At 41.5% G+C, this 138,681-nt stretch overlaps 1 protein-coding gene across 4 annotated transcripts; it reads right to left on the bottom strand.

The window, feature by feature from the left end:
- Positions 1-52,184: 52,184 nt before the first annotated feature.
- LARP1B (La ribonucleoprotein 1B) lies at positions 52,185-138,129 on the bottom strand. Of its 4 annotated transcripts, none has more exons than XM_020988555.2 (19): positions 136,999-138,129; positions 122,930-122,988; positions 122,250-122,309; positions 120,030-120,204; positions 112,485-112,625; positions 108,072-108,215; positions 107,679-107,847; positions 103,068-103,212; positions 97,782-97,956; positions 91,569-91,741; positions 75,799-76,167; positions 67,654-67,777; positions 64,388-64,557; positions 62,625-62,731; positions 58,290-58,450; positions 57,403-57,547; positions 55,387-55,496; positions 54,907-55,034; positions 52,185-53,691 (listed from the first exon to the last, which is right to left on the bottom strand). In XM_020988555.2, the coding sequence occupies exons 1-19, from the start codon at positions 137,483-137,485 to the stop codon at positions 53,443-53,445; spliced, it is 3,291 nt and encodes a 1,096-aa protein (XP_020844214.1). In that variant the 5' UTR covers positions 137,486-138,129; the 3' UTR covers positions 52,185-53,442. The 4 variants fall into 4 exon arrangements, with proteins under 4 accessions (XP_020844214.1, XP_020844213.1, XP_078004461.1 ...); XM_020988554.2 differs by having other exon boundaries at positions 64,388-64,599; positions 136,999-138,128; XM_078148335.1 differs by lacking the exons at positions 52,185-53,691; positions 54,907-55,034; positions 55,387-55,496; ... (4 more) ...; positions 67,654-67,777; positions 91,569-91,741 and having other exon boundaries at positions 76,051-76,167; positions 136,999-138,113.
- Positions 138,130-138,681: the final 552 nt, after the last annotated feature.

The following is a 138,681-nucleotide window of genomic DNA, read 5'->3' as shown; positions in this document are numbered from 1 at the left end:
AAATACAAAATACAAAGGCAAGCATATGAGAAGTCAGGATCTCCTCTCTCAGGCTTGGTACCAACCCACCAGCACAGCCAGCACGGACTCAGCTGAAAAAATGCTGTATCCTTGCTGAATAGCCTTTCTCTCTGCCTTTTATTGCCTGCCAGATGTCCTCCAAGTGTCTCATTTCATTCTGTTCCTGACCCACCATACCAGCCTTAGCCCACAGCAGAAAAGTGGCAGACTATGGCTCAGCACTTAGCCCAGTGTCTGACACATAGTAGGCACTTTTAATAACTGTCGTTGCAGAAGGAGGTGTACGTTGTCAGACATGGGCAGTGAGTTGGGGTTTTTGCTTCATTCTATTTCTTCGTTAAAAGGAAGGGTCCTTTGGAGTGATGAATGTCATTAGGAAATGCCAGCAATGTTAAAAAAAAAAAGCCATCAATAGACATTTTTTAGTCATGCGAGAATCATTAGGAGCAGTGTTCCGGAGAGTGCATGTTAGGGCCTGATGCAGGCCTTCAGGAACTTTCCACTAGTCCATCTCGTGGACCACAAGATACCCAATAAAAGAAGGACTAAATACATGGCCTCCAGTGAGCATTAGCCCGCCCCATGGTTAATGTGCTTCAGAGCCTCGAGACTGGATCAGGAGAGCGAGGTCAAAAGTCCAGACCATAAAGCCACTGTGGTACCTTTGCCCTTTGCGTGAGCTCTGGCCACCTGTGCAAGGGCTGAACTCCTGACTCAGGGAAGGTTTCTCAGAGCCCAGCCAAAGGCACCAAGGCCAGGCCTTTCCCTCTCTGAGGACCGGCCCGAGCCAGTCTCCTTTCACTTTCTACTCTTTCACGCTGTCTCAGCAAAGGAGAATGTTCAAAGACTGAGCCTGGCAATGAAGGTGACAGAGACCATCGGTCACTGCTGTGGAAACCCAGAGAATCTAGGAAAGTAGAAGCAGCATCCTTAACCACACTTCAGAGAGGGGACCTCTCCTAGACAAAAGGAGAAACCGGAAAGCCGTTCGAATGATGTTTTCTGTAGGCAGCACGCCCCTCTCTAGATCGCTTACACCTGAGTGAACTATCGAGCCTAGCCTTCGGATCCCCAGGGTTGGGTGGGGGCTTTCTCTCTTCTTCCTCCACAACCACAGAATCACTCACATTTGCTGCATCTGCTGCCAGATGGAGGGATTGAAATAGGCAGGGGAATATGCTCAGCTCTTCTGTTCATTTTCGGGAAGAATACCTGTGAAACCCAGAAAAATAGCACTAAGTCACTTGGTGCCCAGAGTGAGGATAATTCATGCATTATGCAGAGGATTCTGAGTTATATTATGTTGTAGTATAGCATATTAATAGTCTAATTAATCATTGGATTCAAGAATGAGGAATAATATATTAAGTAAACTGTATTAAGAAATTTAATTACTATGATCCAGCAATAGCACTTGTGGGGCTATATTCCAAAGAGATCAAACAAATGGGAAAAGGACCCACATGTACAAAAAAATATTCATAGCAGCTCTTTTTGTGGTGGCAAAGAATTGGAAATTGAGAAGATGCCCATCCATTGGGGAAATGGCTGAGCAAGTTGTGGTATACGAATGTAATGGAATACTATTGTGCTATAAGAAATGATGAACAGGCTGACTTCAGAAAAACCTGGGAAGACCTATATGGTCTGATGCTGAGTGAAGTGAGCAGAACCAAGAGGACTTTGTACACAATAACAGCCACGTTATGCGATGACTAATATTGTTAAACTGAACCCCTCTCAGCATTACAAGGATCTAAGACATCTCGAGAGGCCTTGGGAAGGAAAATGCTGTCCACATCCAAAGAAAGAACTATGGAAGTTGAATCGCTATCACTTATTTTTACCTTCTGTTGAACCATCTTTCTGATGGTTCCTCCTATTGGTTTTAATTTTTACGTACAACTTCACTAATGTGAAAATATGTTTAATAGGAATGTAAATGTAAAGCCTGTATCAGATTGTGCGCCATCTTGGGGAGGGTGGGGGGGAGGAAGGGGGAGAAAAATTTTCAACTCAAAAGCATATGGAAGTGATTGTTGATAAATCAATAAATTAATAAAATTGAAAAAAAAACAAAAAACAAAAAACATTCATTTTTATAAAAAAAAGAAATTTAATTACTTAAATTATTTAATTAATTTAGTATTTAATAAATCAGTCAATTAAATTAAGTAATGTATTAAGTAAATTGGCATTTACTATATGCCAAGTATTGTGATAAGTACTGAGAACACAAAACCAGGGAATCCCTGCCTTCAAGGAGATGTGATTCTGTTTAGGGGAGACAACCCACAGAGGAGGGCGGGCTCAGCTACAGGGAAAATGGTGAAGCTGGAGGTCCATCTTACCAGAAGGATTGTGGTTGGGTGCTCCCTACTTGTGATAGACCAGAGTTGCACTAGGACTTCACTCGCCCCAGCCTCCCTGGTAAGACTTCCTGGTCATAAAAGTTCCAGCAGCATGAGGCCACTCAGACATGACAGGTGCCCGAGGCCATGGAAGTAGCCATACCCTACTGACTTACTGACCAGACCCAAGGCTGAGTGCCACCATATCCTTGGTACGAATTCTTAGTGTGTTAGGGCAAAGTAAACCTCCTCCTTTGTTATACGTTCAACAACTTGTGAGTGCCTCATTTCATCCCAACATTGAACCTGGCCTGAGAGGCTCCTGGTGTCGGAACCAAGCCTCCAAAACTCATCCAAGAAGTGTGAGCAGCTGTTGAGGACATTACGTTCCATTGGAGAAAACAATTCACACACACACACACATACACACAGACATGGTGCTTGGGCTGTATGTGTGTGTGTGTGTGTGTGTGTGTGTGTGTGTTCAACCTAAGCCTCATCTTCTACAAGAAGCCTTTCATAAATCTACATGTGCACATATACATACATACACACATATATTCCTTAGCCCAGGCCTCATCCTCTACAAGAAGTCTTTCATGAGTATATACACATATATATGCATGTGTATATTATAATATACATACAATTCATACATATCTACACATATATGTATGTACAGCCTCAACAGGAAATATGGATGAAGTACTTAGTGAGAGGGGAGAGGACACAGGTAATTTTGGGCTAGGGGGAAGATTCATCAAAGGGTTCTTGTAGAGAATGAGGCTTGGGCTGAACCTTGCAGGAGGCGAGGTATTCTCTGGGCAGAGGTAAAAGGAGAGCGCATCCTCATGCATGGGGGACAGCAAATGTAAAGACACAAAAACGAGAGGCGGAGTTCTGTACATGAGGAGCAAGAAGACTGATTTGGCTGGACCTAGAGTGTGAGGCAGGAGGCTGCAAAGGTAGAGCCAGATTTTTAAGGGTTTAAAGGCCGAACAGAAAGTATTTTGATCTTGGAGTCAATCATGAGCCACTGGAGTGAGTAGAGGAGTGACATGGTCAAGTTGGCAGAAATCATTAATTTGTTATATATTTCTTTCATACCTGGAAGACATCCAAACTGTAAGAGTGCTTAGAGGTTACTTTGCAATGGTGGAGTGGAGTGTTTTTCAACCAATACTTGTGTCTTTTTTAAGGAGGGGTCATTTTTTTTCCTCTTCTGAGAAACAACAATTTGAATAATCATTCATTTACTCAAGATAACTTTAACACCTGGACAATGTTTGCTAACCTTTCCTTCTAGAGTTCTCAGTGCCGAAATGCTGATGTATCAGAAGAAAGATGATGGGGTGTAGTGGGAAAGAGCTTGGATTTAGTCTCCAAAGATCTGAGATCAAATGGTAGTCTTTCACTTACAATATGCCCATGCCTCAGTCTCTTCACGTGTAAGATGGAGAATTTAAACTAGAGGTCTCTGAGGTCCCTGCCAGCTCTCACTTAGGAACTTGTAAAATTCAAGGCAGCTGATGGAGCAGTGGATAGAGTGCTGGACCTAGAATCAGGAAGACATGAGTTCAAATCCAGATTTAGACATTTACTAGCTGTGAAACCTTAGGCAAGTCACTTAACCTCAGTTTCTTCAACTATAAAATTGCAATAAACAGTACTTCCTCCCCCACAAGGTTGTTGTGGGGATCAAATGAAAATATTTGTAAAGTGCTTAGCACAGTGCCTGGCACACGCTGTTCAGTCGTTTCAATCATGTCCCACTCTTTCTGACCCCATTTGGGGTTTTCTTGGCGAAGACAGTGGAATGGTTTGCCATTTCCTTCTCCAGCTCATTTGACAGATGAGGAAACTGAGGCAAACAGGGTTAAGTGATTCGCGTAGGGTAGCACAGCTGCTAAGTGTCCATGGCCAGATTTGAACTCAGGAGGAAGCGTCTTCTTGACTCTAGGCCTGAGGCTCTGTCCACGGCACCACTTAGGCACTCTATAAATGCTAGAGCTGTCATTATTATTATTAAAATGGCTCCAATAATATTTTCACTACCTGCCTCACAAGGTTGAAGATCAAATGAAAAAATGTTCTCAGGATACTTTATAAATTTTAAAGCATCATATGTCATTTTTATCATCACAATGAGACGGGACAGCTTGTAGTCATACAGCCCAGCACCAGGGCTAAGGGCCATCATTTTCCATATTTATTAAAATTCTCACTTGCCCAGACATAATTAATCTGGGGCCTGACCTCATTTAGAGACAAGTAGGGGTAGGGAAGGGAAGCAGGGTGGAGCTCTAAAATAACTGGTATAACTAGATGAATCTATAGTTGAAATGCCAGGATTCAGGCAAGCGACCTTCCAGGAGATTATCCTAATCACCAGCTTCAAAGTATTAAATGGTTGGGTCACCTTGTTAATCATCTGATAAACAGAAGAGTGAGTCCCCTGTGTGTATGTGGCAAGGATCTCTCACTGGCAGCAAGATTTGACTTGCCTTTGTGAAAAAGAAGAAAAATAATAGATTTTTTGTTTTGGCACAAAAAAAATCGGTTCCCTACATAGCCCTTTGGCCCAGCAAACACTGCCACAGAGATGTCAGAGTCCAAAAATGGCCAAGCAGATTCTGTCTCAGAATTCATTTGTTTGGTGACCGTTTTTGAAAGGTCTAAAAATGAGAAGGCCGGAGGAGATGCCATCTTGAATGTCATGCAGGGAAGAGGTGGTGGACGGGGTCGAGCTCGGTACATCTAAGTCATTGCACACCTGCTACTTCCCCACTGCCTCTGGCACTCCCAATGGGCTGTTCTTACCTGGTGATGGCAAGCAGAGCTGAAGAGACCACCAGGGACCATGAGGAGCTGACCAAGGTGCTGAAATGGTTCAACCCCAAGACTGCCTTGACACTGCAGCTTCTCACCATTAGATAAGAAAGTCACGTTGTTGTGGCTGTTAAGTCGTGCCCAGGTCTGCATGACCCCCGTGGGCCATACTGCCCATTGGGTTTTCTTGGCAAAGGTACTGAAGTGGTTTGCCATTTCCTTCTCCAATTAATTAAGGCAAACAGAGGTTAAGTGACTTGCCCAGGGCCACACAGCTAGTAAGTGTGTAAGGCTGGATTTGAACTCAGGTCTTCCTGGCTCCAGGCCCAGTGTTCTATCCATGGGGCAGCTAGGTGGTGGTGCAGTGGATAGAGTCCTGGCCTTGGAGTCAGGAGGACCTGAGTTCAAATCTGGTCTCAGACACATAACACTTACTAGCTGTGTGACTCTGGGCAAGTCACTTAACCCCAATTGCCTCGCCAAAAAACAAACAAAAAAAAAAGCGGTGTTCTATCCACTGAGCCACTTAGCTGCCTCCTAAGAAAGTCATAGAGAAATGTTTATACTGTAGATTAAGCTTAAATATCTTCCACATAGACCTTCTCCCCACAAAGAGCCAGTTCTTAAATAAGCTGCCCCTTTTGCCATCCATGTGTCTGATAAAAAAAAAATTGGTGACTCCCTACATCCTTGTTTGTGTGATTAGAGATGTGGGGAAAGGTCTTTGGCCCTTTAAAGGAGAAAAGAGATATTGCCTTTTTTTTCAGCATGAGTTGAAGCACAGGAGAGGGATTGAGAAAGATCTCATTTGGATTCTCATCCCCAGGAGTATACATAAACATAAAGCTTAGTCATCTCTCCTAAACCAAACATTGAAAGGTCCTTGAGACAAATATGAGTCCAGGCAGGCAAGATAGGCTTCGCCCTGGGTGATGGCTGGGGAATGTCTTCTACTGGCCAAGCTGCCGAGACCCGGGCAACTTTTAAACTTTGCCCCAGAGGCTGGTGTTTGCTGGGGACGTTTTATCCTGGGGAGGTTTGGCTGTGGGTTACTAGGGCTGGTCACAGTTAGAAGGTCTCCCAGAACCTGCACAAGTGAATGGCTCACCTATTTACCTCACTCCCCCGAAGTTGTTGCACGTGCAGTCCCTTGGACCCTTTTATTCACCTTCCATGTGGGGCCTGGATTGATGTCCCACAAAGGGAGCCAGCACCCCTCACACACTGTAAAGTAGGCGTTCCTTCCATCATGTCCACCTTACACCAATAAACGCCCCTCTCATAGCACCTTCCTCTAAAAAATGTCAAGTGAAATTGTCTAATGGAGTGTTTGCAACTGGGAGCACATGTAACTTTCCATTCCTATGGCTGGTCATTAGTTGGATCATTGTTGTGGTTTTTTAAAGCAGAGACTTTTTAGTTCCATATTCTCTCCCTCCTCTTCCCCCTTTCCCCATCCATTGAGAAGGCAAGAAAAATAATAGTTTATTATTTTTAATAGAAAACAAGGAAAGTGAAGATACAGGGAGAAATTTAAGCAACATTTAAAAACCCCAAAGATCCAAAATGTATTAAAAAAAAAAAGGAAGGCAGGCTTGAGGTGTTTTTTTTCATCTGTAAAGGAAAGGGTGTTGGATTTGAACATCTTTAAGGACCTTTCAGCTCTAAATCTATAATTCTGAATGTGTTTTAATCTCGGGTATATGTAGCCAACCTTGACTGTGGAACTGGACTTGGATTCTTTGGGTGCTGTATTTATTATAGTCACACGTACATGATTCTCCTTGTTCTGATTTCTTTTCTTTGCATCAGGTCATGCAAGCCTTCCCGTGCTTCTCTGGCTTTCTCATATTCATTGTTTCCTTACAATGTAATGTTATTCTGATGTATTCACATCCTCCCAAAATGTTGAGTTGTTCCCCCAATAATTGGGGGCACACTTTACTTCCAACTTTTTGCTATTAGAGCACTTAACACAGGGCCTGGGACATGGAAGGTCCTTAATAAATGCCTCTTTGACCTCCGTGAGGTTTAATCTAAGTAGTTTTCTTATGTACTTTCCCGATTGTTGCCCAGAATGGTTGAACCCATTTATAGCTCTATCAACAGTATTTTAGCAGAAAAATGAAAAGCTTGAGGTAGCCTGGTGTTTGCCTTTAGTTTATCAATGCCTGTGGTACAGTGGTGGTGCTACTTTGGCCTGCATTATCTCTAGTTGGAATTCTTTTCAACATTGATGATGTACCTCCAGTGAACTCCTTGGTGTGGGCACCTCCTCCACCAGTGAAGATCTTGACCCAACCACATTTTCTCATTCTATGTGATTCCTGTCAATACCATTCCTTGAGTCCCCCACAGGGGACTCCAAGCTAACACACTAGAGACCATCCTCTGGATCTTTCCAAATATTTTCTGGGTACCAGGATGGCTGTTTGGTCCACCTCCTTGTCCAGGCTTTTGAGTAACCCAGAAAATTATTTTGGGGGGTTATATTGTGGAAATGTTCTTCACGGATCTGCAACTCCTCGGAAGCTTTTGTCTTTGAGGGAACCTGGGCCACTGGGAGACTTAGCAATCTGCCAATGATCACACATCTAGTGTCAGAGACAAGATCTGAACCCAGGCCTCCCTAATTCTAAGGCTAGCCTTCTGTCCACTGTGTGCCTCTCTGAAACTCATCATGGAACACTTGGAAAAAAACCCCAACAGTTGTTTTGTCTTAGTCCCATTTGTTAAGTAAAACTAATGGTTTCATGACTAAGGTCCTTTCTTTCACAAGCATGCAGTGTTGCTAGGAATTGTATTTTCCTGCAATGCTTACACTGCAAAGTTAAACAGCCTGCTGGAATGTTAAAATGCTGGTGACTACAATGAAGAAATCATTTCGCTGACACACACATAGTGTTCGTGCACCATGTACCTGAGTGGCACCCTTGGACAAATAACTACTGGCTGATTTCAGCTTGAAGGGTCTGTTTGAGATAAGGATTTGAGATTAAGCTAGAAAAGGTTGGTTTTATTGTCTTAATTAAGTGGTAAATCCTTTCCTGAATGGCTTCTCTGCTTGATAAGATATGATCTCCAGGTGCTTAAATTACTTTCACCATTTCTGACAGACACTTGAGCCCTGAATGTAACACCCTTATCAACATGAGTATTCTTGGTCCAGAACAAGTCGAAAAGAACTTTTCACTTATAGCCTCTAAATTACTATTTCATTACTGGTCATGTGATAGGGAGGAAACTTCACCAATTCCTAATCATCAGCCTTCCCCATCTCCTTTGCCCCCTACTGTTTGCGGCACAAAGTTCCATCTAAAATTCAGGTAAAAGGGCATAATTTAGCAATTGACTTCCAAATTCCCTAGATAAGTGGACTGAAATGAGCTTTCCATTTTCACGGACATTACTGGAGTCTTCTGCTCGGTTACTTTGACTACAGAATGAAGGGGAGTTAAAAGGAAAGTGGTGTAGGGTTTCAACTACTGTCATTGAAAACTTCCACTAACCATGAAGATTCTCATCTTTATTTACTGAAGAATAGTAATTACAGCAAGGTGGCATAGCAGATAGAGTGCCAGCCCTGGAGTCGGGAAGACCTGAGTTCAAATCCAACCTCAGACACGTCTTAGCTATGTGACCCTGGGCAAGTCACTTAACCCTGTTTGCCTCAGTTTCCTCACCTGTAAAATGAATCAGAGAAGGAAATGGCAAACTGCTCCAGTATCTTTGCCAAGAAAACCCCAAATGGGATCACAAAGAGTCAAACATGACTGCAACAACTCAACGAGTAATTAATTACATGGCGTTCAGTGGTTAAGTGAATTGGAATCTAGATCGGATATTGGTCCATTCTCCCCTCTGCCAAGAGGTAGATGATCAGGAAAGTGATGAAAAGCCATGTTTACAGACTTCAGGCCACGGTGACTGCCTGAACCGAGGTAGACGGCCCCGCTCCCACACACCTGCTCCAGCAAAAACTAAAACTAGAACCAGATCACATGACAGTCAAGAAATCCAACGAGAAAGGACAGAAAGTGACTCTTTGCACCCCAAAACTACACAAAAGGTCAGACAGGATCCATGGACAACAGGGAAAGGGGATCGACATACTGCTGACAGAGCTATGAACTGGTCCAACTATCCTGGACAATTCTAAAAGGATGCAGAAAACTACTTAGTTTAAACTTCACAGAGGTCAAAGAGGCATTTATTAAGTGCTTACTGTGTACCAAGCACTGTGCTAAGTGCTATAGTATCAAAAAAGATGGAAGAATGGCCCCAATTATGGGGGAGCAACTCAACAGTTTGAGGCGTATGACGAGCAAAGCCAGCAGCTCCAGCCTGGCAGATAAAGTAGAAACCTCCCAGCACAGCCAGAGAGAAGGGCCAAAGACATCTGCAGCCCTCAAGGCTCTGTATCTGAAGGCAGCAAGAGCGTGGAGCTCCCCTAAGAAAGCCCCAGCGGGGCTGGCAGCCCACAGAGAGGATGTTGGTGGTCCTTTGTTCTAGAAGAGGACCAGTGACATCACCAGGGTGATGTGTCGACTCGAACAGGAAGTGGATGTGAGTGGGTAGAACTGCACAAAGTCATTGGCCTCACTCTGTCTTCAAGACCCATTAGAGACCAGTGGCAAGACAAAGGGCAAGGTGCCTGGCAATGGCCCAGGATGCAGTGGGTGACCTTGGCCTTTCTAAATTAAGATCTTTTCCAGGTCTCAGTTGGTCTGAGGCCACACCCATTCAATGACTAAGAATTGAGACAAAAGATGGCTCCACTTGCCATCACAAAGATATCAGTCTGGGAGGGCAAGACCTTCCAAGTTCTGGCCAGAACAGAAAACAGTTGCTATTTACACTCATTCTAAGCCATTAAAACTAAACAATGAGCCATAGAGGCTTGGCTTCAATGAAAGCCAGAGTGATTTGGGTTTTAAGGTAGAGTCAAGTAGCTCATTTAAACAATGGGTTTTTTAAAAGCCTGTTTTTTCAGAGCTATATTTCAAGAAATCAACTGAAGACCATACAGGACAAAAAATAAATTGTCCCAGCTCTTAGAGGAAAAAAATTAATAAAATAAATGAATTAGGGCACACTGGAAGCAACTGTGAATAGCAGCTACCAGTGTAGTTGCAGCAGTACTTAGACTGGGACACCTTGGGCCCGGGGACTCCATGGTCCCTAGCTATCAGTCTGGAGATTCCACAGAGAGCCCTGAAGATCCAGCAGTCCAAACATCAAAGATCCACAGATTAACCCAAGAAGGTGGAGGTCAAAACAGGAAATCCAGATGACCAGGTTACATATGGCTAACCACACACACCACTGAAAAGTGCAGCAGGGGACAGAACCTGGCCTGGCCCAAAGACCCAATTCAAGAATTAATGATGAGATGAGAAAGCTCAACTAGACACAAACCCTTTTAGAGAATTAGAATAGATTCAGAGATACCCAAAAAATACAACCTAGGAGAGTAATAACTGTAGACAGAGACTCAAAGAAAATAAAAAGGGTTTTCCACAAGGACTACATGAATCCCCAGGAGAAATGAAGCAAGAGATAGGAAATAAAATAAAAGTTCTGGTGGAAAGAATTAATTACAAGGAGAACAAATAGCTTACAACTGAAAGTTGTAAACTTGACCCAAGTAACAAACTCCCTGAAAATTAGACTAAATCAAACAGAAATCAGTGATTCCATGAAACAGCAAAAATTAGTAGAAAAAAATCAAAAGATTGAAAAAAATAGAAAAAAATTTAAAAGTATTGATGGGGTATGGAACCTGGACCCCTAAAGGAAAAGATCATGTCTTTGGGACTTGGACCCCAAAGCCCTTGAACCCAGATCTCTGGTGTTTCCCTGACAAGTGTACCCCACTCATCCCAGTCAATAATTCTTTTGAGAATGTGGCCCTAATTGTCTGTACCTGGGCCGCCCCAGGCTACTTGCCACTCCTAGATCCACCCAGATCTTCCCACAGTCTTTCTGTATAAAAGTGTCAATTTTGCCTCCATTAAATTGCCCAGATTCTTAAAATCTGGCCTATTTGTATTGGCATCACAAATACAGCAGGTTTACTAGAAATCTTACCCACCCAACTGGTGTCTTAATAAACTCATTACTTGGACTGAAGGAAGGCTTGAGTGGTTGAATTCCCTTGAGACAGGCTCCTGCCCTGTACCTTTGCATTTCACGGTTCTTAGCACGCCTACACTGTCACAGTATCTGCTAGCAAAATAGATCAAGGCCCAGAAAATAGATCAAGGAGAGATAATTTAAAGATCCCTGGACTCCAGGAAAATCATGATTTTTTTTTAAAGCCTAGATGTTTTATTTCAAGAAATCATAAATGAAAACTATCCATATCCATTAGAATAAGAAGGCTAAGTAAAGATAGAAAGAATCCACTGATCACCACCTAAAAGAAACCCCAAAAGGAAAAGTCCCAGGAATATCATTGCCAAAACCCACAGCTTTGAGGTCAAAGTAAAAATGCTGTAGGCATACAGAAAGCGTTCAAGTACCAAAAGAAAAAAGTCATATTTACATTTATAATTCCCTTTTCCCTTAAGTTTCAGGTTTGGGGTTTACACTGTTGGCTTCTCACAGGGTTAAGGCATTTTTGGGAGGGCACTTCTCTGTAGCCCAGGAGACAAAGAAGGAAGTCCCTAGTTGACCCTTCCTTTTCCCCAGCCCAGCCACTATCAAACAGGTAGGATTTAAATAAGATAGGATTGGACCTGGCCACTTACTGGATTTGGGGAATGACAGAATGAAGGAACAAAGATGACTCCACCATTGTAAACCTGGGTTTACTGGTGGTAATTTCAACAGAAATAGCAAAATTAGGGAATAGGGAGGAGCACACTAGAGCTCAGGAAAGAGATAAGGGCTGGATGAGAATATTTTGGAGGCATCTGCATAGACATGATAATTGAAAAGCTGGAATGAGAGTATAAAGAGAAAAGATAAGACTTGAGCCTTGAGCATGGTTACACCCATGCAAAAGGGTGGGATGTAAATGGCAATACCAAAAAAGAGACTGAGAAGAAAAAACAGTAGAGAGCAGCCTCATGTGAACCCAAGAAGGAGAGAGTGGCCAGAGTATCCAAGACAGTAGAGAGGGCAAGAAGTAAGACTGATCAAGGGCTACGGGAGTTGGTGATTGCTGATAAACTCCACTCCTGTCATTTTTTTCTAGTCGAGTGGTAGGGTCAGTCATCAGATTCAAGGGTAGCCGAGAAGTCAATGAGAGGTGAGGCATGGAGTGCAAAGAACGAAGACAGCGTTCTTCTATCTTGAGGATATGACAGGATCAAATGAAGGTTTGTTTTTTTAAGGATAGGGCTGATCTGGGCAGATGTATTGCCAGAGAGTCAAAAGACTGGAAATTATAAAGAGAGGACAAATGATTAAAGGAGTAATCTCCTGGAGGAGGTGGGATCAAGGGCACAGGTAGAAGGGTTGGCTTTGACAAACAGAAGGACCATTCTTTCATTCCGGACTGGCGTAAAAGAAGGCAGATTTAACTCCATCAAAGGCAAAGTAGAAGCCAACCTTAGAGAAATGCAGCATTCTTGGCTCAGTAAGACGTCAGAAGAGATTCAGTTTTACGCTGATGGTAACAATCTGAAGAACTTACTTCTATGATTCCCTGAAGATTATTTATGGGCCAAAGACCTTGAGTGCATCTCAACTACTTAGCAAAAATGATGGATGGAGCAAAAGAGGAAAGAATGGGGGTGTTGATGGGGAGAGCTGAGAAGTGGGGCAAGAGGAAGCCCTTAATGTATGACCTCAATTTTCTCTGTCAAATTTGAGGCAAAATCTTCTGCCAAGAGCAAGAGAAAGAAGATGGTAGAGGAAGCTTGAGGAGAAGGGAAGGTCTGGAGTAGCCACTGAGATACAGCCAGCCTAGTAGGGTAAAAAGGACTAGCGGGCAGCAGGGAGGACCCTGCCAAGATCAGACAACATAAATTTGTGATGGACCTCGGCGGTACGGCTGTGCGACGTCTCTCTCTGTCCAGCAAAAGCAGAGAAGGCTGGTGTTCAGGGTAATCCAGAGTTAAGGCAAAGGATTAAAGGACTTGTGGAACTTGTTAACTCAGAGAACCGTGTTTCAAAGAAGGGACAGTGAGGCCAGAAGCAGGGCCAATGGCCAGAGAGATCAGGAAAGGATGGAAACGACCGGAGGCTGTGAGGAGCTACAGAAAGGTTCAGGAGGGATCGAGACACAGAAATGGAAGAACAGAAAGTTATGGTCAGATGGAAGAAATTCACAGCTCTCAATGACATTCCATTCCAAAAAGTCACTTCTGGCAGGGGAACTGATGCATCATAACAGAAAAGGAAATTAGGCAATGGGAATTGTGAAAGGAAGAGATCTTTCCTTTTCCAAAATGTGGAGGGGGTGGGGAGAGAAAGGTGGCCAAGGACTGGCAGCCAGAGATGAGCTGATCCTTGATCCTGTTGGTGACACCGCAGGGAAAGCCATCCACCCCATGGTCTTTAAGGGGAGAGCAAAGACGCTTGGCCTCGTCCAAGAAACGTGTAATAGGAGACTGGACTTAAACAAGAGCCCAGGATGGACAGATGGACAGCCAGTCAGTCAATAAGCATTTATCAAACACCTACTGTGTGCCAAAAGTGCTAGGATTCAAAGAAAGGTCAAAAACATTTCCTGCCCTTGAGAAGCTCACAATCTAATGGGGAAACAGCTATGTAGAGGATTTATCCTGTGTATGTTATATACAAGATAAATAGGAAATAACCAACAAATGGAAGGCACTTGGGGCAGCTAGGGGATGCGTTAGCATTGGGCCTAGAGTCAGGAAGACTACTCCTCCTGAGTTCAAATCTGGCCATGGACACTTGGTAGCTGTGACCCTGGGCAAGTCACTTAACCCTGTTTGCCTCAGTTTCCTGAGTTTACAGTTTTATCTGTAAAAATGAGCTGAAGAAGGAAATGGCAAACCACCCCAGTATTTTTGCCAAGAAAATCCCAAATGGGGTCACAAAGAGTCAGACACAACTGAAAAATGACTGAACAACAAGGAAGATACTTAAACCAAGGGGTATCTGGAAAGGTTTCCTGTGGAAGGAAGAAAGGAGGAAGGAAAAAAGAAAGTAAGAAAAAGGAAAGAAGGGAGGAAGGAAGGAAGGACGGAAGGAAGGAAGGAAGGAAAGCCAGGAGGCAGAAATGAGGAGACAGAGTAGTCCAGGCATGGGAGATAGCCAGTGCAAAGGTATGGAAATGGGAGAAAGAATGGGGAGATGAGAAGCATTTAGTAAGCACCTACTATGCGCCAGGCACTGTGCTGAGTGCTCGATAAACATTATCTCAGTTGATCCTCATGACAGCCCCGGAATCAACACAGCTGGCAAGTGTTGGACAGCACTCGAATTCAGGTCTTCCTGACTCCCAGCCCAGCACTCTGCCCACAGGACCAGCCAGCTGCCTCCAAAGCCAAACAGCCAGGAAGCCAATGCTGCTGAATCCCAGAGTATATGGGAAGGAGTAAGGTGTAGAAAGATCAGAAAGGTAGCAAAGAGCTGGTGGTAGTGGTTGGCCAGAACCCCAATGCACCATGTGAAGGAAAGCAATGTGACATGAGACCATGGGGGTTGGAGGGAAGGTTTAGGGGGAAAGATCACGAGTTCCGTTTGGGATGTACTGAGTTTAAGATGTCTACCGGACATCCAGTTCAAGATGTCTGAAAGGAAGTTGGAGATGCGATATTGGAGGTCAGCAGAGAGATAAGGGCTGGACAAGTAGTCATCTGCATAGGGATGATGATGGAAACCAGTGGGCTAAATGTGTGGTGAGGAACATCTTTAATTGGCTCCATATTTGGAACCTGGGGAGCCTTCCAAAGGCCTCAGCAAGCCTTAGCATGTTGTCTCTGGTAGTCTGACCTTTCTGCTGATGGAGTCCCTCAGTGATGAGGCCCTGGGCTCTCTCCCCCTGCAGCCGATGTGGCCCCGTGAGAACAAAGCGTTCTTTCCTGCCTCAGCACTTGTCCTTTTATTCTAGATGAAGTAGATTAATTTGGAAGATCCAGTCTCATGAGTTTTGAAATGTCAGTAGGGCAAGCCTTCAGTGCAGCATTTCAGAAGTCTAGGAGTTGAAGTCCATGCCAACCCAGTGATGATGTCCCAAGGAGCAGACAGTGACCTTCAGGATGCAGCCCAGCCATAGCTGAGATGATGACTCATCCAGCAGCAGTACCCCATTTAGACTTGGATTTGGTCTCCCCAGAGACCAAGGAGTTATAGGAGTGCTCCTGAGGTGCTAGTGGGATGCATGTGTGCTTTTCTTCTGGATATATCCTCGAAGTAAATATCCTTTTGTAAAAGTATTATGAAGTATTAAATGGCACTGGGGCATTAGTCATTGGCACTTCCCAAGGTGGAGGAGCGAGGGGAACACAACTAACTGGGGTGAAGGCAATGGCGTTACAGAAGAAACCTAGAACCTTGGAGGGCTGACATAGCCCCCAGACCTAGAGTCTGGGTGAAGCAGAACACGATTGCTACACTGTGAAGGAATCTCATGGGAGCTTAACATGTGCTTTGCTAGATGCAGGCCTTTCAAGGCAGGGGCTGGCTACCTTTCCCACTTTTGCACTGAACATTAGCATGGGTTGATTTGGTCTAGAGATCATGTCCAGTTCTTTCTAGAATGTTGCTACTCTTAATTTTCTGCAAATTGGTGCAATTCTCATCACAATGGTCTTTGTACAAAGGTAACCAAGTATCCCCAGAGAAGATGTTCTGCTTTGCCTCAGTGTACACAACGGGACTAATTCTGTCATGGTGTAGTGGATAGATTGATGGACTTGGAGTCAGGAAGACCCAGGTTCAGATCCTGACTGAAACATTTACCAGCTGTGACCCTGGGCAAGTCATTTAATCTCTATCTGCATCAGTTTCCTCATCTGTAAAATAAGGATGCAGAGGTTGGACTTGATGACCTCTAAGGGCCCCTTCCAACTTTAAATCTGGGATCCCATGAACACCATCCACTATATTTGCCTCTACAAGGAGAATCTGTGAGCTGGAGTTTCCTTTATGGACTCTGCTTTCTTCTGTCAAAAGCCATGATGTCAAGGGGCAGCTAGGTAGCACAGCAGATAGAACTCTGGCCTTGGAGTCGGGGCACCTGACTTCAAATCCAACCTCAGACTCTGGACACTTACTAGCTGTGTGACCCTGTGGGCAAGTCACTTAACCCCAATTGCCTCACCAAAAAGAAAAAAAAAAGCCAGGATGTCAATATCAGTATGGCTCCATTCTATTGGTGTGGTAGTATGTCAGTTTCTTGATTGTCAGGCAAGGATTCCCATGTACCTTAGCAATAGTTAGATTACTGCTTATAGATGGTCAGTCCATCCCTGTTCTGTTCTGAGCATCTTCTGCCATCATCACTATAGAAGAAGAGAATCACAAGGAGTTCAAGCACATGTAGTGCCTGTCCTTCTTTTCTTTCTTTTCTTCCTCCTTTTCTTCCTTCCTTCCCTTTTTCTTTCTTCCTTTCTTCCTTCCTTCCCTCATTCTTTTTCTTTCTTCCTTTCTTTCTTTTTCCTTCCTTCCTTTCCCTCTTTCTTTCTTCCTTTCTTTCTCTTTCTTCCTCCTTTCCTTTCCTCTTTTCTTCCTTCCTTTCTTCCTTTCTTCCTTCCTTCCTTCCTTTCTTCCTTTCTTCCTTTCTTCCTTCCTTCCTTCCTTTCTTCCTTTCTTCCTTCCTTCCTTTCTTTCTTTCTTTCTTTCTTCCTTTCTTTCTTTCTTTCTTTCTTCTTCCTTCCTTCCTTTCTTCTTTCTTTCTTTCTTTCTTTCTTTCTTTCTTTCTTTCTTTTTCTTTCTTTCTTTCTTCCTTCCTTCCTTCCTTCCTTCCTTCCTTCCTTCCTTCCTTCCTTCCTTTCCTTCCTTCCTTCCTTCCTTCTTTCTTTCTTTCTTTCTTTCTTTCTTTCTTTCTTTCTTTCTTTCTTTCTTTCTTTCTTTCTTCCTTCCTTCCTTCCTTTCTTTCTTCCTTCCTTCCTTTCTTTCTTTCTCTCTCTCTCTCTCTCTCTTTCTTCCTTTCTTTCTTTCTCTGTCTCTCTTTCTTTCTTTCCCTGGTCTTCAGTGACTGGCCTCCTTGCTCTTCCTCACATCTGCCAATGCTGGGCATTTTCATTAACTGTCCCTCATACCTGAAACTGTCTCCCTCTTTGTTTCCTGGCTTCCCTGACTATTTTCAAACCTAGGCTAAAATCCTACCTGTTGCAAGAAGCCTTATTCAGTTCCCCTTACTGCCAGTACTTTCTCTCTGAGATTATCCCCAATTTATTCTGTTTCTCTCTTGTTTGTACACAGCGGTTTGCATATTGTTTCCTCCATTAGACTGTGAGTTTCTCAAGGGCAGGGATTGATTCTGCCTTTCTTTATACCCCCAGCACTTAGCACAGTGCCTGGCACAAAGTAGGGACTTAATAAATGCTTATTGACTGTTTCCTTCAAATAGAGCAAAAATTGGCTTGTCCTAGAGTGACAGATTTCAGAGGCGTTACACAACTAATGGGAGTTTCTTCCTTTCCCGGGGCAGAAGCAGGGGTGTGTGGGAGGGAGATGTTTTGGAGGGGGTGCACAGCCACCCTGGGTCCCATTTCTGGGCAGCCTGTCAGGCTCTGCTTCCATCGGTGCAGCACAGCAGCAAGAAGGCTGCTGCAGATCGAATGCCCTTCATTCTCCGTCACCCACTTCCTGCTTTTACCAGATGTGACACAGAACAAAGCTAGGGAGAGTGAGCCCCTCCCAGAGGCGGACTGAGTGACCAGCTTTAGTCCAGTTATCTCTGTGAATGGCATTTTAGAGTTTTCCTGTTATGCATTTGAAACCGTCTTAAAGCCAAATAGCTAGAGTGAGTACTCAGAACCAGGATGGCTACCTTGACCCTTCCAGATCCTAGGGGTATACCTGAGGGGCTCAGTGTGTCTTTCTCCAACGCTGTCTTTGTGAGCCCCCATTCTGGTGTGGTTTTCACACACACACACACACACACACACACACACACACACACACACACACACACACCCCGTTAACCCCTAGTGATAAACGCTCCAGCTCCATTCCACCAATTAATATCAATTAGCTTTTTTTTTTTTAGATACAACAAGAACATTTCCGCACAACACAATACCTCAGGGGCACAGTGTTCCCTATGCCACATCAGTCCCTGGGGAGAATGGACTCAGACTTCACACAGTTTCTACATGGCATTAGTCCCACCAAATTCAAGTCCAAACGCTCCGTCATTTCTGGAGGAACCACTGTCTAAGCTATTGCTGGGATGAGCTCCGAAAGTCAAAGATTGTTCTTTACTCCTCACGGTGTTGATGCTGAGCCAGCTGCAAAGTCTGCAATGGATGGGATTCCCAGAAGGAATGAAGGCGGCTTCTAACCTTTCAGCACTCACAAGGCCATAGCCTCTGCTTCTTTTCACCTAAAATGAAGGAACCAAGGCCATATTCACAGGGCCACCTGTTGGCCTTTGAGGGAGAAGGTCCCAACAGCACTGCCTCTCACTGGATGCTATCGGTCAGGAAGAAGTCACCACCAGAAGAGGACGTCAAACCAAGAGGCTGCTCAGCTAATGCTTTTGGAGTTAACCCAGCTAATCAAAAGTGCTCCTTCTCACCGCTTAGTTGATGAATGGAACCAGTTACAGAATACCTACATAAGCTCCAAAGTCTCTCCACGTGGTGACAGCTCTCCCGGCAGCGGGCTCACCAGCCTCTTCCACACAGGGAATTGCAATTAGCCTCTTTGAACATGTAACTGAGAACTGGGCTCGGCGGCCAGTCCCAGCTAGATGTGTAGCAATCAAAATGGTACCAGTTCTACTTACTCGACTATATGTGAGAAGAATGGGGAGTGGAGACAATCCAAAGGTCATTTCCACCCCCCTGTGGGAGGTGGCAGCCCAACCCATACTGGCCTGGAGAAGAAATCCGTGTCTGCATGAGAGCAAGGTGAAAGAATTTCTGGGAAAAGAAAGGCAGGCATCCAGCAGAAGGGATTGAGCTGTTAGGGAAGATCGTTCTGTGCCGAGGGAGGACACAGAGCAGAATTCTCAGATGCACCCCTGTCCAGGGATAACTAAGAGCTCTGTTTGTCTTACTTATGAACCTCATGGCTACATACGTGAAATAAATATAAAGTAATTTCAGAGGGGAAGCCAGTAGTGGGAGGTATGAAGAAGGGCTTGGTCTAGGAGCTGGCATCTGAGCTGAGTTCTGAAGGAAGCTAGGCATTGTAAGAAGTGGGGGTGGGTGAAGAGAACACAGTCCAGGCTTGGGGGACAGCCCCAAGCCTGGCAGAAATGGAGATGGACATGTGAAGAGAGGGGTTCAGCGGGCAGCATGGGCAAGGGCAGAGACACAAGATCAGAGTGTCTCCCTGGCAGGCCGACGGCTGTCCAGTTTGCCAGAGCAGAAAAGGGAGTAGCATCAGATAAGACTGGAAAGATAGGGTGAAGCCAGGCTGCAAAGAGCCACCAGCACCAGGCAGAGGAGCTTCAGCTTCACTGGGCAGGCAAAAAAGAGCCCTGAACCTCCCTCCCAGGGCTGTTGTGAGGCCCAAACGAGATAGTGTTTGCAAAGACCTTAGCACAGTGCCTGGCACACAGTAGGTGCTTCATAACTCCTTGCTTCCTTCTCTCCTCCCTTCCTCATTTCCTTTTCTTTCCTCCCCTTCCCTTTCTTTCCCTTCCTTTCCTTTCTTTTCTTCTCCTTCCCATGCCTGCTTTGCCTGCCTTCCTTCCTGCAGATTTTTGGGCAGAAAAATGACAAATCCACATCCACAGACACTAAATGTAATTCTGGCAGCTGCATAAAGAATAGGTCTGGGGAGGAGGAAGGGGCGGGTGGAGAGACCTGTAATGAGGTCAGATGATCAACTAAATGCAGGTGAGAGAGTGTGGAAGATTTCACTGGGAACCTGCTCGATGCCATTCATCAGAGTTGGAAAGTAACTTTTCATTTTCTCCAGATGACATATGCCCTGCTTCTCCCTTCCTGGTCTCATGACATGCTGATGCAATTACATTTCAAAGACTGTAAGAGAAAAGTCACTGAAGATTTTATCTTGAAAAGTTGGTCATGTTCTTGTTTATTATTTGTGTAGCAAAGGTCTTAACGATAAATCTTCCTGAAGCATATGCACATACCCTTGTCTGAGACTGTCCCTGTAGGAGTGTGACCATATGTCAGCGCTTTGCCTGATCGGGAGAAAAACAATATTTCTGTGAAATCTTGCAAAGCATACTTTCTAAGTGGAATTAGACATGATAGGATGATTTATGAATACTAACTTTAGCCCATTGTCCCAGTGACGACACCTGGCTGTGAGTCATGGAGCACCATTAGGTCAGCTGCAGCAACATTGCAGATGACCCAAGAGGCAGGAGGTGAATGGCACACCTCTCAATGTGACCAAGGTGGGAATGGCAAAGTAGAGCTTACATAAGAGACAGCATGAAGGAGAGCCGGTCATGCCGCAATTATGAAGGCACGGCCGACCAGAACACTGCATTTGGAGCTTTGAGATAGTGAAAGACAGAGGAAGGCCTCTTCCACCCCCATCTCCTCCAACAGATCACCCCATTCCACATCACTTATCTTCACTCTCGGCCTCTCTGCCCATGTCTCCTCCATTCTGAAAAACCCTCCCTGACCCTTGGCCCCACGAATTCTTGTCCTCTATCTCTTCTACTCTTTGTAGCTGAACTCCTCAGAAAGGTTGTCTATAACAGAGCCTCCACTTCCCCTCCTCCCACTCTTTTTTTAGGCCCTTACAATCTGACTTTTAACCTCATCGATCCTCCCAAACTGCTCTCTCCAAAGTTACCAGTGACGTCGTGATTGCCGAATCCAGCGGCCTTTTCTCTATCTTCATTCCTCTTGAAGTCTCCATAGCCCACGACACTGGTGGTCTCCCCTCTCCTCCTGGATGCTCCCTTCTCTCTGGGTTTTCGGGACACTGCTTTCTCTTGGTTGTCCACCTGCTGATCTGACTGCTCCTCCTCAGTCTCCTTGGCTGGATCCTCATCTCTTCTCCCTCTCTACTACTTCATTTGATGATCTCATCCGCTCCCATGGATTTAATTGCTATTTCTATGCTGCTGATTTTCAAATCTACCTATCCTGGCCCAAAGTGTCTGATGACCCCTCATGTGGCATCTCAAACTGTACGTCCAGTAGACATCTTAAATTCAACATGTCCAAAGCAGAACTCATTATCTCTTCCCTTAAATCCTTCTCCTCTCCCCCAACCTTCCCTACAACTGTAGAGGACAGCACCACCCTCCCAGTTCCTCAGGCTCCCAACCTAGAGGTCATCCTTGACCCCTAACTGTCTCTCACCCCACCCCTATCTCATCTATTGGTTTCGTCTTTGTAACATCTCTCAGATACATCCCCTTCTCTTCTCTGATGCCTCTTCCATGCAGGCCCTCATCATCTCACACCTGGATTATTGCCACAGCCTGTTGGTGGATCTGCCTGCCTCAAGTCACACCCCACCCCAATTCATCTTCCATTCAGCCTCTAAAGCGATTTTCCTAAAGTGCAGATCTGATTATTTCATGCCCACTCCCAACCCCCACTCACATATACTCACGCTTAGTAACCACCAGTAGCCAGTCACCTGTAGGATCAAATATAAAATGCTCTGTTTGACATCCAAAGCCCTTCATCAAAAGCCCCTTCCTACCTTTCATACACCTTACTCCCTGCAAGTCTAGAGATTCTCCCAAAAGAGACAAAAATCTTGGGGTCAGAGTGACACTTCCGTTCCTAGGGTCTGGCTCAAGGCTCCCAGACTACTTCTATTCCACGGTTCCTGCCCTAGTCACTTGCCTGTGGTCAAATGAAAGATTAACCATTGCAGTTTCTTCTTAGATTTCCAATTACCACTTGGTCTGCGCTCATCTGAAATGTTCACTAGAGAGTCATGGGGGCTACTTCCTCCTACTCCCCCATCTTGGCTGGTCTCATGGACACCATCTTTAAAAAAATCGTAAGGTAAAGCTACTCACATCTACTAGTCCCAGGAAACAAATTAAAAATAAGCTACTAATCACCGCCAGAAAGAAACCCCAAGCTGAAAACACACAGGGACATCATAAATAAGGGATTTCCAAGTAAAAGAAAAAAAACTGCAATCAATCAATCAATCAAAAGCAGCTAATGAGTGCTTACTATGTGCTTTCACTGCTCTAGGAGCTTATATTTTGGTGGAAAGATAGCATGGAAAGAATTAGGTACATACAATATACAACTAATTCATGTAGGTCTGGGGCCATCTCTGGTCCTCCTGATCTATATCTGGCCACTGGACCCAGATGACTCCGGAGGACAGAGTGAGGCTGGTGACTTTGCACAGCCCTCACTCACTCAAATCCAATTCACTTGCAAGTCATGGCATCACCTCCTGATGCCATGGTCCTCTTAACAAACAACAAGAAGTCATGTAGGATAGAAGAATGCAGATTTGATTTAGTACCAATTATAAAGTGATACCAGGTCTCATTTAATGCAAGCCAAAATTCAATTAATGTGGTGTGTGCAAGCTAGCACAGAGTTTTAATCTGCTGCTTCATCATCTACACTTGTCTAACACTGCATGTGGTTGTGACGTACCGCTGGGTACCATATTCCCAACAGTTGTGCTATTTTTTTTAAGATCCTTTAACAAAATGGACAAAAGGAAGAATACTTCGGATAGAAACACTGCCAGCTCAGAAAAGAAAAGGCTTGTCATTACATTAGAACAAAAACTTTATGTGATTGAATGTCATAAACATGGTCATAGTAACTCTGCTGGGATGAGATGGCCGAATGCTTGAATCTACAGTGCAGAATATTATAAAAGATGTAGGCAAAATAAAAGGAAACAGCAGTTGATTCAGTGTTTTGTGGTTTGTAAACAACTACAAGGAATGGAAATGATAAGAGCTAACATTTATATGGCACCTACGGTGTGCAGGTACTCTGCTAAGCACCTGACAATTTTATCTCATTTAATACAATCCTGGGAGGTCAGGGCTGTAATTATTGCCATTTTTTATATGAGGAAACTGAGGCAAACACAGGCAAAGTGACTTGCCCAGGATCACACAGCTAGGAAGTATCTGAGGCTAGATTTGCACCCAAGTCTTCCTGACTCCATTGCACCACATAGAAATAGTACAATGATCGAAATGGAGCGTCTCTTAGCTACATGGATTGAAGATTGCAATCAAACACATCTCTCTTAGCAGAGCAGACATTCAGATAAAAATATCAAGTTTATTTAGGCAATGAAAGAAAATAAGTGAGGTAGATTGTGAAGAAACTTTTACTTCAAGCCTTAGTGGGCTCGATCGCTTTAAAAATAAATCGACTTCAATTGCATAATGTTAAAATTACCAAGAGACAGGGACAGCTAGGTGGCTCAGTGAATAGAGCTCTGGCCTTGGTGTCAGGAGGACCTAAGTTCAAATCCAGCCTCAGACACTTAACACTTACTAGTTGTGTGACCCTGGGAAAGTCACTTAACCTCGATCACCTCACCAAAAAAAAAAAAATTACCGAGAGACAGCCACAGCAGATGAAAAAGTGGCAGCGATACATCTGCTTTAGAGGAAATAACTAAAGAAGGTAGATACATGATCAGCAAAGTTTTAATCTCAAGCTTACTTTGGAAAAGGATGCCTTCTAGAATTTACATTTCTGAGAAAGAGAAAGGGCAGCTAGGTGTCAGAGATGGATTGGAGCACCAGGCCCAGAATCAGGAAGATCTGAGTTCAAATCAAGCTTCAGACGCTTACTAGCTGTGTGACTGGGCAAGTCACTTAACCTTGTTTGCCTCAGTTTCCTCATCTGTAAAATGGGCTGGAAGAGGAAATGGCAAGCGGCTCCAGTGTCTTTGCCAAGAAAACCCCAAAATGGGCTCACAAAATGTTGAACATGACTGACCAGCTAAATGACAAAAGAAAGAAAAAACTCAACCTGGCTTTAAAGTGTCTGAGGCTCACCTGGCCTTAGACTGGGAGGTGACAGAGAAGGGGCTTTTTACTTAAAACCGAAGCTTGTTTATCGGCCACATGAGAAAGCAAAGGCGACTAAAGCTGTTTTCAAAGACGCGTTTTCAAGTGATTTTAAAAATACTGATGTTGAAAAAGATACTGAGGACAACATCACGTCTATAACGTTCCTGGTTTTAGAGAGTGCTGCAGGTCCTCCGTCCACCCTTGTTTCATCATGTGAAAATGTTTGTCATTCAGTCATTTTCCAGTCACGTCCGACTCTTCATGATCCCATTTGAAGTTTTCTTGGCCAAGACACTGGAGCGGTTTGCCATTTCCTTCTCCAGCTCATTTTACAGATGAGGAAACTGAGGTGAACAGAGTGAAGTGACTTGCCCAGGGTCACACAGCTAGTAAGTGTCAGAGGCCGGACTTGAATTCAGGAAAATGAGTCTTCCTGATTGCAAGACCAATGCTCTATCCACTGCACCACCTAGCTATTCTTGTGGGAAAATATGAGCACGCAAATTTGCCAAGATGTAGATAAAGCTCTCCGCACCTACCAGTTTATGTATGAAGATGTAAAGAAAGAGAAGACAGATCAGTTTATGCTGCTCAAATATTTTGAACAATAATCATATTTATCATATCAGTGTTTTATTAATTATTACTAATATTAATTATTGAGTAATTTTATTTTTTTGCTTTCTATAACTATTACCTTGTAATAAACTTGAATAAGAAACATGCTTTTCTTATCCCTTGTAGTTACATCGATGAAGAGAGTTTAAAAACTTTTCATTGGATATTTCCTCCTGCTGGAATCAGTTATCATATTTTATGTATAATTGTAACTTCAAATAATACAAAATCAAATTATGCAACCAATTCGCAGGATCCATTTTCTGCACAAATCGGGACCCAGCTATACACGCAGAATAGAGGAAAGGTGATCTTGGAGGGAGAGTAGTAGCAGGAGCTGGAGATGTCAGCAAGACCTGTAAGAAGGTGGTGTTTACATCCGGAGAAAGAACTGTGGAGTCTTAATGCAGATTGAGGCATACTATTTGCTCTTTTTTTTTTCTTGGGGTTTTTTTTTCATTTCTTCTTTCTTGTGGTTGCTCCTACTGGTTCTAATTCTTCTTTACAACATGACTAATGTGAAAATAGGTTCAACATGAGTAGATGTAGACCTGTATCAAATTGCACACCATCTTGGGGGGGCGGGGTGGAGGGAAGGGGAGAGAATTTAAAACTCAAAATCTTATGGAAGTGCATGTTGAAAACAAAAATGCATTAATTTTTTAAAAAAAGAAGGTGGTGTCTGAGCTGAGCCTGGAAGAAAGCTGGGAATTCTAAGGGGCAGAGGTGAGGAAGGAAAGCATTCCAGGGCTGGGGGATGGCCAAGGCAAAGGCGCAGACAGGAGATCAGAAGATGGCCAGGTGTGGCTGGATCATAGAGTGCACAGAAAGGAAAGGTAGCATGTAAGAAGACTGGAAAGGTAAGATGGGGTCAAGTCATGAAAAGCTTTAAAAGGGAAACCAAGAAGGTTCTGACAGGGAGCCACTGTGGTTTATCGCTTAGGGGAGAGCCATGGTAAGGAAAATCAATCAGGTCACACAAGTGAAGGCTGCCACTATTTTAAAGGAGAAGAAAAACTTGGAATACAGTACTGGAAAGGGCAAAAGATAAGGTGTTACAACCAAGAAAAACTCGCCCTGAAAAACTGAGTGTAATTAACAGTACATGGGAAATAATGTACCTCTAAGACAGTAGAGTAGGCAGCTAGGTGGCTTAGTGGTTAGAGCACTGGGCTTGGACGTATGAACACCTGAATTCAAATCCAGGCTCAGATACTTAATAGTGACCCTGGGCAAATCACTTAACCCTGTTTACCTTAATCCACTGGAGAAGCAAATGGAAAACCACTCTCATGTCTTTTTTCCCCAAAAATCTTTTAATTTTTTTCTAACTACATACAAAAACAAGTTTTTATATTCTTTTTTTTTATTTTGAGTTCCAAATCCTCTCCTTCCCTTCTTCCATTCCCTTCCCCCTCAATGAGAAGGCAAGCAATTTGATAGAGGTTATACATTTGTAGTCATGTAAAACGCATTTCCATAACAGTCATGTGAAAGAAAATACAGACCCCAAAAAAGGAAAGACTGTTTTTAAAAAGTATGCTTCCATCTGCGTTCAGACTCCATATGTTCTTTCCCTGGAGGTGGATAGCATTTTTCATCATAAATCCATCAGAATTGTCCTGGATCATTGTATTGCTGAGAATAGCTATCATTCACAGTTGATCATCATATAATATTGCTGTTTCTGTGTACGATGTTCCCCTGGTTCTGCTTGTTTCATTTGCATCAGTTCATGTAAGCCTACCCAGGTTTTTCTGAAAACATCCTGCTTTTCAGTTCTTATAGCAATGGTATTCCATCACAATCATATACCACAACTTGTTCAGCCATTCCCCAATTAATGGGCATGACCTCCACTTACAATTCTTTGCTACCACAAAAAAGAGCTGCTATAAATATTTTTGTACATGTAGGTCCTTTCTTTTTTCTTTGATCCCTTTGGGATACAGACCTAGTAGCAGTATTGCTGGGTTAAAGGGTGCAGCCTTTGGACTGAGTCCAAATTTTACAGAGCAAATTCTTTTATTAAGGGGATTTGTTCTGTGAAATTTGGATTCAGTCAAAGGGCTGCCCCAAAGACCTAAAGGGCCACATGTGGCCTTTAAGGCACAAGTTCCCCATCCCTGGTATACACGTTTTTATGGCCCTTTGGCATAGTTCCAAATTGCTCTCCAGAATGGTTGGATCATTTCACAATTCCACCAGCAATGCATTAGTGTTCCAGTTTCCCACATCCCCACCCACATTTATTATTTTTCCTTTTCTGTCATATTAGCCCATCTGATAGTTGTGAGGTGGTACCTCAGAGTTGTTTTAATTTGCATTTTTGTAATCAATAGTGCACTCCAGTATCTCTGAGAAAAAAAAAACCATAATGGGGTCATGAAGAGTCAAACACAACTGAATGACTGAATAAGACAATAGAGGACTTAAAAGCATTCACAATGAAAAGATCAGAGCCGAGAAGAAACCTTGGAATGCAAACATGAGAGTCAAGAGAAACCTATAAAGATAAGTCCATTTGAGCAACTAGAAAGGACTAAATGATGATCCACTGGGGGGAAGGTGAAAGGGTGTCCCTTCAGAATCCCACTGTTTTTAGAGGTTACAGCAGGAGTTAAGAAATACAAACACAATGTCTGGCTGTGGTTTTCAAGAGGGAAAAAAGGGGAAAGAAAAGTGAAAATATCAGGGAAAAAATGAGGAAGAAGAACTGATTTCCCATAATAGTTATACTCAAGAAAAAGATAATGCAAACATAGAGGAATGGGTAAGGGGAGCAGGCATCTTATGAATTTCATTCTCATTTGAACCAGACAAAGGAAGATTGAACATACACATACTCTATGAGTATTAAACTCAACCAGGAAACAAATGAGGAGAAGTAGAGGGGGAAATGGGGCTTAGGAAGAAGCATGGAAACAGGGAGGGCATAATCACGAGCAATACAAATTCCATCCTCAGAGGCTGGATCACAAAGGGACTATTAAAAAGAGAAAAAGATAATGGAGAAACCAGAGAGCTACATCTGGGCCTAGTGAAGAGAGAAGGGCAGGGAATTAAGAACAGACCACTTTAATTACAGCATTGACCAGTTTCCTTCCCTTTCTACACCTCCTCTTTGTAAAAGAGAGTGTGATCGAGGGAAATACCCAATTAATGGTCATAACCATGAGCATAAATGTGAGGGACTCACTCCTGAAACAGAGGAGGGCAGCAGAGTGGATTAGAAAGAAGAATCCAACAATATACTGTTCATTAGAAACACACTTGAAATTTCATAACCACAGAATTAAAATGAGAGGCTGCAGCAGAAATTATGCTTCAGGAGAATTTTGAAAGAGCAGGTGGTAGCAATTAGATTCTTAGACAAGGTAACAGGAAGACTAGACATATTTAATAGAAATAATCAGGCAAACACATTAGGCTTAAAGGCATTATAGCTAATGAAGGTATATCAATACTTAAAATATAGGTGCCAAATGGCATTGCATTTAATTACTTAGAAGTTAATTGCGCTGCTTAAAGAAAATGGATGGATATTTATAAAAATGTAACATACTCAGATTACTAGGATAAGAACTGGAGAATTAGGCTGGAAACTTAACTCAGTTCTAAGATAGGATTAGTTTCACTGAATTCATGTCCATCTGTGGCAAAGCTAGCTGCCATATATATATATATCTACTACTGCTGGACTAGGTTTCTGAAAGTCACTCCTTCGTGTTTTCTCTCCAGTGGAAGAAAGCTTCTGTCAGATCAATCTGCACTAGGCGTCCTCAAGGCCTACCCTTATTGAAATCCTCCTCTTGCTATGGCAAAGTTAATTTGCTTCCGTTAACTGCTCAGTGACTTAGGAGTGTCTTATTTTGTTCCAGTATCAAACCTGAACTACTAGGGGACTGGTCTCAGTCAGGCCCAGACTAGAACAAAAGTTTGAACAGATGCCTGTTGTTACCGCAATTATTTATTACAGTTCTAGAAATGCTGGATATAGATAAGACAAAAAAATGAAAGATTAAGCATAGACAAAGAGAAAACAAAATTGTCAGTTTTTTAAATGATATAATTTATTTAGAGAACCCTAAAGATTCAATTAAATTTATTGAAATTATTCCCATAATGTTTTGTATACATGAGGGCTATGGAGTCTTTCAATCTGCTATAAATAGAAATATATAATATATACCTCTATACATACATGTACATGCATGTACCTACATATATACACATATATGTGTATGTATATGTATGTGTATATGCATTTATATATACATACAGATAGACAGACAGATAGATAGATAGATAGATAGATAGATAGATAAATAGATAGATAGATAGATAAATAGATAGATAGATAAATAGATAGATAGATAGATAGATAGATAGATAGATAGATAGATAGATAGATAGATAGATAGATAGAACAAGTATCACTTGACTCCTTTAGGGCCTCCAAATTCTTAGAATAGGGATTTTCTTCCATTTAGGGACAGCCCAGTTCCACCAACTTTCAGGTGTTATACTATGGAAAAGGAGAGTTAGACTTCCTCTGTATGCCCACCCACCCATCCATTCCAACCTATCTTGTCGGGAATTCACTCTCTAGCAGATGAAAAGTGATGTCAAAGATTTGCTTTACCAACAGTTCCTGAGAAGATAGGGGTGTAAAGTGAATCATGGCTCTTATCCCTCCTCTGTAATTTTTCGTAAGGCCTGAAATGTCTTCATCTTATCAAATATTCACTTACTTATTTGGAATACTTCATCTCTCCAAGAAAATGACATTCCCTGAATTGAACCAGAGAATGCCAAGTAGAGCTGTTTGTCCTTCATCCAGACACTTAATGGTATTCTAGGGTTTAAAGGCTTAAAATTGGACAATATCTAAAAAAACATGAGGTTTCCACAAGTTTTTTTCTTTAGACATTTTTTTAAAGTCAGTGACATCACCTCTCCTCACACAAAAGCTCACTCATTTTCATTCTTTTGATTTCTCAAACTCAAGATGGTAAAATCACTTAATATCCTCTTTCTCCTTCCTCTCTGGCTGAACCAATCAATCACAAAGTATTTATTGAAGAGTTCTCTGTGTGCACCAACTCTGAAGTCCTTCTCCCGTGCCTCACTAGAGTGGAGAGGTTATCTGGGGTTCTTAAAGTCTGTTGTAGAGAAGCACAAGTGTTGGCAGGTCCTACCAAGGTGGAAAGATTGGCAAGGTGATGAATATTTAAGCCACAGTAACTTCCAAAGGTTGTCTATTAAAGTATAGCTGGGTTATAATTTGGTAGAGGAAACACCCACACAAATATGGTTCTGATGCTCAATCCATGGAGGAATAAAGCAGAGAAAGAGAGCTAGAAAACAATGTAACTAATAAAAATTCATGTAAAATATTAAATAAAATATTACCAAAGGGATTATACATGCAAAAAACTTCATTTATGACCAAGTTGGCTTCATGTCAGGAATACAAGGATGAGTCAATATTCGAAAAACCATTAGCATTATTAATCATATTTTTAAAAAACCCCAAACCCACATGATTATATAAATAGGAAATGTCTCTGACAAATTCAGCACTTACTTATGTTAAAAATGCTAAAAGCATTGGAATGAAATTATCTTTCTCTAATATAATAAGAACTCTTAATATTCAAATGGATTTATGAGTGCATGGATTTTGGCTGTTTCCTCCAATAAGGCTGTGGTAGAAATGGGCTTTATTTTATTTAGGCTGGAATGCTTTCCCTTTAAAAGGGCAAGGAATCCTTCCTCAGGGTTCGGTTTGTCTGAAGGACTAGGGATATAAAAAGCCCAGCCTATGGAGAGTTGGCCTTCTGGAGGTTTGGCCGAATTCCCACTGCCCTGTGAAACACCCTTCCAATGCAGTTGTTACTCTGGCAAATTCAGAGGCAGACGGGAACAACATTTGCTTTTAGTGATTACGTCTTTTTAATCCTCTAATCTAAGGAAAGTTATTTTTATTGCATGTTGTGGTCCATGAGTATTTCATTGCAGTATTTTATGTAGTCCCAAGCCTGAATGACTCAAGATAGACCCCACTACAACCCATCTGAGCCTCCCCATCCTGTAAGACTGGTCCATTCCTTACCATAGGCTTACTGTAGGTCATCCACCCACCATACTAGGGCCCTTCCTCCTTTCCTCCTAACACCGTGAGGATACCATTGAAAGCCCATGAAGTCTGCCCAGGTGTTATTTTCATGGCCATCGTCCTCACTGATAACACATATCCTTAATGACATCCCTTATTCCACTTCTTCTATTTTCTTTCTTTACTGCCACTGCATACACCTACCACATGCCCTCCATTCCTTCTGGGGGATACTCATTCTCAAATCTCTGAAGAATGACGTGTTTCATGACTCACAGCCATACCAAGAGACATGCTATTAAAAATATGGTGAATTCCTGGTATAAATTCAATCTGGTCATAAGATATACTCTTTGTGATATATTGCTGTAGTCTCTTTGTTAATTTTAAAATGTTTGCAGCAATGTTCATTGGGGGATGTTTGGTCTATACTTTCCCTTCTTTGCTTTAACTTCTCTGGTTTAGTATTAAGATCACATTTGTACCAAGGCTCAAGTCCCGTCTCTGACACACCACTAGGGGACCCTGGCTAACTTCTCAGTTCTATTGACAAGTCTCCAAGACTGTAAGTTGTGGAGAAGGAACCAACCAGAATTGAAAGGGGGCATTTGTCTTTACTCAAGTGTCTTTCATCTCTCCCCATAGCTTATAGGTGAATGAGGGTCAAATCCCTCCCCATTTTTGTTTTATTGAGACACCTTAATTAGGTGACAATATCTTGATCAATCATGAGCCTTAGACTGAGTGCTAAAAAACCTTTGAATGACATGACATTATTCAAGAATAGTGATTGGATGGCCATCCCTCAGGGATAAATTATTGATTGAGTTGAGAGGGGATTGATTCCAGAAATTGGAGCAAGTGTGGCTTTTCAACAAACCCCTTAGAAAGGAGCAGCCTAGAGAGATAATTGGGGTGGGAAGAAGTCTTGGCTTTGGCCTTGGACAACCTTAGAGACGTACCCGTAACACGTCAGAGGTAGCCTGAGATATCTAAGGAAGAGATGTAGCCAGCCTAACTTTGGGAACCTGACTAATAAGTGGAAATGGAAGTTGGGATGAGAATTGTCAGAACATTCATGGACTATATGGGTTATATGGTGAGACTCTGCCCAGTCTCACATGTCTTTAGCAGTAAAATGGGTCCCTTGGTCTGAGGACATTGAGTCTGGCCCTCCACATGGAAGGAGAGCATGATTGATGAGGATGGCTATTGCTGGAGTCACCTTGCTCTGTGCTGTGATTCAATAGAAGGCATCTGCCACTGTTAGGACATATTGTTTTCTAGAATTCATGGAGGGGCAGCTAGATGGTGCAGTGGATAGAGCATTAGCCCTAGATTCAGGAAGACCTGACTCCAAATCTGGCCTCAGACACTTGACACTTACTAGCTGTGTGACCCTGGGCAAGTCACTTCATCCCATTGCTCATGGAAAGCAGACCAGGGTAGTCCACCTGTCAATCCTAGGTGACTTGAGACCATTAAGTATACCACCATATTGTTTTTTAAGACATGGCTGTGTTACTCGGCATTCGGGGCAAGTTGGCTGGAGCCAGATGGTGCCAAACAGAGGATTTTGTATTTATTTCTAGAAGCAATAGGAATATTGGGGAGAAATGGGGTGGGGGCACAGTTAGATCTGTGCTTTAAGGAAATCCCTTTGGAAAAGGCACAAAAACCTATTACAGCAGAGGGAAAGAAGGGAGGGAGACGAGCATTGTTTGAACCTTACTCTCCTCAGATTTGGCTCAAGAAGGGAATAACATAATCAGTTAGGTACTAATATTGATAGACTTAATCGTTCTCAGCAATACAGGATCTAAGACATCTCATGATGGAAAATGCTATCCACATCCAAAGAAAGAACTACAGACTTTGAATGCAGATCAAAGTATGCTATTTGCTATTCTTTTTCTTCTGTTCTGTTTTGTTTCCTCTTTCTGGTGGTTCCTCCTATTGCTTCTAATTCTTCCTTACAACATCACTAATGTGAAAATATGTTTAATAGGAATGTATATGTAGAGACTATATCAGATTGGGGAGGGAGGTGGGGAAGGAAGTGGGAGGGGGGAGAAAAATTTAAAACTCAAAAGCTTATGGAAGTGATTGTTGATAAATCAAAATAAATTAATTTTTTTTAAAAAGAAAGAAAATCCCTTTGGTAGCTATGTGGAGCTTGAATATGAGTGAGGAAAGATTGGAGGCAAGGAGACCCATTAAGAAGCTGTTGCAATATTCCAGGTAAGAGGTTATGAAGGTTTGAATTTGGGAGGTGGCTGTGTGAACAGCAAGCAGAAGACAAGTTTGAAAGGTACAATGGAGGTAAAATTGATTTAAAAAAAAAATGTGACAGCTAATTGAATAGAGGGGAGCAAGAGTGAAGAATTTCAGCTCCAATAAATTATTTTTAAAGTAGTTTTTTCAGGGGCGGCTAGGTGGTGCAGTGGATAGAACACTGGCCCTGGATTCAGGAGGACCTGAGTTCAAATCTGGCCTCAGACACATAATACTTACTAGCTGTGTGACCCTGGGCAAGTCACTTAACCCCATTGCCTAGCCAAAAAAAAAAAAAGTAGTTTTTTCAAATATCATCTTTCCTCATGACTTGTGGGTGATCTGGAGGAATGATATTTCCAGGTCTAAGGGAGGGTCAGACTCCTTCCCTTTTGCCTTAATACTCAAGATTCACCTTTTCCTGGAAACATTCTCAGAACGAATTCCCTCAGTTCTGGCCTTCCCATTCCTGCCCCCACTTCCCTTCCCAACTTCCTGGTTATTTCACAATGTTTGTGGGAGTCTCTGGATGATGATGAGGAGGAGGAGGAGGAAGGAGGAGGAGGAGGAGGAGGAGGAGGAGGAGGAGGAGGAGGAGGAGGCGGCTTTCTGTCTGGGCCTGTGATTTCATCAGTGTGGGGAACTTCCATTAGGGAAACAGCCACGACTATGAAGATGAGCCACTCCCCTCTGATTTAATGAGGTTGGAGTTAGTTGCCTGGCCCACTGAGAGGTCATTGACTTGACTAGATCATACGAGACAGTAGGTACCAAAGACAGGACTTGAACCCAGATCTTACCAACTCCACAGCTGGCCTTCTCCCAAAGAGGCAGCTGGGGGTGCCAGAGTGCACAGAGCACCAGGCCTAGCCTCAGGAAGACCTCAGTTCAAATCAGACTTCAGACATGCACTAGCTGTGTGACCCTGGGTAAGTCACTTAACCACTGCCTGCCTCAGTTTCCTCATCTGTAAAATGGGGATAACAATAGCACCTACCTCTCAGGGTTGTTTTGAAAATCAAATTATAAAGCATCTAGGGTAGTGCCTGGCACGGAGTAGGCCTTAATTCATGCTTATTCCCTCCCTTTCTAACCCCAACATCCACTCCCTTTACATGGCTGCTTCGGGCAAGACACTGACCTGTTCTTCTTCTATAAAATTAGTAACAGCAGTAGATGCCTCCTGAGTCTCCATCTTGCTCTAAATCTGGGGTTCCATGACTCTAAGAAATCCCCACTCAAATCTAGCTTTCAGCTACAGCTAAAAGCCAAACTAGTGCTGGGTCCTCGGTGGCCTCTGGCTGTCTGGGGGGACCCCCTCAGGGGATCTTTTCAGACCAGACCAAACCAGGCCCCTCCTATAGTGGCTCATCCTCCATGAAGGGTCAGTCCTCTGGACAGGACTGGTGCACCTTCGGGGCCTACAGAGGGGGCAGGAAGAAAATCTCCCCTCTTCATGTTAATTAAAGGGGACAGACAGCCCTGTGATTATTCAGGCACATGTAGGTCAAGACTCAATTAATTAATAAGCGACTTAACAACTTATGGTCCAACCTGGAGCAAACAATTAACAGGGTCTCCTGGGAAACCAGAGAGGCGAGTGTTGGGGTGGGGGTGGGGAGTGAGAAATCACACTCAAAAGCCTGGGAGGGGGGCTTCTTAGCACAGACACAAGTACTATGAGCCCTTAGCTGTCCCCAGCTCACTGGTCCCTTATTGATGTGTATGCCACTGACTCAGGAAACCCAGAGGAAGGGTCCAGTATCTCATCAGTATAGCCGACTTACGCCAGTGGTGATCTCCATTGTCCACTTCATCTAGGCCTGGCTACAGGCCAGATCAGAAACCAAGCCCCTTTCCCTCCTGGAAGGCCCCGTGTCCTCAGCTACGCCTACTCCAGCTCTGCACTCCCCAGCAGAGGCATGCTGGTAAATGGGGGACCAGCTTGGGCGGAGGAGAGCAGAATGTATGCAGGGCACACTTTTGAGTTTAATCTGCATCATTAACATTTTGTCCATCTCTTTCTTAAGTTAGACAATCAATAAAACATGAAATCTAGCCCTGATTTGTAGTTTTGGAGAGGTATGAATATTTGCTCATGCTGGAAATTTAACAATCGGCTCTCAGGAGCTGGTTCAAGCTGGCTCCTGCACCCCCTTGATTCCCACCCATCTTGATTAGTTAGCTCTGCTTCCCTTTTCCAATTCTTGAACCATAATTAAATCGGCCCCGTCCTTGTTCTTGGAAGGCGAGGGCCACTCTGCACCCCTGTGGCACCACTCACCAGACCAGGATACCCCTCTCTGGCCATGACTGCCCAGTAACTTTTGTCTCCTCTTCTGACGGGGATAACAGCCACCACTGTTTCCCCACAACGTGGCTCCTTCCTTCCTGCGACAGGGATTCATTTTTCTCTAAAGGGAGACAAAGCCATCCCTGGGACCCGAGTGGCCCTCGCTTCTCTGGCAGCTTCCTGGTCACCTAAGAGCAGGCCTCCCAGACTTGGTGGGCGCCAGAGACGGCACGGCAGACCCTGCCCCAGTGACCCACGGACCATCAAGAGAGATCATCTCCTAAATCTAAGGGCCGCATCTCCTCATGAGGGCCGACTAAACCTTTTGTTAGCTGTTCAGGGGCTTGTGAGTGCCTCATTCCATCCTCAAATCAAACCCTGAGACTTGAAGTTAGGCCCACCTCACACATTCTATATGAGAAGGTTAAGGGGCAGAGGTCTTTCTTTTCATAATGGTGTCCTGGGGCTTGCCTAGCAGTGTTTGGTATACAGTAAGTGCTTAATAAAAGTCTTTTCATTCCTCAATTCCTTTCTCCCAGTCTAAGATGAGAGGACCCTAATTGAGGAACTGGAAGGAGCCTCAGAAATCATCGAGTTCAACACCTTCATATTACAGAGGACAAAGACCAGGGGAGGGTAGTGACTTGCCCAAATGCACGAGAGACAGGATTTGAACCCAGAACTCTATGCAACGTGCAGGGCTGACTGACTCATCTGGACAAAAAGGTCCCCCAAAATAATCCCAACACCTGTCCTGAGCTGATTTCTCCCTCCACCGTGTCCCTGGGTCACTCCTTTGGCCCCAGGGACTTCATCCCAATTAGTTAGTTTATGTTTTATGCAAAGCAGACCTAAAAGGAACAGCATAAGGGATGGCTGAAAAGGTTAATTGAGCCAATTAGGAAGGACCTGAAATGACAGGCTGAGGAGCTGGGGATTTATGCAGTTCAAATTGGATCCTAGGGCCAAAGCTTCAGAGTGAGAAGGGACCTTGGACCAGACCATCGCATCCACCCCTTCCTCTGACAGAAGAACAAATCTCAGTGATTTGCCCGGGGTCCCACAACCAGTAAGCTGTTGAGCGGAGATTTTAACCCGTCTCTCCCTGAACTGCAGCTAGGTAGAGCAGTGGACAGGCCTGGAGTCAGGAAGACCTGAGTTCACATATGACTGCCTCTGCTTACCTCGGTTTCCTCTTCTGTAAAATGGGGATAATAACAGCACCCACCTCCAGGGTTGTTGTGAGGATCAAAGGGGATGATAGCTGTAAAGCACTCAGCACAGTGCCTGGCACACGGTAATCACTATGTAAATATTATTGGTTATCTGAGGTCCCCCCATGTCTACACCGTGCTGCCCAGGAAGCTGCTGAAGGATTTTGAGTGGATAAAGGACTCAATTTAAGTGTTTTTGGAAGAGGATGACGTTAGAGATGTGGAAGCAGCCTTTGAGCAATCCTCTCAGGCCTCAGGAGAGATAATAGGCTTGGGGGCTGAGAGGGTCAGGCAGACACCTAGTGCCTAGAACCAGGTTGAAATGTGATTGGGAAATACTGAGCAAGATAAATGAAAAAACAATAAAACAGATAATGTTAAATTGTGGTTTTCTAAGTCAACTCCACCAGCAGGGATCCTGAAGATTTAGTGGGACCCCTTCTATTTGGGCTAGACACCATGGAGCTGGTCCAATCCCCTCATTTTTCCAAGGAGGAAATAGTCAACAAGCATTTAAGAGCCTACTGTGTGCCAGGCACTGTGCTAAGCAGTGGGGTTCAAAGAAAGGCAAAGAACAGTCCCTGATCACAAGGAGCTCCCAGTCTAACAACATGAAAACAAGTGTGTGCAAACAAGATGTAGACAGGATAAACTGGAGACAACCCCAGAGGGAAGGCAGGTTAAGGGTCATTAAGGCGGCTAGGGAAGGGCTTCCTCTGGGTGGGCTTTTGAGCTGAGGCTTGAGGGATGCCAAGAGGTGGAGAGAGAGGGGAGCCTTCCAGGCATGAGGGACAGCCAGTGCAAGAACATGGACGCTGGAGATGGAGGACTTGTCCAAGGGGCCGCCAGGAGGCCCGTGTCACTGGGTCCCAGAATATGAGGGTGGGCAGGTGCCAAGAGAAAGAAGGTGTAAGAGGACTGGAAAGGGAAGAGGGGGCAGCTTGAAACCGACACCCAAAGAAGGTCTCAAATCGCCCAGGTGGGATTGAAGTCGAGGACTTCTGAATCCCCATCCAGGGACTTTACACACACACACACACACACACACACACACACACCCATCATGCGCCTCCTCCAGTCTCTAGGATACCAACTAGAGGCAGCAATCAGATCGACTTCCCCAAATTGTTCCGTTTAGGAATGCGGCCCCTTGTCTCGCCTCTTTGCCTTCCCAGGGACATTCCTGCCCCTGTCATTGAAGAGAGTGGATGGAGTAACTGGTGTCAGAGGTAAGGCAGCACCAGGGCACTGTCTTCATCTATTCCCTTCTGCCTGACAAGGAAGGAAGCTCTTGGCTTCCCCCAGCCCTCCCAGCCTCCCTTCCAGCTGTATCCGTGGCCCAGAGCCCTGGGCGTGGGCTGTGCCCAGCTCCATGAGCTAAACCACTGACGTGATTACGCGTCTGCTCACTAAGAAAATGTCAACACCAGTGACCTAGTTAACCCACTGACACTGCTCTACGTCTCATTAGAGTGAGTGTCAGGTGTGATAGTATGATTAGGAGGCAGAAGCCACCCAAAATACGGCACCTGACTCTGGAGATTATTGGGGGGTTGGGGGGGCCCAGACCCTCTTCACCTCCCACCTGGACTGCTGCTGCTGCCTCCCAGTGCATCTCCCGACCTCTGTTCCCTCCCCACTCTGAGTCATCCTTCGCCCAGCTGCCAAAGTCAAACTCTGACCTGGTACGTACGTGTACACACACACACACACACACACACACACACACGCACACACACCCAATTCCAACTCTTCTGTTTGTCTTCTAAAGCTTCACGACCCAGCCCCTTCCACCTGGCCATTTCTGAGACAGACCCCTCCTCCCCACAGTCCACAGCCCAGCCATACTGGCTCCGTGCCTCCCCGACTTCTATCTCCCGTGCTGCTCCCCATGCCTGAGATGATCTCTTTCTCTTAGCTTTTCTAGCTTCCCCAGACTCCGCTCAGGTGCCACCTTCTCTCTCCAGGTCCTCTTGCCTGCTAATGCCATCCCTTCCAAGGCTACCTTCACCTGCTGTGTATGTGTCTGGCACATGCCTATTTATTTACATATTATCTTTCCCCACTTACCCAGAAACTCCATGACAACAGGCAATAGTTTTGCCTTCTCCTTGTCTCCCCAGGGTCTCCCCAACATTTGGCATGCAATTAGTATATAACAAATGTCAACTGTGAGGGGATGTAGGAAAATTGGGACACCAATGCACTGTTAGTGAAGTAGTGAACTGGTCCAACCATTCTGGAGAGCAATTTGGAACGATGCCCAAAGCATCAGGAATAAAATTCCCTAAAACCAAGAGCTAGTAACATCTATAATAGAGAAACACTAGAGACCTTCCCAATAAAAGGAGGATAGAGCAAAGATGTCCACCATCACAACTATTATTTTATATAGTTCTAGAAATATAAGCTATATCAATTAATCAAGAAATAGAAACTGAGGAAATAATCATAGGCAAAGAAGAAAGAACATTAGTGCTTTTGGAAAATGATATGATGGTTTACTTAAAGGATTCTAGAGATATAACTAAAATGAATAGAAACAATAAATTTAATAAAATAACAATATGAAATAGATCCACAAAAATCATCAGCACACAAAACATACATTGTACACTGCAATCAAAACATAACAGAGATAGGAAAAAATTTCATTCATAATTATTAAGGAATGTATAAAATATCAAGACATGTTTAGGAATTATATGAATATAACTACAAATTACTTTTTATAGAAATAAGGGATAATGTGGTTAACTCTAGCCCTATTGTCCAAGGGCAGACCTGTTACCTCTTCCCCTGAGGGTTCTCAAATGCCCTGAGTGGGGTTGAGAATGTTTCTTTTCTCTGCTTTGACTCAAGTCTCTACCAACCATATTCCTTTCGTTTCAGGGAGGCAGTGACCGGCACCCCAGTTACATTTAACCATTTAACTTTCACTGGCTTTTACAAAGGAATCTTTACTTCACAGATGTAATAAGAACAAACCTATAGACATTTGCCTCAACACCTTGGGTCACAATCCTTAGCTCGGTTTCTACATAGCATTGGTCCCAACAATTTCAGCTCCAAAGCCAGCATTACTAAATTATTCAAGAATGATCTGGATTCTTCTGAGTTAGACTTTCAGACCTTTGCTCATTGTCAATGTGCTGAGCTAGCCACAATATCTGACCTGGATTCTATGACTCCCCAATCTCCATAACTCATTTTCCTGGCCCAGATCAAAGATTCCACGCCCTGTACCTAGAATACAAAAGAGTGAAAGAAAAGGCCAAGGACCCAGGGCCCTTTCTTGGGGTCATGTGGTCTTAGGAGGAGAAGAAGGAGGCAGTGTGATCCAATTCTTCACCACATGGACGCATTTTCTGGAAGTGAAGGAATCACCTCTTTCCCTTATAATGCAGCAAAACTACAGCCAGAGTTAACTCAAGCCCTGGAATCAGGAGGACCTGAGTTCAAATGTGGCCTCAGAAATTAACTAGCTGTGTGACCCTGGTCAAGTCACATAACCCCTACTGCCTCCAAAAAAAAAAAAAGGAAGATAAATACTGGGGAATTTACCAGGGAACAAACCCCAACTTGTAGCAAGGTTAATGGATGAAAGTGTAGCCAATCTTACTTGGGGTTCAGCCCTCTACCTGACTCTATTTTTGAATTTTAACCTGAGATCTAGAGTGATCCAGGGATATGATCTGATATTCACTTTCTCATTAATAAAAATACAACCTTTTGCATTAATTAGTTCAAGCCACACTCCAGGTCATTAAATAATAGGTATTTAGCCTTCTTTCCCAATAGTAATCACAATTACATACCATTTATTAACAAACAAAAGAATAACAAAGCAAATGCATAACTGCTTATAATATTTTGGCTACATAAAATTTCACAGAGTAACCTCCAGTCTTCAATATAATAGTAGATGAAACCATCTCACACAAATTCATTCACTTCAGATACTGATGAAAGTCTCTTAAGAGTCTTCACGTTTCTCCTCAAGAGACAAAGAGTCCAAGATATTAGACCTGTAATTTCATTGGCATAAGAAACTTCCTGGTGAGAAAACTACCTCTCCAAATGAAGGTAAGTTGAATTCAGTTTCTCAGGACATAAACGACTCCTTTTTGTCTGCTCTCTCTTCAGCAATCACAGGATTACAAAATACACTGCACTTGCCATCCCTCATAGAAACTGCATGTTTCTTTGTAATGTAACACTTAAGACAATTCGGTTTTTGTATATATAAAATATATATTTGTATATTTTGTATGTATTATATTTATATATTATATATAAATACATTATATTATACAAATATATATATACACATTTTTATATATTAAATATTTTTATATTTATATATTTATATATATGTATTTTAATCTATATTAAAATAAATAGTGGAAATATATATATGAAAAAGTTATATATGTTAAAAATATAAAACTTTTAAATGACTGCTAATGGTAGCTATTTTCATCTGTTACTATTGATCTCACCTTTTTCATCATACTGGGATTTAAAAAAAATATTCAGACATTTAGTGAAATTAATATTGTGATATACTTTTGCAGATACACTTTTCAATGCCAGAAAAGCCATGATAATTTAGTCTAGTTAGCAGTTTCTGTAGGTGAGGGATGCTGGTTTTTACACAATTGACCAGGAAAATGGTCTTGGACTAAGTTTCCTATATGATTTAATCATTTGCTTAAATCTGGCAACCTGGCTCGAGCAAGCTACTTAAATGATTGTTCAGTATGACTTGCCTACCTTATCTATTCTTAGGAAAGTTCATGTTTGTGAAATGCTTCAAGATCAAGTTAAAAAGATAAAGCAAGCCTCCCCAAAGCAGAAACCAACCAGAATTTTTATGAGATTACACTGAAAGCAAAAAGTAGCTATGTACATTTGAAACAAACATAAAATGAAGCATGTAAAAGTATATGTTTGAAAGACTAGTGCCAATTATCTAACTAGTAACTAGTTAGCATACTAACTAGTAACAGGTATTTTAGAAGTATCTCTGCCTTCTTTCAGGATAGAAGTTGCTTCTAGGATCCCAAAGAAATGTAAATGAAGGGGGAGTCCACATGTGGGGCGGGGAGAGGGTGAGTAACTTAGGTGTCAGAATGTCATTAGAGGAACAGGCATGACCTAGCTAGATCACTTATGAGTTTAGTAGTATATATACACAAGGATGATAAGCACATTGAAGCATTCTTGGGTTATGAGTAATATTTCATTTGGATGTGCAGATATTCTCCCCCCCCCATCCCAACCCCCCCCATAATTTGTATTTTTATTTCATGTTTTTTATTCAGTTCATCAAATGATTTAATAAATACATAAACTTGGCGGCTTCATGATGAGTATTTTAGCCACGGCAACTTTTAAAGAAATCAGTTAATCTGACCCTCACACAACCTATGCTCATGTGATCTGCCAACATCTCTCTTACATTCTGGGTAGGCAGTAAAACTTCTCATCACAAGATGGTGTCAGAGGAGTCAATCATAAAAACATTGCTTTTGCTAAGCAACAGTTGTCTGGTTCTTTCTGCCATCTAGTGGCTATAAGGATATATTACTCCCTCACCCATGTCATTCAAATCAAAAATAAATTCCATTTAATTCAATAAACGTTTGGTTTTTTTTTTTAAAAACTCTACTTCATGCAAGGCACTGTGGAATTTTAAAATGTGCAATGAGATGAGAGTTTGGCAAGGAATCTGGCTAGATTTGGAGTCAGTTTAAAAATCCAACCTCTCCCATTTATTTTTGTGACTTTGGACAAGTCATTTAATGACTCAGTTTATTCCCCTGTGAAATGAAGGAGGCATACAAGATGCCTTCACGGGTCCCTTTCTGCTCTAAATGCTGTGATCTTGGGATCAGATAGAGTGTAATCAATGAGAAGAAAAGCATATTGTATGGGGAACAATAAAAATGATAACAGCTAACATTTATATATAACACTTTAAGGTTCGCGGCACTTCATTTTGACGCTCACATCAACCCGGGGAGGTGGGTGCTAATATTATCCCCATTTTACAGATGAGGAAACTGAGGGGGAGATCAAGTGATTTGCCCAGCGTCACACAGTTAGCAGGTGTGTTATGTGAAATACAAACTCAAGTCTTCACAAGTCCAAGACCAGCACTCCATCACTGAAACCACCTAGTTTCTGGATTTTGAGCCAAAGACCAAGGGGATTCAAATCCTGCCTAAAGACACTTTCCGTGACTTTGGGACAACTCACTTAATCTGTATTGGTCTCAGTTTCTTCATTCGTAAAACACAGATCATATAACACGCACCATCTCAATGGATTATAGAAATTAATGATGTCAAACTCAAACAGAAACCCACATTTTGCCCAAGAAAAGCCACAAAATAACATTGTTTTATTGTTTTTATTTATTTTATTAAACATTTCTCAATTAAATTTTAATATGGTTCAGTAGTTTCGCAAGCCCTACGAATTTGACACTTCTGGTGAAGATCTCAAACACCTACTAATGTTGCCAAGCATTTCAAGGCAACATGGACAAATAAAAATGTAAAGTAATCTTGAGGGCAGGGAGGAGTCTAGCAGTTAGATGGGGATAAGTCTCATGAAGATGGTACAAAAATATATCAAAACTTTTAATTTTTACTCTTAATCAATAAGCAATTTTGGACGTTTATTTAGTATTTCATTTCCCCCAAATCACATGTAAAAACAATGTTTAATATTTGTTTTCCCTCCTTTCCTCCTCCCCCACCCCCATTGAGAAGGCAAGCAATTTGATATAGGTTATACATGTGCAGTCATGCAAAATATACTTTGATATTGTCATGTTGTGAAAGAAAACACAGACCAAAAAAAAAAGAAGGAAAAAGCTTTTTGGAAAGTGTGCTTCAATCTGCCTTCAGACTCCATCAGTGCTTTCTCTGGAGAGAGCATTTCTCATCACGCCTTTGAGAACTGTCTTAGATCACTGTATTGATCAGGGTAGCTTACTCTTTTAGTTAATCATCCATACGATATTGCTATTACTACACACAATGTTCTGGTTCTGCTCACTTCACTTTGCATCACTCCACATAAGTCTTCCCAGGTTTTTCTGAGAGCATCCTAGTCATCACTTCTTATAGTATTCCATCACAATCACATACCACGGTTTGTTCAGCCATTCCCCAATTGATGGGCATCCCCTCAATTTCCAGTTCTTGACCACCACAAAAAGAGCTGCTAAAACATTTTTGTACATATATGTCCCCTTTTCCTTTTTATCTCTTTGGGATGCAAACCTAGATGCTGGGTCAAAGGGTACGTGCAATTTTATAGCCCTTTGGGTATACTTCCAAATTGCTCTCCAGAATGGTTGGATCAGTTCACAATTGCACCAACAATGCATTAGTGTCTCAATTTTTCCACATCCCAACAAATCTAATAGGTGAGGGATGGTACCTCAGAGTGGTTTTAATTTGCATTTCTCATATCAATAATGATTCAGAGCATTTTTTCATATGACTACAGCTTTGATTACTTCATCTAAAAACTACTCATTCATAATCCTTTATCAATTAAAGAATAGCTCATATTTCTACAAATTTAACTTAGTTCTCCATATATTTTAGAAATGGAGGGGGAGGAGCCAAGATGGCGGCGTGAAAGCAGTGACTTGCTTGAGCTCTCCCCCAAACCCTTCCAAATACTCATAAAAAATGGCTCTAAACAAATTCTGAAGCAGCAGAGCCCACAAAAAGACAGAGTGAAGCAAATTTCCAGCCCAAGACAACCTGGATGACTGATCACAAAGGTGTATCACGCCTGGCTGGGAGCACAGCGCAGCGTGGGCGCGCAGGCTGCAGCAAACCTGGAGCAGGCCTCAGAGGACTGAATCTCGGGCAGCTGTGGAGGTTTCCAGACTCCTCAATCCACCAATGCCAAAGACAACTTAGAAGGTCAGCAGGAAAAGTCTGTTTCTGTTGGTGCTCAGAGAGGAAGGTGGGGTCTCAGCTCCATTCCCCAAGAGCCTGGCCCTGAGGGGGGCAGCTGCTTCCCGAGCTTCCGACCCACAGACTGAGGGGGAATCCACTGGCTGATCAGAGAGGGATTGCAGGGATCTCTTTGCCAGTGCTGAGGCAGGAATCTCTTGCTTTGCCCGTGTTTGGATCTGGGCCACAGTTCTGGGCGGCAGTGCTGGGGTGAGGAGGAACGCTAGCGTGGTGGAGCTTGGAGTGGCTGTGGAGAGGAACCCTTCCTCACAGTTACAGGACAGAAAGGAATACCTGTGGTCACAGGCCAGGAAAAGAGTAAACACCTCGCCCCTTATCATACAACCTCAGTAGAACTGAAAATTTACAGGTCCCTATAAGTATCTCTGAAAACAGCTACACAAACCCCTGAAGCTTGAGACAGTACACTCTCCACATTGGAAGCAGACTCTTACCTTAACAAAGAGTTTAAAACTCAAGTAATTGGCCGGGATCATGAGCAAGCAGCGCAAAAAGAGTCAGACTATATTATCTTACTTTGGTGAAAAAGAAGATCAAAATATACAACCAGAAGAAGACAACAAAGTCAAAGCTCCTACATCCAAAGCCTCCAAGAAAAATATGAATCAGTCCCAGGCCTTGGAAGAGCTCAAAAGGGATTTTGAGAAGCAAGTAAGGGAAGTAGAGGAAAAACTGGGAAGAGAAATGAGAGTGATGCAAGAAAATCATGAAAAACAAGTCAACAGCTTGCTAAAGGAGACCCAAAAAAATACTGAAGAAAATAACACCTTAAAAAACAGCCTAACCCAAATGGCAAAAGAGGTCCAAAAAGCCAATGAGGAGAAAAATGCCCTAAAAAGAAAAATTGGCCAAATGGAAAAGGAAGTCCAAAAGATTACTGAAGAAAACACTTCCTTAAAAATTAGAATAGAGCAATTGGAAGACAGTGACTTTATGAGAAATCAAGACACTGTAAAACAAATCCAAAAGAATGAAAAATTAGAAAACAATGTGAAATATCTCATTGGAAAAACAACTGACCTGGAAAATAGATCCAGGAGAGAGAATTTAAAAATTATTGGACTATCTGAAAGCCATGATCAAAAAAAGAGCCTAGACATCATCTTTCAAGAAATTATCAAGGAAAACTGCCCTGATATATTAGAACCAGAGGGCAAAATAGAAATTGAAAGAATCCACAGATCTCCTCCTGAAAGAGATCCCCAAAGGAAAACTCCTAGGAATATTGTAGCCAAATTCCAGAGTTCCCAGGTCAAGGAGAAAATATTACAAGCTGCCAGAAGGAAACAATTCAAGTACTGTGGAAACACAATCAGGATAACACAAGATTTAGCAGCTTCTACATTAAAGGGCATGGAATATAATATTCTGGAGGGCAAAGGAGATAGGATTACAACCAAAAAATCACCTACCCAGCAAAACTGAGTATAATCCTTCAGGGGAAAAAATGGTCATTCAGTGAAATAGAGGACTTTCAAGCATTCCTGATGAAAAGACCAGAGCTAAATAGAAAATTTGACTTTCAAATACAGGACTCCAGTGGAACATGAAGAGGTAAACAGGAAAGAGAAATCATAAGAGACTTATTAAGATTGAACTGTTTACATTCCTGCATGGAAAGATGATATTTATAACTCATGAGACTTTGTCAGTATTAGGGTAGTTGAAGGAAAAAATGTATGTATGTATATATAGATAGATAGATAGAGGGCACAGGGTGAGTTGAAGATTAAGGGGTCATATCTGGAGAATAAAATTAAGGGATGAGAGAGGATGATACTCGGAGAAGAAAGGGAGAGGTAGAATGGGGTAAATTATCTCACAAAAAAAAAACAGAAAAGTCTCTCACAGTGGAGGGGAAACAGGGGAAGGTGAGAGGGAATGAGGGAATCTTATTCTCATAGGATTTGGCTTAAGGAGAGAATAACATACACATTCAATTGGGTATGGAAATCTGTCTTACCCTACAGGAAAATAGGGGAAGAAGGGGACAAGAGAGCAGGGGGTGACAGAGAGGAGGGCAGATTGGGAAAGAGGGTAATCAGAAGCAAATACTTCTGAGGAGGGACAGGGTCAAAAGAAAGAATAGAATAAATGGGAGGGCAGGATAGGATTAAGGGAAATAGAGTTAGTTTTTCACATGTCTACTATGGAAGTGTTTTGCATAACTGCACATGTATAACCTATATTGAGTTGCTTGCCTTTTCAATGAGGGTGGGTGGGGAGGGAGGAAGGGAGAAAATTTGGAACTCAAAGTTTTAAAAACACATGTTTTCACATGCAACTGGGAAATAAATACAGGAAATGGGGTACAGAAGTCTATCCTGCTCTACAGGAAAATAGAAGGGGAAGGGGATAAGAGAAGGGAGGGGGGAGAGATAGAAGAGAAGGCAGACCAGGGGAGGGGGTATTCAGAATGCATGCCATCTTGGGGTGGGGGGAGGGGTGAGAAATTTGGAACTCAAGATCTTGTGGAAGTGAATATTGAAAACTAAAAATAAATAAATTCATACATTTTAGAAATGAAGCCTTTATCAGAAACTTCTTGTAACATTTTTCAGTTATGATTACTATGATTACTATGATCCATCCTATTTTCCCATTTATCCTACTCTCTCTTTTCACCCTGTCCATCCTCAAGTGTTTTGCATCTGACTACTGCTTCCCCCAACCCTCCTGTTCTATCAGCCCTCTCCCCCACTTTCCTTATGCCTTTCTCCTCCTACTTTCCTGTAGGATAAGATAGATTTCTATACCCAAATGAGTGTGTATGTTATTCCCTCTTTGAGCCAATTCTGATGAGAGTAAGTTTCAAGAACTCTTGTCCAACTCCCCCACCTTCCCCTCCACTGTAAAAGCTCTTTCATGCTTCCTTTATGTCAGATAATTTACCCTATTCTACCCTCTCCCTTTCTCCTCCCAGTACATTCTTTCTCACCTTCTTTTATTAGATATCATTCCATCATATTCAATTCGCACCCATGCCCTCTGTCCATATGTATATTCCTCTTTAGCTGCCCTAATAATGAGAAAGATTTTAGGAGTTACAAGTATCATTTTCGTATGTAGGAATGTAAACAGTTTAACCTTATTGAATCCTTTAATATTTCTCTTTCCTGTTTACCTTTTTATGCTTCTCTTGAGTCTTGTATTTGAAAGCCAAATTTTCTGTTCAGCTCTGGTCTTTTCATCAGAAAGGCTTGAAAGTCCTCTATTTCATTGAACACCCATTTTTCCACCTGACAGATTATATTCAGCTTTGCTGAGTTGGAGATTCTTGATTGTAACCCTCCATAAGATCATATTCCAAGCCCTCTGATCCTTTAATGTGGAAGCTGCCACATCTTATGTTGTCCTGACTGTGGCTCCATGATATCTCAACTGTTTCTTTTTGGATGCTTACAGAATTTTTCTCCTTCACCTGAGAGCTCTGACATTTGGCTATATTTCTGGGAGTTTTCATTTGGGGTTTTCTTTCAGAAGGTGATCAATGGATTCTTTCAATTTCTAGTTTATCCTCTGGTTCTAAAATATCAGGGTAGTTTTCCTTGATGATTTAAAAAAAAATATTTTAGGGGCAGCTAGGTGGCGCAATGGATAGAGCACCGACCTTGAAGTCAGGAGTACCTGAGTTCAAATCTGGTCTCAGACCAAACACTTGACATTTAGTAGCTGTGTGACCCTGGGCAAGTCACTTGACCCCAACTGCCTTTAAAAAAAATTTATTTTAAACTTAAATACCAAAACTTAAATACACAATAAGAAAAGAAAAAGAAACACATTATAAATTTAAATATTAAAACTTAAAATAAGAACAGGGAAAAAAAAGCTTTGCCATGTGCACAGCAGAATGTAAGAGAAAATTCAAAATACACAGCAATAAATTTCCATTTCAAGAAAGCCTATGTAATAAACACTACACGCTGCATTCAAAGCTGTACATCTTTTCTTTGCTTTCCTTCTCTGCTGTGCATTTTTTACCTGGTTCTTTTATTCCCCTTCCTTCCTCCCCTAAAAAGGCTACAATTAAGTACAGATATATTTTTATAACCACACACACATACACTTGATAATTTCTTGAAAGATAACATCTGGACTTTTTCCCCCCATGGCTTTCAGGTGTTCAATAATTCTTACATTCTCTCTCCTCAATCTATTTTCCAGGTCAGTTGTTTCTCCAAGGAGAAATCTCACATTTTCTCCTATTTTTCTATTCTTTTGATTTTGTTTTATTGCTTGTGGTTGTCTCATTAGCTTTCCCTTGCTCAACTCTAATTTTTAAGGAATTATTTTCTTCAGTGGATTTTTGTACATCTTCTCCCATGTGGCCAATTCTGCTTTTCATGGAGTTCTCTTCATTTGGGCTTTTGTGCCTCTTTTACCACTTGGCCTACTCTGTTTTTTTAAGGTGGTTTTCTTTTCCCCCCAGTATTTTTTTGTGCCTCCTTCTGCATGTTAAAGTTGGGCTCTGTTCCCCAGGGGGAGGGGACATTGTCCCAAGCTTCAGGGTTTTTTGGGCAGCTGCTTTCAGAGCTAGTTCTGGGGGTCTGTAAGCTTTCAGTTTTTCTAAGGCAGTATAATCTAAGAAGAGGTATGCTTACTTCTCTCCTGGCCTGTGCTCTGGTCTGTGAGTAACCCCAAGCACTCATTTCTGTCCTGGAACTATGGCCAACAAGCTCTGGTGTGGTGGTGCTCCTCTTCACCCTGGGCCTGCGAGCCAGATCTGAGTATGGGCAATGGAAGAGTCCTGTGCCCAGTGCCAGGAAAGGGACCTATAATCTCCTGACCAGTTGTCCTAGTCTGTCTGTAAGCTGAGAGTTCCAGAAGCAGCCACTGCTGCTATCGGCCTACTGCTGGTTTGCTGGGGTGCGGCCTGTGCTCCACTCTCACCCTGGTGCAAGAGACCTTTCCTGCTGACCTTCTAAGTTGTCTTGGGCTAGAAAACTGCTTCACCCTGTTCCTTTTATGGGTTCTGTTGCTGCAGAATCTGTTTTGAGGCATTCTCTAAAGTTGTCTGAAGGGGAATCTGGAAGAGCTCAGGTGAGTCCCTACCTCTTCTCCCACCATCTTGGCTCAGTCCCCTCTCCCCCATCAATAAGCAATTTCTTCACACCCTACTATAAGCTAGGCACTTTGCTGGGTCCTGAGATCATACACAGAAAAGCAGGTATAAAATATGCAGTAGGTAATTTTGAGTGGGGGAACACCAGAAGCTGGGGTTAGCTCAGCAAAGGCTTCACGTGGGAGATGGCTCTTGACCTAAGGGGCAGAAGTGAGGATGTCATGAGCAACTCTCACACTTTCCAAGTGCAGAGCAGCAGAACAAATCGCCAGACCAGGCCTCCCTCCTGCCCCTGCACAGCTCAAAGGCTAGCCTTCCTCTCAACTCTCTCTACCCAGTTATTTCCCCTAAAAGTTAGATTTTTTTTCCGTTACCTAATGCATTTAAATGGATTTGACTACAGTAAACAATGAGATCAGGGTTCTAATTTAGGGTCACCAACCCTCAGGTCCACTTGACCCTTTATTTACCATTTCAGGGAATTTGTCGTTAAGAATCAGCACAGCTTGGAGCCCCCAGACCGAATTCAAAGACTGATTGCTAAGATGATAATTCTGACCAATTTAAACTCTTGTGTATTCTTGTCCTCTCAAGACACACACAATGTGGATCAGGGAGAGAGGAAGGGAAGGAGGAAGTAGTAAAACCTTTCTAGGACTCTCTTCAAATCTTAGAGGTACAATCACATCCAACAGGTGCAGCCTAAGTTCCACAAAGAAGTGACCTGCTTCTGGGCCTTGCCTGCCATGCTTGCTGTCCAGTTTGTTTTAAAATAGTTTTACTTATTTTTGCTGGGGTTCTTTTCAACATCACTAAAATTTCCCTCCTAGAGATGTTCCATAACAAATAATTATTTCTAATGGTTTTTATTTTGTTGCTTGTTTTGGTTTGGTTTTTGGGGGGCTAGGCAGTGGGGTTTAAGTGACGTGCACAAGGGCACACAGCTAGTAAGTATCAGATGTCTGAGGCCGCATTTGAACTCAGCTCTTCCTGACTCCAGGGCTGGTACTCTATCCACTGCACCACCTAGCTGCCCCCCAAATAACTATTTAAAAAAAAAAAAAGTGAAAAAATGTGCAGTGCACCCCACAAGTGGACGGACCTCTGCAGGGAGGCCGCGCTGCCTCTGGGCACTTTCTGCAGCCCTGACTTTGGTTGTTTGGTGTGGGGCCGCTCTCCTCATGTACGTCACAGTCACTGACTGCATGACGTCTGCTTGGTTTTACTTGCTTACTTCTCGCTGCAGCGAGCAGCTCCCGCAGCTCTGCTCGAGCTCCTCACTTCCTAAAGCCCTGTAATGGTCCAGCCTTTAGTTTTGTCTACTTGCTCTGCTCCTATCTCTCTTCTCAGCTGGGGGAGAAGGTCAACACCACTGCTCAGTTCTCTCAAAGCTGGACCTCGCTGGCTCAGCTCCCTCTGCGGAGTCCCTGTATCCCTGTGCTTTGTGGCTTTTCAGAAGCTCAAGCCGGCATCAAAAGCAGCCCGGAGGGCCGATGTGAGAGGGAGGGGACGGCAAGGAGCCAGTGATTCCACTAGTTTACCTCAGAATATGGATACAGTTCCCTGAATTTTAAAAATAATCAGTTCTTTAAATCTTTTCTTCGTGTGCATGCATGTGCACATCTATGTGTATACAAACATTTTTAATCCAAGTTTTAACTGTTTTTCCATGCATAATCTCAGATTTTACACGGGTTCTAAACATCTATTTACCACAAAATGGATGGTAATGGCTCTTTTTAAATGTGAGTTCATTTTTCCTATTAAAAATAGGCCACTTCTCAAATTAACTGCACACAATTTTGTTTCAGTTATTTTTTTTTAAAGCCAGAACTGCACATCTACTTCAAAATAAAAATACATTCATAATTCTATTCAATGTGATTCAACCAACATTTATTAAATGCCAGCTACGTGCTAGGAGCTGGAGGTATAAAGATTTTTAAATGACAGTCCCTGCCCTCAAGGAGCTTACATGCTATTGAGTGGGGGGGGGAAGAAGAGATCATTCTAATCCACTAAAGCTGCATGGTATTGTCCATCTACTGTGCCAGTAGAATTTGTTCTCTGAATGGTTAAAAAAAACAGGTTGAAGACAACCTCCCCCTACTTAAAGGCATCCAAATACAAAAACTAGCCCCTAAAGGGCAGCACACTGAAGAGCAGTCTTTGTACACAGACACTAAGCTCATGGCCTCTCATCATGGATGAATCACCCCCTCATTTACCCACCACCCAAAAGGAGCCCCATGTTTCAATGCTGTCTGACAAGAAAAGGACAGAACCCACACCCCATAAGACGATAAAGAATTCAGTGTTAGACATCCAGTTGCTTGTAAAACACCAAAATGTATTTGAATAAAACTGTTAAATGTAAAAATGGATTATCATGAGGTTGCCATTAAGACTTAACTCTCACAGAATGAAGTTATCCCCTTAACAAAAAGTTTAAATTCCAGCTTTTCAAATAAATATACTCTTAACAGAAAAAAAATTAAAAATCAATTTAGAATCAATTCAGAATGAGTGCTTTATTTTTTAATTTCCCACAAAATAAACTGAAACTATCATTTACATCAGTTGAAATGACAAAAAAAAAAGAAAAGTTAGAAATCAATCTGCTATAACTCTCTTGTAAACACTTTATGAGCACAAAATAAGGATTAAAAGAAACAAAATGGAAAAACGAAATACCTCTTAAATTGAGGATAATCTCACTGTCATATTACCCACCTGCAGATGTATAAACAGCAGATGTATTTAAAGTAGTGCAAGATTTAATGAATTTAGGACAATACTCAAATCAGCCCTAAACCAGTTCTCAATTACTTGCTCAAGTTCGTAAATAAGAATCAATTTAAAAAGCAAATCTCTCCTAAAACTTAACCAGCAGATAGATGTCAACTTCATACCCAATACAACACTAACTATGGAGATCTTGAATATGTTTCCCACCCCCCACCCCCAAAAACATACACACCAAAAAGCAAAGCCCCAGCACCCAAAGTGCGTACACTTCAATGTAACTGCAGGTCCTCCCCTGTACTGTCACTTGTGTAAAAAAAGGTTTCCTTTAATATTTATATATCCGGGAGTGAACATATTGCTTCAGATCCTCTTTCTGAATTTAAAATATACACACGTAATTTTCCTTTGTCTCTGATAAAGTACAAATATTAGTTGATAATGGGGAAAATGGGTGAAGAAAGCTCTGTGGCTGAGGTGAATAAAACAAACTCTCTCTTCTTTAAGAAGCATGAGCTGAAATGTAAGGCATTCCCATTCTGGTTGCTGCATGTATAATAAGGGAATGCAGATTTTGTAAACAATAGCTCTAAGACAGAAATACTGAAACCAAAAGACATTACTAGAGGATCTCTACTGAAGGTCCCCGAACCTAACCTACTTCATTAGAAATCAGGGGAAAACGTCTGGAATTTCTCTCGTGTTAGGAGACGCTACCCTTTGTCTTCCCTTTTCTTTGTTCCAACCCCATAATCAAGCATGAAAACATTTTCCCCAAAGATCCTTGAAATAAAATACTGATGTAAATGCTGATTTCAAGGGCAAACAGCTTTCACAAGAGTCTATTTCTCGGGCATCTTGCCATCTGCTGACTCTGAGGCCGCGCCGTTCTGGGGTAAAGTGTCAAGGGACTCCTGCGAAGCTTTCCTTCGGGGAGAGTTTATTGGGACCTGAGGCTGGTGGGCAGCAGCAGGTTTGGCAGCACTGAGTGGCTTTGAAGAAGAACTGGACGGAGGTCTACGGCGACTACTTTCCTCTCCAGTAGAAGCTGAAGAATGTCTTTTCCTCCCAAATTCTTCACTAATAGGAGGCTGTGTATGAACAAAGGGGATATGGTTTAAAGAACCAGAGATGTGGATTTTGGCAACTTAAAAAGGTTGAAGAACCATGGTCTAGGGGCAAGAAGAATCTGATTTCAAAACAATTAGATGATCCAAAAACCTGATGATTCTGGCTAACATTTTTCTTTAGGAACCCTGGAATTTAGACCATGAGGCTAACATTTTATTTTGGCTGAAGTCACCCTGAATCCTTCTTCTCTAATGTTTAAGAGAAAGCCAGGACTCCTGGCTCAGATTAAACAGGAGTTACCAGGACTACAGCCTTGTGAAAACACTGGCTGTCAAGGCCATCTGAAAGAAATGGCTTTTCCACCTCCCATGGAACAGTCACAGACCTGTCAGACAACTCCAGCTCACGGCCATTAAGTCCAGGTATACAAAAAGGAGATCCAAAGGTCTCCCTCTTCTCTCCCTTTCTTTCCAAGTCTCTTGGAGCACGGGGTGCCCCAGACTCTTCTCTCTCCCTTTCCCCTCCCTTTCCTCTCATTTGCTTATCCCATAATCCTTCCATGTCCCTCCCCAATACACTGGAGCCACGCCCCTGCTCTCCAGCACGCCCACAAAGCCTCGCTCCCACATCACGGCACGCACCATCACACAAGTGTTTCAGTCCAAATATCTTGGGGGACGTTTCGTGAGAGCTCCAAAGGGGTAATGGACACCACAGCTGTCAGTTTATGAACAACTGTTCGGTGAGCTTTGGTGCCTATAAGACAGACTGTGGGCTTCAGAAGGACGCAAAAAGAAGCACGGGATATTAAGGAGACCCACAAAGGTGCCACCATAAAGTCTGAGAACCACTAGCCTAGATGGTAATTGGGAGAAGACTCAATAAGATTAAAATTTAAAACGTGTTCCAAGTGGTGCTCAAGATAATCACAAAAAGACATCCTGTTAAAACATGTAAAATAGTATTGATCAATGTTAAGCAAAAATAGAAAACATGACAAACTAGTTTTAAAACACACATTTTGTTTTAGGATCCTATGCCCTTCTGGCTTCTGTTTCCAAGCAGGGCCCAGAGTACAGCAGCTACCCACCTTTACATAAAAGGACAGCCCATCACAACTTCGTGTGGGAAATTATAAAGTGTAACATAAAAGTTTAAGGAAGATGCTGACAACCCATGCCAGACCAAAATACAAATGTAATCAAAGATTACAAGAGAAGGATTTTAAAACTTACATCAACTCGGAAGTCTTCCAACCTCTTAAAACTACAGAGGTATTCCTGAAGTTTTGGGTCAACAGACTGAGTCTTAGATTGGGAGTATTTTAGGTAAGCCCAAAACTTTTCCAGTCCATACAGCTGACCTGTTAACAGAACAATACACACAAAAATTACATTCGTGGTGCTGGAGCAGGTCGTGTGATTCACATGGTAAACACACTAATGACATCTTGACAGCACAACCTCAAAAACAACCCATGCTTCCCTCAAGGTATGGCCGCAGCACCCCACCCACGCCACCTTGCCTCTTTCCCAGCACATCAGGAAGGGAGCGCACAAGAAAGACCTTTGCATGACCTTTATATCCTTTATCAAGCTCGACCCAACAAGTCGTGGGGTTTACACACCCCTAAAAATTTAACTATTTATCACTCTCCCTATTCACTACTGAGATCAGGCTGAAAACTTTAAACATGATAAAATCAGCTTTCATACCTGATTCATAGTCTTTTTTGGTTTCTTCTTGGAAATCCTTGAAGATCTCTTGTCTGAATTTTTTTTCCAGTCCATAACTATAAAACCTGAACAGACATTCTAGCCCATATCTGAAAGGGGATGAGGGAAGTGAGAGATAAACATTCAGTTGATTCAATCTATTTTTTCAGTGATACTATAATTAATTCATTAACTACAATAAATGGAAGGGAGCAACAGCAATGATAATCCAAGCGAAAGGATGATGCAGCTCTTGGCACAGCTGATTTTGGAATGCGAATTTCTATACCAGATTTTCCTTTGTATTTGGTCCTGCAGCTAAGTCTGACTTTATGTTTTCATGGGGGTCATGGGGACAGCCCAAGCGCTCCCCTGTACTCCCCCGATGCCAGGTGCACCGACAGGAGGACAAGAACTGCGAGGCACGGCTGAATTTTCCTCAGTAATATCGAAGGAATATGCAAGAGGACTTCAGGCCGCTAACTATCATGCAATCTAAAGCTAGCGTCTACTTAGGTTTTTTTGTCGGTTTTTTTTTTGTTAGGCAATGGGGTTAAGTGACTTTGCCCAGGGTCACACAGCTAGTAAGTGTATGTGTCTGAGGCCAGATTTGAACTCGGGTCCTCCTGAATCCAGGGCCGATGCTCTATCCACTGCACCACCTAGCTGCCCCCATCTACTTAGTTTTGTATTGAATTTGTAACCGAGTACTGCAGTGAAATAAAAGGTGTGTGGACAGCTGTCTCTTTGAGAAAGGAGCTTCTAGGGGACCAAAAGCAAGGTTCCGGCCTAGGCTTATGCCCATACACCGTGTATATGCCATGCTGAATAATGTCACCGAGCTCCAGTCAGCTCCTCCGTCCTGAACAGACAGGAAATGAGTAAGTCATGCTTCTTTCCAGGAAGACAAGAGAAAAGCCGACAACAAGAAATGTCCGTGTCCTCTTACTACAGATGTCTAGGAACAACGAGGACCTGGATGAACTAGGCCTATATATGCTAGTTTACTCCCTATAATTACAGAGCTCAATTCTTCAAGCACGTTTTATTTGGATTCTGTCCTTCACAAAGGCTGGCTGACCAAACCACTTACAGGGAGTGACTCTGAAGAGTATGAATGGATGCACCGGGGCTGCTATCGCTACTGTGTATCACATCTGAGAGCAGCACAGACACACTCATCCCGGCACCATCGAGGAGGTGGGGTATGAAGACGAACGGAATGAGGTGAAAGGCTATTTCCATTTCTGTGTGTGCAGGAGCATATGATGCTCCAGCATCATTTCCTACCCTCGTCTCTCACTCTCCTGTAGGTCAGCCAGTGGGCTCCGGTGGACCACAGCCCGAGGATTAGATGGGACGAGGCCACTGTGGACAGAAGACAGTTCCCACGCTCGGCCAGGATGTCAGGCCGGTTGGATTCCGGTTTATCCTTTGTAGGAAGCCTGGATCCAGGAATGATGGGAAGTGGTGGGAGATCTACACTGGCATAAATTAAGGTACTATTCTCCTCCCATCTCAGGCTAGACCCTATTGTGGGCAGCAAAGACAAGTATGGGGTGGAGAGAAGGCAAAGAGCAGAGGCACAAAGACTCGAGTGCTTCACTGCCGCCTGCCTCAGTTTCCTTGACTGTAAAGGGCGGATCTTAACAGCACCTGCCTCCAAGGGGGGGCAGCGCTCGGCCCCATGCCAGGCACACAGCAGGCAGGCACACACCCAATAAACACCTATCATGTAAACGGCTGAGGCCCTAAGCGTCTTCCTGTGGCTACAGGGGGACAAGGAAAAAAAACACAACTATTCACCAGATACGTGTGGATCTGCTTGAGTTTTTCTAACAGGTTATAATAAAACATTAGCTACTGTGATAAGAAGGCATCTGGGAATGCATGTGCTTCCATGAAGCCTCTTTAGGAACAGTGTTAGTTCACTCAGGATATATCAGCATTATTTGAAAAGTCATCTTCCACGTGAAAAGAAAATTTCAAAATAACCACTGGTGGAACCCATCTGACCTGTAGTTTTCTTTTGCATCATCCCAAGCAAGTTGTCTAAATTCCTCGTACATTTTCTTATTGAAGTGGTCTCTGAGAAAAAAGGACCAGAAACGAAAGAGGGTATTCATTTCTTGGGACTGGCCAATTCCCAAGCGTTTTCTCTCTGGAAAAATGTGAATGATAAAATAAGTTCATATGAATATAGATACAGATAGGTATAGATATATAACCCACTAACTTGAATCAAGAAAATTAATGTTTTAAATGAGTTAAGCCAAAAGGGCTAAATCATAAACCTTAACCAATTTTTTTTTTGGCTTTTTGGTGAGGCAATCAGGGTTAAGTGACTTGCCCAGGGTCACACAGCTAGTAACTGTCAAGTGTCTAAGGCTGGATTTGAACTCAGGTCCTCCTTACTCCAAGGCCAGGCCTCTATCCATTGTGCCACCTAAGCTGCTCCTGCCAATTTTTACAAAATTATTTCAAAATATTGAAGAAACTTAATTTTCCAATGCACTTAAAAAAATCACTGCTAAAATTTAAAAGCTTAAGGGAAAAAAGGCTCATTTCGTTAAAAAAAGGTTTCAATTTTCAAGTGCTGTAAAATATATGGAGAAGATAACACTTTCGTGATAAATAAAATTAATTTTTTACTGCTTCAACTAAAAAGTTTAAGATGATTTTTTACAAAGAGATACAACAGCTATTAGCTACGATTATTAGTAGCTTACCTCCAAGATCTAAGTGCTAACATACTATAATTTACTGAAAATAAAAGAAAAAGAATTCTAACTGGATATATTTTTTATATAATTCTAAACACTATGTTAATAGAGGAAAAAAACCCATTTTATTTTAACAATCTTAAATCTAACTACTTGTCAACTGATGGGAACCTTACTTACCATTTAGGCACCTTCGACGATATTTATGATATACTTGTTGAGTAAAGCCATTTTCCTTCAAAAGTTCATGAGAAGGATGCTGGAATTTTGGGAGAGAATGAGGGGTACATCCATAGCTTCCTACCAGTGGTGCACCTTCTGAAGGTGAAGCATTTGAACTACTGTTTGAAAACAAAAACAAAAACTTAAACTTGGCATACTAGTGTAAAAGGATCTGGTTACACCTCTCCCCCCACACACACACTACACAAGGAAGCAAACAGTCAAAACCAAGCTGCACTGCTTTAATCACTGTTGGAATTCTTTTAAACTGGCCTTATTTTTTAAAAATTAATTTACTATAAAAATCATAACAGCTGAAACCCATATTATATAAAATTAAAACAAATAACAAATTCAAAAACTGAAGTGATAATCAAAATAATCATTAAGTAAATGGCCCTATTCCACCTTCAGCTCCATCAACTTTCTTTTTAAACTAAAGAAACTTGTATTCCTATTACTTACCTTTAAGACAGAAGAGTTAATGATGTGAATGAAGATAAAAAGTGGGAAGAACAAGGTTACTGTGGTCCAAAGCATAGAGTTAGTGGTAGTCAAGAATAGAAAAGATACCATCATCTCTGAGAGGAGTCTGGGATAAGCAAGCAGCAGCCCCCCAAATTCCAGCTCCACGGTGCTTCCCTAATCTACATCCTCCTGCGTCATCACCCTAGAATTAACATGTAATGGTGTGTCTTGTCAGTAAATGAAGAAGTTGCACGCATCTTTATTCCTTGCTCTTGCTTCCCGAGATGACATCATTGATAAGTGACGGGACCCTCGCCTGAGGACTGGCTCATCACCTGGCTGAAAACACTGTGGCTGCACAAGTGCTACACACAGCTTTTCACACAACGCTATTTTCCTGCTGCTTTTCACTCCATCCCACGCACAGCTTGAGCATCCAATGGCTCTGCGGCTGCGCGACTCGAGTGGCGCCAAAGGAAGACTCTCCGTAAGACTGCTCCTTTTACAAATTCCATTCCAGGAAAGGCGCGCACCTCAGCCCACCTCAGAGTAAAACGTACCATTCGAGACAGGGAGCCGGGAGGCAAGGCAGCCGCTGTTTATGGGCAGCTGCTGCCTCCGTGACTACTCCCAGTACAGGCAGATGAGGAAGTGCAGACAGAGGGGACGTCCCCTGTCCTCCCCCCACCCCCACCCCACGTCACACAATAAGTGCAAAGGTCCGAGCAGGATGCAAACATGGGTCTTCCAGCAACCCATCTCCATTATAATCCCTATGCACCATCAATTTCCAAAGAATTCAAATGCAGTAAGGCACAACGTACAAACTGTGTGTCCTTTTGTTAAAACATGACGTGGACAGATGGAAAAGCTCAACTGACAAGAGTCATGATTGATGAACTCTTATGAGTTTACATCACACACTGTCACAATAGCTAAAAAACTCCTTTCCTAAAAGAGTCAAAGGGGCAAACCCTATAAACCTGAGTCAGGTGGACAGAAATACCTTCTTTGAGATCACCACCAACCATCTTTCCCCAAAACTCCCTCTACCCAGCCCTTCACCCCCAACACCAGGAAATCTGGAAGGAGAGGGAGCGAGAGAGACCGAGCGTGGGATTGCACTGGAATATGCAGCTTCGAGGGAGGAGATGTCCTCTGCCCACACACAGGCGCACTGTCTTTGATATTCACAGTTACTGAAAAGTTACATGCGTCCTGAGAGACTGACTTGCCCGGAGTCAACAGACTAACAGGTGTCAAAGGCAGGACTCAAACCCAAGTCTTGCTGGCTGTAGAAGAAGCTCTCCTTCCACTACCCCAAGACACCTCTCCATATTTACAAACAATCTACTTGTACTGTACATTGGAGAGTGCTCAACAGGGAAAAGTCTTGGTATTCTGGTTAATTCAATGAAATATTTATGGGAATGTCCTGATAGAAACCCAATAAAAAATCTGCACCAATATATGGAGTAACATGCTTGAGTCGCATGCCTGAGCATGTGGAAACCAGAGCTCCATTCTCCCAGTCACTGATTTTGGAGGTAAAGGGCAATTAGAGATCAACAAGTCCGGCCCTCTCGCCAAGGACGGACAACGTCCATTACTCTAAGCATATCCCTAGCACGGGCACAGATAACGTGTCCCAAAAGTCTTAGTGCGGTTTTCAGCTCCCGGCAGCACTAAGACTTTTGGGACACCACTGCATCTGAGATCACATTAAAGTAAAAGTTTACATAACATATGCACGGATGATTCAGGAAAGAAGCTACTGTGTAACTCGTCATGTGTATACTTAATTCTTTACAAGAACATGTCTTCCTGCTCAGTGGGGCGCAGCACCACAAACTGCAGCAAGATTACTTAACAGGCCATCTAAATCGCACTCATCACCATTTCAGTTAGCAGCAGGTGACCTCAGCAGGTCTGCTGATTCCCTCGGCACCAGGCATCCCACAACACCAGAGAAAATCACTCCCCAAACAAGGAACTAACTAGCAGTGACACCTTAGAGGGAGCCAGGCTCTCAGGTTTTCTTCATACACAAAAACAGAGGGTTGGATTGAAAGGGGGGAGGTGGAGGGAGCTCTGAACCTGGAGTCTGTGAAGGTGTTTTTAAAAAAGTTTTGGTAAGTGTATTTGTAATCGATTAGTTGAGAAAAGCCATGGTTTAAGGGGCAGAGACAAAGAGTTCTGTTTAGGATGTGCTGAACCCAAAAGGTCAGGGGGAATCCAGTCTGAAATATACAACTAGGGAGCTGGAGACAGAGAACTGGAACCCAGGAAAGAAAAAGGTATTTTTTCATTTTTGTTTTTTAAGGGTGGAGGCATATTTGAAGAGAGCAAGGAAGGAGTCACGAGACAGGGATATTCCAGTAGGGACTGGGGGGCGGGTGGAGCCATGAAGGCACCTGCTGGAAGTGGGCAGTGAGAGATACACAAAGCAGGCTCCCCTCTCCTGGGAAGTCTTCAAGCAAAGGCTGGAATGGCTTTGGGGGCCATCATATCGGGATTCCCGATTTTTGTGCCCACTGAACTGGTGCTGTACTTCTGTGAGGTCCCCCACACAGCTGCCAAACAAGCCTTTTCAACAAACTGCCAGGTCTTGATTGCCTCTAAAAGAGACTGTAAATTGCTCTTTGGCTTTGAATAAAAACTCCGCAAAACTGCTTCCCTTCTACAACCCAGCCAAAATGGCTTCCCACTCCCTCACGTGCACCCCTCCCTCTCTGGTCTCCAGATCTCTGCACGGGGGCCCACACCAGAACAGCCACCTCCTTGCCACCTCCCCATCACTTTCACCCCGTCCTCTGAGTTACGCACATTCGTCTCTGCTACTTACAGACACGCACACTCTCTATGCAGGCTCCTCCTTGAGGGCAGGGGCTGTTTCTCCCACTGTCTGACCCTGTACCCCTAACCCCAACAGAGCCTGGCACTCCATAAATACTTGTTGATTGGGTGAACCTCAAACCACATAGAAAAGTTCTCAAAACACAGCCGAACTCAACAGGGATGCCCTGATGTCACCAACATGCACATGCCCAAAAGTCGCTGCTGAAAACTGGGAAAGCTCCAAGAGGCAAGTCCCTGAGCCAGGAAAGCAGCATGGAGTCCCAGAGCTAAACAAAGAGAAGGGATACACAGGATATAAGAACTGGAAAACACCAATAAAGAGTAAAAACAACAACCAAAATCAAAAAGGAAACGAGCTAGAAGGCCTCATCAAACACTGCAACATCCACACAATCTACAGATATTGCTCAGTCCTTTTCACATTAAAGCGAACGAACTTTCTTAATTTTATACACATACTAAGTAAAATTGTACATGTTATGACAATGGTCATAACAAACGAGACTACTGTTCTGAACAACATGCAAATTAAGACTAAGGATTAATGTCATTGTTAGGAAAATCTGTTTTCATTTAAAAGAGGGCAGGAAGACTTTAAGTTTTAAAATTCAAATACTATCCTACATTGGCACAGTTACCAGCCATTTCTGCTTTTTGTTCTTTGTTCCCCTTCTCGGAATTCTTCTATTTCCCCATTCTCGAGGCTCTTGTACTCTAGAAACATTTCCCATTCATTCAAATATTCACTGAATGCCTCCTGGCAGCAAGGGGCCGTGTTAGACGCTGAGGAAGGAGAGGAGTAGGAAGGGAAGCAAAGGAAGGTGTAATAACAGAAAACCGTCTCCGGCCCCCTGGGGCAGCTGGCATACAAATTTTCAAATGCCACTAAAAACCTCAATAGCTTTTCTTCCCATTAACAACTTGGAATCAAAACCAACAGAAGATCCTGTCGCTTGGAATAGCTACCTGACAGAAGACGTTCTTGGCCTGTGATCTCTGGAGTCCATGACCCAACCAACATGACACTCTAGAGGGGGGTTTGTACTGTGCCGTGTTTTTCTCTTTCTTGGAATCTAAAGAAAAGAAGTCAAACATTGCAATTACTTTTCAGTAGTGTGAACTTAACAAGTAAATTAAAACCCTCTGAGAGTCAACTAGCTAAAACATTTTCATACTATGGATAACACATTGTGAAATCATATGAAGTCACAAAACTCAAACATCTCTCTCTCACACACATATTACAAGTCTCATAACTTAAACAAATGGTTTTGCTAGTAGCTAAACTACCTTTGGGATGGAACGGAGTAGGATGCTTCATGATTTCATTAGGTTTTCTTTGACTTCACTACTCACATTCAAAGAAGTGATTTCCTTATCATCAAAAGAATCATCACTAAGTTAATTTTGTTTATGAACTTCTACAGTTTGAAGATGCTTTGAAGGTGGCAACTTTGAAAGCACTGAAGGACAGATTTTTCAAGATATCTTGAGGTAAGAGGAGACACCACCAATGTCTATGCCCATCTTCTCCTGACAAGGATATCCTTGATGGAAATCATGAGAAGAGAGATGTTTGCAAATGACTTCCTGAAGTACAGCACATTTTCAGGGTTACCAAACTGACTGAAAGGTAAAGACTCTGCAGCGTTCATTTAATTTTTCTCATTACAGAAAAGCGTGACTTGGTAGGGCAAACTGAGGCATTAAGGCTCCTCCAAGAAGGCATTTCCCCTAAGATTCTTTAACATGTACAACCACATAGATAACTCTTTTTCAACAATCCTGAAATCAATAACATCAAGCCAAACAGAGAGTTGTGAGCTCAACAGCATTTGCAACTATCTCCGATCATGTCCTGCAGAGTCCAAAGGGAAGACAAATGTGCTAAAAGATGATGAGGTTTTCCCAAAATTTCTATTTGTAGATGACACTGAATTGATTGAGCCAAATCCCAAAAATCCACAGGGACCACTCAAGAGAGATCCTTCTACTAATCAACATATGGAAACACAAACGAAGGGACAAAAGGATATGCTGAGACCACAATGGATGTGCTGAATTAGGTTAAAAGTAACAAACATACTACTAGACAGATACTGCAGACAGAGAATAAGTTCAGCTCAGGGTGAGAGATGAGTGGCCTGAAGACCAGCTGGAAAATTAAACAATGTGTTCAGCAGTCCCAATCTACTCCAAGAAATAACCAAAAAATCATTTTTTAAAAGACCTCTCCTCACGACGGTAGCAAAGTTATGAAACACCACAATCTTTGAAGAATACAAATTATGAATGCTCTAAATCATAATGGACAGTTTAGGTAGTAAGTTTAAGTAGATGGTACATTAAAAATCAAGATTTGAAAAATCAAGACCATAAAAGAGAGTCAAGGAAATTTTTGATCAGGAAAAGTCGTGGGGTCAACCACATCCATATGAAGGTGGGGCATAACCAGGCAGACACTCCAAGTGCTGCCCTGATACCCAAAAATGTTTTTTAAAAAAGTAACTAACTGTTTCAGTTCAGTGGGCAGAGCCTCTGTGGTGCATTTATGATACTAAGATTTCTGGGAAGAAGGTCATGGACAACATGGGCTGGAAGGGAGTTCTGCATCAGGGAGGTCACAGATGCATTTAAGTATGAACTTCTTATGATACAAAGTAGGTCAGACAATGTGTAGAAACTTTTAAAACAGCCACTCTTTTCCTATTGAGAGCGTTTCCCTTCACCTTCACATCGATGGCTTTTGGCTCCTTCACAACAGGGTAAAACCTCGGCGTCTTGTTTGGGTCTTGTAGTCTGGGCGTACGCGGCGTCTTGGGTGCTCTTGCAGGGTGAACTCTCGGAGACTCTGGGACTGCTGTTGGCAAGGAACGAGCCAGTGCTGTTGAAGACACTTCTGAAATACCAAATAATTTATGAGCCAGTTCATCAGTCAAATCTGTAAAATAGAAAAACAATCCAAATGTTAGCAAAATTCCAAACTGCCAACTCTGATGATCATTCTTTCTTTAATGGACGTGGGCAGTTCTGTAAATCCTTATCCCTAACAATCTTTAAGGGATGAGACAGTCTGCTACTGACTCACATTCTGTTAAGTATCATATAAAGCAACGTTCAAAGTGGCGTCCATAAACCCCCAGTGGACTGCAACATGGCCCCCAGGATAAGCTGACCAGAAGAGTAAGGGAAGAGGGCTTGTATTTCACCCTCCCTGGAGCAGTAAATCATGGGACTTGTCTCCAGCACTATACCAACCCCCTTCATCTTTATAATCCCTCAGCACAGACTGCCCTCTCCTTTCATCCCCTCCCACAACAGGCCTCTCATGGCTGTGGCAAGCTCCCAATCTCTCTCCTTCTGTTTCAAGAGTCAGCCCCTGAGGAAAGACCATGACCTAAGCACCCACCAGCAGATGATAGTATTAGGTAAAAAAAAAAAAACCTCCTCCTCTCACCCCACGTTCCATAAAAATGGAGCAGCTTAAGATTCTACTTTTCAAGAACAACTGACATCAGAGAAAGTAGAAATCTATTAGCTGAATTTAAAAAAAAAACCTCTGCCTACCTGATTTGTGGGATCAAAAATGACTACCATGTTTCATTGTAAAGCAATGGAGAACAAGAGATAAAGCATAAACCTTGGGCTAGGAAGATCTGTATTCAAATTCTGGCCCTGGCACATCTTGGCCATGTCTCTTCCATAACTCCTTCTTGGAGCTCTGAGTGACACTTCCCAAGAGTTCTCATCTCTCACCCAGCCCCTAATCGGGCCTATCAGGCTGCAGTAAGTGCAATCAGCAATGCACTCCTCACATCAGGATCGCGCCATCTCTGTGAGGGCTCCAGCTTTTCCAGCTGTGGCGATCATTCAAAAAAAGTTGTGAAATAAATGGAACCTAGAACCACGTCTTTGAATCACTGAATAATAAATAGTAAGCCAACACTTTCCAGAGTAATGAATAGTCAATCACACTGCTCTTGCATCTTAGGGCAAAATCTTTGTTGAAATTTCATCTTCATCTTGTCATCATGAGCTCTCATGATCATGCCACAGAGAGAGAGGAAAGAGCACAAGCACGTTCTATCACAGCCATCCTCTTAAAAAGGAAGGGGGAGCAACAAGACGAGGGGAGAACTGCTGGTGCACTCTCCTGTGCCACTGCTCCATAAATGCTTGTTGAAGGAATGGATTCACTGGACGGCTGGGGTCCTTGAGAGCAGACTCTTCATCCCATTCACCTTATGTATTCTTAGTGCCTAACAGATCAACCTTCAACAGTGGGTGGGATGAATGAATTATTTTAACAAGTGCTCTCAGGGGCAGCTAGGTGGCACAGTAGATAGAGCACCGGCCCTGAAGTCAGGAGGACCTGAGTTTAAACCTGACCTCAGACCAAACACTTGACACTGGCTGCGTGACCTTGGGAAAGTCACTTAACCCCATCGCCTAAAAAACAAAACATAACAAACAAAAAAAACCAAACACCAAAACAAGTGTGCTCTCCAGCCAACCTTTGCTTCGGACCCGAGAATGCCCTCCGCTGGCCTCCCAGCTCCCTGCACGCTTCAGGATCCTGCAAATTCTCAAATCTGAGTAAGGCTAAGCAGGGACGTGACCTTTAGAGAATAAAGAAAGGCCAGAGACCCGCCAGCCCAACCACCCCGCTTGACAGACAATAAGCTGAGTCTCAGGGAGATGAAGACTTGTATCAAGCCCGCCAGACAGACAACCCATGACAGCTGCCTCACACCTATCGGTCCGTTCATCCTTCCAAGAGCATGGGCCACCTATGCATTCCACAGTGGTCAAGACAGCAGAGCCAGAGTTAGGAAGCCACAATGGAGCGGCAGGGCAGGTCAGAAAATAGCTCTTCTACACAAAAGGGCTACTAAGGAAGGACAAAAAAATGACGAGGAGACCACAAAGTCTGTCCTGATTTCCAGAGCCTCCTCTTTTTGGGGCCGTTGCCCCAGAGTAACAAGGGCCATGAGACCATAACATCATTATTTAAAGCTAGAAAAGAACTTGGAGCTCTTTGAGTCTAGCAGCCATCATTTAACACACAAAGAAAACGAGAGGGTGAAGGGACTTGCCCAAGGTCAACAGTCAGCAGGGGGGCCTGAAAACAGCAGCCAGGGCCTCTGACTCCTACTGCCCCGCTATGCCTGCCTCCAGCAGGTTCATCTATGCCTATCCATTCAGGGCACCCCCATCTTCTCCACCAAAACCTGCTGCTCTTATCAACACTACGATAACAATAAATGTTAGGGCTTATGTGTTCCCTTTCCCAGGGACCTTTGCTTCAGTGTAAGAGATTCCTTCATTTATTTAGAGAAAAAATACTTTTCCTGCACCCTGTAAGTCACACTATATAGGCAACCACATCCTTCACTGACATAGAGGGTCTAGTCCTGGTAGTGAGCATAAAAAAAAGGAACTGGAATCAGCAAGATCCAAGTTCAGATCCAGCCTCAGACACTTACAGCTGTGTGACCCTGTGGCAAGTCACTGAATCTCTGCCTGCCTCCGTTTCCTCATCCCAGCAGCACCTACCTTGCAAGGGTGTTGTGAGAATCAAATGAGACAACAGCTGTAAAGATCTCAGCACCGGGGCCTGCACACAGTAAGCGCTTAATAAGTGCTTATTCCCTTCCCTCCCTTTCCCCTCCATAAGGTTACACTAAGTCACCCCGGGGTTCCAGGTTAGCAATCACCGGCCCAGGAAAACCTGGGCATTCGGACACAAGTCTGTTCACTGAGCATGTCCGCACAGTTGGCTTACGGTCCGAGACACTCTGCAGTCATGTGACATATGCGTTAGAAATGACCGCACTCTGCAGTCTCTGTGCTCTGCTAACTTACATTCTATATTAAAAGATAAAACTTTGGTTTAAGCTACTTCTGGATAGTGAAATGTTGATCTAAAACCAAGGAAAACAAACAGAAGAAGGAACATCGCATTAAAGTGTGAAGAAAAAACAAACGTACATACCTTGCTGAGACTGTGAAGGTCCTACAGGAACGTCTAGATTTGGCTCAAAGGGAGGTTCAGGTGCTAGATTCTCAAATTGCTCTTTACTAATTAGATTTAGCTTCTTAAAGTTTTCAACTTCTTGCTGAATTAGAATAAGGAAGCTACATTACTACTAAATTGGATAATAAACTCACAAAAGACAATTTGTATACCAACTTCAAAAAACAAATCTGTTTGTTAACAGGGACAATACATAGTCACAATATTCACAACAAATTCAACAGAGCTGGCCATTAAAATGACCGTACTTTGAATGACACTGCGCGTAGCCTGCAATAGTTACTGCAAATCATTACCGTAGTGCTGCACACCTTACATAAACACTTTAAACAGCAGACACCAGCCAGGTACCAGCACCTGCTAAGCACGAGGCCAGCCTGGGGCCGTGGGGAACACAAGGCAGGAAAGACGCGGCCCCTTCCTGGCATACAGACATACACACGGAAGGAGCTCACAAGAAAAGGCTGTATGAGCTAAGTGCCGAGCAGTAGTACAGATAGAACACACAGAGGCAGTCTGTAAAGACAAACAAAATTTGACAAAGAGGAAAGGATATTCCTGAAGAATGGAGGAGGCCCCACTGATTCTTCTTTCACCCCGTGGGCAGCAAATTCCCAATCATTACTCCCCTTCTCACTGTAATTCAGTGACAGGGTCAGGCCTAGCCGACCCATGCCTGCCCCTTCTCCACAGTCCATAGCTCCCCTATCCTTCCTCAGAACTGATTACTGGAGCTGAAAAAGACCTTGGAGGCTGCCTGGTCCAACTCTTCTTTTACAGCTAATGAAATGAAGTCCAGAAGTGAAGTGACTTGTCCAGGGTGTCTCTTCATGTTGCCTCATGCCCCCCGGAACCTCTGCTTCATTGTTAACCAACCAATCTACCCTAAATTTCTTCACATCATTCTTTCCATCTTCTGGCACTCAAGAAAACCCAGCCCCCTCTATAAGACACTGCCTCTCTGGCTGCCTTCTGCACTAGGACTGCCTGGGTGCCCCTTCTTTCAAGTACCCCAATATAATCAGCAAGAAGCCCCTCCCCCATTGCTGCTGTCACTCAGCTTTATTCCTTACCCTATCACCAATCCTCAAGCCGAGGTTACGCCCACCACCCCTGCTTTGGCATGGCTGGACACCACCAAAGGGAGTCCTCATGGTCACAAAAGGGTGGTCTTCTCAGCCTCAGCTTTCCTTGTCTGCTGCACAGGAACATTTTCCTCTTCCCCAACTGCCTCTCAATCACGCTCCCCTCAGCATCTGGGGCAAATCTCTTCTCTCAACCAACCTCCCCTCGCCCCAATCCATTCCCCTCCTCAGCAGAAGCCTTGCCTGCATCGCTGACAAAAATAAAAGGGCGTCCACCATGAGCAACCTCTTCTCTCCTCTTCTCCTCCCCTTTGAAAAACTTGTATTGTTCCCCATTCTCTCTTCCCTTCCTGCAGGAGTCTCTAAGGGAGAGGTTCTCTTTCTCCCAGCCTGGGCCATCCTTTCTGGGAAGCCTGCCCCTTCAATGATGGAGCCCTCCTCTCTCATCCTCCATTTTGCCTCATCACTGGCTCCTTGATTACTATCTATAACAGTGCCCAACTGCCCCATTCTTAAAGCACTTCACTTGGCTTTCATATTCCTCTCAAGCTCTCATTATACAACTCTTTTCCCTTTCCCAGCTAAATTTCCCAAAAGCTGTCTACACTTGTTACTTCCTTCTTCTCATCTACCACTTACTTCCCAATCTCTTGCAGTCTGTCTTCCAACTCCATAGCTCTACTGAAATTGCTCCCTCCAAGGCTACAACCTTGGATAACGGATAAATCTAGTGTCCTTCCTTCAACCCTTATCCTACTCGACCTCTCTGCTAACTCTTCCTCCTGGGATCACCCTCCTTTACTGCTCTACCTCAACATCCTACCCTGGTCCTTCACTGAGCTGCTATCCACTAAGGGCTGTGTCCTGCATGCTCTCCTTTTTCCTCTCTATACTCCTTGAAGTCATCAACTCACAGGAGCCCAGAACTTAAGGAAAATTCAACATATAAGATCCAGGAGAAATATGAGATAAACATTAAAGACCAATTACAAGGGACTCAATTAATAAAGTCAAATTGTTTACTTCATACATGTGAAAAATTAGCAGTATTGCTATGATGGTGGTCATTATTTGGGCAACTGGAAAGAAAGGCATGGGCTGAGCTGAGTATGATGGGATGATTCTAAAAAAATTAAACCGCAGGGAGAAAGAAACAGGAGTAATTATCTCATATAAATGAGGCATAAAAGGAAAAAACTGATACAGAAGAAGCTAGGGGGGTGGGGGTGGGGGGTGAGGATGGGTAGTGCTGGAACCTTACTCTCATGGGGAATGGGTTAAAGAGGGAACAACATATACATGTAGAAAGGTATAAAAGTATTCCAAATTCAGAAAGAAATAAGAAAGCAAGGGGATAGGGTCAGGGAGAGGGTAATGGAGGGACTCTTTGAGGGGTGGTGGGTAAATTAAGGAATAGGAGGGGGCAAGACAGTGGGCAGAAGTAAAGCAGAGAAGTGAGAAAGAATGGGGTAAATATGGTGAGAAAGATACTAAGGAAAAATAGGAATGAGTAAAATACACCAGTAATTGTAGCTTAGAATGTGATTGGGACAGATTTACCCATAAATAGCAGATTAAAAATTTGAATTCAGGGGGCAGCTAAGTGGTACAGTGGATTGAGCACCGGCCCTGAAGTCAGGAGGACCTGAGTTCAAATCCGGCCTCAAACCAAACACTTGACACTTACTAGCTGTGTGACCCTGGGCAAGTCACTTAACCCCAACTGCCTAAAAAAAACAAAAACAAAAACCAAAAAAATTTGAATTCAACAATACATTGTTTTCAGGAAACATAAAAATGAGAGTACGCACAAAGTTAAAATAAAGGGCAGGAATACAATTTAGCATGTAAAAAAAACTAAGGACAGTAATCATGATCTCAGATAAAGTTAAAGTTAAGATAGATTTAATCAAAAGGGAAAAACAGAAAAACTACACTGTGTGTCAGCAATATTCTTCAATATTGTTTTAGACCATTTAAAATAACTAGACAGTACAAAATAAACGTACAAAAATACCTGAGTGTCTAACCTGCCAAAACAGACACAGGAACCATACAAACAAATATAAAACACTTTTTATACAAATAAATTCAGATCTAAATAATTGAACCAATATTTATTGTTCATAGGTAGGTAAAGCCACCATAATTTTTAAATGACAATTTTATCTAATTTATTAAATGTCATCCCAATTAAATTACTAAAAAACTATTTTACTGAGTTAGAAAAAAATAATAACCAAGTTCATTTGGAAGAACAAAAGGTCAGAAACTTCAAAGAAACCAGGGAAAAAAGATGTAAAGGAAGTAGATTCAGCAGTATCAGACAGAGCTTAAGCTATAGTATAAAGTGAGAGCATTGCTGAAGTGTAAAAAGGATAATTTCGATTACTTTAAATTAAAATTTTCTTGTATAAATAAAACCTACGTAGGTAAGAATAGAAGGAATATAGAAAATCAGGGGAAAAAATTTTCATACCCAATTCTCAGATAGGATATGACTAAGTTGGAATACTGCTGTGGGGTAGGAAATGACTTGGACTTGGGAAGGAAGATTCTGTCCACCTTCAGGAAAACAGACGAGAAGAGGAAATAAGCACAGCACAGCTTCAGAAATATGTGTATGAGTCTTCATGTGTATATAACCATGCTTAATTGTAGCCTTCTTTAGAGTGATGGGGAGAGGGAGAGGGAAATAATAAAGTAAAAAGTGCACAGCAGAGAACAAAAGAAAACCAACAAGGAAACAAAGCAAAGCCGGGCAGCCTTGAAAACAATATGTAGTATTTATTATAGGTTTTCTTGAAATGGAAATTTATTGTTTAATACTGAATTCTCTCCTATGGTCAGCTGTATACATCATGACAGTGTTTTCTTTTTCGCCTTTTCTCATTTGTATTTAAGTTACCAAAATTAATTAATTGGGGGAATAAAGTCTCAGGAGTTCAAATTATCTTCTCTATGAATATGACACCCAATCCGTTTCCTATACTCGAATCCTATGTCACCAAACTGCCCAGTGGGTATATGCACTGGCATGTTACTCCCACATCTCAAACTCAGCATGTTCAAAATAGAGCTCACTAGAACTCCTTCTCTTCCCCCTCCCAAACTGTTGTCCAGAAGTACTTACTTCCACTGAGGACCAGAATCTCTCTGGTTACCCACAACCTTAGAGACATCTTCTACTCTTCCTTCTCCCTAAGTTCTTAGAGTTTCCAGGCGTTTGCAACTGCATCGCCACAACATTTGTCCTATCTCTCCGTATCTTCAGAAAACCAATGCCCTAGCACAGGTCCTCATCACCTCTTCCTGGGACTGATGTACAGCTTCCTAAACCATTTGTCTTCCTGCTTCCTTCTCTCCCCTCTCCAATCTGTCCTCCATGTAACTGTCTAAGATTAATATTATGCCACTGTTCTGCTAAATAAAAATCTCCAGTGGCTTCTATTGCATCTAGGACAAAATAAAACTCCTGAAAAGGGCATTTAAAGCCCTCCATAATTTGGCTCTCACACACCTTTACAGACTTCATTTTACAGTATAATATTCTCTTTCATGCAGCCAAGCTAGCTTATTAAGCTAGCTATTCTAGGAATCTGACATTCCATTTCCAGCCTCCATGCCTTTGCACACAAAGGTCATCTCCTTCACCTCCCCAGCCTTGCCTTGAAGGCACTCCCTTCTTACCCCTCTCTGAATCCTGTCATCTCCTATGGGAAGTCTTTCCTGATCACTCCCAGTTATAAGAACCCTCCCCCCCTCCAATGACCATGCACTTAGCTAACTGTTTACAAGTTGCATCCTACCAAATGCATTAAAAGTGCCTTAAGGTCAAAGACTATTTTTTTTAAATCTGTAATTAATTAAGTAATTAATCCCAGCACAGTGCTTTGTACATAACAAGTAATTAATAAATGTTTGAGGTGTAAAACTAAATAGGAGAGGGAAAAAGAATGTTATTTAGAAGTGAAAATGATTTCAGAATTTTCCTTTAACTCTGTGGACTTGAATTGGTATTCCTGAGAGGCAGAATACCGTGTGGTGGGATCACAGACTTGGAGAAAGAAAGCCTTGAGAGGTCACCAAGTCCAATTCCAATTTTGCAGAGCAGGAAACTCAGGCCAGATAGGTCACATAAGTATTACGTAACAAAGCTGACATTCAAGCCCATGGCCTCAGACCACAAACACTCTTTGCACAGCACCATTAGCAGAGGGTAACAAGGAGGACACTGTTCCCACCCAACTGTTCTCCTAGACTAAAGGTTCCCAGTGATTTCTAGACCAGTCCAACAGCTACTTACTGTACCTATCCCTCCCTCTCCTACACAAGCAGTGCTACAGACCCCATCCTCAGGGCTCTGCTCTGAGCTCTCCACAGCTCTACGTGGTTGCTCTCGTGGGCTTCAGCTCTCCCTCCCGGGCTGCAGAACGCCCATGCTGCATTGCAAGCAGCGATCTCTGTTCTCTACTTCTGTTTCCACTGGAATTTTGAAAGGATAGAGGATACTCTATATGGGCAGGGCTGACCTGTACTGAATCTAGTATTACTTCCACCATTGTTTCTCTTGTTAATTCTCTTTATCACAATAAGTCATTTTATCATCATTCTTTTTTTTTAAGCTAGAAATACTAGATCACCATAGATAACTTCCTCTCTTTTATCTTCTCTGTTCAATAAATACTGTAAATTCTTACCTCAAAATGTCTCTCAATTTACTTCTTCCTCTCCTTCCCACTCTGCTGTCCACTTGATTCAGGAATAGGGCCTCCCTTCATAGCTGAATTCCTGCAATAGCCTCCTAACTGCTTTCCATTCTTCCCTCAGGACAATCATGCCTCCATATTAATCTTCCTAGAAGCCACACTCATCACCAAGTCATTCCGCAGTGGAGCCTACCCTGACTGCCTCAAGTTGTGTCTAGTCAAGAACGGTCAAGGCTGTTCTTCATCTGCCTCTACCATACATGCCCTGCTTTCCAAATCAAACCGCTGCATCTACTGAGGACTTTCTGCTTAATGCCCACAATATATACTTTAGGGGGCATATTCCAGTTTTATCTTTCAATACCTTCCCTTTCTTTGTCAATGAAAACCCGCCATTCTTCTGACCTTCTCTACAGCATTTCATTTTCATATCACGTCATTCAGTCCTTATGTTGTTATAGCTTTTCTTCACTGATTTCTTCTGCGTATGTCTTGTGTCTTACCTTTTCAACTCAGTTAGAAGCTAAGTTTTATGCTTATTTTGCATAATGCAGAACCTAGCAAGGTTGGGCTCACATTTATTAGCTACTGAATGACTTACAAATAGGTAGCAACAAGAATAATTTTCTGAAATGTTAGTACCTTAAGGTTTTTTTAATTTCCAAGTTGCACCAAAATAATCCATGAGCTAGTTCTTACTAGGGCAAAGAGAAGAATTACACTTTTAAACTTAACTATGCTGAAATCATTCTCCAATAAAATGAGTTCAGGGGATTAATTCAATCAACAAATGCTTACTGAGTTCCAGCTATATGTGAGATGCTTTGTGATGAAGAAATACAAAAAAGATTAAGACACAGTCTGCCCATGAGAAACTTACGTGCTCACAGGGCAGATGAAACATGTATACAAATAAATCTATTATCAAGTAGAGTGTCATAAATACATAAGCTAGACAGACATAAATATATATAATTTATATTTCTAGGACTAGAGAGACAGAGATAGACAGATAAATACATATACACACATAAAAAGCAAAGTGCTATGAGGTTTCAGAGGAGTGAGCTGTTATTTCAGACGAGTGAATTAAGGAGTCTTTGCAGAAGACGGGACTTTGAGCTATGGCTTGAGATTAATAAGTTTAAAAAAAAGTTTTAGGTACAAAAGCCTTATAAAAATTTTTGCTAAAAAAAATATTATGGACTTAACTTTAAACAAAACCAATTAAAATTATATTTACAAGTAAACTTTACTTAATGACTTTCAACATACATGTAGCTACACAATTCAGACATTCCCTCACATTTTCCCTAAGTCTTTGCGCTTTAGCTGCTGAAACGTTTATTTTCCTTCTACATGCAGTCAATGGGCATACCAACCTCATTCGGCATTACTATATCCAAGTCTTTCCATATCTCTTTACATTACTCCTATTTGTTGTTAATTCCATTATACTATTCAACTACACTGATATACCAGTTTGCTCACTCCTCAATACCTGGGATTTAGGTCACTGCTAAGCTTTCTGCAGTTAGTCATGTTTCCATGAATACATTTAAAAAGATGCTTTTTTTTCCTTCTGAAAATATTATTATAGGACCATTGGAGAGGAAATTTAGAAACCAGAAGGAACCTTAGAGGTTAGTAACCTACTCCAACCCTCTCATTTATAGATAAATAAACTGAGGCCCAGAGATTTTAAGTGACTTGCCCAAGGTCACACAGGTAGCCAAGTTTCAAATTCAATTCCTGTAATCCCAAATTCAGCATCCTTCCACTATAGTGCACTGTCTCTCCAAATCTAGGATCCAAATTGCTCCAAAGAACATAACTTTCTAAAGCTTACAAACTTCATAAATTCCCCAACATATAGTTATGGTTGAAGCATTTTAATGCATTGTCTTTTAATCTGAAATAAATGACTTTTGAAGGAAAATGTGTCTTTTCATTTTAAACAGCATGCTTGAAAAATTATTATATGAAAACAAGCAATTCTTTCAACTTCAAACCTGTAATATTCGTTACAATGCTTTTGTAAACAAAAAGCTAACTACTACTTCCCTTGCAAGATCAATATTTCTAAAGAACTTGTGTTAAATGTTCCCTTGACAAAAACTATCTCTTGATAACCACCAAAATTCACAACAGAAAGCCTCATGATAAAGGAAGGAAACTGTGTTTCGTAACAATAATGCTGCTATTTGGAAGAAGAATACATTAAGATGGCACAAGAAAACAAAGTATCTCTTTTAAATAGTCACATAAAAAATTATATAAACACTAGATTTCATGATCAAAATAATTACCTTCATTGTTGCATGTTCATTTTCATCTTCTTCCATCCACAAATCTTGTTCATAATAATACAAGCCATCATTGATGACTTTCGCAAGTTCTGATGTGATTTTTGCACGGGACACATGGTTGCCTGTGCGGTCTCCACCAGGATGCTTCCGCATATAAGGTGGTGTCTGAGTCACAATCAAGATCTTGTTTAAATCCTGGTCATCAATTTCATAATCTGAATCGTTGTCAGACCAATCAGTAAACGTGTTTTTTCGTCCCTCTATTTGCTCCATTTCTTCATCAAACAGAAAGTCAAGCTCTTCTTGTTCTTGCTCCTCTGAAAGCTGCTGGGGCTGACTGGATGCTTCTTCAGGTGTGGCCACCGATTCCTGAAGGAAAATCATTTGCCCTTCACATTTAAGAACATTCAGATCCACTACGCTACAGCGTAGTTCTTTAAAGTCATACTGGTAACAGTGCTACAAGGAAACAATCCACCGTGCACATTGTTTGCCCACGTCATGTCCTTTCTCAATAAGTGATCAGGTGAATGATCGTTCCCCTGCCCCAGCAAATACCAAGTGGCTACAAAAAGGTTGCTTTCAGACTTCAGATGTCTCCCTCTCCTACACATACACATGCACGTAGAGACACATGCGCACACACGCACGCACACACACGATTTTGGGTCCAGAATTACTTTGGGGATCATCTAGTATCATCACGTCTGACTCTTCATGATCCCATATGGGGTTTTCTTGGCAAAGACAGTGGAGTGGTTTTCCATTTCCTTCTCCAGCTCATTTTACAGATGAGGAAACTGAGGCAAACAGGGTTAAGTAACTTGCCCAGGGTCATATAGCAAGTAAGTGTCTGAGGCCAGATTTGAACTCGGGTCTTCCTGACTCCAGGCCTGGCGCTCTATCCACTGTACCACCTAGTTTGCCTAAAAGATAGGTACACAAAATTATGTATTCACTCAATTTTCCCCCATGGATAAAAACTCACCTAGTACCAGTATATTCTGCCTAGTGTTCACTGTTAAGGTTTTAAAAATGATCAATCTTAGGGGCAGCTAGGTGGTGCAGTTGATAGAGCACCGGCCCTAAAGTCAGGAGGACCTGCGTTCAAATCCGGGCTCAGATTAAACATTTGACACTTAGTAGCTGTGTGACCCTGTGCAACTCACTTAACCTCAATGCCTTAAAAAAAAGAAAGATCATTCTACCTCTAATCCATTTATTTCCATACTAAATGCCCACATTAAAACAGAATGCAGAAAGACAAGTTAATGTTAAGAACTAAAGGTAGGCGAGGCTGCCAACTTGTCTGATTTCTGGGTTCAGGGGTTGTCAACTTTTTATGCATTTTGGTAGCTATTTCAATATAAATGATTTCCCTGGCAATCCTGTATCTTTGACTTCATGCATTTATCACCAGACTGACACAGGGGTTGGGCACACCAACAAGGTTAAGAATGCTGATGTCCTTCACAGAGGAAGAAGCCTTTCTGTACAGCTCAGGTTTAAAGTTTTACGTGGTCTTTTCCAGCCCAGCCAGTAAATCCTAAGCCTTCCCAACTCAGGCTTTTTCTCCTTAGTCTCTTCCCATATTTAGCAGCACCCTGTGCCATACAGAAGTTCTCTTGCTCATACTTCAGCTCCCTCCTATCCCATTTTATGTCCATGCAAGAGGAACTCAAGATGGCCTTCCCAAATCACATCCTAAGGAGGACTTTCTGCAGACAGATCACAATTGGTCATTACTATAATATCAGCTTACTAAACTAAAACATATACAAACAGTGCTGTAGCTCCAGTTGGAGGTGTTAGGCTAAATCCCTGGGCCCGCGGACCTCCTCTGTAAAAGAGCCTTCTTCAACTCAAAGGCCCCGCCTACTTCTCTGATCCTAATAAGGTTAACATCAAAGCCCAACTGCAAAAAAAATGTTTAAAACTGAGATTTTCCAAAAGTTCTATTTTAACGGGGCTTTTCTCCCTTAAAAGGTTGTCACTCTCTGCACCTGGTCACAGGAGCCTTGACAGAATTCAACTTAGCTGAGGGAGTGGCCTAAGGAGGTGCCCAGGGAGCTGGTGCACTCCAGCAGAAGGGCTGCAGTCACCAGGATCCTCTAGGTATCTTTCCTAGTTTCCCCCATTACAACTTCATTTTGAGCTCTACACCCTCAGGTTTGCTTACTCGGAGAATTTGAAAGCAGCCTGCATGTCACCGTCAAACATCTTTCTATGACTTTTTACATCATTCCTATTATCAGCAGAAGTATGGCCTATGACTCTGCCTTTTAAAGCCCTACACTGTAGCACAAGCTGCCGAGCAGATCAGCACATCTGTATTCCTCAGTCTCCTCACCTGTAAACTGGAAAGAATTTTTATACTTTACAGGGTTGCTGTGAGCAAAGCACTTTGTAAACCTAAGCTCACACGGTCTTAGACCTTAGACCTTGAAGGGGCCTCAGCCGCTGACCATCCTTATTTTAGATACAAGGGTCATAAAGGTAAATAACTTATACAAGACAGTGGGTAGAAGGCAAACGGAGGGTTCTCATTCAAGCCCTCTAAAACCAGAGGTTGCTTCTACTCCACCATGTCACACACATCATACTCACAACCATTGCTCCAACACACTTTCTCATCTTGCCTGCAGCCAGCATGGCGTCTTTACTGTCCTGACCATGCCACATCCATGCCCACTTCCATGCTGCTTCCCTTCCTCCAATTCTATCCCCTTCCTTTTTCCACTTACCTAAACTTTGCTCATCCAGCAAAGCCCTCTGTTCCCGACACACAACCTTCCATGAGGCCTCCTCTAATATCTGTAATCCATGTTTTTCCTCAACTCCTAATTTCATTATATTCAGCATAATGACTATTTAATTTTTAATTTTTTTTTATCTTCCCAATTATAATGCAAATTCCTTTTAAGGATGGGACAGGTCTCTCACAATGTGTATGTAACACAAGGCTGTCATCCACAAGAGTTGATCAGACCCTTGCTTTTTTTGGAGTACCCATCAAAAAAATCTAGTTTCAGTGCCAATTTTATTAAAACCTACTGGGACAAGAGTTTTAAGTGACCTTAAATCTGCAGAAAAAATAAAAGGCTTTGTTCTAAAATAATAAAGAACTAAGGACTCCAAAGAGTATTATCCGGTCCCATTGCTGGTCAAGAGATGATGGAGCATACTTCCCTACTTTTGGATGGGAATGTCCAATGCCCGTCAGACAGGATCACCATACAATGGTTTTCCTTAGCTGTTTTTCTGAATTATAAAGAGAAGCTCACAAAAGAGAACTGAAGCAAGCCCAGCCAAGCAATGCCACTCTGAAAATTGTATGTGAAATATATTACAGACTTAAAAAGAAAAACAAGCTGGCCATGAGATCTCCAGTTTGATCCACATAGAAATGCTCATTTTATCTGGTGTTTGTTGTTTGGAATATTTTTCAAAGCAGAGGGGAGGAGAGAAGAAGAAGTGTTCATGGGAAAGGATAGGATTGTTTAGCTAGAAATAACTGAAATATTAAAAAAAAAACACACACCGATAAATCTTATTTTTATTGGTTTACATTTGGGTGAAATTACATAAACCACTACCCACTGGAATTTTACTAAAAATGTATGGTCTTCACCTGGGAGACAAGAAAAAAATTAAAAACCCTCTTCTTTGCTACAAAAGATTAGGAGCCAAAACCAAAGGTTTATCTTGAGGAAAGAGGATATCCCGGACTGACCATGAAAAGACTGTTTAGCCTTAACTGATCTTGTCACTACTCCACAGCAGAGCAGCCTCCAAAGTAGGACCCAGAAAGGAAATAGCAGACCTCTTCTTTACATTGCTGTTACCTTTCCAAAACTTTCTCCAAAAATAAATAATCACTGATTTCTGAAATGCAGGCTGACAATGGTCCCTTCCCAAAGTCTGTCTCATCAGATGGTGACTTACTCCTCAGAGTATCCAGAGAGTGCAGTTCCCAAATTTGGCAGGGCTCACTGCAGACCTCACAGTACTAAAGTGTATTTGAGCTTTGATGTGTCTACCTTAAGTATATTTCCAGAAGACATATAAGTATAAACTACACTATCATAAAATGGACAAGTGTCTTGAAAAGATTCCTACAAAGAAACTGCAGACTGAAAATTATAATAATAATTCTACCATAAGCAAAAAAAAAAAAGGCAGAGCTGACACTTCCATTCCTTTTTTTTAAAATTTTATTAATTTTGACACTTCCATTCCTAAGAAAGAACATCTTCTGATAAATTTGCAAGAACTGATTACACTTTGCTCACAACAATTCTGTGAGTAGGTAGTGTAAACGTATTATTCCCATTTTAAGTGATGAGGAAAACAGAGGTCCAGGATAGCTTACACAAGCTCACACAGGTAGTAGGAGCCTCTGCACTGGAACCTTTGTCGGGGCTTCAGTTTCATCTGCTGCGAAATGGATATTAAGACATCTACCTCAACGCAATGAGATGCAAATGAAATAATGCTTGGAAAGCTCTTCTTTAACAGCATTTACAATTCCGCCAAATTCCAACTAAACCGGACTGAAAAATTGGAAGCATGATGGAATCAACACAGGCCAAAATGATTTTCCCCACATTCCCAAGCTTTCTCCTTTCTCAAGATATTTTTTTTAGATATAAGAACCATTAAAAGTCCCAAAATATGCAGTACCCAAGACGAGAACTTTGAATCACTGTGTCACAGTGTTAAACCATTTTGCAAAATAAGGATGTTCATCATTATCACTGATAACTCTTAAGAAAGCAAAACTACTCACAAAAAATTAATATCTATAAGTATTTGTATTCTAGTGAAAACAAAAGTAATTTATACTGTTAATAAAATAAAAATTCTAAACACCTATTTCATCTTCATCTCCTTTTAATATCTATTTTTTGAGCATGTTTTACAACTTAGAGTAGAACCACAAATACACAGATATTGGGACGGCGTGCTTACCCAGTGAGACTAACAAGGGTACAACATGAACTGTGGGCCCCCCCTACAATATGAACCAGATACAACGATCCATTTAAGGAGCTCAACTTTTATTCTATTTATTTTCTATATTATTTTCTATTCTATTTATAAATTAAGTTTTACTAACATTTAATATACAGCTTGGCATTGGTGCCCTCACTTGAGACACAGCTCAAGTGGTCACACAGACTATCCTGATGGAACAAAGGGACAAGCACAGTCCTCTCTTGTCCCCTTCTTCACTGAATGAAGACTTACTCCATTATGGGTGTATCTGGTTAAGCAAATTTATAGATAATAAAGTGGTTTTAGTGGACTGAAGACAATACTAATGATCTGAGCAAAAATGAACAAGAAAAAGTAACTGTGAAAGAGCTCTTCATCAGCCATATCACAAGGAAGAAGCAATAACCATCTAATTATATCTGACAAGAAATCCAAAAGTTATAAATTCACTAGGTTATTTGAAAAATGTATCTATATGCAACTTTTCTTAATGATAAATTTTACCCTACATTGGCTTTGTATTAGTTAATGATGGTATGAAACCATCATAATCAGCAAGACATTTAAAAACTAAACTTTGTGCCAAAAATACACGTCAGCTATACAAACTCTCACATGTGCACTTAAATTTTTCTAATTTGTTTAAAAATCTTCCCAACAGTGTTTCGATAAGTTTTTAACCCACTTGTTAAAAACACAGATGGCACAGGAAACCGAGCATCATGATTTAGTGAGTACACCCAATGATGTCCTTCTTCCCTTTGGATGTATGTGTCTTTGTGAGACATTTTTTTTCAAAAATAATGAAGTATATTCAATAACTTCTCACTAAAAGCTATTAATATCTTTTGCAAGAGCAAAGGTTCTTGGTGCAATTAATAAATTTTAAATTACTTTTAAAAATTTCTTTTGCCTCATTTTTACCTTCTTTTAATTTCTATTTTGGTGGCATTTATAATGCAACATAATAACACAGTAGCACATGTATATGTATATGACATAAACATGCATATATTTTTAAGCACATGTAACTCCTACATATCTGCACATACATAGGTACACAGACACCCAGGTGGTGCTTAGAACTGTTCTACTAATGAGGTACAGAATCACTACGCTGCTCCCAGTCCCTCTACATCCCTAAAATGAGCACACATCCTCTGTGTTCCATAAGCTCCAGACCATAAAGCAGTCTGGTCCGACAGAACAGACACCAGCCTGAGAAACAAGAGATAGGGGCTTCAGCCTACACTTCCTCATGGCGGCAGAAATATGGGCAAGTCAACACCCTTCAGCCTCAGTGCTTCATCTATAAAAGAGGGATAAAAATATCCAAACTTTAGTGTTGTTATAAGCAAAGTACTTTGCAAACCCTAAAGTAGGGGTTTAGTATCGCTAAGCAGTATGACAAGAATGCCTTCATTAAGAAAGGTACTTAAAAAAAAGACAAACGCTTTTATAGCAGCTCAAAGTGAGGAATATAATCATAAATGAATGTGGTGTAAAAACAATCAAAACTTTTTAAAGACAAAAATAATTAATCTTTTTAAATAACTTGCAGTCTGAATAATTATCAGACAAAATATGATGAAATAATATATTAATATATTAAAGCTTTAATGTAAACACATTTAAGAACTGTATTTTTATACCAATATTAAACACATTTTACAAAGCAACACTGACACCTCAGAACTCTGGGTATAAATGGGTCCAATTAATTGAGCTCTGTCCTCAAGGAGTTGGAGAAAAAGAAAAACATCCATACATCCTTTGTAGAATATCTTATAAAACATTTGAAGGTAATAATTAGCCACGAATCCTGTTCTTTCACTGGTTCAACTTTTCAATTCTTTAATCAATTTTGTTAAAACTGAGATAAATTAATGTAAATTTGGAGTAAGTCAAATTGAATAATTAAGAAATTAATGAAGATCATAGAAAATAAATACTTCCTGACTCAGAGCAGGCAATCAGGAATTACTCACAAGAGAATGCAGGACTTAGAGTCAGAAAAGACCCGAGTTCAAATTCAGCCTGACACACATTAGCTGTGTAACCCAGTACAAGTAATACAACCTCTCGGAGCCAGTTTACTCATCTGGAAAATGGAGGGGGATTGAATGAAGTGGGTTCTAAGGTTCCTTCCCAACTCTAAATTAAAGGACTTCTATCAAATTACACTGTGAGATATAGTCAGAATCCGAAGTTATTGTTTTTCTTTGTCACCCCGTGTTTCTTTGGGAATTAGAGGGGTTGAAATGACTGATGTACAGGCAAAAGCATTTTTAAATAAGAAATTAAAATTTTATTTAAAAGCACTGTTGTTTCCTGGCTGTTAGGGTACAGGGATCCGGACCCAATAGTGGGCTAGACAAGGCAGGCCAACAGAAGAGGGAGCAGTAAGAAAGAGGCTACAAGTGTAAAGCAGTAAAGCAGGAGGACAAGGGATGCCATGATACAGGACGAAGGCAGGAAGGAATGGAGAGCCAAGGAATGGCCTTAAGATTAGTTCAGATTCTCCTCCATCTCTCAGGGTCTCTTTCCAAGCAATCCAGCCAGGCACTTCCAGAGTGGTATGCCTTCTCAGACCACGGAGGAGAATGCTGTTGGAAAGCGCCTGAGATTCTTTTTAGTTGGAGACAATGGGCAGAAGTCATACAGGCTAAGATAGGACTGAATAAAGGAAAAACTTCCAACAACTAAAACTATTCAAAGTGTAAGGGGTGCCTCTCAAGGTGGAGTTCTCCCTTCAAGGGCAGAGATTAGATAGTCACTTGTAGGATTTATTTATGGAGGACCCTTCCTAGGTGTTGAGCTATTACTGGAGGGCAGGACCATGGGCTCAGCACAGCCTTCTCCCCATTCCTCAGCAGCTATGTTGCTTTTGGACTTCTCTGAACAGCTCTATCATACCTGCATCTATCATACCTTATCTTCACCCTTCCTCCTCCACCCTACCCAAACTTTTCAGCTTAGTGTACTGTCTTGCCCCTCCCCCCATTAAAGTATAAGGGACTATTTGAGGGCAGGGACTATTTTTTTTTACTTGTATCCCTAGCACTTAGCACAATGTCTGGCACATAGCAGCTACATAATGTGTATTGATGAGATAGTTTCTGGGGTCTTACTGGTAAAACAGAGAGAACACTAGAGTGGAAAGACACGTTTGGATCATGCTTCTGCCACTTACTCTCTGTGATGCCGCTGGGCAAGTCACTTAATCTCTTCAGGCCTCATAAAATAAGAAGGCTGGATCGGATGGCATCTCGGGCCCTGCCAGCTCTGAATTCAGGGTCCCATAAACTCTGGGGTTTGATGATTCTATACACAGGCATAAGGGACATCAAACCCTCTTTAGGAGGAAACATTTCGTCCTTCAAATACTTCCAGGAGTGGTTAAGGGGGAAAATACCTCTGGTAAAGGTCTGATATCCAAAGTATGTAAGAAACTAACAAACAGAGGACAAATGGCTCAGTGTCAAAGGGTAGGAAACGACAAACAACTAAGAACCCGATGAAAGACCATTCCAAAGCACGACGAGAAATGCTCGTCTAAACAACCTAAGGGTTCACCTCACACCCAGGAAACTGGCCAAGAAGAACAAACAGGACCAGTCTACGGTGTAAGCAGAGGTACAATAATACAACACAGCAACTGGTTCATCCATTCCTGAAAGCAATTTAGAACTGCTACAGAAAGTGACCATCCTGTAAGAGGACACGCTGCCGAGGAGGTCAACGCAAAGAAAGCTTCCATATGCAACCAAAGCATCGATGGCAGCAGTTTTTGGAGAAGCACAGAGCTGGAAACAAATGAGCCCATCAGCTGTGGAACGGCTAAATGTGGTAAATGACTGCCATGTCTCTTTGTGCATATTAATATGATGAATACAGAGAAGCTTGGAAGGACCTTACGTAGAACTGAAAAAGTGAAGTAAGAAGAACCCAGGAAACCACAGATACAATGACTACAACAGTGGAAATGGAAAGAACAACAAAATGATGGAAATTAAATGCTGTGTAATGGCAATGACCAGATTTCATCCCAAAGAAGACATTAAGAAGGCACCGTTTCCTTGAAAGAGCTTTTTTTTTGGGGGGGGGGGGGACGCGCCACGCCAAACTACAGCTAGGGCAGTCTGAATGCAATGCTGGACTGGGCCAAGCTACTGCTTTGTTGTGCTGAACTTTTCCCTCATTTTAATTCTTTGTTATAAGGGATGGTTCTCTAGAAAGGAAAGGGGGAGGGAAATCTTGGGAAATGTGAGTGATGAAAAAACAAAAGATATCAATAAACTTAAAAGTAACTACAGAGAATTAGATATGGTACTAAGTGGGAAAGAAAGCCAGTGAAAGAGCAGAAAATAGTCGAGCAAGCTGTCCAGATTCCCATAAACCTGGGCACCTCTTAGGCTTGAGCAATGGAGCACTTATTCTCAGAAGAAATACAAATGCGCCTTACAAAATAAAATGCACAGACTTGAGACTATCATTGATCTCCATCACCCAGAGAAGCATTTATTGTGTTTTTAAATTGTATTTCTTTTTCTTTGTACAAAGTTTAAGAAGATGGACATGTCTTATGAATCAGAACTTTGGCAGCCATTGAGCTTTCCTTCAAAATACAGTTCTAAGGAGAAGAACTGAAATATATATTAAAAAACTACACAGAAGCATTCCTACAGAAATCACAAAGCAGGATGCTTTCCAGTACTGTTCTGCTTTTTAAAGGATAATGGGGAAGAGAAGATGAAAAGATACAATACAAACATTAGCTGGGATAACCCGAGTCATGAAATTTTACCGTTTTAAAAAAAATATTCCACAACTCTACCACCAGTAGTGAAAACTTTCACAATTATACCAAAAATAAACCCTTAGCACAAGTTTCTGAAGTAGGATTCTAAGAATGAGAAATCTGCTGGTGCTGACTCTTTCCCACACATCCCCCACAGTGGCTGTTCCATGCCTTCCCTCTCTCCTCAAGCCTCCGATGCTCCCACCTATCCCTGCCCTTCTCACAAGGAGGGCTTCACCTCCAACCAGGTTCAGAGACTGTCCTCCTACAGCAGTTTATCCCCTTATCATACTCCAAGCCTCTGATGAAGTTAGTCATATTTCAACTCTGTCAAGGCTAAATCCTTACCTTGGGCCCCTGATCACATCCTCTCCTGTTGGACTCAGGGAGTTTTGGTCCCTTCTATTAACCTCTCTCTGACTTTGATCTCCCACATCTGTTTCCTTCCCTGCTGGCTACAGGTGTCCTTAGCCTTACTCATCTTAAAAAAAAAAATCTCCATCTTTTTTCCTTTCACTGCCAAATTCTACCCCTGCAAAAAAGCAGTAACAAGAGGGCTGGATTCAGAACCAGCAAGACCTCGGTTTAAATCTCATCTATGACACACCTATGTGAGTCTTGGTGAGTCCCTTAATCCTTCTCGGCCTCAGTTTCCTCATCTGTAAAATGGGGATAACAACACCACCTACATCAAAGGGTTACTGGGAAGATCAAAAAACATACTATATGTAAAGTGTTTTGTAAACCTTAAAACACTACATACACATAAGTTATAACTATTATATTCATTGTTTCTACTTTTCCTGTTGTTCATTTCTCAGCCCCTTGAGATCTAGCTTCCAAACTCACCACTCAACTAAAATGGATCCCCTCAAAGCTGTCAACAACAGTTTTTCTAGGGCAAGAGCAGAAAGCCTTTTTCCCAGGCCTCCTGCTTCTCGATACCTCTCCCACAACTGACAAGGCTAACTGTGAACAATCTCCTCAATCATCTCTCCTCTCTGGGCCTTCACGACCCTCTTCTCTCCTGGCTCTCCTATTGGTCTCCTTTGCCGGCTCATCATCTATGTCTGGTCCCAAAGCCTTCTACAAGGCCCTCTTCTCTTCTCGAGCTATATACTATCATGGTGATCTCCTCAGCTCCCATGGGTTTAATCATCTCTAGGCAGATGGCCCCTCAGTCCACAGATCTCGCCCAGCTTCTGTCTGAAGCTCCAATCTTGCATCATACCCAACATTTCCAACTATTATTTCCACAGGCATGCCCCAAATAGAACTCCTGACCTTTCCCAGGCTCCTCCCTAACTTGCTTATCTGTACTGCATTCAATTAGTCACTACGGTTTGCAACTGCCTCTTCCCTCTTCTTTATCCTGCCTCCCTTTCCCAGTAAGCTGCCAGGTCTTCCTAATTTCACCACTACAGAAAACCTCAATTCTGTCCCCTTGTCTCACTCACAAGGCCACCCCCCAATTCAGGCTTCTGTTACCTTAGACCTACACTACTTCAAAAGCCTACTCCTTTTCATTCTCTTTCTTCAGCCCATCCTTCAAATCGTTACACATAGAAGTTCTTCTAAAACACAAGCCTGAATATTTCAATCACAAAACTGAGTGGCTTCCTATTGCCTTGAGGATAAAATTCAAAGTGAGAACAGAATTTAGGAGTTAGTCAAATCCTTTCTCCAAAAGGAATCCTTTCAACCACATATCCAGCCTTTGCTTGAAGACCTCTCATGAGAGAAAACCCATTACATCCACAAGACAAACCACTGCTCTTTTAGACAGCTCTGCCTGACATTTAATGCCCTTCATAAGCAGGCTCCAAGCTATCTTTCTAAGCTTATGTCAAAGTATACCACCAACCTATCTATATTCCAATGAAACAGCCATACCTGATACCCCCCAAATTCAGCTTGCCTCTGTAGAGGTTCATCCCCCATGCCTGGAGAGTCTTGCCTTACCTTCACCTCTTACTTCTTAAAGGTTCAGCTCACCTATCACCTCTTGACAGGAAGTCTTTCATGATGAACCTACTTGTGAGTTACCTTCATCCTCAAATAATTGTGCATATATTTATCCTTTTATGTTTTATCTTCCCAAAAGAATGTAAGCTCCCTGAAGACAGGTAATGTATTCAATTTGTCTTCGAATTTACATTGTCCTGAACACAATAAGAGCTTAATAAGTGCTTGCTGACTTTATCACTAACAACCTTATACTTTCCCTCAAAGTACAGCTCTGTATAAGTAAGCCTTTCCTGATCCCCTGCCCCCAAGGCATCTACCAGTGCCTTCCTCACAAATAAATGATCTTGTATTTACTTTGTATATACTTATATATTCACATGTTGCCTTCTCCAGAAACAATGTAATCTCTTTGAGGAGTAGTACTGTTGATTTTGTCTTTGTATACTCACTTCCCAGAACAGTACACCGCTTAAAGTAAACACAAATATTGGCTGAATGATTGTGTGGCCATGGGCTTAAGCAAGACTAGATGATCTCTACAACCCCTTCTAGGAAGATTTTGAAATAGATTTTATATTTATGCTTTTCATGAAAATTCAGTTCCCTATTAACTATTTCTTTGAAATTAGTGAGATACTTAAATAGTTTTAAATTCATGATACAGGACACAGTGTGGTATAGTAAGTAGACCCAGACCAGATCTTGAAATCAAGAGCACTTGGGTTCTAGTGCCATCACTACTAATACAAGTTAGCTGTGAGACCTTGGACAAATCACTTAATTTTTTAGGGGTTCAGGAAACTCTCACTATAAATTACCCAACAGTTGCCAATTTAAACTGATAAAAGAGATTTTGGCCAACAGGAACTTCCTATACAAACGAAATCAGTCCTAGACAAAAAAGAATAGCTATTACTATTTATCAGCTGCAGCTTGGATAAGATTTTTTAAAAAGCTTATTGTTAGGCTGAATGAACTGAGTTCAATTTACATGTACCATTTCTAACTCTGAGCAATCTGTTACTAAAAGAGTTAATGGGAAGACTCTAACTTCACTATAATTTAGAGATGAGTATGGATTATTCGATTCATTTTTAGTAATGAACTCAAATTTCAAACACAGCAACGACATGAATTTGTACATCCCATCACTTCTTCACCAAAACATTAATTTACATATATGAAATCCCCCATTCTTTCATAAGAAGTGCTATTCCTAATAAGAGGTCAATGACAAAGCGAACCTAGCTAGTTTTCCAGTATCCATAGAACCTAACAATTCTGAGATGGAAATATTAATCATTGTTCTCTAGCACTTAAAAAATATGAATGGTCTTACCGCTCAGAGGAAATACAGGCGCTTGTCAAACACAACTAAGCGCTCCTCTAAAACTGCAAGGCCTAATATAAGTCACCGAGGTCCAATGTTTCCCAAGATGTGCAGACCTCACTGGCAAACTAAGATTACCTCATAATTGCTCATAGGTCCTCTGTGGACAACTACTTCAAGGGCCATTCCTGCCCCTGTGTTCTTCTAGTCTAGAGTCAAAATACTGCTCAGTTCTCAGTCACAGACATTTTTTGGTTAATATGAATGAGAATTCCCTTCACTCTTCTAAAAAAGCAGTTAGGTTATCGTTAGCCAACTAACAACTTTCTGTTCACTTCTCCTCCCCTTCCCATTCTGAAATGCCCTGCAGTCCCCTTTCCAAGTCCCTGCCTCTCCTGCAAATAACTTTTGTTAACAGCTTTGGATACTTGATGTCTGTTACAGAAAACATCAAAATTTGCGAACATAGGAACAGAACTGGTACGTGAATACAATAGTCTGGACGATTCTATTGCCTCATCAAGGATTCCAAGTAAGCTACTCCCCTAAGGAAAAAAACCTTTTTTTTTAAGATCTCCCAAGAAAGAGGCTCCACAGTCTACTTTTATAACACAGCTCAAAACTGAGCAACAGTCAAGAGAAATGCTTTCCAAACCTGAATTTCTCTATCCTTCATTTCCTTGCACTTTGTTCTCAGCAAACACCAAGCAGCTAGTTTATCATTTTCTAATAAATCTAAATCAAACTCAAGATTATTAATAAATTGTCCTCATTTTCTCTGCTCCAGGACCATTATTTTCAATTTCCTTACGTTTTCCTTATAGTCATTAGCATTCTTTAATTACTAAGTATTCTCAAGCCCCATTTTTTTAAAGAGATCTTTGAAGACCTGAAATCAAATTTATAAAAATTCATTCTGGCTTTGATAACTCTAACTTAAATGGAAGTTTTAAGTCAACTCTTGAACTTCATCAATCTAAATTTCCAATTCAACATTTCATGTATTTCATTGGCCACTATTTCTACCAAATTTTTCCAATTCCTGCTTTATGTTCCATTGACAAATTTAATAGACATTCTCTTTGTCACTTGGGTCATTTAAAAAGGCCAGGAGCAGGAAATATATTTATTTTAAATCTTCTCAGGCTGAAAATGGGCATTGGTAACATTTCAATATGGCCCTTCATTTAATACTGTCTTTAAAAAAAAAAACATTTCCTGGTAATTAAAAGTCAAAATTCTTATTAAAAGTCAAAATCCTTAAGTCAAAATAAGGTGAATCTCCTGCTTTCCTCAGAATTATGAGCCTGAAAGTCTGACATTAATTTCATTATAGAATTATAACTCAAGACTCTTTTTCTGCTATAATTATTTAGCTATCTGCTTAGACTTGACATTCCAAGAGGGTGACAAAGTACAATCCTTACTTATTTGCATGCCAAAATTTAAAAGTTCTTAAATTCTTGAAACTCCTTATTTATTTTGTATTGTCCTAAAAGAAAAATATAAAGCACATCACAGTCAACTTTTTTTAAGAGATGCTGAGATTTAGATTAAAACATGCACACGCACATACATGCACACACACCACCACCACCAACCAGTGAAATCATTACATACATAATTAGGTTCATCCTGACCTTTCCCCCTTCCTGGTAAGAAAGCAACCAAAATGGCAGAGAATTGGACACTGAAGGGGTACACATCAACTGAGGAATGCTGAACAAGTTATGGTATATGAATGTGACGGAACGCTACTGTGCAGTTAGAAATGATGGAGATGGTTTCAAAGAAACCTGGAAGACTTATATGAACTGAATGATACGGTACCTAGAAAACATTTTATACCATAATAACAAACTCTGGTCAAAACAATGACCAACCATGACTCATGATCAAACAGGCTGCCCACCTTCTAACAGAAGTGACAGACTCATGACTGCAGACTGAGACACAAGGGGTGGGGGGAAGGGAGGAAGGCATGTCACAATGGGCAGTATGGGAATTTGTCTTCCTTGATTATTCGTGTGTATAGTAAGAAGTTCTGTTTTTCTTGCTTTCTCAACTGAGGGCAAGGGCAGAGGACAGGAGGGAGAGAAGGGGAATCTTTGAGAAAATAATATAGTTGGGGCAGCTAGGTGGTGCAGTGGATAGAGCACCGGCCCTGGATTCAGGAGGACTTGAGTTCAAATCTGGCCTCAGACACATAACACTTACTAGCTGTGTGGCCCTGGGCAAGTCACTTAACCCCATTGCCTAGCTTAAAAAAAAAAACCCAGAAAATAATATAGCTTAATTTTTTAAAATCATCATATATGTTGCATGTGCTCAGCATCACCTAATAAGAAGTATACAAGTTCTTAACTATTCATCTTCCAAGCACAATGAGAAGCACTTTCTCATTTTGCTTTGTAAAAATGTGACAAAAAAATTTCATGGCTTTTCTAAGTGAGAAATGCTTGCACACTTGAACAGTACACATTTTAAGGTTGTTCAGATGACATAATGTGATCTGAGCAACGCAATGTTGACCATCAAATTAAGATTTTAGATTGTGGCCTTCAAGATATACATACTTTACTTAGTTAAAAAAAAACTGTTTTAACATGCTTACTCATCCTAAGCCTACTCTAATGGATACTGCCCCTTATCCGTGAGATGGTAATAGCTTACCTTTAATTTAACTGGGGATGGACGATGCCTCTTTTTTACTTCTATCCAAGGCTCCGAGTCCAGATCAGGCAAGCTGGTAGACAACCCTCTAGACATTGTTTGAAGGTTACTTGTTTCAATATTTTTCTTTGGACTCAATGGACTTCCCATTCTTGGAGAACTTGGGGCAGACTCTAAAATTTTAAATTAGTTCTACAGTTAAAACAACTGTTCTTACTTTTTCTATTACACATCTTATATTTTCTTTGAACTTGGGTGTTGAAAATGTTAATCCATTTAAGAATGATGATAAATCAATAAATCTAAAATATTTGAACTACTTGTTTCCTTTTTATAGTTTTTACAACTCGAAGTGTTCTTTAACTGTGAAGTTTTAAGCTTTAAAGAATGAAGCCTTCATTAAACACAGGAAAGATACAGAAAGGACAGTCAAATCCTTGTACAGACCTGTGAATGTGCTTCAATCTTGCTTTGGAAGGACCACCACACATTTCTTATTTAACCTCTCTGACAAGACTGTCAAGAAGTGGGCCACTTATTAAACATCAGGATAGCAGAAAAATGCAGGCACACATGTCCATGAAAAACTGAACTGAAATCTGCAGACTTTCTTAAGAAAGTCTAAGTTAAGAGGGAAGATTAACGTTCCATGGTTATGCTGGCCCATATTCTAATGCAGTTTGTGAAAGGTTTTACCATTATGCAAGATATAAACAATCCTTTTTTGAATATTTCGCTCAGGTATGAAGGCAAACTAAATAACTGAAGTGAACATTTCATGAATACATTACCTACACAATTCAATATTAAAAAGTGCTTAGCACTAAATGTACTGTTTTATTAGCTCTTCAATCATCTCATAGTTTTTATAATTATAACATGTTATCATTTGTGAGGCCTAACAAAATTTCAGCTCATCGAAATCTACACTCATTTTTTTCTCTCTCCCCAGGTAGTTTTTATTTCAAATGATCTTTCCTTTCAAATAGGCATTTTCAAAGGGTAAGGTATCTCTTCTGTAATATGCTTTAGGTTCCTATGCATGTCTATGCAAGCCCTTAGATGCAGGCAATTTCAGTTCTATGATCACACTGGCAAACAAGCGCAAGTCATTAATGATATTTTAGTTCAACACCTTTGCTCCAAATAACCACATTTTCCTGAATAAATATATCACTGAAAATGTTCAAGTATATATACTAGGTTTTGAAGGGAACAGTCACCTATTCTGACTTCATCTGGCTCTTAGTTTAGAAAGGTCAACATTGTTATGCGACACTTTAGGAAATGATTTGGACCTAAGCCCTTGGGGATACTAGGGCTGAAAGGAAAATGGCAGGGGGAGCGGAGAAACTATCACACAGTTTAAAATGAGAAATATGGTTTTATAACAAAACAATCTATAAGCCTTTACACAGACAAAAAATTGCACAAGTCAACGTTAGAAGATAGAATCCTGAGCCATCAAAGACCTAAGAAAATACTAACGCCAGGGATTGCCTTTATAGTCTCTATTCTCTAGCAGGGGAGAAAAGTAATAAAGATAAAAGAACAAAATCATAATGGAAAAACCCTATAGGCAATCAGAAGGCCCAATTCTACTACCAACTAGTTATGAGCAAGTTTCCTAACCTGTTGGCGTCAGTTTCCTCATTTGTAAAACAGGCTACATAGCCTGTCTGCCAGACAGGCTTGCAGTGTCAAACAAATTTATGAAAATGAAACCACTTTTAAAACCACTAATGCAAATCAATGCAGAAGTGTAAAACTGAAGGAGGAAAAAAATAGATTGTGGGGTGTGAGCTATTCCTTAAGTTCTATATGGGATTTTTTGGATCATGCCAAATTCAATGTTTTAGCAAGCAAATATTCTTGGAGATTAAAAAGCATTTCACAAAATACAAACACAAAAGTGCTGAGATATTTTTGGTCTGAAAAAGCAACCAAGAAATGCTTTTGGACAAGACACACTCTGACATGGCAGAAATCTATAAGAGGACTCCTGCAGATTCCTGTATTTTTGAAACTTCAAAGTGCAGGATTCTAATAATACTCTCATCTCAATACAAAGACTGAACAAACTGATGTGTGTCTACTTGCTTAAGATCATGAACTCAAAACTGAGAAACATACTCTTGGGTTAACACTACTGTCAGTACAAACTGGAGCATTTACTACACTCACAGATATCTGTATTTTGAAACCTTTGAAATTCTAAAATTGGGTATAAAGTATTTAAAAGGCATCATCTCCAAAAATGTCTGAAAACATCTCCTTCCCAGGGACTTTTTCCCATGGTCAATCATTAGAAAAATAATTCTCAAAGATTTCTTCCCCCTGAAACTATACATACTATATTTTTAGAAATGTAAATGTTGGAAACTCAACAGATTTTCCCAAACAATTCTAAGTAACCTTCTATACATTGGTATATTTCTTAAACTGAAAACAAAGCTTCCTTTCAAATTAAGGGGAAAAAATTTTAAACCTATAGAGACAGGGGTTTTTTTTTGAAGTAACTATCTTATTACTTTAAAGGTTTAATACTAACTTAGGCAATTCTAATAAAAATTTTGCTAGCAAGTGGAATGACTCTCAATTCTATTCTACCGCAGATTTTTCTGTCCTTCATTCAGTGCATCAAAATAACTGAAATTTCATAAGTGTAGGTGTCCTTCATCCATCAATGCAGATACCAATTACTCCTCTCCATGTTTGGCTGTAAGTTATCAAGAGGTGCCTTGGAAGAGAAAAGAATTCTAACCTGGCAGCTGCTCACCACCTGGTGATGAGACTTACCTCCACTGAAAGCCTTTCCTGCTAGGTAGGTCCTACCAGAACATACTCTCCAGGGAGCGGCATAGTCAGTAAAAACCTAGTTTACTTTCATGCTATGATGAGGCTTCAGAATGTGATTTTAATGGAGATTTTTCCATACTACATCTTTGGTGAAAAGAAAGGGGTATCTAAGGGGCAGCTAGATGGCACAGTGGATAGAGCTCTGGCCTTGGAGTCAGGAGGATCCGAGTTCAAATCCAGCCTCAGACACTTGACATTAACTAGCTGTGTGACCTTGGGCAAGTCACTTAACTCTGACTGCCTCACCAAAAAGCAAGGAAAAAAAATTTTTTAAAAGAGGTATCTATAAGGCAAAATTACTTACCAATAAATTTGGTTCTCCAAAGTACATCATGTCACCTCCCCATTACACCTGCTGACATGACTTTCTTTCTCCATGTTAAGAGAACCACAGCCTTTGGGCTTGAGTAATTTGAATATAATTAAAAACTTAAAGCTTTGACATGGCACCTAACCAAAATATATATGTTTTTAGACATGTCAACAGCTTCACATTGGACATGCAGTCAAAAAGCATGTCAAAAAGGCAAGCTAACTACCAAAAAAAGAAATAAGAATGCTACCAATACAAGAGTCCAAAGGCAAATTCTAGCAAAGCCCTCCATTTCCAAAACATGCAACTTCTTCTGACTAACGGTGCCCCATCACTGCTAACATTACATGACAAATATAAGTCTAAATGGTAGTTCTAGAAGCACTCATAAAGTACATTTTTTCCCCACCTGAGTGAGTGTTGTGTTTTTGAGAAAGAATTCTAACATCTTACCATTCCTCTTCTAATCAAGTTGCTCTTTAAGCTTTCCTGATGCAATAAAGTCCTCTGCTCGTTGCAAAGGTCAATCAACATTAGAGAAGTCAACCTGATTTAAGAAAGATTCTACAAAAAAAGATCAGGGTTTTCCCCGAAGGAAAAAAGAAAAGACTTGTTTCTGCGATGAAGAGAGGAGCAAAAATGTTGAGAAACAAATGTGTCCCCCTCCCTCCCCAAAATTCCTTAGAAAAGGGCAAAGAAGGGCTTGGCTTTACATTCTTTAAGTCTCCACCATATTATCTGATCTAAAAATGGATTACACAGACCACTTTCCCACCCTACTAGGATGTAAAGAGAGTCAGGGATCCAGACTTCCCTTATTAAGGTAAACTTTGACCACCTTAGCACACCAAAGTTAAAGTGACCGAGACATCCTGGGGAGGTCAATCAGGGTATTCCATTCAGAGCCTCCAAACTGGGCAGTAAGTAACTTTACAAAAGATTAAATGAAAATGGAAACAGCTACACAGCATGTATTATTTATCAAGAGCTCAATCCTCAAATTTCAAGGAAACTTAGCAGCTTCGGAAAATTCAGAATTCCATGACTACCCCCCTTCTCTACTTCGGTATTCATTCATTAAGCTAGGACCAAAATTAATTCTGTACTTTAGAAATAACCAGAAAATGGTAAAACTGTGTTGGCACACACTTGGACTGTTTCAGAGGCATTAAGTTAACATGTGCATGTGTCTGAGTGCTAGTTATAAAAACACACACAAAAAATATACAAGGCATTCTGATTTTATTATCTTATTTTTTATTAATAATGCAAAGATGATTAATAGACTAATGGCATCTCCAATCTGGCTGACCTGTTTCCCGTCTGCCCTGCAAATGTATTTTCCATGGCAACATTATTGGACTATTAACTCTGAAATTCCTGTTCTTAGGTCAGGTTAAAACTTTCATCTTGAATCCCACGATGTTTTACATAATAAGGGAGAGTAATCTCTGACATGCACAAACAACATACATTAATCACTTGTCAGGAAGCAGTGTCATTTCCTCCTTCCATTTTTGAAAAATCACCTGGCCATTTTTAACTCCTATAAAATAATGTTACAATGGGTGTTTGCTGGGATCAGAGAGGCACAGAGGTGAAAATCAACAGCTAGGACAATCAAAGATAGATCAGAGAAGTCAAAATAACTCTTGAGACTGCCCAACATCACTGCTGACTTGAAATACCATCAATAATACAATTCATGAGTGGAAAAGGTGCCTTCTTTTTCCTTTTTTTGCATTTTAAGAATTAAATTGTAAGACATTCTTAAATTCTTTAGAGAAGTAACACTCACGAATAGATGCGAGACTCCGTCAGTCTACATTTAATTACATATACAACTTCTGTCAGTAGTGAGCAGCTGATGAAGGGTAGACCAATTATCAAACAGCCTCATAGTTTGGAAAATGCCTTCACATTCAAACCTATTTCTGTAACACTGCTGATGCACACAAGCCTGGCAGCAAAAACACACACACTTGCTAGATTTCCAGAATGACAGCTGTAGACTTTCCCTCATCCTGGAAAGAGGAGCCCATGCAGCCCACTTCCATGTTGATGGGCAGAGTCTCTAAGACAACAGCAGTCCTCTAGTCCACCTTATCATCCCATGGGTAGACTCTCCACTGTAGTGTTGAACCACGCTCCTGCAACAGGAGTCAGAAAGCAGGCTTTCTTGTGCAGCTGAGGACAGTCCCAGTTTCAGATCTGCTGGACCACATAGCTCCAAAAGTGATAAGATTGACTTTTCAATGAGTCACCCATTCCACTGCATATTCCGTTCACATGACATCCAAGTACATCAGAAGATCATCCCACTGACTGAAAAAAGTTCTAGTACACATTTTTCCCAAGGCGGCATGCCTTACGGATGCTCCAGGAAACCATCTAACACAAAGCAGTTTGTGAAGTGGAAGTCACAACCAGTTTTTAATCCACAAAGTGAGAATAACCTTATAGACAGGCCCTAATTCTGCTTTAACCAGAGTGTAGACAAGGTCTGCATCCCTTCAAGTAAAGGTTGAAGCACATTGGCAGGGAAATTAAGGGAAGCTTACATTGTAATAGCTTGTGCTCTACTATACCTGTAACGTGGATAAAAGAATACTTTCCAAGGATAAACACCTGGAATATTCCATTGTTAAATTTACTCGGGGGAAAAAAAGGTGGCATATTGTATCTGAAAATCCTCTAGTTGTTTTCCTTATTCATTTACAAAAATATGATTAAATAATCATCAAAATCAAAAGTAGTTAGGCAGAAACTTGATGCCTACCAAAAGTACGAAAACAATCTAAAAGAATGAGAGGTGAGTGAAGAATAGAGTTTCAACTTTAACTCTCAGATCCCTGCTTTCGGTAGTTTGTAGCTCTCTATGGGAATTACATGAATAAAATTCAGGGCATCGAAAGTCATAGTGTGAACTTTATTCTTTCTATTGAATCCAAAAAAAGAAACTAAAAAAGGGACAGGAAGATTGGGCCACATAGCCTTTCCTACTGCTAAACTGTCTGTTCTGGAAAAAGAAAAGCCGTTACCAGTATGTGAGCCAAAGGCTTTGCCTGGTATGAACTCTGGGCAGTCGATGAGCTGAGAGAAGTCAGTTTGTGGCACATTACGTGGAGGAGGGCCAGGAATTGGCCATTTTTCTGGTTCCACCTTTTTCCTCATCTTCTGGTCCACTATTTCCACTTCTGTACTGTCTTTCAAAGCCTAGATGAAAAATAAATTGTACGTTGTCATTTTAACATCACCAAATTCCTAACAATTGGCCATCTTTACTCCATCACCCATGGTACAATCTCCTACTCTCTGCTTAGGCCTTGAGGCCTTTTGGCTTCACAGGCTTAGCAGAGCCCACGCTCACCTTCGCTCACCTTCAGGAGGTACAGACTTTGAAAACCAGCATTTGCTCCCACACCCCAGGGAAGCATCGGAGCAGCAAGTCTGAGATTTTGACAGGGTCCCAAAAAGTAAAATGTCCCCTACCACATTCTGTCAGGGATTAGTATGGTACTTGCATAGAAGCCCACCCACAATGAGACTCTTCCAAAAATAATTTAGGGAAAGAATTAATAGCCAGCTCAGGTATAAATTGAAAACACCTTTGCCTATTCAGGGCACGTATTTTGCTTACTTCCTTGTTCTTAATAACACTCTAGAGATTGAAGCATTATAACTTTTTTACCAAATGTGTTCAAGAATGTATTTATTGAGAATACCATCTTTTACTGAGGCATACATATTGGGTTACGTGCCCCCTACACTTAAAAAGCTGTATGTGTCTGTTTTTATAATATTTCTTACCTCATACTTGCAGCCAAAGCTAGGTGCAGTCATTCCTACATACCTATCTGGACCTGTCCATCTTTCTATTCAGAATATCCTATTTCTAACCCGCTGTGAGCTTGGATACTAGGTGGCAAAATCTGGTACAAAGTGAAAATCAACTCTGAGGGGGCCCTTGCCCACAGGAGAAATAAATAACCTTTGATGGACAAATTGCCGGCTTCTAAGGGCACAGAAGCCCTTGTAACTCTTCACTTCTCAGCTATAGTTCCATCATGTGAGGATGGAGCTACTGCATAAAATTTTGGCCAACTTTATGTCTTACAAGTAGGATTTAACGTGTTTTTCTCTACTTTACAATTCCCAAATGACTAACTCTGCAAGCCATCGCCCAAATCTGAAAAGACTGTCACCCAAGCCTAGAAGCGATACTGTCATTATCCCTGCCCCTCACAACCCATCTTGACCTTCAAGGCTCAGCTCAGCTCCCTGATCTTGTATGTAACCTTCAATAGCCGTAATAGTGGAAATAAGTATTTTGCTTTGGTACTTCTATCACATGACACAACAACCTGCACATACTAGAATTTAGGAAATGCACTGAATTGAATGAATTACTAAGTGGAATTTTTACAAACTTAATTCTATTTCCTCACTGAAAAAAGGCACCGAAAACTTATCTTTCTTTCTGATTGCCAGTCCGGACATCACCAGACCTGGAAATGAGCCCCCCAAACCCAGTGCTTCAGGTTTTCTAGCCATGCAAAACAGGCCTATGAGCAAAGAACACTGCACAAGGCACTGGACAAAGATGTCAAGATTCACTAAGCTGTGTCCCCTGCCCTCAGTTCACTACAGAATTTCTTGTATAGTCAGTGACCACATGACAAATCACTAACTTATCTTTTGATGAGGCAGGACTTTGAAATACAATAAGTTCTCTTAAATCAGAGTACATTCAGAACCGCCAAGGTTAAGGAAGCTTTTATTATGTCAACATCCCCCATAACAACCTCGAATTCCAAAAGCCAGAGATCCTAACTTATTGAATATGCTTACTTCCTCTGAGGCACATAACTGTCATCATCTATTTCTGTTTTGCAAAAGAAAAATTAAGAGGAACCTAGAAATGAAATGATCATCAATGACCACAGAACAAGTGACTAATAAAGCTGGAATTAGAATTCCAAATCTAATTTTCTTCATCAACCTTCTAGCTCTCATTAGAAGAAAAAGATGCAAAGGAAAAACAATCTTCCAGTAACCCAAATACCACACACCACATATCCCTCTCTGAATTTGCCCCTATCATACTGGGCACCCAGAATACGCCCTGCTCTCTCCTTCCCCAATCTATATACCTCTTCTCCAAAACTTAATGGCTCTGTGAGTCCATAACTAATGCTGCTGATGGCAACCTATCTGTGCCCTCCTGTCTTGGGGGACAGCACCCAGTGTGACCCATGACCTTCCCATTGGCTGTACCTCATTCTCATTCCATGACTAGCTCACCTCCTTTCCCTGAGCACTTCTGCACAGTTCTAAGTTGGTAACGTGCTCCAGTCTAGTACTCTGCATCTACCCATCCTACCTTGGGTGACCAACGACAAAAAGAGAGGGCGAAGCTACACGTCATCACACCACTGACCAGCTGCCAAATGGAGATACCACACCTCACAAAGGCTGTTGGTAAGGCGCTAATCAGACAAAGAGTTTAAGGGGTCTGCAAGCTAATTCTCTACACAGACATAAGCTATTTGTTATGAACCTGCACAGTTCTTAAATGTCATCCAAGACAATCCCTGCTCCCCTCCTGGACACCTGCCTTTTTAATTCAAGGTCCAGACTGTTGTCCATCTGCACAGTCTATCTAAGAGCTCTGCCCTGATGTGCCAGCTCTATGACTTGTCCATCCAAAATAATTACCACTCTAGAATTCTTCATTCACTTAAGCTTTTCATCTGTACACTTAAGTTTTAAAATACCTGGGTCTTGATACAATCAGTATGTCATCTGCAAAAAGGAGACTCTGAAGGTCGTTGTGCATCTATACAGAATCTCTCTTCTACCTGCATTTCATGCTGCATATCTAGTTTTTGTGCTTACCGTAAGAGCTCTTCAGTTCTTTCACAGATGTATTCTACAATAGCTAACATTATATAGCAGAGTGCTTTACGTTTGATCAACAACCCTGGGAAGTAGGTTCTGTCATTATCATCATTTTACAGTTGGGAAAACTGATTCAGGCAGGTCAACTGACCTGCACAGGTCACACAGCTCCTAAGTGTCTGAGGCCAGATCTGATCTCAGGAAGACGAATCTCCCTGACAACAGGCCCAGCACTCTCCACTGCTGCCAAGTCATTTTCAGTTGTGTCTGATTCTTTGTGACTCTATTTGAGGATTTCTTGGCAGAGACACTGGAGTGGTTTGCCATTTCCTTCTCCAGCTCATTTTACAGATGAGGAACTGAGGCAAACAGGGTGAAGTGACTTGCCCAGGGTCCCACAGTTAGTTTTCCCGACTCCAGGCTCAGCTCTCTTATCCACTGTGCTACCTAGCTGTCCCCTAGTACTCCATGCACTGCAGCCTAACTGCTTCTGCATTGCCCAACAAACTATAAGATGAAGGAACAGCTGAGTAACGCAGTGGATAGAGCTCCAGCCTTGGAGTCAGGAGGACCTGAATTCAAATCTGGCCTCAGACACTTGACACTTACTAGCTGTGTGACCCTGGGCAAGTCACTTAACCCTGACTGCCTCACCAAAACAAAAGAACAAAAAAACAACAAAAAACAGATGAGAACAAGAAGTAATTAGTATTTCGTCTTCCCCTACAGAGAACCTAGTATAGGCCCTGCACACAATAAATGCTCAACAGTCAAAGCTTTGTTGCTTACTAAATAAAAATACTCTTGGAACAAAATACTTTAATATTAAGTGATGAAACATGACCACTACCTCAATAAGGAAAAAAAATTAAAATTTGAATCAATTCAGGAGGGGGAGGGCAGAGAAGGGGAGCAAAGGGTTGATGAAGTGTTCACAGGTAAACATATTCCATTTTTGGTTCTATGTATCTGAAGACTAAACCCTAACAGTAATAAGATAATCCCTGGAATTCTTGCTACAAACTGAACTAGAGCTAAAGAGCACAATGATAATAAGGAGGTCTCAGAATGTCCTCTCCATCAATGAAGAATTTTTTTAAAATGTACAAAAACAGAACATAAGTTCACAAGGGGACATAATTTTATTTTTTCCAACTATTATGTTAAATTTACACTTTAAAAGCAAAATATAGATGACACATGTTCACTTTTTCATATGCAACCCCCATTTTTTGTCCATTAAAATGTTTGAGTTTATTAATGTTTGAGTTTATAATAAAAACAGAAATTATTTTTTTTAAATAAGGAGTTCCAGAATCTTGATGCTCACTTAACAGCCACCAAAGATTATTCAAAAGGAGACAGGAGAATAGGCAGAGTGAAGGCAGTGAGCCTAACATATAACCTCATTATACAAAGTTCAACGTTACTTTAAGGCATATTTCTCTTCCTCAAAAATACATTTTAAATTTATAGGAAAAGTGCACATTAAATTCTTCACTTACAATTTAATGTTTATTCCATCACTGTACTCCAAGGTTACATCTAAATGTAATTCTATTTTTAAAACAGAACTTATGATTTTTTAATTTCCAAAATATATAAAAATAGACCAACTTGGTAAGAATTAAAATGATGCTCTCTTCTGACTGAGCACCCACTATCTTTCTCAAGCGTAGTTCCTACATTCCGATTCTCTACCTGCCCTCCCATTCACTTAAATCTGTGACCTGTCCACCTATATTTCTTGCCACATATATTTCCTCTTCAATACTAATTTACTGTGTTCTTCCCTTCTTGTTCTTATTATAAGTAGATGTACCCAAGGATCGATGTTACATGCTATATTATATTACATAGGTTACCATCATAAGTGCCTATGAGGGAGAGATCTTCGGCTTGCCAGCCTCTGAGAGCTATCAGAAACCTTGCTGTAGCTACCAAAGGCAAGCCGCTCAGCGAATGAAACCAAGAACCCAAGGGGCCTGTATTTCAAACGATTGTAAATCTTTTGAGGTTTCACCTGCAGCAGAGGAGTAACCTAAAAAGAATTCAAGTCCTAGAAGCATGAGAGAGCTCAGAAATTCCAGTTTAGGGGCAGCTGGGTGGTGCAGTGGACAGAGCACCGGCCCTGGAGTCAAGAGGACCTGAGTTCAGAGCTAGGTTCCGACACATAACACTTACTAGCTGTGTGACCCTGGGTAAGTCACTTAACCCCACTGCCTAGCCACAAAAAAAAAAATTCCAATTTCAATATGAAGCTGAACACCAGGAGAGCCTATACTGGTGGCAGTCTTTCAAAGATTTCAAAGTACTGATCATTTGAACATGTAAAAAGGACACAAGCTTCTCCCATAAAAACAGAAATGAGATAAAAGATGAAAACACACAGTCCAGGAAAAGATTTTTAAACATAGTCTGATTACCTCTAAAATGAGATTAACATTTGTAGTCAGGGCCTGAACACGGTGGAAACTGGCAATCAGAGAAATAGGCAAGAAACCTTGTTCATCCATCTTCCTTCTAAGAAAGAAGTCCCGTTCCAAATTTTCTATACTGAAGTAATATTCACTGAAGAGAGAAATAAAGAGGTCAACATAAGCTTAATTCTTTTATGTGAAAAGCAATCAGTGTTTGTTTTTACCACGTCTCATCTGCCACAAAACAAGTTTTAGCTATGGTTAGTGATAAAAATCACATGTTAATAGTTATAAGCTAAATAAACAACATTAGGAGAAAATGGCTAGCATAAAAGTCATAAAGTCTGGCTATGAAATTTAAGGAAAATGGGAACATAATATTTTGCTCTCCTTTTCCTTTGTTGTTGTTGTTTTACTGCTTCATTCTTGTGGTTCCTCTCATTAGTTCTAACTGTTCTTGGAAAAACACTGTTTTCTAATTGTCCTTGGGAAAATACGCTTAACATGAATGTGTAAGTAACAGCCTATATCAGATTGCACCTTCTTGGGGCAGGGAGGAGTGGGAGGAGAAGAAAATTGGAAACTCAAAATCTTATGGAAGTGAATGCTGAAAAGTAAAAAATAAAATTAATTATAAGAAAAAAAATCCAAGAAAGAAATCTCACAAAAATTCCCATGACTCCCTTAAATTTCACAAAAACATTCCAATAGGAAACTATAACAGTAATCTCTTAAAGTGAATTTAATTGCTCTTTCATTTTGTCTATTATTCAGGTGGGAAGAAATGGGTGAATCTGCATTTTCCCCAAAGCTGAGACTGATCTAACACACTAATTTCAGTCATGCATATAAAAGTACCAAGAATTCACCAGTCTCAGGGCAGCTAGGGTGGCACCGTGGATAGAGCTTCTAGAGTCAGGAGGACTTGAGTTCAAATCCAGCCTCAGACACTTGACACTTACTAGCTGTGTGACCCTGGGCAAGTCACTTAACCCCGACTGCCCCAACCCCCAAAAAATAAATAAATGAATGAATGACTAACCAGTCTCTAGTTGTTCTGAACCATTTCTAAGGAAGTATTCAAGTTAAATTAAATTGGTATTTAATTAAACATTACTTATCACTACTAAAGTTAAATTTGCAAGGTTGACTCAGGCACTAAGAGTAGCTGCAAAAAGAATTCCTCCTTTCTAGGCAGTACCCAAGTGAACTCTCTAGAGAACAAGGAGCTTCTCCAAGTTATTTCAAAATAAAAGTTGGAAGCATCCTCCTTGGCTAACCAAAGCGCAGATTAAGCTTTATTGTTCCACCCCTAAGAGCAAGGTCCATAACTTACTCTGCCTTTTTATCTAAATAGCAATAGGCAAAACCACTCCACAGGTCTGAGCCAGTAAAAATCATCTGCTGACCAGCGCCCTCTCTCCTCCAAACAAAAGAATGGCAGCAGCCTGAAGGACAAGACTGAGGGGAACAGCAACGCTGCTCAAGAGCAAAGCTCTTCAAGGACACCATTCCCAGCGGAAAGGAACCAGACTGGCGTCAAGGCTCTACGGGTCTTCTGGAAACATCCCTGAACTGTGAGGACTTACACAAGACAATAAATGCTTGATAAAGACTCAGTCACACCCGGGAGAATGAATAGAAAAAAACACCAAGATTAAGAAAGACAAATCTGCCATAGCCTTTGAGAATGAAATCTTTCAGACAGCAAGCCTCATATGAAAGTAAATTCCTAAGAAGAAGATTAAAATTTCTGAAAGAGATGTATTATTATTAAGGAAGCACCCAAGAGAGAAAACAAAAAGCCAAGAACAAATTTAAGAACACCAAGAAAGCAAGTACTACCCTTCACTGATAGAGACTCAGAATTAACAATCAGCTTCTATAGCATGTTTCCCTAATGGGAGAAACAATTAGTGAGGTAAAATTCCAGAAATTAGATTTTCCAAAACTGGTATGCTACGGGCAAAGCTCACAGCCTGAAGTTTTCACATATATGCTTGTGTGTATATTATATAGATATATAAATAAAATATACACTTTGAGTTTCAAAAGGTATTTCTTGAAAAAAGTCATTCTAAATACATAGTAAAAAAATATCAATGATTACTGTTCCTGACAATGGTGGTTTAGGAGTCACAGTAAATTTTTAGTGAAAAGCAGTTATTTTACAAGTGTTAACCATTAAAACAACTTGGTGGTGAAGTTTATATTCTGAAATCTTCCAATTCACCTACCAAAACGAAAGTAAAAGCACTATAATATGTAATCTGAAAGTTAAAATTCAGTAAGACATCATTAACATCACAAAAACGTTTTAACAGAATTCCAAAAGTTAAAAAATTCACTTAATTTCTATTCTCAAGACTTAGCGAACTAAAGGAAAAAGAATATTTTGAATTTTTAACAAAGAAACCAAATGATCATGATCTTTAGGATTTCTAATCTACTTAAAGTCTTTTCAGAAATCTAAAAGAACTCAATTCATGCTTCAGGTGCCTACAATGAAAATTTCCGTCCTCACTTAAAAATGGCTGGCGTACGAAAATGATGCCAAACGCCTAGTAACCATAGTTCTCAGATGATGCCAGTAAAGCCACCGGCACTGCTATGAAGCTCTGAACCATGGCGTGATCACATTCTTTCCTACATCTGAAATGACTACAGGAATAGTGTGAAGGCACTGGTCATGCCTAGAAATGATCAAGAATACAAGACAAGTTCATTTTAAAGGTATTTTTTTTCCTCCTTTGCTACTCTGCACTATTTCTGGATTTTTTCCTGACTCGGTTTTATAAGCACAAAATTTTTAAGGTCCATTGAATTGTATTTTCCTCCTTCAAATGCAATGGGAAATTAAGAATTACATCTCTGGTGGTTTCTGGGGGGAAAAAATCTAAACACTTAGCAGAAATTTCCAAGAGACAAAGGCTTTAAGTAAGACTCCACCAAACTAAGTTTCTATGTTCTCCAACAACCAATGATCAATAAAACCAGGTTAACAAGCTATATTAAGCCTTGTACTCAAACTCGCCAAAAATCTGATGCTAAAACACAAGATATAAGTGAAAACAAGTTCAAGAGATCCTGAGCAACACTGTGTCTGACACAGCTGTTGTTGGTCTGAGTGTTAGAGGAGACGTCCTCATGTCCTGCCTTAGAAGCCCTGGATTCTACACTGCGTGACCAGAAATTCTGCCAACCCTGGAGTAGCTCTGCTCCTCCCTCACTTGTCTGAGGACAGTGAAGGCCGATTATCCTGGCATGGAGCTTCATGGCCACTGTCAGGTCTCAGAAAGAGGCCTGGCAGCAAAAGCTACAAAAAACAAAATGGAATAAGTGCTTGGAGGTTGACAGCCATATGCCTGACACTTTCTGCTCATAAAAAGGCCTTTTTCTTCCATTTCTTTTTGGGGGATCACTGTAACAAAAGAAGCAAGAACACAATGAACAAGCTGCTTCATGTATTATCAGGAAAATTAAATCTACCGTGACGGCATGCCAGGAGAGTGTCCGGCTGGTGCTGATAAAGAAATATTTGCCAATAAGAAGCAGAGTCCATTTTCTTTTTAAGTAGTAAGTTGAGTATTCAAGAATTTTCTTTTTACTAACCCCTTGAGAAACAGCATTCCTAACTGCTTTTTACAAAAAAACAAGTATTTCACATTTCTATAAATCAAACACACACACACACATCTTCTGGGAATGTCCAATCTCTCCCTTCACTAAACAAAACACTGCACAATAACTAATGTGTAGAAGGACTTTTTTTTCCAAGAGACAAAAGAACAAACTAGAAAGCTATGTTAAAACGTAACAGGGAAAGAAGCTTCTAGTGACATCTCAAACAGTGCTCACAACACAAGCCCGACAGCTATCCTCCAGAGGCCAAAATAAAGGAGAAAACAAAACAAGTAAACAAGGCCAAAGAGATTTAGACTTCATACTCAACAGACAAATGCACAAGATCATCACAACCATTTCCTTTCATTTTTCATTCAATTTATGAAATTAAGCACCCATCTAAAAGCATGGGCTAACACTACTTTGGCAAACACAATTTGCATTCTTAATTTAATCACTTATGAGAAATTAGGCTGTAATTTTAAAAGTAGGTTCCTTTCACATTTCCATCAACTCTTCTTAGAGGTCTAAATAGGACATCCTTCCCTGGCGTGTCAACTTGGATACATCTATCTAACTGAACAGAGAAATATTCAAATATTACTTTTTTTATTATTATTATTATTATTTTGGCTTGGCTAGGCAATGGGGTTAAGTGACTTGCCCAGGGTCACATGGCTAGTAAGTGTTACGTGTCTGAGGCTGGATCTGAACTCAGGTCCTCCTGAATCCAGGGCCGGTGCTCTATCCACTGCGCCACCTAGCTGACCCGAAATATTCAAATATTAGGAGAAAAAAAAAAAGGCCATCTGTTTTACAAAGTTTGAGTCAACTACAATCTATTTTATTAGAAGGAAAATCCTTTCATCAACAAATAAAATATGAATGGAAATTTCCCAACTTTACCACTCTATTTTTTGAAAAACAGAAAACATGCTAATATTGAAGTCACAGATGTCCAAGTCTACTTACTTACATGCGAAATCTACTTACATTTGCCGCTTAATGTATTCTTTGAGCAATGTTTCGTCCACAGAATACATCTGAACTCCTGTACCATCATCATAGTAATACATCATGCTAGTGTTAAGTTCTGGTTGAAATGGCTGATCAGTTCTTTCACCATGTTGTTCTCGATAACCATATGAATATTCAAAGTTCACTTCAAAAAACACGGAGGAAAAAGGTTACTCAAAAGTCCAAGGCTAAATATTCATAAAGTGACACAAAAATGCCTAATTTTACACTATCGTGACACTCCAATAGCCAGTAAAACACACCAATATTCAAATATTTTGGACAAAGAGGAGGCAAACAAACAGCACAATGAAGATCAAAAATAATTTTCATCTACTTTAAAGAAAACAAAAAACACTTCCGTCATACTTCGAGGGTTTCCTCTGCCTCGTCCTCTTCCTCGGCCACGTCCTCTTCCTCGACCTCTAAAGCAACCTCGAATATTACCCCCTTCACTTCGCACACTGGAAACTTCATCCTGATCATCTCGCTTTTCTCTATCACGTCTCCAACCTTTTCAAAAGAAAATAAATCAGATATATTAGCTGCTTGGGTTTTTTTTTTGTTACAAAGGAGAATCTATGAAGGTCTATGAGTGGAAATACAACCAAAAACGACTTTTAAAAAAAAAACAAACTTATTTTTAAAATAAAATGCAGGGGCAGCTAGTTGGCGCAGTGGATACAGTGATGGTTCTGGAGTCAGGAGAACCTGAGTTCAAATCCAGCCTCAGACACATAACACTCACCAGCTGCGTGAATCTGGGCAAGTCACTTAACCCCAAATGCCTCACCAAAAAAAATAAAATAAAATGCAAAGTAAGAATGATATACAGTGGTCATATGACTATCACCATTAAATGCTTCATAGATTTGAAGAGAACTAAACATAATCCAAAGGGATTAAAATCTAGATAACCTCTAAATTGGTATTTTTTTCCCTTTGGTTCTGATTCTTTTTTCACAACATGACTAATGTGGAAATATGTTTAATATGATTGTATAAATATAGCCTGTATCAGATTGCATGCCATCTTGGGCAGGGGGGAAAATCAGCAACTCAAAATCCTATAAAAGTGAATGCTGAAAACTAAAAATAAATTTTTAAAAATTTTTTTAATTTAAAAGTTTAAAAAAAAATACAAATGCTAAGATCACTAAAGCGAAGCTGAACTCTGAGTAAATGAAAAATCCAAAGAATAGATAAAGCACACCTCCTGCTCCTTTTAGCCCACCACCTAGTGCTGTCTCCTAGAACGGCTGTTGGAGCTCAACTGTTTCTCTTTGTTACAGGGTGTTTCCAGAAATAATCATAATGTAAAGACAAAAAGTACGAAAAAAAAATTTAAGATTTCCATCACTTATATTTGTGAACCCTAACCTACAAATTTTTGCATAATGTTTTCTCAAGCTTTTTTCTCCCTTCCACCTGCCTCCATCCCAAAGCCCCCTACACCTTGCCTCATCTCAGATCTAATGGAGGCTGCTTTGCAATAGAAAACACACTAGAGACACCTTCTACCAAATCTCACATTTCTGGATTACCAAGAGACGTCTAAAATCCCCAAGCTGAGGTGAGAGCCACTTTAGGGCTGCCTAAGTTAAAGGCTGCCAGCCAGCCTTCACCAAATGGGGTCTCCTGAAGGTTATCTGATATATCTGCTGTTCAAGAGGCAGCAAGAAAAACGGATCAAGATCAGCTCTCCTGATTTTCCAACATAGTGGACTAAGACTTTCCTCCTCTAATCTTCTCCTCACCTTTCATTTCCAGGGCTCTTCTGCGCTTTGGTCTACTTATTCTTTCTCTTCATTGTGAGCTAGTACATTCTCTTAAACGTTTGACAAAAAAACTACTAGGAATGTGTCTCATTTGATTCTGTGTTCATGTTATGCTAGACGTGCCTGAATTGTGCGGCAGGTGATAAAAGATGAGTTCACTGAAGGAGAGGATTCGCAACTCTAATTCTTTTTTAAAAATGTATGCCTTTTTCTTCATTCAACTAAAGGAAGCAATTTGGTGTAACAGAAGGACTCAAGCCCTCTCCAAGTCCCCGTTCTGTCACTTAACTTACTCCTTTTATAAATTTGGGAAAGTGACTTCAACCTTAGTGGCACTCAGTTCTCCATCTATAAAATAAGGGGGTTGCACTAAAGGCCTTCTAAATCTAAGAACCAATGAACTTCTCTATCTAAATCCTATTTCTAGATGAGGATAATGACAATATCAAAAACAGGCTGTTCAGGGACGAGATTAGAAAGAGAATATAGTATCAGGAAAGACAATTGTGTTGGCAGCTGTTGCCTCACCACCAAACTATTGTCACCCAATCAGATGTGACAGAAGTTATTCCTGTGTAATAGAAAAATTCATCTCATGTAGTCAGCCAGTCATTCCTATGACCCCAGCTGATTAAAATTAGTTTGCACAAACCCCAAGGTCATCTACTCTGTCAGCAGCGGCCAGGCAGCCTTGCGGGGATGCAGGCTCTTCTCCCATGACCACTCTGCACATCTTGCCACGGCCTGCCTTCAGGGAGTCTACTCACCATGCCAAGGGCTTTCCTCAGATCAACACAAGACATGTGCTGTCCCATCTGTTGGGCCTTGCGCTTACTATGTATCAGGCACACCTTCTTTTCTGTCTCTAGAACACCTTCTATGCCACTTCATACATAGAATTTGATGCAGGTAATGTATTTCAGTCACTTAACTCCTTTTATTTGTTATTTTATTCTTCAGAGTCTATGGTACTCTCTAATGTAAAGTCACATAGTACAAATATTAGAATACTCATGTTGAAAAGGACAGAGTGTTTCAAGAAGGCTGGAATCACTGAAAGTACCATACAATTTCCCAAATGCAATCCAGTCCACTTTGTTCCTAATTCAATTTTGGATCCAGCTCTTATACACTCTATTCGAGACTAAGTACTGATGGATACTCAACACATGCCTAGATCACTCACAAAGATTTTATAGAAATGATAAAACAGGCACATAAATGCATCAGGAGATATGAATTTTCTTTCCCAAAACTACCTTCAAGAGTCAAGTACGGCCTCTGATAAACTACAGTACTGACACATCAAACTCCACAGGGATATCTATGCCAATCTTCTTGTCTTCCAGATTTAAAAATTAAGGCCAAGAAGTGAGGCAGCTGGGTGGTGCAGTAATTAAGACTGTTGGACTTGAAGTCAGGAAGACCTGGGTCCAAATCGTACCTCAGATACGCTTTTTAGCTTTGTGGGGGCAAATAACTTAACTAGTTTAGACTAGTTATCCCTAGTCTAAAATGGGTATAACAACAGCCACCTACTTCCCAGGGTGGTTATAAGGATTAATGAGGTAACATACAGAAAGCCTTTGGCAAACTTTAAAGTACTATTTAAATGCTAGTTTTTGCCATTACAATTATGCGACTTGCCCAAAGCCACACATTCAGCTAGTGGTGAAGCTGGAACTAAAGGCAGGGCTTGACACCCAAATAAATGTTTTATTATACCTACCAGCTTTTTATTTAGACTATAGCTAAGGTAATGGAACCTAGCTGGGGCAAGGGGAACACCCTCTGTTCCTTAAGCCTTGTGCTATTGCTGCAACCAGGAAGAATTCCACATTTGGAATCGAGTAAGTTTATTCCAGTGGTACTTTAAACATATATTAGAACATAAATATGAAATATTTTCATTCTATTAGTACCAATATTTCAACTGACTTAATAAAATATACAACTATGTTAGTTACCAGAAACATCTAGCCAGATCACTTTATTTAACACCATGCTAGACACAAGATATTTTCTCTGTGTGTGTGTGTGTGTGTGTGTGTGTGTGTGTGTGTGTGTGTGTGTGTGACTAGGGGGGTGGAGGGGAGACACAGGGAACTTCATATAGTCATCATATAATGTACTGATCATTACATTCAACAAAGGTTCTACGCTAAAATTTGAAAAAAAATCCAGGCTATAAAAACATTCTTGACATGCAATCCCTTAGTCATGCTTGGCACACAATAAGCATATGATACATGCTTTTTCATTCCTTCCTTCCATTCTGTCTAGGATGCATTCACTTCCTTTATTTACAAGTAAAATTTAAACATCTGACATTATGCCACACAGTTCATCAGATTTCCTAAAAGATGGTTAATACTGTCATCTTTGACTGCTGAGAATTCTTGAAATCATCCTTTCATTGCTAACACTTACTGAACACTACTTAATAATGGCTAGAAAGCTGGACTTTAAGAGAGTCTGACAAGGGTCCCAATCCTGCCTCTGACATTAACTCACTGTGAGACTTCTTTCCTCATCGATAAGAGGGACTTACCCTAACCATAACACCACAGACTCACTGTGAGGCTATCATCTATGTAAAAAGCATTTTGCAAACTTTAAAGTTTATACACCAAAGGATCAGCTACTCTTAGGAATGGGGACTACACCCACGATTTCTCTGGCACAAGCAACTCCTAAGTGAAGAAACCTCCTCTCCCATGGCCAGGCAGCACCTTAGAGTAAGTTGTCTAGAACATGGAAAGGCCAGTAAATGCCTTGCCCAGAACCTTGAGAGTCTCCCTTCCTCAGCTAGTCCACAGTCAATGTCAGAGGAAAGACTCCAACCCAGATCTTCTTTCCTCTTCATCCACCGAGGGAAACTGCCTCTCCAGCTATTATGTTATTTTATTTAAAACACAACATTAACAGAAACCTTACCTATGCCAAATGAGTCTGGCATTCAGAATGTATATTTAGTCCTTTTTACCACGAGAAAGTTACTTACTTCGTGAGTCATTTCGTCGGTTGTTATGCGCTGACTTATTTGCTTCTGGTTGAGATCTTGAGCTGTTCCGTGATCCTGGTCTTTCTTGGCTATCAGGTCTTACATCATCTAAATGAAGTGGTACCCACTTGTGCTTATTAGCTTAAAGAATACAAAACAGAATCTTTTTGAATAAAAATTACTATGGTTTTTCTAATATTTAAAAAGAAAATTTGAAAAATCATATGGCTAGTATTCTAGAAATTTTAAAAAGCAAATATCTCCTTTTAGAAATTGGAGTCAAGTATCACCTAAAATCAATATTATTGAATTTGAACTTTAAAAAACAAGACAAGTAAAAAGTGAACAATTTTCAAAAAATCTATTTACAAATGAAATTAAATATGACAAAGAATAAAGGCAAAAGAAGGTAACTATGTTTATTTATTCTTAAGGGGATAATTGTGGGACATCGATTTATATTCTCCTCTGCATTTATGAAGTTCCTGACTAAGTTGCCTCTTTTAATGATACCAATAAACATTTTGCATCTTCACAACAAAGACAAGTGATTTTGGAAAGGAGGATGGAAATCAGTGTCAGAATACACAGGACATTTTTCTTTTGCACTGAGTTGACCTGAGAAAAATATCGTCCAAAGATAGAAACCATTATGAGAGATTAGAAACACTGATTCCCCCCAAGGTACTGAAGAGGCCTGCCATCTTCAGTGTTACCTTACTTGATAACCCTAAATGCAGTAAAGAAACATCCTTAGAAATCCAAAATGCTTTGTCTGGTTTTAAACCACCCCACTATAACGTAACACAAATACTTCATATTTGCCTGGGAATTATTGGAAAATGAGGTATCTCATATAAATGAATTAGAAGATTATCATCTTAATTTGGTCATTCAACAATTTTTACAGGAGTATTTCTAAAATTGTATTATACAAATACCAAAAAACTGTTAATGCCGCATGTTTGGGAAATGGCAGAATTGTGGCATAGACATGAAATGGGGCATATTGTCATTATGAATAATACTAAGAAATGTATGATATCAGAAAGACCAGTATGACATAATTCAAAGGATGAAGAAAGCAATCAGATAAGTAGGCATGGTGACTAAAACTGGATATACTTTGTGTATAAAAAGTATATTCATACATGTGAATGCACAATTAGATCAGGCAGATCTTTCTTTTCTCATTCTTACTGACTGCCTACATTACATATATGCACATGTATTTGTGTATATAAACTGGAGATCATCTATAGATATATCTTCATCTTATTTGTACATAGTAGTTTCCATGTTGTCCCAGCCCCTACTAGACTGGGAGCTCTTGGAGAGCAGGCCTGTCTTTTGTCATTGTATTCTCAGTGCTTCGCACAGTGCATGGCACAAAGCAGGCATTTAACAAGTGTGCACTGGCTGACTGAATCGACATGCATATAAACCATTCTCTACTTTCTTGAAAGGAAGCTGAGCATCATTTCACTTCTGCTGGATGACTCGGGGTCATTATAACCAACAACGATCTCGTGGTACATGATTAGAGGCCCTCTGAACTGAGACAAGGGTTCAAAATCGGTGTCTTTCTGTGCCATCCCGTGCTCCCACCACAAGTAATAGGTGAAGAGGGTGCGAAAAGTTTAAAAAATGTGAGACGACACCACTGTGTCGCTACCTTCTACTCCTTGACAAACCAGGTGTGGAGCAGAAGTAAAGGAGTAAAGAAGTAAAGAAGTAAAGAATACCTAAGGAACCTGGCAGATTTTACAAGCTCTTTCTAAAAACAATGCAAATGCCTTCTTTCTAGAGGGCTACTATATTAGACACCTCCGTGCTAATCAGTTTAATCAAATCAAACCTATCAGAGTCCAGATGAATTTCAAATGGTATATTCTGGATGGGAAGAGGCATCTTAGATCAGCATTTAACCTATGCTAAGGAATCTGAAACGGCCCCAAGCAGATACTGAGCAGTATCTGAATGGTGAAGAAAAAGAAGGCAGAAGGTAGGAAAAGGGTCCAGGAAGGGATATGCAATCAGAAACCACAACAAAATATGCCTTCTTTTCAATTCTACCAAAAACTCTAGGGCTGACCTAGTATTATTGGAGGTTACCAATGCAGACAGGAAAAGGATGACCTATTTGGAACCAGACTAGAAACACAACTTACTCCATTCCCATCCAGTCCCCTCAGTATGAGCAAGTCCCTCTCAGTCCGATGATGTCTCATTTAATCTCCACCCTTTACCCACTTGAAGACAAGGATGGAAAAAGGAGGCGGCGGCATGGGCCCTTGCCCACCTGCCCCTCTTCTCTGTGTGTTAGTCATTATTGTCCAGGACCCTTTAAAACACATCCCAGAGGAATCCTGAAGCCTTCAGTCATTTTCCTTTCTTGCCACCCCGGATGTCAACTGTCATTTCTCCTTTTTAATAGTCCTGCCTCCTGAAGGGTCTCATTGCTTCTATCCTATTCTGGTCTAAGAAATCAGGGGAAGTTCTGATGAGGACCCTTTGAGACTTCCCTTACAGAGGAAAGGGCAGAGCTCTGAAATGAGAAGCTTAGAGGTTTTTCAATCCCGTCCTACATCAGGGTGGTTGCCGCAGAATATGTAGAGCCTTTTTATACTTTTATAATTAGAAATAACAAAACCATAATGGATTTACCTGAAATTGACAAAGAAGTCCTCACACAGGATACAGAATATGGCAGGTTTCCTGTAGGGTGGGGCAAGCCACCAAGAACACATCAGCTCCATCCTTTACCTTCTAGACTGGCTGGTGATACTAAGTGAACTGAAGCTCATAACTTAGTCCTATCCTCCAAGTTCCTGACTTACAACCCAAATTCAGGGAGTCCCATTTTTCACAGGGCATTAATCATTACTCATTCAGTGACAACTATAAATTTATTTTCCAAAGTCTTCACTCACTCATTTATCTATTTCTATAGCAGGCCCAAATAGACAGTGGCTCCTAAAGGAAATCTAAGATGGAATTGATTTCTGCCACTCACTCAGCATTTAAAAAAAAAAACCCTCAGGCTGATTAGATAAATTTCTAAACAAACACCCATCAGTAGTAAAGGTATGTGGCTGCCCTTCCTTTCCACAATTTGCATGCATGTATGCATGCACACACATATGCATGAGTATATATGTATCTTCCATCAGTTTTTCCCCTCTAAGATTGGGGGGCGGGGGGACACAGAACAAAGTAAACAATAGTAGTCAGAAGGCCCAGCCAGATTCAAAAGCTTTCGTTCTGCACATTCTCAGAACTCAAGTCCTTGGGGATACCATCAAGTAGAACTAGGTGCTACAATGTTCTTTACTTTTAAACAACTGCTTTTCACGGCAGGGATCTTATAAAAAATAACATAAGCCCCACATCATCTCCAAAAAACCCTTCAAAAACACTGATTAATTGTTCAATAACCACCTTGTGGCTGTGTTTGTTTTAGAGATAAATTTTACATTTCAGTAGCACTATAGCTTCTAAGTACTAGAGAGGAATATTTTACAATAAAGTGAGACCTTGTAAATCATCACATTGAGTAGTGCCTGTGTGCCCACTTTATAGGATATTTATCAAGGCTAAAGAGTGCTTTAACAGCATTAGACAGGGATTCCCGTCAGAGACTATGTTTCTAGTTTCAGCACTACCATTAACATGTCTATTAACTAATACAGTCACTGTGAAAATTTCTCAGTTTCCTAATGATAGTGTTTTTTTTAAAAAGGAGGTTAGACTAAATATTTTCCAAGGTCTTTTCCAGTCCTACAATGGAATGATTCTAATACATGAAACGCAATTGTAGTATTTTAAATGATAGGGAGGTTCTTAGAGTTGCTGTCTGTTATTTGATGTGGGCCAAAACTGAAGATTGACCAAACACCGGTAAATTTCAGACTAGCAGATACCTAATACTAATTCAGAATTCTAAATGGGAGGAAAAAAATTGGAAGACATATTGCAATATGATAATTATTCAGTGTCCTTTATAGGACTAACATATTACTCACAACTTGGTTTCCTCATAAAACCACATTTAGATTTCTTACAGAAGGAAAAGGCTGAACAGGACTTACCCAACCCCAACCCCCTACCCATACAATTTGGGGAAGATACATTTAAAAGCCAAATCAGTAAAAAGCCCATTAAGGTCCCCAAGAACAGAATCTCCTTTCTCCATGGAGAACAGATTGGGGGTTGGAAGGGGGAGAGAAGATACACAGGACTCTAAATGAGGCACAATATTTGTACAACATTGCTACAACGTTGGCTGTTTTCGTGGGCTTCAGATTTTTGTTTTGTCCCAAGGAAGGGTTCAATCTAGGGGAAGGAGAGGTTGCATTCTTCCTAGAAATAACTGTTAGATAAAAGCATTATCCATGCTTTTTTTTTTAAAGGAGGAAGAATGTGAAGAAGCAGTTGAAAAGGGAGAGACTCTCTTCCTATAATTATACTTCTGCATCTTTCTAGAATACACTAAATTTTTATTCTTCCAAGGAAGTTTTCAATAATTTTTAAAAGTCCATACAAATTTTTACGTAACTTTCTTCAACTAAAAAGAGTCTATAATATTGAATCAATGACAATCCTCAATGTGTCTGGGTTTGGGTTTTTTTTGGTTTGGGGGGGGGTTTTGGGTAAAACTGTATCCCAGTTTTTACAACTGAGATAGAAAGAGTTCCAAGAAAAGAAGAAAATGTTCCTGAGATTTCTTTCTGCTTTGTTTAGGTTTTCATCTCCATTTATTTAAAAGAGTAGCTTTTGCTTCACAAAAGCTCCCCTTGAAGAGCCAAGTCTGCCAAAGCCCTTTCAAAGAGTGAAGCGAGTGAGCATGGTGCAGAAGACAAGAGCTGTAGATGAAGAACAGGGATTCCTGGGTCTGCTCCTGAATCTGCCATTGGTGACCTTTGGGACCTTAGACACATTCCTTCACTTCCATGGACCCCAATTTCCTCAGCCGTAAAAATACGCCCAGATTTTACTTAACACCAGAGAATCCTTGACGGCACATGATGCCGGGACACCATCTTTGAATATCACATTGCAATTACCATATCAGTGAAAATCGAGGGGTCTCAGCAGTCTACAAGGTCTTGAGTCCTAACAGTGTGCCATGGAAGCCAAAAATAAGCTAAATGCCAGCTGAGACTGCATCTCAAGCAAGTCAGTTTCTCCAATGAGAGAGGTGAGAGTCTTTCACTACTTCTTACTTTCTGTCTTGGTCAGATCAGGTCTCAAATATCTCCATTCTGGATATCCCACCTCAAGACGACCATTCCTGGTCAGCTAGAGAGCCAACAGGGGACTGGATAAATGTAATCTGGAGAAGGGAAGACGGGGGGGGGGGGTGGAGACACCTTAAGAGCTACCCTAGTATTTGAATGACCAACATGTAGAGCAGAAGGGTCAGCGATTCTACTTGGACCCAAAGGTCAGAACCGGGAACAACACACAAAAACTACAAAGTCAGATTCAGGCTTCAAGCAAAGAAGAATTTGCTCAACAAAATTACCCAAAAGTAGAAAGGGCTATCTTTAGGAAACAGTGACACCTCCTCCTTACCAGAAGTCTTCAAAAAAGGCTCACTTGGTGAGGATGTAGTAGAGCATTTCTTATTCATTTAGGAGCTGGACTGGATAGGCCCTGAGATCACTTCCTCCCCTCTGAGATTATCTGAGAATGCTTGACCAAATTTGAAATTTCAGTTTCACTACTGAATTCTTCTTTTGTATACAAACTACCCAATCCAATTGTCAGACCCACTCGCTGTCAGTGACCACCGATAGACTGTGCAGAATGGGAAGTATGTGTCAGGACTAATTGTCCTGATTTTCCAAATGTCTTGATTTTCAAAAAACGGGAAGAAAACAAAATCTGAAAACTACAAGCTCAATGTGATGCCTAGAAAAAGTGACAGAATGCATATTCAAAAGTTTAAACATCTAGAACAGGACAGTGTGATTGAGAGTCAATAAGATCTTCATCAAGAACAAGTCGATCAGACTTAAAGAACACTTCCTTTTTTCACAGGGTCACTAAAGCCAATTCAGAGGAGCTACATAGACACACTTGACCTAGATTATAGGAAAGCCTGTGACACAGTTTCACAGTTTCTATCCTTGTAAATAAGGAAGAATATGGGGCCAGCCAATAGTTCAGACTCGGGTTGAAAGTATGGACCCAAAAAGCAGTCATTTAATGGTCCCACAGTAACTTGAGAGACAGTCTACAGTGGTATGACCCCAGGATCTGGGCTTGTCCCTTGCTACTGTATGTTGTTATAGATGACCTGGATGAAGGTCTAGAGAGCTAGCTTATCCAGCGTGCAGCTGAGAAAAACTGGGAGGGATCCCAAAAAGCCTCAAGAGGCTGGAACACTGGGATGAATCAAATGAGATGAGGCCTTACACTGGAGTTCCAAAAACCAATTTCACAAGTACAAAACAGAGGAGGCTTGGCTAGAGGGCAGTTCATTTGAAGAGATTCAGGATTTTGGGGTAAACTCAAAATGAATCAACAATACAGCATGGCAGCCCAACAAGGTAATCAATCCTAAGTTCCCTTCCCATAGAGAGCAGACAGAATGAGTCGAGCATTAACCTGTCTCTCTCCTGTCAGTTCCCACCTGCAGTGCTTCTTCCAGTTTGGGGCATCACGTTTTTAGTAGCTGGAGAATAACTACAGAAATGCTACCATGCCAGTAAAAAGCCTCAAGATCCCACCATAAGAGTTAGTTGAAGAAACTGGGGAAATTCAGCAGGCAGAAAAGACTCAGGGTAGAATGTGACGGTCACCAAGTATCTGAAAGGCCCTAATGTGGAAAAGGGATTAGCCTTGTTCTGCCAGGCACTATAAGGTAGATCTAGAAACACGGGTTAAAGTGCAACAGAAATAGATTTTGCTTGATAAAATAAGACATCCTAACGATTAATTATAGCTACCCCCAAAATACAATGCACTATCTCAGGAGACAGCAGGATTTTCCTCTCATAAGATTTTCAAAGAAAAGCTAGATTGCAGATGGGATTCTTGTTAAGATACAGACTAAACTGGATCAGGGTTTCCTTACCTTTTTTTGTCTCATGTAACCCTCTGGCGGCCTAGCAAGGAAAGACTGCGGCCCATTTTTTAGGATGTTTTTAAATGCATAAAATAAAATACATATGATTACAATGGAAACCAATTTTATTGAAACAGTTATCAAAATATTTTAAAAAGGAGCTCACGGGCTCCAGGTAAAGAGGCCAGCTCTAGTTTTTCATCAGGGTCCCTTCAACCTCTGAAATATGACTAGAAAGGAAGGAGGTTCCTTCCATTTTATTTCAGTGTTCATCTCAGTTAACTTCCCTTTCACAGACAGATACTATGGCAATAAAAGTCATGGAAGTACAAATAGTATGTATACTGGCCTCAGGGAGAAGCCCCAGTGAGCTGCTCTTCCGGACGCTTCACTCAAAAGCACTCTCTCCTAACGAGTAATTGCACGGGCTCTTCTTCATTAACCTGATTATCAAAGCAACCTCGACCAACCTCTCTTTCTTTGACTATTCGCCTGGGCCTCGTCCTCACTGACGGTCTCTGCAGGGCCATCAAGCTTTGCTTCCCGGGTCTCTTTACTGTCACTGGCAGCTCTCTTCTCAATCTTCTCTTCCTTTTCTCTTCTGTTCTGTGGCTTCTTACTCGGTTGACTGGTAACATTCTGGCACTGTATAAAATTTTGATGAATGAATTATCATAATAATACTACGATCATTATAACAGATATTAAAAGATGTGAGAACACCTAATGCTAAAAATAAAATCAATAAACCAACCCAAAAATGCCACCGAGAGCTAAGAACATACTAGGTCCTATAGATGCCAACAACACTGCCTGAAGTTATTTCAGCTCTTGTAAAGTCTATGTAGTCAACTTAAAAACATCTGGATGAAGTGATCACATGTTAATGTGAAACATCTGCCTAAGCTTTTTACAATGGTCAGTTTTTTTGAGCAGATGAGTCTATATGATACAGTAGAAGACAGACCATGGGTTCAAGTCCTATTTCCAAAAGCAGAGAGTTTTGTGTGACTTGGGCAAGTAATCTGATCTCTAAGTGACCCAGGAAACTCGTGTCAGACTCTAAGTTACCATGCAAATTGCTGATCTGCTATCAGTGAAGGGAGTTCTAGATCAGGAGCTCCCCACACTGATGAAATCACAGGTTCGGACCCAAGAAAAAAATCAAAGAAAGCTCTCCTACCACAGAATTGTCCAGATTTTCAGGGAAAGGCTTAGAGACCCAAGAAAGCTGCAAGCCAGCCCATCAGGGTCCATGTAAAGAGTTAAACCATTAGAATCTCAATAATTTTTTTTGGATTTATGTCAAATGCAAAAAACAGTGTGTTTCATTTAATCAGCAGACGACACCTAATTAATGTAGAAATTACAAATACATCACAAAATTCTCTAAGTTACCAAAAACACTGGGACCCCTGGTAGGCAGGCTTCACACACTCATCACAAACCACTAAAATAATTGATTAACACCAACAGTGAACTTTCCAGATTTATTTCAAATTATTCCCCTTCAACAACTCTATTTTAGCCGAACAAGCTTCTAAGTTGCCACTCCTCTAACAGCTCATTCTATTTCCCACCTCTATACTACTGCATGGACTTTCCACTATTTCTAAAGTCTATTTCCGGGGGCAGCTAGGTGGTGCAGCGGATAGAGCACTGGCCCTGGATTCAGGAGGACCTGAGTTCAAATCCGGCCGCAGACACATAACACTTACTAGCTGTGTGACCTTGGGCAAGTCACTTGACCCCATTGCCTAGCAAAAGAAAAAAAAAAACAAAACAAAACAATGAAGCCTATTTCCTTCCTTGCTTCATTCTGTTAATAGTCTTAGCTTCCTCCAAGTACATCAGCTCAGGTACTGCCTCCTAGGAGAAAGCCTTTCCTGATTCCCTGAGTTGTTAGTATTCTCTCCTTCCACAAACTGAATGTACATATGTACAACAATGCTGGATTTGGAGTCTAAAGACTTGGCCATTCAAGTATTTCTCTGATATCTACTAGATGGGTAACCCTAATCAAGTCACTCTTCATGTCTGGGGCAGACTTGGTTTGGGGGAAGAGTTCTTCATGCTGACAAAAATCACAGATTCTTTGAGTCTGCATCCCATCAAAGAATTTAATCTCCTTAAGGGGAAGTCTGTTTTTTATCTTTAGTCTAGGTCTACTGCTTAAAACAAACTGGACAGGTATTAATCTTTTACTAAAATTCAAACACTCTTACACCTTGATTCCTTTTAATTTAAAGGAACTGTGTGTCTTCATGCTACTAATACCGGCATCAGAGATACACAGATCACATTACTATGACTGTGGTAAATATAATGAGTGATGTAAAACTTTGATGCTGTGTAAAAAAAAAAATTCAACTACGCAGAACAATAGTGAATCACCTGGGTTCCAATCCTCTTCCTAAGTGACTATACATGACTTTTGTGAGAAACAACTGAAATAACAACTGTGAGGCACATTAAAAGCTATATAAACGCTAGCTGAGCCCAAGTTAAACTGTAAAATGAAGAGATTAAGACCACTTGATTTCTATAATACCTTCTAGCTCTGAATCCTATGACTGCAGACTTTGCAAGCTAACAATTACCTAAATTATATGAAAAGCATGTTGCTTTGTGATATCTAAGTTGAAACAGCCTTTTTCTTACTTAAAAAGTTCCAAATATAGAATACTTACTTCATTGTTCACTAATTCGCTTGGTGTTGGCCAATTTGTGATGTCACTGAAATCACTAGCCTGCAAAACAACAAAAAAAATTACTCTGAAATGTAATAAAAAAAATACTTCTACGTAATACATATATAGAAAAAAGTCTCTGAAAAAAAAGTTATAGCAATTTAAGAGAAATAAATCAAGCAAATTTAAATCATACATGCACCTAATGCATAATCAGGGGGAAAAATTGTCGAAGATCAAAAAAATACCTTTCAAAATAATAATTGCTGAATGTTAAAACTATAGTTCTCTAGAATAAATTAATGCACTGAAAAATTTCATCTATTTCTTCTTCTCTCTCCATATATCCATTAACAAGGGCAGCTAGGTGGTGCAGTAGATAGAGCTCCAGCCTTGGAGTCAGGAGGACCTGAGGTCAAATCTAGCTTCAGACATCTGACACTTACTAGCTGTGTGACCCTGGGCAAGTCACTTAACCCGAATTGCTTCACCAAAAAGCAAAATCACACTAACAAACATATATCCATTAACATACAGTTTTTATTTTTATCCTAATTGAGCTTATCCAAATGGCATACTGAAGGGGGAAAATACTTCTACGCTAATCACAAAAATAACTATAAAGATCCAGAAACTCTTAACATGATCAATTTAAATTTATTTCTTGAAAAAAGACATACCTTGTTGGTTTTCTTTGTCTTGGGTTTTCCTGCTTTTATAATTTTTGCGGAACTTAGTTCTAAGGAAAAAATGATAATGTTATTTGCTTTTGTGACTTTGATTTCAAAATTATTTTTTCAGAAGCAAAAAAAATCAACTGCAGTTGTTCAATTAAACCATTCAATTTCACAGTCCATAACAGGTACACTCATCACAACTACTTCTCCCATTAAGAAATCACAAGGTTCAATTGATAAATTGTCAAAGTATATGAATAGGCAGTTCTCAGGTGAAGAAATTAAAGTCATTTATAGTCAGATGAAAAAATGCTCTAAATGACTATCGAGTAGAGAAATACAAATCAAAACAACTCTGAGGTACCGCATCACACCTATCAGATCGGCCAAGATGACAAAACAAGAAAATGATAAATATTGGAGAAGATGTAGGAAAATTGGAACACTAATGCATTGTTGGTGGAGTTGTGAGATGATCCAACCATTCTGGAGAGCAATTTGGAGCTACGCCCAAAGGGCTATAAAAATGTGCATACCCTTTGACACAGCAACAGCACTCCTAGGGCTATATCCCAAAGAGATCATACAAATGGGAAAAGGACCCACACGGACAAAAATATTCATAGCAGCTCTTTTCATGGTGGCAAAGAACTGGAAATTAAGAGGATGCCCATCTGTTGGGGAATGGCTGAGCAAGTTGTGGTATATGAATGTAATGGAATACTACTGCGCTATAAGAAATGATGAGCTAGCAGACTTCAGAAAAATGTGGAAAGACCTGCATGGACTGATGCTGAGTGAAGTGAACAGAACCAGGAGAATGTTGTACACAGTAATAGTCATGTTGTGTGATGACTAATATTGATAAACTAAACCCTTCTCAGCAATACAAGGATCTAAGACATCTCCAAAGGCCTTGTGATGGAAAATGCTATCCATACACAGAGAAAGAACTATGGAGTTTGAATGCAGATCGAAGCATACTATTTGCTATTCTTTTTCTTCCGTTTTGAGTTTTGTTTCCTCTTTCTGGTGGTTCCTCTTATTGGTTCTAATTCTTACTTACAATATCACTAATGTGCAAATGTTTAATAGGAATGTATATGTATAGCCTATATCAGATTGTGCGCAGTCTTGGGGAAAGAGGTGGGGAGGGAGGGGGAGAAAAATTTTAAACTCAAAAGCATATGGAAGTGATTATTGATAAATCAAAATAAATTAATAAAAAAAAGAAATCACAAGGTTCATGATATGATTTTCTAGCAACAGGACCATTGTAATTCATATCTGCAGCTTCAAAACCAGCAGTACCCTTGATAGACCATACAGCTATAATATATAACCAAGTATTCCTAACAAAATAACTTCCAAAATTAAACTAAATATCTCCCTTTCTTGCCCCAAAAGGCTCAAAAGTGCAGAAGCTACTCATAGGCTGATGTCACTGTTCATTGGTACAGTGGCTTTGAATCTATTTCCAATCTGGGCTGGTTCACAGCTTCCTAGGCAGCCTGCCCCTCTCCCCACCCTACTCCTAGGGGCTCACCAGATTTATTCTGAACTCAGGTGTAGAAAACAAATTGGCTTAACCTGACTGCAGCTCAGAATTCCAAAGCTCAAGCAAGCCATCCACCAGCCTCAGCCTGTACAAGAAGGACTGACCACAAGTGGGCATTACTCCCCTCAGCCTAACATGACTTTTCCAACAGATTCACAAACCACAAATGAACTGATAAAGTACGGGATAATTTGTTCAAAGGAATACAAACCACTTCAAAAAGAAAATTTTAAAAGTAACATTTTAAGGACTGTAAAAACTGGCAGTACTATAAATTGTTCCAATCATTCTGGAAAGCGATTTGATATTAGTCTAAAAAGAGACTACAGTGTTTATACCCTTTGGCCTAGAGATCCCACCCCAGGGAAGTAAAAAATAAAAATAAAGGCCCCACATACACACAAATATTTATAGCCACACTTCTGGTAGAAACAAAAACCTGAAAGCCAAGTAAATATTTATCAGTTAGAGAATGGCTAAACAAGTAGTTAATGGACATGGACAGAACCAAATATTACTGTGCATTATGAATAGATGAAAACAAAGGATACAAACATGGGAAGAGATATATACAGATGGAAAGTGAAATGAGCAAAACCAGGAAAGCAGTACAGACAGACAATGCCTAAGCCAATGTAAAAATAAAGAATACTTTTTTTTGAAAAATTGAAAACGTCATGTCATAATGACCAAGCTTGATGCCCAAGAAATAAAACATTGCACTTTCCTCCCTTCTTTGCAGAGGTGCGGGGGCTATGAATGTGGAACACTGAATATAATGTCATGACTTGACTGATTAACTGCTTCCTTCCCTTTTTCTCCATTCTTAGTTAAAAAGGATGGGGGGTGGGGCATGTTGGGAAAGAAGATATAAAGAAAAAAAATAAGAATGGCTCTGCACACTAGACACTGAAGATCATGCCAACAGAACTGAGAAGAGAAGCAGACCAGACCCACATCTCTCACAGCTATGGGTAAGGGATAAATGCTTTCACCAACAAGGCATAGAAGCAATTACAAAAGACAAAACATATAATTTTGGTTACATGTAATTGAAAAGCTTTTGCTAAAATAAAATTAAGTATCTAGAATAAGCAAAGCAACTGACTGGGAAACAATTTCCTACCAAATCCCTATTACAAATTTAATATCAAAGATTTCCCAACAGTCATTCCCCAATAAAGGGGTCAAAAAATATGAACAGTTCTCAAAAGAATTATCATAGATTCACAATCATATGAAATATTCCAAATTACTGAGAGAAAATCTAAACAACCCTGAAATTTCACCTCACACTCAGCAAATTGGCAAAGAGGACAAACGATGGAGTTTGTCGTGGAAAGATGCTGTGATCTGAGACAACTATTCTGAAAAACAATTTGGAATTAGGTTAATGAAGTGACTAAAAAATCCGTACCATTTGAATCCAGAGATTCCACTTACAGGCACCCCCAGTGAGGTGAATGACAAAAAGAAAGCCTCCATATACACCAAAATACTTGTAGCAACATTTTGGGGAGTAGCAAAGAACTAGAAACAAGGTAGTTTTAGTCTTTCCCTATGCTATGGACCAGGGAAAGACTAAAAACGTTGTTACATTTTGGGGAGTAGCAAAGAACTAGAAACAAGGTAGATGCCTATCAACTAGGGAAAGACTAAAAAAGTTGTTACATAACTAAAAAAGGGATAATGGAATAGTCTCATGCTATTAAAAAAAAAAAACAAAAGGTGATAAATACAAAGATATGCGAAAAGGCTGAAATGAACTGATGTAAAATGAATCAAGGAAGGGCCAGGAAAACTATACATAACTACAACAATGCAAATAAAGAGCCACAAGAAATAGAAACTGAATGTTGCAAAATTATACAGACCAAGTTTGGCCTCACAGAAGAGATATAAGAAAACATTGTCCACTCTCTCCTTCCTCCTTTGCAGTGGTTGGAGTCCGCTGGTGAAAAACACTGACTAGAACAAAAGACATTTTTTCAATTTGGTGATTGGTTTCGCTTAATTTTTTCTTCTTTTTTAAAAAAGAAATCTTTGTTATGAGTTAGCTCTCTGGGAAGAGGAAATAGAAAAGTTATAGGGGAAGACATAGACAATATAATAAGACCAATAAAAATCTGATTTTTGCTTTTAAAATATCAATGAAGGTTTTTTTAAAGTGTCCTCAAAATGTAACTTGTTTTTACATTCTCATGAAATTAAATGGCCTTACTAAAGATAAATTTCCACAACTATCTTTTACAGATACACAAGAACTGGAAAGCAATAGATGGAAGGTTTGAAAGACTTTCAAAAAAAACTATACAAGTTGAGCACCATGGTTTTGGTTAACCCCAGAGTCAAGCAGGTCATAAAGAGGTACAAGCAGAAGTAAGCCCTAGGATCATTCATCCTTCTCTTGAATAAAGTTAACAGGGGGCAGCTAAGTGGCATAGTGGATAGAGCACTGGCCCTGAAGTCAGGAGGACCTGAGTTCAATTCCAGCCTCAGACCAAACACTTGACACTTACTAGCTGTGTGACCCTGGGCAAGTCACTTAATTGCCTAAAAAATCTGGGTTACCAAAAAAGTCCCTGGGCAAGTCCCCAGAAGCCTAAAAAAAAAAAAAGAAAAAGAATACAGGTTAACAATAAGTAACCCAGATAGCCTACATACTATCTACCTGAAAAAACTTTTAAATTCCTTTTTAGTTTGATTCATTACACACCAAGATAGCCTGCCTGGTAACAAGATTTCCTGTACATGACTTAAATGAACTGCAAAATGGGACAAACTTCAGATCTATGAATACAGATTCTGCAAAACAGTACAATGGTTTACTGTGAGTTCTAGTGATGATATACAAATTTACCTCGTGCTAAAAATGGTGCATAGTGAAAAGAAATTAAAGGCAGGAAGGCCAAGTGTAACCAACAGCAGTACTAAGGGCAAAAAAAAAAAGTACTGTGCAATTGACAATATGTATTTTTTTAAAAATCTTCTTACAAAAGAAAGGGCATCTCAAGCTCACAGTGAAACAACTTAACTCTGCCTTCTTTAAGGACAAGTAGCATTATCACCTGAAAAACTCTCAATTTCTTGCTCTGTAAAATAGGGAGCAGAATGACAACAGAAATGCAGGTAGAAAATATCTTAATAATGCTACGAAAATACTGCTTATCTATGAAGAAATGTTAAAACATGTATAGATTTTATGCAAACAAAAATGGAAAAGATTTTCCAAAAAAAAAAAGTAATCCCTTTTTTTCAGTGTTTGGCAGCTGTAAGTATATTTATATTTTCTTTCTGGGAGATTAGGAGAACTGAAAAATAACATCATGCAAAAAGCAAAGCAAATTTTTTTAGCTGACTTCATTTATCAGTGAAATAAAGACCTTGCAGGAAATAAAAACATTTACTCTCCATCATTCCAACCACACCTACTACTACTACCATCTAAATTTCCATTCATTCTCACAGATAGACAGAATTTTCATGTTGGAAGGGTGAATTTCAATGACCCCCTAGTCAAACCTAAATGAATAAACAAGACTGAATACTTTCCATAACATACCAATCGATCTGTGTTTGAATATCTCTTGTGGGGGGGGGGGAGACGGACGACGACGGACGGACAGACGGGACACGACACGGACGGACACCCCAGCAACTCACTTCCAAAGGCAGCCTAGTCAACTTTTAAGACGGGTCAAACTGCTAGGTTTTCTTCCTTATTTCAAAACTTTTATCTGCAGGCAGCTAGGTGGGACCATGGATAGAGCACCTAGAGTCAGGAGGATTGAGTTCAAATCCAGCCTCAGACACTTGACACTTACTAGCTGTGTGACCCTGGGCAAGTCACTTAACCCCAATGCTTAGCCCAAAAAACAAAAACAAAAAAACAACCTATATCTGCCTATACAACTTCCATCTATCAGTCCTAGCTCTCCTTTCGGGGCTCGACCAGAAGGAGAATAATTAATGCCTACTATTCACATGAAAATCTTGCAAATATTTAAAGACAATGCTCCATGAGTTTTCTCTTCTCCAGAGTTCTCTCTTGCTATCAACTTAAGACATTCTGGTTCCTCTCCTCAGGATGCTCTGGTTTTATCAATATTGTTCTTAACATGTAGCAACTGGAATGGAACACAAAATTCCAGCCATGGTCTTGGGCCCTCTGCCTCTCCTGAAGCAACTTAAACCCAAACTGACATCAATATTCTTGGCTGTCAGACGACACTGTGGACTGACTACCACTGACCTTGCAGTCTAGTCCACTAACCCTAACCCTTCGATTTTTTTCCAAACTGCTATCCTATGGCCAAGCTTCCCCCATCTTATATTTGTAAAAGGGACTTTTTTTTTTTTGGTAACCCAGACTCCAAACTCAAGTACAATAACTGTGGCAAAAGGAAAAAGGAAAACCAAAATGAAAACCTATCTCCTTCAAGATTCATCACCCTTCTGATAAACTCTACATGCCAAATGAAGTTTTCCACTTTATTTTTCTTGCTTCTCCTGCATCCCTGCAACCATTCTGCTTATGTATAGTAAGTATCATATTTTTTTGCTTTCTCAACGAGCAGGGGAGGGAACTAAGATTCTTTTTTAATTTTAAATGTTTTAAGATAACCATGGTTCCCCACCCCCCCCCAGAAAGATTTATTACAGTTCTACTACTTCTGACCTTTACTTTCTAAGCTTTCTTATCCACACACACCTCTAAACTCAAGACTTATTCCTTTGAACAGCTGACTTCATTTACTTGAAAAGGGAAAGAACTGGAAGCAGTTCTATGACACAGTAATCAGAAAGAGGCCTTTCCTTAATAACACAACAATAATAAAGATAATCTTCACTTGTAACAGGAAAAAATACAATCAGCCAAGTGAAGTTAAAAATCAAATATTAGTCCAAGTGGTGTGATGACACTTCCCTAAGACAGATACTCAATAAGATATTTCTTATTTAAAATGTTGACTGTGAAGGTCTCATAATCTACTTAAGTATTTTTAAAATTTTTTAAGTTTCATATTATTTAAAGGAGAGAATAAATGCATCAAAAGTAGTATGTACAAAAATACTTCAGCAAGCTTTCTCTCACAATTTATATTTGATCCATCTAAACATCTGCTATATTACAATCTTTATATGAATAACACATAAAGCCAAATTTAATGTAGTAAGGCCTTATGATAGATTCCTGAAGCAGAAAGTTAGGAATAAAGTTGGGGAATTAAAATACAAACACTTACGGCATTTAAAGCTCTATAAAATCTGACCTCAAAGAAAGAAGAGGTACAATCAAGGAAGTGGGGGAACCAGATGTCATTGCTAATGATTCAACTCGCTAATGTCTAGAAGTGATTATATGAAAAGTAAATTCTATGTGCTGACACTTCAAAAAAAAATGTCTGGCTTTAACGTTGCTTTCCAGAGTAATTTCACATTAGCCATTCATATCTTCTGGCCAAAGTAGTTTACCTAGCTGCCCAGGCACAGTAATCCACATCCCACTTTGGGGCCTTTGCAAACTGGATCACACGTCCTGAAATGCTTCCTCCTTCCCCACTTCTGGCTATTTTTTTAAACACTTTACTTTTAGAAGAAAATATATATAACCATGAATAAACAGAGACATTTCTTGTTTGTTTTTTTTTGAGGCAACTGGGGTTAAGTGACTTGCCCAGAGTCACACAGCTAGTGTCAAGTGTTTGGTCTGAGACCGCATTTGAACTCAGGTCCTCCTGACTTCAGGGCCTGTCCTCTATCCACTGCGCCACCTAGCTGCCCCAAACAGAGACATTTCTTGTTGCCTCCTTCCCACTTTCTCAGGAATGTCCAGGAAAACTGGAAATTTCTCTGCTCAAGAGTGATGTCTGACAGTTCTGTTGGCTCATTAGAAAGCACCTTTCAAGTCACAGCACACATGCCATCTTTCTGAATATCTTTTCTCTGTCTCCTTTGCTGGATCTTCATCCAGGTCACATCTGTTTAACCCAAGGGTCCCCTTTGGGTTCTCTCGTCTTCTCCATCTACACCATTTCACTTGGTGATTTCATCAGCTATCATCTCTAGTCAGAGACCTCAAGTCTGGATATTTCAAACTGGAAGTTTCACAGACATCTTAATCTCAACATATCCCAAAATGAATTTACCTTTTCCCTAAACCCTCTTGTTTTCCTACCATCCCATAACTATCAAGGCACCACCATCCTCCCAGCCCTCCAGGTTCCCTACCTAGGTGTCATCCTGGAATGCTTGTTTCCTCACCCCCATATCCAATCAACTGCCAAATTCTGCCATTTCTACCTTCTCGAATATGCAAATTCCCTTCTCTTCTGACACCTCCACCACCCTGGTTAAGACCTTCACCTGACACCTGAACAACATTGCCTGCTGGTGCGGTCTCCCTGCCACTCGACTGTCAAACTGATCTTCCTAAATCTCAGTGAGTCTTATACATGTCACCTCCCTATCCAATCAACTCCAGTGGCTCCCCTGCTGCCTCCAGGATTCAACATAAAATCTTGTTGGGCTTATCAAGTCTTCTCATCCTTTCCTCCCTACCCATACACTATGTATGAGCCAGCGACCTCTCTTGGCTGGTTCTTCTGCCTGACATTCCATTTCCTGACTCTGGGAATTTTCACCGGCTGACTCTCCTTCCCTGGAATGCTCTCCCTCCTTCTCTCAGCCTCCCTGGCATCTTTCAAGTCTCAAAAAGCCTTTTCCAGTTCTTCTTCATCTTAGTGCCTTCCCTTTAAGATCATTCCCAACTGATCCTGCACATACTGTTTGTGCATAGTTTTAGGCATGTTGTCTCTGCCCTCAGACTGTGAGCTCCTTGACAACAGGGACTATAGCGCTGATACTTAACACAGTGCCCTGCACACAGCAGGAGCTTAATAAATGTTGGCTGATGGATACATGAGGCCTTTCTTGATCCTCTCCAAACTCACAGTACCTTCCTCACCAGCCCAAAATCACCCTGTACATATTTTATGTTCACTTCTCTCTATACATATTTCCTCCCAAATAAATTGTGAGCTCCTCAAGGATAGGGGGCTGAATGGGGTTGGATTTGAGGGGTAAAGGGTGGGGAATGTTGTTCCTCAGAGCCTAGACCAATGCCTGGAAAATAGCTTATTGAACTGAAATGCTCTAAATAAAACAGGTGCTTAAAATTTGTGTAAGATTGTAATTTATTGGTCAAAATTTCACATCCTAAAATTTTGAGGAAGTCATGGAAAAGCCATTGAAATCCATGCTCTTAGTGATTCTTTTCACATAAGCCTAAGACCTAAGGAGATAAGAAAATAATACCCCAAAAAAATATCATTCAGCCCACCGAACTCATCCATCTACTCACTTTAACATCTTCAACATTAAATATTGACACAAAGTAGACAAAACATCAGTCAGTAGCATCAAACTCAAATAGAATCTGATTCCCGAAATCCACACATTAACTTAGAAAACCACAAGTTAGCATTATCTACACAGTATTGGATTTATTTGCTTTGTTCAACATTTCCCAATTACATTTTAACTTAAAAGTTTCGCAGGCCTAAGTTTGACAACTCTCCTCTAGGACCTTATAAAATCTGCAACTTTTAACTTAACAGAATTCAAGGCTATCATCACATATTTGTTCTTATTGCATATACTACAAATATGAATTAAAAAAAACCACAAAGCTCTAAAGTCTACATGTAGGTTCAGCCCTCACTTTCATACTAAATTTGCCTTCTCAATGAGGCACTCAAATGTAAAAGGAAGAGTCATTGATGACCATGTTAAAAGTATTTCAACTGTAATAAAATAACATTAAGAATAGAGGAAGTTATATCTTGCTTAAAGGGTAGATAACATGCGAGTGAGAAAATGCCCTAATTATTCACAAAACTTTTAAAAAGGCATCCACAAGGTCCCCATCATGTTCATTCTAAGACTGTATCCACGCTGACTGAGACAGGCCCTTATTCAAGCTAGTTATTTCAAAGGGTTTTTTGCCTGTTATCCTAACAATTGCCTCAGTAGTCTACCCAGTTTCAATTTATCGCTTTAAATTAGAGCTTTCTTCTTTACCAAATATCTACTTGAAATCAAATCCTCAAATTGGAGTAAGGGGAAGGGAAAAGTAAAGAAGGGTAAAGGGAAATGTCATAACAAGTTATGAGGATGGGTCAAGGAGTGAGTTAAAAAAACAGCCATTTAGTGAAAGAAAAATACTGGCTAATACCAAGTTCATCCCTACACACCAAGGCATTCATGCCTGTGAAATTACCAAAGTGTTTGGTTCAATTCAATAATCATTTATTATTAACCTAAATCTGCCCTGGGGCCCTGCTCTCCAATTTCAGGAAAGCCCTACCCATTGCTTCATCCCTTCCACTCCAGCCCCCACTGCCAGGCCCCACTCCAATTCTGGAACACAGATCACATCAGCTGCCACTGTGCGTGGATGGGGTGTTATCAGCCCAGTCCCCAAAGGCCCCACACGCCATCAGAGGAACTCTCTGGACCGAGGTGCCCCTCTAGCGACCACTCCCTTGTATTAAGGCCTCCATGAGAATGTAAGCTAAGTGCTTAATCAATGCCTTTTCATTTATTCATTCACTCCTTCACTAATGGCCAGGCACTTAAGCCAGTTGTCAGGATACAAAGACAAAAATGAAAGTTTTCTGCATTGCAGTGTGTACACAGAAAAAAAAATCCTAAATATACACAAAGAGATGCTCCCCACAACCTCTAGGATATAACAGAAGTTCTTCATTTTGGCCTCTAAGTTCTTCCCAACCTTTGCTGTTCTTCAGTCTCCCAAGTCAAACCTGGCTGGCCCACCCGCTGCCCCTCCCGTTCCAGGACCTCTGCCTTCTCTCCTTACTTGGACCTGTCAGATGCTCCCTTCAAGGCTCAGCTAAAACCCACCCCACTATCTCCTCCTTTCCCACCCCCCTCCAACTGCTCGGCCTCACCCCTCGACTTGAAGGTGACCTCATACCCACCTTCTAGCTATTTCTGCATCAGCAGTCTCCCCATTTAGATTGTAAACTCCTTGAGAGCAGGCATTCCATTTTTCTTTCTCTCCAGGGCTCAGCAGAATGCCAGTGATAATAAAGGTTGGAGAACCACCTGATGATTGATTACAAAGTACTTTGGGTGAAGAAGATGCTAGCCAAATGGGACTATAAACTTCCTGTAGGAGGCAGCACTAGGGGTAGCCAGATGGCTCAGTGGATAGAGGGCCAAGCCTGGAGTCAGGATGACTCATCTTCCTGAATTCAAATCCAGCCTCAGACATTTACTAGTTGCATGACCCTGGGCAAGTCACTCAACTCTGCCTCAGTTTCTTCATCTGTCAATGACCTGGAGAAGGAAATGGCAACCCACTCCAGTATCTCTGTCAAGAAAATCCAAACGGGGACATGAAGAGTTGGACACAACTGAATAACAGAAGGTAGCATTACAGCTGAGTTTTCAAGAAAGCTACAGGGCCTGACTGATGGAATGTGTCTAAGGAGAAGAGTAAGTGAGCCAGCTGGGCTGGAATAAAGAAGGGTTTAAAGAAGAATAACAAGCAAACAGCCTAGAAAGGTAGGCCACAAAACAGCTGGCTTTAAAAGACAAAAAGGAGTGTTTACCTTACGTTAGAGGAAAACAGGGAACCACTGGAACCTCTTGAACAGAAGAGGGGTCAAACCTGTGCTTTAGAAAGATCAGTTTGTCAGCCATGGAGGAAGAACTGGAGAGAGGAGGCTTCAGACCAATTAGAAAGCGAAAGCAATGGTTCCAGCAGGGGTGATCAGAATGGTAGTCATGCAGATAGAAAGGGACACATGAGACCTTGCAGAGGAATCACCGACAAGATTTGGCAACTGGTTGGATGAGAGGTGAGGGAGAGAAAGAACTGAGGTGTGGCTCCCCAGCTGCAAAGCTAGGTTACTACAAAGATGGTGGTGAAACAGGAAATTTCAGGAACACAAACATTAGAAAGAGGGGAAGGTTTGGAGGGCAAAGACAAGGTCAGATTTGGACATGTTGTATGAGATACCTGAGAGAGCAGGGTGGGGGCTGTCCAGTGGTTGATGTGATGGAGTTCAGTAGAGAGGGGTTGTATATATAGAAATGGAACTCAGCCTCACAGAAATGCAGGGTGATCCCACAGGAGCTGATGAACATGGAGAGGAGAGAAGCTAGAGGCCCAACCACTGAGCATAGTGGTAGGCTTGTTAAACTTTGGGGGAAGGGAAAGGGGTTGCACTGATGAGGAGGATGGGGATTCTAAGGAAGAAAAAGCACCAAAACGCATCTGGTGCCCATGCTAATTACAAGACTTTCCTATTCTGTATAAAGCAGATAAATAAATCAGTATCTTTTAACAAATGAAGAAAGCTCTCTATAGTAGCATTCCTCAGTCGCACCAAACAGTTCTTTGGTGAGTGTTTCTTTTGTGAGGGAGCTAAATTCTATATATTTTATGGCAGGCAAGGTCTATCTTCAGGGTTCATCAAATCCTGTGGACATTTTTTCCAACCCATCCATTAATCTCTACATACATAGAACCACTATGTTTGACTTTAAACAAGCATGGACTTTGCAACCAAACAAGATGGCATATTTCTGTCCCAGGCAGGATAACACAACCAACAGACTCCATGTACAATGGTCCTTCAACTAAAACCCTACCAAAGATCCCTCTTTAACACTCCCCAGTGACCCAGAGAATTAGACAAAGTTCTGGACTCTTCAATCTATCAGCAGCAGCCAAGTAGTCCCATTTCAGGCAGAGGCCTCTCTGCAAGGTAGGCCAGGAACAGGGACAGCTTGGGCTTGGCTAAAGCAAAGCGCCAACTTCGCAGGCCTCTTTCTAGGTAGAAGTTTGAATGAGATTGCCTAGGTGATGGCTGCGCTCAGTCTCTAAATCACCTAACAAGGGGACATGCCATCCCACAGGTGTATTCGCAACCTCCCAAAGAGCACAACTAAGGACTTTTTAAAAGCAGACTGGCCTAGATGGGAGAGGAGCAAAAGCTACCAAGGCACAGCAGGAGAAAGACATACCTCCTAGAACTCATCCCTGAAGTCAATCAATAGGCATAAGCACTATATGCTTACACATACACTGTAAACAGGCACTGTGGTAGTGGCTGGGTACACAAATACAAAGAAACAATTCCTAGTCTCCCACAAGGTAGGTTGTGGGTAGAGATCCCTTCATTAACAAAATTATCATGTTCCTTTTCAACCTAACGACTTCATTTGCAGCAGATTCCACCCTGTACTTGTAGCCCCTCAGCTCACTTATGCTATTTCTGGAGCTTCAAAGAAATTTCCAGTCAGTATCTAGATACCAACCCTGCTCCCTTTTATTTCTCTATACTGAACAGATTGATCAAGCAAAAGAGAAAGCCAACTAAGGCTGAGTTATATATAGACGATGCCTTGATTGCTGGGGGGGGGGGAGAGAAAAACTAAATGTAACAACATACCACCAATCTCTTTATTTGACAAATGAGAAAACTAAAGACCTAGCAAGACTGGGTTGCCTAAGCTCACACTAGTTATTAAGACCAGAACCGAAATCTCTGCCAAGTGTTATTTCAACTATACCACATTAATCCAAGTCAACCAAAGAGTACAGAAAGCCAAGATGAAGGATAGAAAAAAAGGTTTTCATAGGGCCGTAGGACCCTTGAAGAATGCTCATGAACCATCCTGTCGTAACTCTTCCCCGAAAGGTTTAAAACATCTACTATTAAAACTTGGGATTTTAAATACTTGTTAACAAACACTTCCCTAGAAGAGAGATCAACTCACCTCTACCTAATTTGATACAAATTCTGAATTCTTAAAGGAAATTTCCAAAAAAAACCTGGTCGTATCTGAAGCTTTTAAAATATCTTAATGACTGATGACGAAGGGTATTATATTCACTGGCTTCTTGCTACTGCAATTACAAATATGCAATACAGATTAAACCTAAAGAACCCACAAGGCCAAAGGCCAATCAATTTGATAAGATGTACTTATATAATTTTCCAGTTCAGCTTTTACGGTACTCTAGATTTCTTCGTTTAGACGTAAGTGCAACCTCCTGTTCTCTTCGAAGGCACGAGTTAACTATGACAGCTGTGAAGATGCTCGTGTCTGGACACCTGGAAGCTTTCCGCAGGTATGTGGCAGGACAGGCAGAGCGCATTTCTGGGCTCGTATGAAAAAAGTGAACTTGCCTTATTTGACCCTGAATTTTTAACCGCGGAAAATAGCTTCAGTTCACACTATCTTTGCAAAATTCCACTCTTCTGCTCAACCATTAAAGACGACGTCTAGGTGAGCCTGCCTTCAATTAGGAAAAGAAAAGGTTCGAATCCGAATCCGTTGATCTCTGCCCTGCTGCAGTCCCTTCACTGCTAAAATCCCACTCGCCGCCGCGGAAGAGAGAGGCGGCACGGCCGGCCACGGGTCAGCCTCGTCTCCTCCCCACCCCCTTCCCGCACAGCCCTGCACACACACGCACCTGCCTCGGCGGGCTCGGCCAGCAGCAGCAGCGGCGGCGGCGGCGGAGGCGCGGCGGCGGCCGGGGGCTGGCCCGGGGCCGGGCCCGGCGCGGCGGCCACCACGGCTGGCAGCAGCAGCGCGGACGGAGGCGGCGGCGGCTTCTTGGTCCAGGGGTTCTCCTTGGGCGGCGGGGCCCGGGGCCGCTCCCGCGCGGCCGGCCCGTCGCCGTCGTCCTCGTCGCCCTCGCCGTCGGCGTCGTCTTCGTCGTCGCCGGGCCCCGGGGGGCTCCCCGGCTCCGGAGGCTTGTGGGCCAGGGGCAGTCCGAGGGGCTTCACGGCCACGGCCGCCTGGGGCACGCTGTGGCCCAGGGGCGCGGGCGGCGGCGGCTGCGGCGGCTCCCCTCGGGCGCCGGCTCGCTCGGGCTCCCGCTCCCGCAGCGGGGGCAGGCCCAGCTCGGCCACTGAGGCCGGCTCGTCGGGCGGGGGGACGGAGCCCTCAGCAGACATGGTCCCGCCCCGCCCCGCCGGGGCCCAGGCCCAGGCCCGCCCGCCCGCGCCCGGCTTCCTCGCCCCGCCTGGGTCACAAACGGCCCCGGCCTGGGCCAGAGAACCGGATACAGCCCGGCGCGGCCCGCCGCCGCCCACTCAGCCTCTCTCCCGCGGAGCGCTCTGCGCGAGTGTGCGCGTGCGCCGGCGCCGGCGGTGGGAGAGCGCCCCCTGGCCCACGCGCCGGGCCGAGCGCTAACCGCCCACGGCCGCGGCCCCGCCCCTCCTGGCCGCGCGCACACGCGCACCCACCGCGCACACTCGCACCCTCACGCGCCCGGCCCCTCTCGCTTTCTTCCTCTCGGTCTCTCGCCCTCCGTCCTCCTCGATCTCCCTCACGCCTTCCTCTCCGCGCCCACGCACTGCGAGCAGCGCGAGCCCACCTCACGCCAAGCGTGCGGCGCCCAGGACGGAGGCCGCTAGAGTAGAGCCTGGCGGAACGGGGCGGAGCCGCGCACGCGCACGGCAGGGAGCCGGTAAGCGCGAGGGGCGGTGTCCGAGGGCCGGGAGGGTCCTCCCCCCCGGGGAGGGGGGAATGACGTGGCCGGCGGCCCGCTCCTTCCGGTCCCCCGACCCGCAGCCACCGCCCGTGCCTATTTACTTACAAACGCCCACCCCCGCCGGCCCCCCACGCGCCCCGGAGCGGGGAGAAGGGAACGAACGCCGCGAGCACCCGCCTGTCCCCGGCCCTGCGCGGGTTGGAGGGAGAGGGAGGGAACTCCGGCTACGGCGCCCGCCCCGCGCCCGCTTAGAAACAGACCACTGTGACCATACAGGCTCCTGCCACTGGAACGCCCCCCCCGCCCGGAAGGGGGGAGCGGCGCGGCTCGGGGCGGTGCCGCGCACGTTAGCTCCTCCCCCGGGGCCGCCAAGGCGGGCCAAGCCCCGCCTCCCATGCCCGGCGCGCACGCGCGGTCGGCGGCCGGCCCCCCCCCCCCCCCCCGGCCTGGGTGCAGCGCGGGGCAGGCCCCAGGTGACACGCTCTCCGCCCTCCGGCAACCCGGCCGCCCTTTGCCCGCCCCAGCCTCCGCCCCTGCGCGAGGCCGAGCAAATATTGACGCTTGGAGCAGCCCGGGACTCGCGTTCTTCCCCGGCCGAGACGAGCTCTTCTCCGGAGAAGTTAGCGTGAGCAGTGCCGCGGACCAGGCTGCTGGGCG

This window comes from Phascolarctos cinereus, unplaced genomic scaffold, assembly GCF_003287225.1.
Source record: "Phascolarctos cinereus isolate Bilbo 61053 unplaced genomic scaffold, phaCin_HiC Scaffold_9;HRSCAF=440, whole genome shotgun sequence".
NCBI lineage: Eukaryota > Metazoa > Chordata > Mammalia > Diprotodontia > Phascolarctidae > Phascolarctos > Phascolarctos cinereus.
This window is presented reverse-complemented; position numbering and strand designations above follow the sequence as displayed.

Coding starts and splice junctions, on each gene's coding strand:
- LARP1B (XM_020988554.2), bottom strand. CDS start 137,485: ATGTCTGCTGAGGGCTCCGTCCCCCCGCCCGACGAGCCGGCCTCAGTG. Junction 103,213..107,678: donor GAATACATTAAGCGGCAAAT/GTAAGTAGATTT, acceptor TTCTCTCTTCAG/TGAATATTACTTCAGTATAG. Junction 64,600..67,653: donor ACCTTCACAGTCTCAGCAAG/GTATGTACGTTT, acceptor TCTATTTTACAG/ATTTGACTGATGAACTGGCT.